The 144,179-nt window shown below is 36.0% G+C and overlaps 2 protein-coding genes and 1 long non-coding RNA gene across 6 annotated transcripts; 2 read left to right on the top strand and 1 right to left on the bottom strand.

Annotated features, from left to right (window-relative positions):
- Positions 1-45,863: 45,863 nt before the first annotated feature.
- TMEM196 (transmembrane protein 196) lies at positions 45,864-97,517 on the top strand. Of its 4 annotated transcripts, none has more exons than XM_038557057.1 (5): positions 45,864-46,726; positions 87,677-87,733; positions 90,537-90,791; positions 91,957-92,030; positions 94,696-97,517. In XM_038557057.1, exons 1-5 carry the CDS (start codon positions 46,562-46,564, stop codon positions 94,700-94,702), a joined length of 558 nt encoding a protein of 185 aa, XP_038412985.1. In that variant the 5' UTR covers positions 45,864-46,561; the 3' UTR covers positions 94,703-97,517. The 4 variants fall into 4 exon arrangements, with proteins under 4 accessions (XP_038412985.1, XP_038412986.1, XP_038412988.1 ...); XM_038557058.1 differs by having other exon boundaries at positions 45,864-46,708; positions 94,696-94,754; XM_038557060.1 differs by lacking the exon at positions 91,957-92,030 and having other exon boundaries at positions 45,864-46,708.
- LOC111098787 lies at positions 55,068-65,569 on the bottom strand. Its single transcript, XR_005369518.1, has 3 exons — positions 65,230-65,569; positions 62,655-62,729; positions 55,068-55,119 (listed from the first exon to the last, which is right to left on the bottom strand). It is a non-coding gene; the product is annotated as an uncharacterized LOC111098787 (long non-coding RNA).
- Positions 97,518-110,781: 13,264 nt separating the features above from the next.
- POLR1F (RNA polymerase I subunit F) lies at positions 110,782-130,774 on the top strand. The gene is made up of 4 exons (XM_038557056.1): positions 110,782-111,073; positions 125,157-125,298; positions 128,709-128,917; positions 130,049-130,774. The coding sequence occupies exons 1-4, from the start codon at positions 110,832-110,834 to the stop codon at positions 130,479-130,481; spliced, it is 1,026 nt and encodes a 341-aa protein (XP_038412984.1). The 5' UTR covers positions 110,782-110,831; the 3' UTR covers positions 130,482-130,774.
- The last annotated feature ends 13,405 nt before the right edge of the window (positions 130,775-144,179 follow it).

The raw sequence follows: 144,179 nt of genomic DNA, 5'->3' as shown, positions 1-144,179 counted from the left end.
TTCTGCATTAAAATTAAACTTCTTGAGTTGAATTATAAGCATGAATAACTGTTGAACAAATATTCAGATGGCAATTTTGGATTTCCCAAATAGTAAAAGCCATTCTGTTCCTCATGTTCTGGATTTCATGTTATATGTATTTTGAATCCCTCATGCCTTTCTTTTTTTTTTTTCCTTTTATTTATTTTCTTCCCTTTTTCTGCTGTGTTCTGGGAGAATTCTTTTTAATTGTCCTTCTAATTCATTGGCTTAATTTTCCATAATATCTTATCAGTTTTTCAAGGTCTCCCCTGCACATTTAAATTTGATAATTTTATTATTTAATTAGGCACTATTTCTTTTGTTTCCAGTCTTTTTCTTTAGTTTTTTATTATTTAAATTCAATCAGCCAACATGTAGTACATCATTAGTTTCACATGTAGTGTTTAATAGTTTATCAGTTGCTTCTAACACCCAGTGCTCATTACATCATGTAGGCACTATCTCTTGATCTCAGACTATTCTTTTTGATAGATTTAATTTACCCTTGAGTATCCCTGATATTATATGTTGCATATTATTAATTTTCTCCCTTTTTTGATTTATTTCTTTTGATTCCTCAGAATAAGTTTCCCTTCTTCTGTACTATGAAATCTTTGCCTAAATATTATATTGGGAGCTTATTTTAAAGTGCTGTGGCAAAAAAGTAGAATAATGTGTGAGCTAGCTAACTTTAGTTCACACTTGAAGTATAGGTAGGTAGTGTTTGAAGCAATGAAATGCACAACTTCCCCATCAAGGGGTTTCAAATAACTAAATGTACATCAGAGGGAACATTAACATAAAAATTGTTGGAATTCAGTTTGGCAATCAAGATATGGAGCTTGCCAGAATGGCACCACATCCCTGGCATGAACAATATGTAAACACCCAGTATGCCCAGGTGTTGAACATCTTTAGAGCAATACACGATGTCTAGAATTCTATATAGTCCATGGTCTGTGTTACAAAGAGGACTGTGTGGTCAACTACAAACCAGACTGATTCTGCTGTTAGATGTGTTTGCTTTCACCTTTGAGTGAATTTCTCAGGCAAGGGCCTTATCAGTGTGCCAGGGGACAGAGAATATATTTATCTCTAAGTGTGCAAGAACATGTTGTTTGTTTTTGTATCTTTCTGTTAGAAAATGTGGTTCATCTGGCAAATTTTGTGTAAACTTACTCTCATTTTAACAGATCACCTGATAAACAGATGCTATACAATATATATTCTAGACTCCAGTCTGCAAGCGCTACCAACTGTTGAACAGCCAGTTGGATCAGGTCAGTTTAAAATAATAGGTTCTTTTCTCATTCCTTTTTTAATCTTCACAAAGAAAATTCTGCAGTTCTGTTATTGTCATGTAAGTACCTATCAAATATTATTTGGGTATCTGTGAAAGTAATATTCTTATCAAAAGGGAAAAAGGGAAGTTTACCCTTTCTCTAGTTTTATTTGGTGATTTGTATTGCTTGTGAGCTGTAGAGAGGGAAGACCTAGTTGGGGCAATGAAGAAGTAGGAAGATATTTGTTATGGTATACTGAAGAATCTCATTTTCTCTGACTCGCATGCCTAGCTATCCAGATAATGTACCTGAAGTAGATGGGCATTTCTCTTAAGACAGTCCCCATGATATTAAGTGAGGTCAAGATTGTCTCCATGACATCTTGCAATAACTGCTCACAATTTCTGTCTCTCATGTTTTCTCCTGTCTGGCTCAGGGTCATCTCCCATGTAGCCATGGCTGCTTAGAGTTGCAAGAATTATAAACCAGAAAAGGTCAAATAGGTTTGACAAATCTTAAGAGTTTTCATTGATTATATGGTAATTTCTATTCCATGAAGGCAAGGCAGGAGAAGATTTTAAATTTAAATTTTTATTTTAAAGCTGTAGTATCATAAAAAAATCATTGTCATTCACTATTGCCTCTTTCTGTAACACTTCAGCCCAATCAATCCCATTAAATAATGTTGGTCAAAGGTATATAACACTCTTCTATTATCTTGTCTCCATTCTCAGCTTGTAAGTACAGCATTATATTTGAGGTGATCTAGGATTATACCAATTCTACAGATTCCAGAGCATGGGTCGCTCCAGAGAGCCATACAAAAAATTAAAAAATAAAATATAAAAATCCATATTTAAAAAAGTAAAATCTGTAACTCTATTCTTGTTTCTTTCTGAGATGACAGAAGCATTGTAAAATGTTTATTAATGTCCAGTAAAGGAAAGTCCTTATACAACAGAAAAGCCAGTCACAGCAAATACTCATCTTAAAAACATAATGGCAGATTAGATCAATATTTTGCAAGAAAAGATATTTATATGTTGTGTTTGCATTCACAATTTGCTAGTTCATTGCAATTGTATTTTAGTATTAAGCATCCTTACAATTAAAATTTTATCTTACTTCAGGCCTTAAAACTTTTAATTAATAGTCTGTTACATTTTCAAATATGATAGTTATTCTTTTGTTACAAATTTATTTAGTCAGTATTGAAGATTCAGGAAGGGGAAAGTTCAGTGTTCAGCTAAAATCCCAACTTGAAAAACACAGCAGAAGCCACTTAAAATTCTTGACATTTTCATCAACTCTAACTTCAAATATTTGTTGCTTAATGACTTTACTTTTTTCTTTCTATGCCCTGGGAGAAAAGTTAGAAATGTTTTAATACCTATAAAGCCTTAGATTTGCTCTTTTGATTAACTGTCAGAAAACATCTGCACAGTCTCACTGTAGGCCCAGTGCACAGAATTCTGTCAAGGCATTGTTTTCTTTCAGGCATGAATTAACAATATGAAAACTGCTTGATTACATGATTACTGACTTGACCCAGAAAGGAAACTGATTTCATCTTCTCATGTCTATGGTTTCATTTGGAAAAGGCTTAAAATGTGTGCTCCTTATGCATGAAAAATAGCCTGACACATCATCTTTTATTTACTCAATATGGGGTTCCCTACTTTGAATATGTGGATTCTAACAGGATCAGATTGTTTTCTCTTCTGATGATCTTGTAATGAGGAGGCTCATTATTGGAGGAGTAATTGATTGAAAAGAACTGGAAGTCTCTGAAAAAAAAAATATATATATACATACATAAAAAAACAAAGAAGCAAAACCAACCTGCAGGCATTTACCCCAAATGACTCCGAAATGATGCTTTATGTTCAAATGAAAAATGAAAGCAAAACGTGATGCTTTTTTTGCTCAAAATATTTTAAAACATCATATTTGAGGCCTGCTGAAAGTTGGATTGTTTGAAAGCTATTTGTGAGGATTGCAGCAACAGAAGCAAAAGTGTGTAGATTGTGTAGAATGAACATGGATGTTGAAAAGGCATCTGTCGGGGGAAAATTCTGAATCCTGATAGTTCTCACTTCCAATTATAGCAGCAGGTACAGTATAAAAAACTGTTACAATGAAATCCAAGGGCTATACTCTGCTGACAGTTTTTCTTGTGTTGCTTTCTCTTTTAGCAAATTAGTCCTTCCAGGAGCTATCTTTTGAGTGAAGGTTTTGGATTTATGCAGATGGATTTCCCCTTATCTACAGTATATAGTATGTTATTATATGTGATCAGCTAATTACTCCTTGAGTCTTTTCCATATGACAGGACAGAACTCTGGACATTCAAGATCAAGTAGCTAGCTGTTACACTTCTGATAGTTTGAGTAAAGGCTTGAAATATGTAAACTACTGATACAACTACCTGAAGGTTGATGAATCTTAATAGCGGTGAAAATAATGCAGAAATAGGTCAACAAATCTCATTAACATTCCATCCTGGTAGAGCAAACAAAAAGTCATTAAGATAAAACTCAGCAGAAGATGAACAGACATTTTCCCTTTAATCCAAGTATGTAATCTCTCTGGAACTGCAGATATATAAACATCTGCTATTATTTCATTTGCAGACATATACACCAATGTACTCGACCAAGGGACTTTATGGAAATGTTTTTTTTTTTTTTTTTAGCTTTAATTTTAGGTCAAAGGAACAAAAGTAAAAGAAACAAGTTCTCACAAGAATTTATTTTAAAAAAGAAAGACCGGCTTTTACAGATGGAATGATAGTTTACCTGTCCCTTTCTTACATTTCCTTCATCTACATGTATGGAGTGCTACCCCATGAAAGTGACTGCATAAAACTATAGTGATGCTATGAGGTCCTTCATTACCTAAGAAAGTCAATTATGTTTAACATTTCATTTTTCTTACTATGTAAAGAAAGCAATAAAATATCTGATAGATAATTTTAATCACAAGGTTTAAAACCAAAGTGTAGCATGGAATTAATCAACACAGTTAAACTAAGTGCTCTATTCAAATGAGGTTTAAAATCATACTGGACTTTGAGACATTATAATTTATGCTTATTTTTAATAAATTCTGTGAAGGCAACTGTATATTTGAGAATATGAAAAGATTTTCAACCATATTTTTCTAAAGGAAAAACACATGGGCTCATAGCTGATGAGTACAATAAAATATTTTTCTTTTAACCTTTTCTGTTTTATCTCGCTTGATCATCTCTTTGAGGAAAAGCTCTTGAAAAGCTTTTTAATAAGGAATAAAGCATCCCTTTCCAAAAGGCACAGTTTTAAGGATTTAGAAATGTGGTCCTGAGGATTAGAAAGAATTTACTTAGGAGGGAAATTATATAGTGATTAGAGCATACTACTGTTACACATTATATCAGGGATTTTACAGAGCGATTCTATTTAATTCTTTAAATACTGCATCGTTAAAGCTTAGAGTATGATGTTACCAAAGAGATTATATTATTAAAAAGATTGGTGAAGCCCAGTTACCAGTATGAGAGGATTACACTGATGTTTCAAAGGATACCCAGTTTGTTCAGTATTATTAAAGTCAACAGTAAACGGAATAGAAAGTGAAGAAGGAATACATTTATCTTGTATAACTGGAAAAATGTCATTATGTTTTGAATTCCCCAGTTATGGAATTTACACACACACACATAGACACACACAAACATATATTCTTTACTGACTCGTTCACAGAGAATAGTTAAATGATGACTGAAAATTAGCACTAGGTCCAGTGTCAATAACTTAACATTTCTGAATTTTAATCCTAGGACAGATAACTATAATTTCCAGAGAAATAAAATACTTTAAAATTAACATTCCTTTCAGTTCAAAAATGTGATAAGCCAAGAAGACTGAATTTAGCTTGCAGATACATCCAAACCTTTTTAAGAAACTAAATGATTTTGGGCAGCCCGGGTGGCTCAGCGGTTTAGTGTCTGCCTTTGGCCCAGGGCATGATCCTGGAGACCTGGGATCCAGTTCCACATCAGGCTCCCTGCATGGAGCCTGCTTCTCCCTCTGCCTATGTCTCTGCCTCTCTCTCTCTCTGTGACTATCATAAATAAATAAAAATTTAAAAAATTAAAAAAAAAGAAACTAAATGATTTTAATCTAGGAATCAGTCTAAAATAAGTTTTGACCTTTATAGCCGAGACGTATTACACCAGTCTTGTTTATAGAAAATAAGTAAAGTATAAAAAGTGTACTTGAAAATTAAGACATTATTATAAAAGGAACAAAATTGTATTTAGTCTAATGGACCTGCTTATCAAAACAATTAATGTTCAATACATGAAATCATTCTTATTACAAAATTTTCAAACAATACAAAGCTTAATATTCCATAAAGAACACATTCAACCAACTTGTTTTTTGGGCTCATGTCTTAAGGGTTTTATTGGAAGAATCATCTCTATAGTTATAGGCTTGATCTTTCAAGCCTATAAGATAAGCCTTAAGATATAAAAATAAATATACAATATATTCACCTATGCAACTTATAAAAAAGAATGCTTTGACTCTGAAATAGTGGCATATTCAAAAAATCAGGAATTCCGACACATGCCAGAGTCATAACTCTGCTTTGTTGTTACATGCCACAGATTTTGAAAAGTTTCTGACAAGAACATGGATGTCTAGGTAATAGGCTACTTGTTTTCATTTTCATGCTGATTGATGAAAGGACATGATTTGAGTCATATTTATCAATAACATAGATCCTTTTTGACCTTGTTTTTCTTCAGTCCAGTGCCTAGAGCTTGGTAGTAAGCACACTAGAAATGTTTACTTAGATAAGAAAAGGTAGAAAGAGTATCTTTTTCTCATTAATCTAAAGTAATAATTCGGGGCAGGCCAGGTGGCTCAGCGTTTAGCGCCACCTTCAGTCCAGGGTGTGATCCTGGAGACCTGGGATCCAGTGCTGCGTCGGGCTCCCTGAATGGAGCCTGCTTCTCCCTCTGCCTGTGCCTCTCTCTCTCTCTCTCTCCCCACCCCCCTCTCTGTCTCTTATGAATAAATAAATAAAATCTTTAAAAAAATAAAGTAATAATGCAACTTAAAAAAGCTCTGCCTCTCTCTCTCTCTTTCTGTGACTATCATAAAAAATAAAAAATAAATAAAAAAAAATAAAAGATCCGGAGGTATTCTGCTTCACTCAAGATCATGGTTATGATACCTTCCTAAGAGCAGAAGCCATTACTGACCTCAGGCTGGTTTGTATTTGAGAATATTCTACATATTCCTTAACAGTTCAAATAAAAACAATATTCTGGGGGAAATGTAATAATATACTTGATTGTGATTATTGTACCTGACTCCATTATCATGATTTTTGTCTGCTTTCAGCTTCAATACTATTGATGAAAGCAGGAATTTTAGATTATCTTTAGTATTTTCATACTACAGATGACTCAAATCAATATAGTTGACACTCCTTTTCCTTTTAAACTGAGTTTGGTTGTCCATTGGACACTTGTACACCTGACTGATACTGATTGTATATTCCTTAAAACCAACAGTGTATCATATTCAAAATATCCAAAAGTACACACATTATCTCTTCCTCCCTATTTTCTATCTCACACCTAATTTTCCTCCAGTATACTTCTTCTCGTTGGTTACAAGATACTCATAAAAAACGGTTTTCTATCACTATTTCTTGTTTAGTAACCCAGCATTAAGTATTCAAAGTGGCAAAGTGTTCAGATAAAATACAACACTTCATGCTGTGAGATGTGACCATGTTGCTAAGTTCCGGCCAAAGTGATATATGTGCAAGTTGTTAGGTGGAAATTCTGTGGGCCTCTTAAAAGGGAGAGAAAACGCTAACCTGTGTTCATTTTGATCCTTTCACTTCCTGCTCCCTGCCTGGTATAGGAAAATAATAATTGAGCTCCGGCAATTATCTTGGACAATATAAAATCTAATGAAGAAGAAAAACAGGTGGTGGAGCAGCAGATCAAAGAAGGCTGTAGGTCTCTGTTAGGGCTCCGTTGCTATTATCTAGTCCTAGTCCGACGTGCTTACCTTCACACTTGCCTCACTGAAGAGAGAAACAAACTGCTGCTTATTTTAGCCACTGTTATTTCTGCTATTTTGTTACTAGCGGTAGAAGGTGATTCCTGACTAACGCAATATACAAAATCCCCAAGAGTCCCTCTAGAATTTCTCTTTCCTTTATAATCCACCCCAATAGCCAATTAATCACCAAGTCCTTGTCACTTTAATTTCTTAAACTGATTTCAAATTTTCTGCTCTCTCCGTCTGCACTTTCATTGTTTTAGTTGAAACACTCGTCATCTGTCACCTTAGCATTGCAGCAGGTGCTAACTCATCTGCCTCAGTCTCACTTCCTTAAGGTATGTCATCCACAGGGCTGCCAGGCTGCCAGGGTGTGCTCTCTGAAAGGATTATCCTATCAGAGTCCTCTCTTCTCACGCTCAAGGTCACATACCCTCAGTGACTAATTTCCAGCCAGGTACATTTATTTAGTATATATATAGGGGGGGGGGGGAGGAAGAGAGAGAGAGAGAGAGAGAGAGAGAGAGAGAGATTGCCCTTATTTCTTGCTTTGCGCTCTAGAAAATATCAAAACACTGGTAGGTCCCTGCATACTCCTTCTGTGCCTAGTTAAGGCTCTGGCTTGCCTGTTCTCAGACTGATGGCTATAAAACTCTTATCAGTTATCAATTAAAAACATATTTAAGGGGCAGCCCCTGTGGCGCAGCGGTTTAGCGCCGCCCGCAGCCCAGAGCGTGATCCTGGAGACTTGGGTTCGAGTCCCACGTCGGGCTCCCTGCATGGAGCCTGCTTCTCCCTCTGCCTGTGTATCTGCCTCTCTCTCTCTCTCTCTCTCTCTCTCTGTCTCTATGAATAAATAAATAAATAAATCTTTAAAAAAATATTTAAGTTTTCCTTTGAAGATTTCACGATGTTCTGACTTGCTAAATACAGTCTTCACTTGGTAAAATTCACTGCATATAATTTTGTTGGCATATCACCTTGTATTATTATTATTTATTTTCTTTTATAAGACCATGGACAGTCTGTTTCCTTTACATGACTATGGAGATCCTAAGGGCAGATAGAATGTACTGTTCATTTTTGTACCTCCAAATCCTGTGTTAGAATCTGGGGAAAAATTATGCAGGTCACTCAGGAAATATTTGAAGACTATGGATTGAATGTGTCTCCTTTTTGGGATACTGTTAATTAATAAACCTCCAAGAGATGATGGCATCCTGGGTCACCCTAATTAAAACCAAAATCATTCAGAACTATTATCTACATTAATTAGACTTTAGAATTATCTTGTATTAAGCTACTGTTATAGTTGGGCTGGTCAAAGAGGACAAGGGTCTTGGAGAGTTAGAAGAAAATAGATTGCAACTGATACCAAGACCATTTTGGTACCATGAGATTAGCCAACAACACTGAGACCTTTGCAAGGAAACGATTTGATTATGAATTCATATTTTAATGAAATTCTCTTTCTGTCAAGTTTCATTACAGAGAATTTATCATTAAGGTCCTATATTCATAGGCTTATTTATTCTTCATATAATTTGGTCGTGTTATTTTGTTATTCAGGCTCACAATAGATAATATTATTTCTAATTTTTTTAATTCAGCAGTTTAGCTACTCCTAATATGCTTAAATGTCTTAAATGTTTGAAAAATACTTAAGGCTACTCTACTCTTTTGAAATAATCATAATATCTTTCTCAGACATATTTTTTATAATTATTTGAAGAGGAATAAGGTATTTTAAGTACATTAGATAAAACCTTTGGCATTCAACCTTCAGAATTTAGTGGTTAATTGAGAATCAAGCATTTTCTCCTAACACTTTATTCATTAGAATTGGGTATTTGATTTTTCTCATTCTAATCTATGATAATCACTACCAGATTGGCCCAATTTTTAGAATAGCCTATTATTTCCACAATATTATTGGTGTCTCATATCTGTGGTAAATCAGAAAACCAAAAATTTCAACTTGAAAGCTTATACAACAAATAACCTTTCTAACTGATCTATTCATTACACTGTTTTTGTAGAAATACTACCGTGACTAAACCTTTAGGTAGACAATAAACTAAAATATTATTTCTTTCACCTTTGAGGACTTCAGGTTGTCCATGTACTTTTTATTGCTAATAAAATAGATTTTTGAAAAGTCTTTAGAGACACACATCTTTAAAATCTATGATAAAGTTTTTTTTTTCCCTTCTGCTTCAATATTGGGTTTAATAGCACTAAAATTACTGATAGAGAAGAAAATTCCATTTTTAGTCCCTCCAAAAAATGAAATTTAAGTATATGGGTGGGAGGACTATGATATGTTTAAACCTTCTTTTTAACCATATGCCATAGCAGTTTCCCTAGCTGCATTTTCAGGGTTATAGAGCAAGTTTGTGTTGGAAATAGGATGCATTTCTAGGTAAGTTGGCTCTGGAGTCTCCACATTAAAGTGTTTTTGCAGTGGAGTCTCCAGAAGACATTATATGAATATTTAATAAAGCATGTTCAGTTCATTCAAAATGATTCAATAAAATTTATTGAGAATCTACTATGATCTAGGCTCTATATACCCAACTCTATAGAGCTCAATTCAAATAGGAGGAAACAATGGGCAAGACACATAATACATAAATAGGTAGATATAAGGGAGACTGAATATGTGGGTTGTTTCTGAATTGCTTTATATTCATTAATTTGTATCCTCCATGGGAAATGACTTTTTCTACTTGAGGATGGTGTTTTATATAGATGATATAAAATGAAGTCTTACATTCTTCATTTCCAAAGTTAATGAAGTCAACAACTTTTCTACTATCTCTTCAGTGAGGTTATGTTATATACTATAATATAATTAGATTTTAAGAATCACATCTGCATTCCATCCTGAGATCCTTTAATATTCTAAATATTATTTAAAACAAAATTTTTGCACCAAAGTACACTTTTTTCCTATAAGTTCTATGAGTTTTGACAAATTCACAATGTCATGTGGCTGATGTAGCTGCCCCTACAATAAGACACACAACACATTTTTCCAGCAGCTTACTGGTAGACTCCTGCTGGAATCAAGAATACTGTCATCAGGAACTATGTGCCTTTAATGCACAGGCTCTCCTTGGATCTTGAGCCTGCCAGCTGGTTCCAGAACTGGAACGTACATCATTTGTTCTCCCAGTTCTCAGGCCTTTGAACTCAGACTTGATCCTGAGTCTCCAGCTTGCCTACTACAGATCTTGGGACTTCCCAGATCCTATAATCAAATGTATCAATACCTTATAATATATGACTATATGTATATGACTTACATATAATGAGTCATATATAACTTGAAACAAATCTGTCTTCTCTCTTCTGATTTTATATATATATATATATCCTTTGGTGAGATGTTTGTTTATATCTTAAGATATAAAGTTATATATATTATATATATTATATATATTATATATATAACTATAATATATATAAAGTCCTTTATATATTTTTGATACAAGTCCTTTATCAGATAATATGATATTTTTTCTAAAGATTCTATTTATTTATTTGAGAGAGAGAGAAAAAGAGTGGGGGAGGAATGGCAGAGGGAGAGGAGAAAGAATCTCAAGCAGACCCCACTCTGAGCATAGAGCCCAAAGCTGGGCTCAATCTCAAGACCCTGAGATCATGACCTGACTGGAAACCAAGAGTCAGACACTCAACCAACTACACCACTCATGATTTACAAATATATTTTTTAATTAATTTTTTATTGGAGTTCAATTTGCCAACATATAGCATAACACCCAGTGCTCATCCTGCCAAGTGCCTCCCTCAGTGCCCATCACCAAATATTTTTTATATCATATCTACAATGCTATTAACTCACCAAGTTCCTAGGGAAGAGTGATTCCAGGTCAAGCAGTCAAGTATCTTAGTAGAGGAAGGAGGTTATTGTCTGTTGGCCCTGGAGGAGGAGAAAAGAGCCTTTTTTGTTGGTTCAGGATCATGTTCTATTCAAGTATTGCTAATGATACATAGAGAAGTTACTTGGATGCTCTATTAGTAAAAAACCATGGTAATGGGTTATGAATGCATCATCTTAAAAACTTCAGTGACAGAGGTACCTGGGGGGCTCAGTCAGTTAAGCCTCAGCTCTGATTTCAGCTCAGGTCATAATCTCAGGGTTGTTAGATGTATGCTGTGGGCTTTGCACTGGGCATGGAGCCTGCTTGAGAGTCTCTCTCTGTCCCTCTACCCTTCCCCCTCCCCGTCACATGCATGCTTTCTCTCTAAAAAAGAAAATTGATAAAAAATTACAGTGAGAAAGACATATAGTCTTAGAGTCTGACTTTAAGCCTTAAATAAATTTTAATCTTTCCCTACTCTAAAGAAATAATTCAATAAGAATAATTTAGGGAGCTTCAAAACCACTATGAGGAACTACATCTGCAATAAGACACAAGCCTTCTTTACCATCTCCATTTCCTGTTTGCACAAAGAGCCATAACTCACCCTCAAACACATTCACAGGCAAATCCATTATATATGTAGCAGTCTTAAGGTGTAGGATTCTGCAGCACCCCTGGAGGGATGGAGCTAGATCCCTTACTGTCCTAAATGAAGGCAGTCCTTCTTCCCCCTCAATACCCTTAAAGCCTTTACCTTTAGATTATCAGAAACAAAGCAGGATGGAAAGTGTCTTTGCTCCTTATCTTCCCAGACTTCCCATCCTCTAGAACTAATGAGGTAATAATTTCCATACTTTCACTGTCCCATCTGAGGAAACAGGAACATCATTACTGGGGTATAAAGAAACTGTGTTACAGTTAGAAACTAGATAGCTCTTATTCATTCCCTATTCTGTGCCTTTTCCCTATGAAACGCAAACCAATTCTATGACACCAGTCACTGCATTATTTAGAAACAGGTTTTCTGACTTAGAGCTGAAACTTCATGGATAGCAATGACACCTTCATTTGTGACTTATATTTCTCTTTCTTATGGGATGAGTAGGGGAGAGACATTCTATTTTGTAACAACGGAGAAAAGCACTTCATGCATTATTCAGACGCCTTCTGTCATAATACATAGTTTAATTATTAAGCCCCCAAAACTAACAAAAAATAACTTATGAGAAAGTATCGCCTTAAATAGAAACTGCTGTAAGAAACTCAGTATTATGAAGTATGTCTAGAGAAATTGAAAATCAGTCAATACAGCTTGAATACCAAAGACTAAATTGACAGCTTAAAATTTTCATTATACTACACCCTCAAATGCAGCTAAGTTAGCTAGATATTGATGAGACAGTGATTCCAGAGTCAGCATTCTTATGGTGTGAGAATTTTCCCCAAGTATTCAAGCCTAAGCATCCAAGTCCAAATGAGGAAACTTGTAGTCTTCAGCAAACCTTCTCTCAAAGATCTGCTGCTGTCCCATTAAGATTTCAGTTTATCTTGTCCATTCTGTGAATACCACTTACCAACTCTGTGAGATGTTAGCAAAGTTTCCTTAGCAGCACAGAACTATTGTGCTGAACAGAAAGAAGGAAGTGCAAATATGTGGAATTTACAAACTAATTTTCAAAGTGGCCAAGAAGGTCTTGAACTCCCAGGAGAGCAGCAACCATCTCCACATCTGGATGTCATTTAACACATCATTGTTTTTACCAAGTTGGAATCTGAGCTGAACTTGGACATTCAAGATTTAGCAGCCACCTGAGACAACACTGTTGTAATGGTAATTTTGGTAATTGTGTTCACCGACTTTTGCCACTGTCTTTTCACAGAAGAGGACAAAACACCTGCCTGTGGCCCCTGCTTAACTGAGAATACCTTTAATTTAGTAGGGGGAGGAGGTAGGTTTTACCACTGTCTTCAAGATATGAAGTCTTCAATAAAATGGAAAGAAAATGAAATCATCATAAATTTGATTATAGTAGACGTGAAAAATTATAGCTAAATGGCACCTCCAAATGGCTGGGGAGGATCATGGAACTTGGTGGGTGTTGAAGTTTACTAACACCACTTGCCTGGGAAAAAAAAAAAAAGAATGTACATAAATAAGTGTTTACTTCCCAGTGTCCCTCCCACATTCTCTGTATGACAGTGGTCTCTCAGTTAGGGAAAAAAATGATTCCTTTCAGGGAAGCATCAGAACCTTGAAGGGAAGCTTATAGAGCCTGTTCAATAAAGTACATTCCAATTAAATTTTGTAATTTTGGGAAAAAATAACTCTTGCTCTTTTGAATGCAAACAAATAGTAAGGCTCAACCAAACATGCCCTTCACAAGGGCATATTCAAAATCTCCTGGGGGAGAAAAAGGATATTTTTACAGTATAGTAATATACAGACAAGGGTTTAAAAAGACTTAAATAATTTACTGCAAGGCATGACTGTTTTTAAATGACACCTTTTAAAAATAGACCTATCACATTTCATATATTTTCAAAGACCTTCAAATTTTTCAAAGAACTATGATCTAAATGTTACTATTACACTGTTGCACAAAACATTCGGAAATTTTCTTCTGGAAAAGTCTAATGTAACTGACAAGCAACACCAGAAAATCCATTGCTTTCCTTTATAGTCATATGTACTATGGTCCATATTTTATAGCTGTGTGAACATCATTTCCATAGCCACTAGATTTGGCCCTACAGAATTCTATGTTTGCCAAATCATCTTTTTTTAAAAAGATTTTGTTTGTTTGTTTGTTTGTTTGTTTGTTTGTTTAATGAGCACAAGAGGGAGATGTGGGAGAGAGAAAGAGAGAATCTCAAGCAGGCTCCATGCCCAACAGGGAGCCCACAGGGCTTGATCTCACAACCCTGAGATCTTGACATGAGCTGAAATCAAGATTCAAATGCTTAACTGACTGAGCCATCCAGGTGGCCCCCAAAATATATTTTAATACAGTAGTTTATTGAGAACCCGAAAAGCCTGCAAAAATGCAATCCCTGAGAAATTCCTATTTATCTAGCCATATTAGATGATTCTGAGGCAGTTTATGGGGAACCATATACTTTTATAAATATTTTAATTGATGGAAATCTCCTTCCATTAATGACAGCTAAATGAACCTATGAAAGTTTCTGAAGGTTTTTGCAAAAAAATTCTAAAATGGTTTTGGGTAATCACACCAACATTTCAATAAATGCATGGTCTCCCTCATTAACTTTCAAAGGCAAAATTAACTTGTATCTATGAACTGTTACAAGTTTAGCTTTCTAAGAAATCCACAGTGTTGTCACTTATGTTATATTCTAGGATATGCTATTTCTGGCTAGCTTCTGGTTGCCTTTTTCCTCTCTGCCAGAAAACTTCCGCACTTGGTTTGTCATCCCTACGTGGACTGCTGTCATCTGTGATTTTTGCTATCTGCTCTTTGTCTAGCCTTCTTCCTCAGCTCCACAGGAATGATGGATTATTCTCCACCCCGGATATGGAGTTTCCAACTGGCATGAGTTAGATTACTATGAGCAATGGCCACCATCCTTTGAATAACAAGAAGGGAGCAGCTAAATAATAATAATATCTTAGTACATGTCATCTTCCTGAGTATAGCATGTCGCTTAGAGGTAGAAGAAAAGGAAGCAGCTCTAAGGATTTTGTGAGTTAAGCATTTGCATTAGATGCAGAAAAAAATCTTGACACTGAAGATTATAAAACACTGGATGTGTAATAGCTTTCTCTGGAAGTTTCTAGGATGGTTAACATGAAATTCTGCTGGAAATCAGAGAGATAATTAGGGTTGTGAGAGTTATGTTTTCTTCTACTTCCTTCCCTCTACCCATCAGGACTGATCTCTACCTGGACTTCTCTTGCTTATCCCTAAGGGCTAAACATCTGTAGGTTTCTTACAGTAGGAAGGGTCAGAGAGAGAAGAGAGAGAAGGTGGAGGATAGTGGTTTCTAAAATCCAAAATTTTATCAGACACCTCTGTTGATCTCCAGGATTAAATCTACAGGATTAAAAATCATGTAGTGAACAACCTAAAATGTACACAGTCCTTCATTCAAATAAAAAAGTTTATACCTCTTAATGTACTTTTTTGGGACATGTACAAATGGATAAACTCATTTATGGTTTTAAATTTTAATATCACTGAATTCAACAAAGTCATAATCTGCAGATGATTTTTAATTTTAATTCCTCCTTCTAAAGAATAGTAAGCCAATGACCTCTAAAAATGTTTGTGTGTTTTTGTTTATACAGAAAATAAGCATGTTTATTTCTAGGTGTTTTAGAATATCAACTTTGTATATTGAAAAGTTATATCAACTTATTCCATTCCTTAGTTTAAAAATAAATCCCTTATATTTCATACAATTTTACAGCTAACAACACATCTCGAATTATTTCGAATATTCTTTTTGCTAATTAATGCACTTCTGATAACAATTCTGATAATGATATTTATAATGTATAAAGAGCCACCTCCAGAGTATTGACTCCTAATTAGGGTAAATCAGACACTAAAGACTACTCCTTGGGTTTACATCCAAGTAAATCAGACAGCATACTGCTTATTCTGAAGGATTTTAAAATAAATCACTACACAGACAATATAAAACATCTTAAGAACATCAGCTAGCTAAATTTAAATTACAGAACAACAGCTATTTAATATTTAAAAAATTAAGTGTCACTATAGGCATCTTTAGATTAGTATCAGATAATTAACTGGATATTACTCCTTGGATTTTGAAGTATGCATGATTGTTAATTTTAGTTCAATTATAGAGTATTCATTCTACTTTAAGAGGATAAACAAAAATATGTTTATAAAACTGAAATTATAAAACTTAAAAATAAAATTATATCTTTAATTAGTATATCTTTAATCAGGACTTAATAATAATAGAATGGTGTTGATAACAAAAATAATGATAATAATGTACCATTGTTATAATCACCTATGTTCTTACTGGTAGTAGATTTTAATAAATAAAGTACCACATATAATGTATACCTTGAATAATATATTTTATTTAACCTCTCAATAATTAACTGATGCCCATTCTATCCTCCTTGAAGTACTTTTTAAAATATTTTCTAGAATCCTGTCATACCTCTCAGTTTTCCTTTCCTTATATTCCTGGCTACTATAGCTCAATTTTTTCCCATAGACACTGCTGCACTGTCTTCCCCTGCCAATTCTTTGCATATTGGTGATTCTCTGGGTTTTTTCTACTAGGACTCTCTTCTCTTATTGGGCATTTCACCCATTTCTTAGTCTTCAGTTACCACATGACTCCCCAATCAAAATCCCCACCCCTTAAATATAAGTCTGACTACTTAGCTCTCCATTAATCTACTTGAAAATTCCATAGCAACTCAAACTCCACATGTCTTAAACCAACCAATTATGGACTCAAACTTTCAACTGTATAACTAGAGTCACTATGTTGTAGATTAGATCCCCAGAGCTTATTCATCTTGCAGATGGAAGTTTGTACTCTGATCAACATCTCCCAATCCCCAACCGCCCCAGCTCCCAATAACCACCATACCACTCTCTCTAAGTTTGGCTTTTTTTTTTTTTTTTAAGATTCCACATATAAGTGAGATTGTACATATATTTCCCTATTTCACCTAGCATAATGCCTTCAAGGTCACCTAGCATATGCCTTCAAGGTCAGCCCAAGGTTTGATTGCTTATTTCCCTGTAATGCTGAATAGTATCTCATTGTTGCATGTTCTAAAGTTTATGTATCCATTCATCCACGGAAGGACATTTGGGCTGCTTTCAAGTTTTGGCAATTATGAATAAAGCTGCTATAGGCATCCATATACAGGCTTTTATATGGACACAAGTTTTCATCTCCTTTGGGATACCAAGAAACACAATTGTTGGATCATATGGCAAGAGTATGTATAGTCTTGTAAGCAACTGCCAAAATGCCTTCCAAAGTGACTGTACCTTTTCTGATTCCTACTAGCAATGAATGAGAGTTCCTGATGCTCCACATTCTTGCCAGCATTTAGCATTGTTAGTGCTCTGGATTTTGGCCATGCTGATAGGTTTGTAGTGGAATAGTTTAAGCATCACTTTACATTTTATAAAAGCTGTCTCTTCTCTTTTGATTATAGTGTATAAGTTATACACTCAACTTATAAATAGCAGCAAACACAATTCTGTTTTAAAGAAGACTTTAGACTACTAAATAAATGAAAATATGTGGTTTTATTCAATATAAAGTATGTACTAGTATGAGTATCCCATTTTATCATCTTCATAAATTTTCAGATCAACATATTAAATGTAAAAGTGTAATGTACTTGTATTAGAGGGGTAATGAACCACTAGACTACTGAAAATACATAAGGATTGGTCTTTAAACACATTTATAACATATGAAAACATCTGATTTTTATCAAAGAATACTGAAAATATGTGTAAGAAAGAGAAGGAAGCACAGGAAATTTTAACACTTGAAAGAAAAAATTTTTAAAGAACTTAGAATTTGCCAAATTGTTTGTAAGTTACTTCTTGCGATACTGAGAAAAGTCTCGACTCCTAACATTATAAAACAGAAAAATAATTTTAGAGAACATAGGCAATAGCCAAAGTACCAAAGACTTGAAAACCCTTCAATATCTGTTTAACTCAGGTGATGGCTGCAAAGTCAAGATGACTCGTTAAGATTCTGTAGCATAGAAATGACATATGCTCTCCAAAAAAGACAGAGTCCATACGTACTGCATGTCCTGAGAGAAACAAGTGACCTCAAAATCCTAGATATAAACTTAAAATGGTAATGGATACTGTATATACAATGAAACCTAGATAAATTATCTCTTCCATTTTTTGTTTATTTCCTATATTGCATGCAGGTACTATGTCAGGCATTGTGGGAGTACAAAGGTGAATCAGCTACAAATCTTCTCTCTGGATGCTAATAATGTCTCATACAGAAGGTAAAAATATCAAAATATAATCTAATGAAGAAAATGACAAATGTCATCGGGGGATTTAAGACAAAGTATTAGAATAATTTAGAGCAGGGAGGATTACTTCTGCTTGAAAGAAGTCTTTGTAGATCAGGACTCATGAACAGAGCTTGTCAGTGTGGATAGATATAGACAGAAGAAGTTATGTCAGGGAAAAACAACAATGCAAGCAAAGCAATAGGAAATAAAGTAGGAAAGTGTGGGATCTAGATAGAAAAGAGCAAATAGTTTGGTTGATTTAGAGCACAGAATGACTGAAATGCAATAGTAGACAATGTCTGAAAATGCAGTTTAGGGTCCAATCTTTAGAGGACTTTGGATAGCATGGTAAATGTATTTCTTTTATTTTAGAGTATTGGCTAAAATTTAAATCATATAGTGAATTTAACTGAGAGCTACCTTTAAGAGTGTGTGAGAATACAATAGCTGAGATCAGGATAAAGGCCCATTCTGGGTTACAGATGTAATAGTCCTCTTCAGAAGGACTCCAAAGATTAATGCTTTTCAAGCCAGCACTGGAAAGAGGGGATATTTGCATAACCCTTTGCTTTCATTTCCTATTTCTCAGTTTACTAAAACAAGAATGTATCACCTTCAATTATTTGACATTTCTTCTCCTGTAAGAGGAGTTTGTTTATATGTCCAAGCCAAAATTTCTCTTCCAAAAAAAATAATTTCAACTATTAATAATATGATAATAAAAGTATGATTCATTGAGTGTCTATTATATCCCTGACACTATGACAAGCCTATTAAAAGGTATTATTTAATTCTCATAATAAATCTACAAGTATAGTATTATTGAGCTAATTTTACACATAATGAAACTGAGAATCTGAGAGACAAAATCACTCTTTCATTGTCTTATAAGTAGCATGTTAAGAGAGATAAGATTTGAACACAGGGGGATGCCTGGGTGGTTCAGGGGTTGAACGCCTGCCTTGGCCTGGATCCCAGGATCAAGTCCCACATTGGGCTTCCTGTATGGAGCTTGCCTCTCTCTCTGCCTATGTTTCTACCTCTCTCTCTGTGTGTGTCTCTCATGAATAAATAAATAAAATCTTAAAAAAAAAAAAATTGAACACAGGATGCTTTGTCTCCAAAATAAGCATAGTCTATCCATCATAATAATTGAAAATGCAGTAAATTGTACCTCTAGTATTTCTTGCATAAAAATCCTTTAAATAGGGGACCCCTGAGTGGCTCAGCAGTTTAACGCCTGCCTTTGGCCTGGGTCATGATCCTGGAGTCCTGGGATCGAGTCCCGCATAGGGTTCCCTGCATGGAGCCTGCTTCTCCCTCTGCCTCTCTCTCTCTCTCTGGGTTTTTCATAAATAAATAAATAAATAAATAAATAAATAAATAAATAAATAAAATTTTAAAGAATCCTATAAATTTTATTAGTTTAGGTTACATCTTGCAATCAATTCTACATTTGAATTTCCATAATAGAGATCTCAAGTAAGATTTTTTTCCTCTTTATGATATTTGTGGTTCCGACAGAAAATATTCAAAATACTTAATAACCAATATGACATGGCAGCAACCAATAAGAAGCGACTGCTAAGCAATCAGGCTCAGTCATAAACAAAGAGAATGGCAGTTCTGATACAGACAACTGAAATATGTCTCGTGTCAATACCTCACTGGAATTGACAAACAGTATTATCATCCAAACACATTCCTGGTTGGCTGCATCTCTCATCTTTTATATACTTAATTGTCATAACAAGTTCTGACTCGAAGCATTCATTCAAGGAGTAATGGGAAGACTTTGAAGAGATCTGTGCTTCATGCTCCTGCTTAGAGCTACGTGCCCTCATCCTCAAGTAATCCCTTACCTCTCAGAGTCTGTTTTCTCCTGTGGAAACAGGGATCATAACATCTATTATTTAGACATTTATCAAGACTAAATTAATGTGTGACTAGGGCCTCATAGCTCCTGATACAGAGGAGATGTGATCCTGGATACTATCCTTCACTCATCATGACTCCTGAGTTGGTTTTCTTCCTTCTCTTTTACCACCCTCTGCTTCTCAAATGGATTGATCGAAAGAAATGGTGCAAGTAAAAAAGAAAATCTTTGTTCCAAAATGAACAGATGAGCAGTATATTTTCCTTTGTAATTCTTTTTAATTAACCTAGTCTAAATCCTGTTTTCTACTGTCCTCTAAACTTTGCATTTGTGGCTGATTTTCAATGTGCTTATATATCTGAAACCTCAAGAAAAAGTCAGGTCAGAATGTCTTCAGACATTCAGTCAAATCAAGACCCTCTGTCTTATAAAGTTAAATCTGCAGTGGAATGCCATTGAAAAAACCTTTAATTCTCATAATACCAGCTCTTATAGAATCATTCTTAAAGAATCTGTTCTTAACCATCTTCTTTGCTTGCTTCATACCTTTAATTCACACCCGTGACTTCAAGTAATGTATCCCAAAATTGCATCTGTACCATGCTGTATTCATCTGAGATCCATACTTGTGTTTATCTTTACTATTTATCTCATCCTGAATGTCTCAATAGAATTGTTTCTCTTCCCATTCCACATTTCCAAACCTGTGTATCACTCCTCCCCCAAATCCTACCCTTAATACCCATCTAGTTACCAAAATCAGAAACCTGGGAACCACGCAAGATTCCTGTCTCTCATCACCTCTACCCCTAGATAAACCTGCCCTTTTTATCTTTTATTGAATCATTTATTTACACATTCATTCATTCATTCATTTATTCAATGTGTATACACTGAGTAGACAATATGGTCCAAATACATTGAGGAAAACAAAAGACAAAGACAGGCGTGGTCCCTGTTCTCATGGAAGAAGGGGGAAGAATCAAGATAGATAACTGAATTTTGAGGTTCTCTACTTAAATGTTTTTTGTGAAGCTCACGCTAGACAGATTAATAAAAATTGGGCAGCATTCTATTCTACCGTATGTTATAGTAAGTTGTATGTATGTCTATCTTTTTTTATTCTCCATATTGTAAGTGAAAGAACCATGTGCCATTCATCTCAGTAGAGTACCTTCCACTTGGTCCATGATGAATAAATGTTCACTGAATTAAAAGGGTGTGATGGAATGAATGCTTAGTTTAAAGTGATTGGATATGATAAATAATCTCCCTTGAGAAACATATATACAAACTTTCCACTTTAGGTGTTTAAAAGTAAATTGTAAATTATTAATAATCCATTTTTCTGCATTTTCAAGCATCTATAAATGTAGTGAAACAAAGATTTAATGACTCATGTTTCATTGAGGAAGAGTCAAGAACAGTGAGCTGAAATATACCTTGAAATACCACCTGGTTTGGGAAACAGTGGAATATTCCATTTCAATACCCAAATGCTCCCCTAAAACATTTTTTTTTAGATTCTATTTATTTATTTGAGAGGGAGAGCAAGAGGCAGTATGGGGCAGAAAGAGAGGGAGAGAGATTCCCAAGCAGACTGCACTGAGTGTGAAGCCTGACACAGGGCTGGATCCCATGACCCTGAGATCATGACCTGAGCTAAAACCAGGAGTTGGATGCTTAACCAACTGTGCCACCCAAGTGCCCTCTAAATGGGTTATTTTTAATAGAGCCTCTCCCCTACGATGTGTCCTGAATCTATTCCTGAAAGGCAGCATAGTCAGCAAGTAGCTGAGAGCAAGGCCTCTGTAGGCCCCACAATAATAGCCTCCTAGAAACATGGCTTTCCAGACAATGGAAAGAAGCTACATTGTTAATAGTCACAACAGGGTATGGTTGTTATCTGTCCAAGCATAAGGCTCAAGCCTAAATCCAGGAAAGAATATTTAATGAGTTAAAAGAATCTCTTTTCCATTCTTTGCACCTGTCAGGATATATTATTACTATGTTTCTAAATAAGAAAGATCAGTATGGACAAAGAGTTGAAATAATGCCAAGGGAACAAATAATGTGTGTGCTCCATTTCAGATCACTGCTGATTTGTAAACTGTTCTGTAACCTGCTTATTGCTTTCTGGACTGTTATAAAAATAGCACCTTCAGTGTGTTATCCCTCCTAAGGATATTGGAGGAGCTCAATAAGAGTGAAGGGAATAGAATGAGTGATGAAATGTTTACCTTGCAAAGTTCAACTGAACAAATAATATGTTTCTTCTCTTGACTAATTCACATTTTATGAGAGCTATTTTTAAATATGTGCCTCCTTCACTATTGACTTTGCCTATGCTCCAGGGAGTCTGCCACACAGAGAAAACATTTGTATTGATATTTCAAAAATGAACTTGTTCATTCATTTGATAGTGTATTTCTAATTCATCCATATCTGCTCTCTTAATATGTAGCAACACTACCTTGATTAGATATAGTTAACTACGATTTCTCCTACTACACATAGGAACTTTATGATTGCTTATGAAGGAGAGATAGTTCTCATCAATACTTCCTCTAAAGGAAGAATAGCTTAAGCACAGTTTGTTTTAAAAATAAACATAGTGAGGGGCACCTGGGTAGCTCAATAAGTTAAGCATCTGCCTTCAGCTCAGGTCATGATCCCAGGGTCCTGGGATCGAGACCTGGGTCGGGCTCCTTGTTCAGTGGGGAGCCTGTTTTTCCCTCTCCCTCTACTTCCCCTGCTTATGCTCTCTTGCATTTTCTGTCAAATAAATAAATAAAATCTTTTTTAAAAATTTAAATTATGCATAGTGAAATAAATAAGACAAAAAAAGACAAATACTGTATGATCTCACTTACATGTAGAATCTTAAAAAAAAAAAAAAAGACACACTTCACAGATGCAGAGAACAGATTGGTGGTTCCAAGAGTGGAGACTAGGGGTTGGGGGTGGAAAAAATGGGTGAAGGTCATCAAAAGATACAAATTTCCAGTTATAGGATGAATTAGTCCTGGGGATGTAATGTACTGCATGATTACTATAGTTAACAATACTGTATTGTATATTTGAAAGTTGCTAAGAGATTAGACCTTAGAAGTTCTTATCACAAGAAAAAAAATGTAACTATGTGTGGTTATGGATGTTAACTAAACTTACTACAATAATCATTTCACAATATATGGAAATATCAAAGCACTATGTTATATACAATATTGTATGTCAATTATATTACAACTTTAAAAATGCTCTGACCTTATCTGCTCTATGAGAATGATAATTTATACATAATGAATGTAAATGTGGATGTTTACTATGAAATTCAGGCCTAAACCATGTTTTTTGGTAGTTTCAAGTTTTTATTTAAATTCCAGTTAGTTAACATATAGTGTAATATTAATTTCAGGTGTAGAGTTTACTGATTGATTACTAACATACAATACGCAGTGCTCATCAAGAAAAGTGCCTTCCTTAATACTCGCTACCCATTTAACCTATCCCCCTGCCTACTTCCCATCCAGCAACCTTCAGTTTGTTCTCTGGTTTAATGGTTTGCCTCTCTCTTTTCTTTTCTCCAGTGTTCATCTATTTCGTTTCTTAAATTCCACATAAAAGTGAAATCATGTGGTATATCTTTGACTGACTTATTTTGCTTAGCATAATACTGCCTACCTCCATCTACATTGTTGTAAATGGCAAGATCTCATTCTTTTTGATGCCTGAGTAATATTCCATTATATACATGTATACCATATCTTCTTCATCCATTCATCAGTTAATGGACATTTGGGCTCTTTCCATAATTTGGTTATTGTTGATAACTGCTGCTATAAACATTGGGGTACATGTGCCCCCTTGAAATCAGTATTTTGTATCCTTTGGGTAGGTACCTACTAGTACAATTGCTGGATTATAGGGTAGCTCTATTTTTAACTCTTTGAGGGAATGCCATATTGTTCTCCAGAGTAACTGCACCAGTTGGCATTCCTACCAACAATGCAAGAGGTTTCCCCTTCCTCCACATCCTCACCAACACCTGTTGTTTCCTGTTTTGTTAATTTTAGCCATTCTGACAGGTGTGAGATGGCATCTAATTGTAGTTTTGATTTGTATTCCCCTGATAATGAGTGATGTTGAGCATCTTTTCATGTGTCTATTAGACATCTGTATGTCTTCTTTGGAAAAATATCTATTCATGTCTTCTGCTCATTTTTTAAACTGGATTCATTGTTTTTTGGGTGTTGAGGTATATAAGTTCCATATATGCTTTGGACTCTAACCTTTTATCAGATATGTCATTTGCAAGATTTGTACTCCAAAAACTATAAAACATTTATGAAAGAAATGGAAGATGACACAAAGAAATAGAAAAACATTCCACACTCATGGATTGGAAGAACAAAGATTCTTAAATATCTGTAAAATGTCTGTGCTACCCAAAACAATCTACACATATAATGCAATCCCTATCAAAAAACTATCAGCATTTTTCGCAGAGCTAGAACAAATAATCCTAAAATGTGTATGGAAACAGGAGACTCCAAATAGTCAAAGTGGTCTTGAAAAATAATAGCAAAGCTGTAGGCATCATAATCCTGGGATTCAAGTTACATTATGAAGCTGTAGTGATCAAGACAGGATAGTATTAGCACAAAAACATAGATCAGTGGAACAGAATAGAAAACCCAGAAATGTACTAGCACAAAAACAGATACATAGATCAAGGAAACAGAATAGAAAACCCAGAAATGGACCTACTACTATACGTTTAACTAATCTCCACCAAACCAAGAAAGACTATCCAATGGAAAAATTCTCTTCAACAAATTGTGTTGGGAAAACTGGGCAGCAACATGCAAAATAATGAAACTGAACTACTTTCTTACACCATATACAAAAGTAAATTCAAAATGAATGAAAGACGAAAATGTGAGACAAGAAACCATCAAAATCCTAGAGAACACAGGCAGCAACCTCTTTGACATTGGCCATAGAAACTTTTTATTAGATTTGTCTCCTGAGGCAAGGGAAAGAAAAGCAAAAATAAACTATTGGAAATCATCAAGATAAAAGGTTTCTGCATAGTGAAGGAAACAATCAACAGAACCAAAAGGCAGTCTTCGGAATGGGAGAAGAAATTTGCAAATGATATATCTAAACCATATTCTTAAAAATTCAAGAGCCCAAATTTTGTATAGTCTTTTATAGTTGAATAAGTTAGAGCTTCATTATGTAAATTGGCTCTATTTCTTTCCTCTTGGCCCCAGGCTCTTCAAATTAGCTAATACTCATTTCTCAAGTTCATTTCTATTGGAAAATTTCTAAAGGCAAATTGTCAGGAAACTCTGGGTTATGAATCAGAAATTAATCATGAGGAGGTAGAAATTTAAGACTATATTTTACACTGATAATTGAATCAATTAAAAATAGAAACCTGCCAAACTAGTTGTTTTTTGCCAGCCACCATAGTAACTGCTTTTACCCACTTATTTCTGTTTTATTTGGGTACAACCCAAATGGACCAACTACTATCAAAACCATGCATGATTAGATTGTGGCTGGATGTCAGACTTCCTCACTGTAGCAGACTCTTGCTTGGCTAGCCTTAGTAATCCCTATCCCATTTCTGGTAACTTCAGTGTTCCTTTTAGAGAACCAGTCTTCTCTCATTCTCAGTCTTTGTGGTTGCAATGGGACTGATCTCATCCCCTAGTTTCATTAACTGTACCTGGTTCAGAATGGGCATGGAATACAGCTTGGGCTCAAGTGTCCCACCCTAAGCTTTCACTGCTTGAAAAAGGTATTTCTTTCCCCTGATGTTGCTAAACTTCCTGAAATTAAGTGAATTTTCCAAGGTCATTATTTGGAGAGAGTCAACCTGAGAATAGAGCCAGTATAGAAAAACACAGAAGTCAAATATGGAGGACAGACATTTTCCTGAAGTCATTGCTGAATTTTTGGATCCTCCTGTGACCAGAGCTGAAAAAAATTTTACAAATATGATTTAAAAAATGATAACAGATTAAAATAAATGAAGAGATAGTGCATGAACATGGCTGAAAGACTCAACAATGTGAAGATTTGAGGGATTCAAAATCTTAGGTACACACAAAAACTTGCACATAAATGTTTATAACTGTGTTGTTTATGAGTGGCAAAAGATAGATGCAACCTCCAATAGGTGAATGGATAAACAAACTGGGACACTCATATAATGGAATGTTATTCAGTAATAAAAGAAATGAGTTGTCGAGCCATGAAAATACATAGTTGAATTTTAAATGCATATTGCTAAATATAAGAAGCCTGAGAAGTTTTATGATTATATTATTAAATGATTATAATTATATGACATCCTGGAAAAGGCAAACTATAGAGGCAGTAAATAGATCAGTGGTAGCTGCCATGGAGTCAGAGTAGTCAAAGGCAACAATATGAAGACTCAAAGTCTCCCTGAATTTTAATCTAGGGGGCGGGGGACCAAGACTCGAATTTGAACTGGGACTCGGACTCAGACCCCAAGGCTTTGTCTCCTCCAGCTTTTATTAAGAAAGCTACCAGATTGACTATAGGAATGATTAATTTTGGGAAGCAGAGAAAAATATGTTTACTTCAAAAGGTAAAAGAATAGGCTATTAACTCAAGAAGGGGGAGTGGAGGAGCTGAATCTGGAGAGCAATGAATGAGGTCAAAAGTCAATGTGCCAACTCAGGACCTCAAGGTATCTGCAATGTGCCAAGGACTACAAGATTCAGCTCTCAGATAACCTCCACAGCTGGTTCCTCACAGGTACCTATAGGTTTTGGTGCGGGGTTTGGGGGGAGGATTGAATAAGTGAAAAATGAGGGTTTGTTGGGAACAGTAAACCAATTCTGTATGTTACGCTCTGATGGTAGATATGTGACATTGTGAATTGGCCAAAACCCACAGAACTTTATAGGAAAGAGAGTTAATTATGTTTGTAAACATTATAAAAGTCATTTAGGGTATTGGGTAACCCAAGAAAGAATGCAGATTATGACAAGAAAATCTAACTGAATTACAAATATAGGAAACAACTCACAAAGGGAGTGGGGAGAAGTTGCTGACCTAAGTAATTTTGAAGTAAGTATATTCTCTAAGAATAGGGTAAAAGAAACTGCAATATTTTAGTTGATAAAGTTAATTCCCACAGGAGTACTGGTTAACATTTCTGACACTGCTATACATATATACTAGAATTGAACAATTAAATAAATAGATGGTGGATGGTAAGAGTCATGTTTTTCACTATCGTTATAGGAATTTATGAATAAGGATGGGGAGAACCTAGAATGATTCCTGTGGGAATACATTAGAATTAAATATCAGTATGAACTCAATGTTTAGATTAATATAGATATTGAAGGCTACATATAGAAATATCTATCTTTTTATCTGTTTAAGATTTTAAAAATTTATTTATTCATGAGACACACAGAGACAGAGAGGCAGAGACGCAGGCAGAGGGAGAAGCAGGCTCCATGCAGGAAACCCGATGTGGGACTCGATCCCAGAACTCCGAGATCATGCACTGAGCCAAAGCCAGATGCTCAATTACTGAGCCACGCAGGCATCCCTAGAAGTATCTAATAATGTGTATGTACACTAGTTGGTATAAACACCATCTTTTTTCTGTCAGCTAAGGGGGCCTACAAGCAATGAAATTCCAGTAGAAACTAGGCATCAAATATCCAGAACATAGTCTCTAATACTACACTCTAATACCATACCATATGCTATACATCCTTGGATAAATGGCCAAATCTAAGACTAGGGTTGGAACCAGTGAAAGAGTTCTTAATGGCCAAAGGGAAAACAAGTTGAGCAAATTAAGCCATATTGGATTATTACCTAAAGTAAAAAGTAAATATTGATAAGTTTATACTGTTATAAATGAATGATTGAATGATAAATAGGGAAAAAGACCAATATCTTATGCAGAATAATTTCAAAAAAAATTATGAAGATAAGCCACCTTCACCAAAGAGTATATACTTCAACCTCAAGAAGTATATTATATTTTTGTTGCTATATATGTGCATATTATATGTGTATATATAGTATTTATATACATATATAGTGCTTATATATTACATTATTTATATATATGCATTTATATTTATATTGCTTTTAATATGTTATATATCATGTATTTGTACAATATAAATATTATATATATACATGATGTATACTTCTATATAGTACTTAGAATAGTGTCTGGCTCATAATCATTATTCAAAGAATAATAATGGTGATGATAGGAATCATAATTGAAGAAATAATCAAAAATAGTGATTATTTAATAATAATAATAAAAGGCACTGGTAGAACTATTTTGGAAGCCTATTGGACAGTGTCTACCAAAGTTGAATATTTGTACAACCTCTGTCTCAGCAATTCCATTCCCAGGAGAGTGTGTGTGTATGTGTGTGTGTATTTGAAATATGCACATATTTCACCAAACGGCATATCCTAGAATATTCATAACAGTACTCTTTGTAATACCTAAATTCCTATCAACAGTAGAGTGGATAAATAAATTATGGTATATTTACAATTTGTGGAATAGTATACAGCTATTAGAATAATAATATAGAACTGTATGGGATACGGATGAATTACACAACCATCATGTTGAGTTAAAGAAGGCAAATATAAAAGAGTATAATATATAATTCCACTGATGTAAAATACAGAAGCAAGCAAAATATGTTTTGTTTGAAGTCGGTATTCTAGTTAATCTTGGAGTGTGTTCGAATGTATAGTTACAAAAAGTGGGCATGGAGAGCGTCTAAGGCTCATGGTCCAGGTGCTAGTTACATGTGTTTAATTTGCAAAACCCCATCTATCTGTGCACTTACATGCACTTTTCTGTTTCTATATTATACTTCCCCTCAAAAGCAAAAACCCAGAATGGGGTGACTGGGTGACAGGAACTGAGGGGGGCACTTGGCAGGATGAACACTAGGTGTTATACTATATGTTGGCAAATCAAACTCCAATAAAAAAATAATAATAAATTAAATTAATTAAAAAATAAGCAAAAAACGCTGAGATGCTTGGGTGGCTTGGCCGTTGAGCATCTCCTTCAGCTCAGGGTGTGATCTCAGGTCTGGAGATGCAGTACCACATCAGGCTCCCTGCGAGAAGCCTGCTTCTCCCTCTATGTCTCTGCTTCTCTCTCTGTGTCTCTCATGAATGAATAAATAAAATCTTAAAAAAAATCTGAAGTAAACCTATATGTGATGATGCCACACATGGGTTTGTTTTTTGTTTTTTGTTTTGTTTTCATTTCCTTTCTGCACCTCTTACCAGTTTATCCACCTTCTTTTCTTTTCTCTACTCAAAAATAAATCAAGGGTGCAATGCAGCTGGTGCTGTTCACATTTTAAAACATGCAAACAAAAAACATCACATAAAGGTCATTGTGTTTATGGAAGTTGTCTGTAATTAGCTGTAGGAGCCTGAGCTACTTAACTTCTGAAACTGAGTTTACTCAATTACAATTTATCAGAGGGTTATCTGATGGATTAAATAAAATCAAAGTATGTCAAATCATCACAAAAGAATTTAACCAGTGTTGACCATACTTACTTATGTAATGGGTTTCAGACTACTGAACTGTCAGTGTCACTGATGGAGAAATGAGTGATGCATTACTCATTTTCAATTACCTTGTGTATTCTTTATCTAGAGTACGATTATCCCAAGCTCAGCCATCAAGGGAGTCCTGTATCTATAAGCTTGAGTCACATGGCATGACTGCCAAGTGGATATAAAGTGAAATAAGATAATATAAAATTTGCCTCCTCACAGTGTCAAGGGATACCAATAGCTCTTTTGGGCAGTGTGTCATGGTGAAAGAATTACTATCACTTTCCATATGATATGATTTCCACTTTCCATATGTGTTAAGACTGCACCTGGTTGTTTTTTTTTTTTTTTTTTTTTTTTTTTTTTTACGGTTTGGCAGCTGAGGAGCCTCCAGCAGTGGACCAAGTGGTGGGGAGTCTAGGAAGTGGTGCAAAGATTCCATGACATTCTGTGCCTGTAGGAAAAAGAAAAATGAAAGATGATGGGTTAAAAATGTACATTGCTTCGCTTTGTCAGTGAGAATGAACATAAAGCTCACAAATACAGGAAAGGTGTAAATTCTAAAATAATAAGAGATAAGTGACTATAGCCAAGCGTAAGAAGGTATATGTGTGAATAGTATGATATCTTTTTTTAATATAAAAATTTGGGTTAAACATCAGAAAGAAAAGTCTCCTAGAGGAACAGCTATTCAAATATGGAATACTCATTTAAGAGAGGCAATGTGATCTCCATTTCTAACGACACTGCGAACAAAAGTAGTCTGAGGAGCCAGAGGGTGAGTTATAGGGAGTAATACTTTGCTGACAAGATTTAGTTTGGTGTAGCATCCAAAATATAAAAATTGGTCTCCATACATACTAAGCATTTTAAAATATACTAAGAGTTAACTAACTTCATATATATTTTTTCTTTGTTTTTAGCTTGTCTTGTTACCAATTGTTTGTCTCTGTCTGAGTGGGTGGATAAAAAAGATAAAAGATCTGTTTTATGAAATATTAATGTCTGTAATGTCATTAAAACTAATGATATTTTAAATTTTTGAGCAAAAAAAAAGAATAGGTTTTTCCGTTCTATCCTCAGCTCATAAAACAGTGCTTTGCAGGCAGGGAGTAAACATATTTTTTAATAAATGGTGAAAAGATTGAACTTAGAAGAAAATGTCCATACCTAAGTTAGGCTCAGTATTCATACATAAAGTGGACAAATTATTATGCTATGCCAAGTCCAATTATTGGCACCATATTGAATCCAGATTCTATTAGGGTATTTAAGTGCTATGGAATAAGTTCAATTCTTGTATATTTAGAAATCAATTATTTTATCTTTTCTTATCCCTTAAAACTCTTTGAAGTTCAAAAAGTAGAACAGTATTAGATTCCCTATGTAGAAATGAAATTACAGTAAGAATTTCTGAATCTACCAAATTCTACTTACCAAAACTTTTGTATCATTACCATAAGAAGAATAAACAAAACCATATTCAATGAAATAGAAAAGTTGCTGTTTTGCTGGGGTACTAGTTTTCCTTACAGAGGAAATCTGTTTGGCCATGTTTTTCTCATCTTCTGTAAGTGTTAAGTTAAACATGTAATATGAAATATGATGTTAAGAATCTTAGACTAAGTCATACCTTATGGGATGATTAAATTCTCATGAAAACAGCATTTGTTCACTCTTGCTGTCTTCTGGTTTTTAATTGTTTATTACATAAAATTAGCATAAACATTCTCCTTAAAACTTATATATAATATGAAAGATCACATTGTTTTTTAATTCAAACTCTTTTATTTAAATTATTATTTCCAAAGTTTCTCATAAAAGTCAATATGATAGTGGACCAGGGAGATATTTTTTCCACCCATGAATTGTTGTATAAGAGTTCAAGAGATCTACACAATACAAAAAGTTGGAGAATAATTTTGTCCTTGATCCATCATGGTCCATCCTGAGAGGGTTATTGTCCGAATCAGTTCTTCTCAACCAGGGGTTCCATAAGAATTAAGCCCTACAGCCCTAAGGTATTCATTATATATAATGAATTATCTTTTCTCCTATGTCCTAAAATAATAGTACTACCTATGAACCATCCTTGGTAAAATCGACAAAATATATTCATTTCCGGTTAAGCTTTTTTTTTTTTTTTCCCAGAATCTTGGTTGAGAAAGGGTGGCCTAAACCATGTGGTCCATTTTAAACCTATTCCTTGACTACTTAGAGTATCCATTCATTTTGATATTTCCAAGGATCCTTCCTATGCCAACAGTCACATATAAGCTCCATCAAATGTCTTTCCACTTCCCAAGGTCCTGCATGAGCATAGGGACCAGATTTTATCACTCACAGAGAAATTACCTCCTCCAATTGCCCCTGGATCCTGGGAAATTCAGTCTTCTCTAACTTTTCTTTCAACCCTACCAGGAGCCCACCAATTCTTTCCTTCTACTAAAACAAAGCTTTTGGCTTTCTTCTGGAGCAAAAGAAGTCTCAGATGAATTTGCTCTTTTGAAATAGGAGACATTACTCCTATTCTTTCTGAAAGAGCCTAAGGAGCAGTAGGGCAAGATAAGTTCTCACTTTATTTAGACATGAACATCTGAACTATCTCCATGTTCTTAACTGTTGCTTCTAACAGACAGTATTAAGTGAGTTTCCTGGCCTTCTTCAAATTGTGGCACGTAGAGACGATTGAAGATGAATGACCCACTGGTAAAAAAATGGAGGGAATTTGGGGACATTCCTATGAGGTTTGATAAAGAAATCATTAGATGGCATAAATATGATTAAAAACCATATAAAGTATTAGAGAAAATATTACATTTTGAATTTGTATAAAATTTCCAAATATCATCTAACAAAGCTATTATGAAAATAAGAATATATCAATTTTTCCTATTAATGGGCTATATCATCTCTAATTAAACCTTTGTCAAAATGATCTTTTCAAATCTTTTTTAAAGATTTTATTTATTTACTCATGAGAGACACAGAGAAAGAGTTAGAGACACAGGCAGAGGGAGAAGCAGGCTCCCCGTGGGGATCTCCATGCAGGACTCAATCCCAGGAACCCAGGATCACGCCCTGAGCTGAAGGCAGATGGTCAACTGCTGAACCACCCAGGTGTCCCTGATCTTTTCAAATCTTTACAAGAAACTATTTTTGGATCAGTATTGGATAATTTTAGTCATTGCTATAAATCATCATAAAATTTGGAATGTAAAAACTTTAACACTATTTCTTTTCTGTAATTTACATACATATTTATGAAATTTGTTATAATAATGTGAATATTCCTCAAATTCAAGTGGATATTTTTTTACAAGTGTTTCCTAATAACCATCTGTAATGCAAGATTGCTTTTGACTGGCTTACATGGCACTACAAGGGCACAAGAATCACAAAAAAATATTTCCCAATAGGGACACCTCAGTGGCTCAGTTGGTTAAGCATCTAATGCTGATCTGAGTCTGGGATTGAGCCCTGCATCAAACCGCATGTGGATCCCTCATGGAGCCCCATATGGAGCCCTTTTTTGGGCTCTGTGATCAGAGGGGAGCCTGCTGGAGAATCTTTCTCTCCCTCTCCCTCTTCCCCTCCTCTCCCTCTGCTACCTCTCTCTCTCTCTCAAATAAGTAAATAAATCTTATTTAAAAACCTTTTTTCAGAGAACATGGGTGGTTCATATGGTTAAGCATCTACCTTCAGCTTAGGTCATGTTCTCAGGCAGAGTCCTGGGATGGAGCCCACCTTCAGGCTCTCTGTTCAGTGGGAAGTCTGCTACTCCCTCTCCCTCTGCCCCCCCCCCCCCCGCTCATGCTTTTTATCTCTCTCCCTCTCTTTCTCTCTCTCAAACACATAAATTTTAAAAATCTTAAAAAAATAAAATTTATTTTTTCCAATAAAAGTAAAGACACTACTACCTAAGGCTGAACCCTCTAGGAGCTTCTATCTGGCCACCTGTCCCTCTCCCCTGACTTTGTTACCTTGTGCTGCTTCAGTGATTCTTAGGCACTAGTAATCCTTAGGGTCACCTCATTAGCTACTTAATCCGCAGAGTGTATTTGCAGTTGGCTACTGAAGTAGGTGCCCAAAAAAGAGAGTACCTCCTTGGCTATGTTTAGTATCACATACCATACCAGCAAGTTCCAGAGGATACTGAGTACTCTTCTGGCTCCAGTGATTGCAGATTCATCCTGCAGTGAGACATATCCATTGAAGGATATATCACCAATGAAGATAAGATGAAAGGGCACTGTAAAATAAGATTACAGTTGAATACTCGATTTTAAAAAATATTTTTATTTTTTTAAAGTAATCTCTATACCCAATATCGGGCTTGAACTCACAACCCCAAAATCAGGAATTTCTTGCTCCACCAACTGAGTCAGCCAGGCACCTCCTTGAGTACTCTATTTTTTTTAATTCAGATTTTCTCCCTTGCATGATTTGTCAAAATGTTCTTCTTACCACCTATAGCACTACCTCTCTAGTTCCAGCCGTCACTTATAATTGTAATAGACTTGTATTTATTTCATTCCCACCCCACCCCTCAGTGGATTATATCTGGAGTCAGTAGATTCAGAAATAGATTTTATTAAAATATAAATCATTTCATGTCACTTCCCTTCTCAAAACTTCTAATCTCTCAATTTAGAATTAAATACAAAATATTACCACAGTCGAGCGGCCTTAAGCAGTCTAGTCTCTGGCTACCTCTTTAACTTCATTTCTGACTACTTTCTGCCTAACTAACTAGGCTTTGGCCATTATAGAAACATTCAATGCCCATTCCTGCCCTTTGCCTGCTATGCTTTTTCTCCAGCTCCTCCTCAGGTTCACACACTCACTTCATCCAGGTCTCTCTGATCATGTGTCACCCACTGGATGCTATCTAAGATACCCATCTATATGGGTGCCTCCGTGGCTCAGTTGGTTTGGCATCTGCCTTCAGCTCAGGTCATGATCCCAGGGTCCTGGGATCAAGCCCCCTTAGAGCTCCCTGCTGAGCAGGGAGCCTGCTTCTCCTTCTCCCCAGCTCATGCTATCTGTTGCTATCACTATCTCTCTCTCAAATAAATAAATAAATAAATAAAATCTTAAAAAAAATACTGATCTATTACTTCATTCCCATACTTTTACAACTTACTTCTGTATCTAAAACTATATCATGTAATCATTTATTGACTTATTTGTCATATGAATCCCCAACAGAGTGTAAACTCTTTAGGGCAGAGTATTTATGATCTATCCTTAGTTGCTAGAATAGTGTCTGGTACAGGGTAAGCATTCCATGGATATTAGCTATTATTCATCTTCAATATTATCTCATAAATCAATATTGCCTTATTCTGCTCAGAAAATGTTTCCAGAGTCTGAGCCCATACACAGGATCTGGTGTGTGGGTGAGGGTATAAACTAATTACAATAATTGAGAAGAAAAATTAATTTAACTTACTTTTGATATTATATAATAGTATCTTTCTAACTCCATCCTTCAAAAGAAGGATTGACCTACTTCTGTAGATCTTCTGTTATGGACAATGCAACTGCCCAGTCAATTGGTAAACCTAAAATTTTTAACTGCTGTTGGCTATGTACAGAGTTCTGAACAAAGAACATTCCTAAGTTATCAATGAAATGTAAAACCTGCTTTTATTCTTTAAGATCTTACTAATTGAAGATTCAGGAAGTAAAATAATACTAATTTTATTTGTGTCTCAGTGGCCTCAAAAAGTGAACAGAACTTCTGATGTTTCTTATTTATTCCCAGCAATTGGCATACAAGCTAAGAGAATAGAGTGTCAGCTGAACAAAAAGAGTTTGCTTTGAAATCTCAGAAACTGGGCAGCCTGGGTGGCTCAGCGGTTTAGTGCTGCCTTCAGCCCAGGGCATGATCCTGGAGACCCAGGATCGAGTCCTGCTTCAGTCTCCCTGCATGGAGCCTGCTTCTCCCTCTGCCTGTGTCTCTGCCTCTCTCTCCGTGTCTCATGAATAAATAAAATCTTTAAAAAAGAAAAAAGAAATCTCAGAAACCTTACTGTGGCTTTTGATTTACTAAAGTTATGGCCTATCACTGGAGGAATAAATTCTTTCTTCTCATTGTATTTTCCCTATTCCCTTATAATTCCTTAAAGGCAGAAGAATTTATTCTTTTAAAGCTTTAAGATTTCTGTTTAAAAAAATACTTTTAAGCTCCTGATTTATTCCCCTGGCTTCTTAAGCTGTGAATGTTTGACATAATATAACTTTAATTTCCAAACATTATCATTAACTAAATTTTAAATTTAAATATAATGATGTTCTATGGAGGTATTGAGGTTCATAGATAATTCCCACCCACATTAAGCAACCCCAAACTGCTATGCTTTTTAGTTCCTGTTTCTCATTGTATAACTTGTTCTGATTAAAAATTAATACAAGTTCTTTGTTCAAAATTGAAAAGTACACAAAGTGTAAAGGAGAGAATACAATACCTATAATCACCACCTAGAGCACTAATAAAACGTGTAATTCCTTACAGTGTTCTTTGTATTCATACTTTTAAAGAAAATTAGGATTGTTTTGTTTACTAACATGATTTTATAGTTTCAAATTATTTATTGCTAGATAATATGTGATTTAAAGTGTAATTTTAATGACTATAAATTATTCTACTTTATAACTTTACAGTTTTTTACTGTAATTGGAAAATTAGGATAGTTTTAACTTTTTCTGCAAATGATACTGTTATGAACATTTTTTATATGTAATCCTTTTGATCATCAATAAATATTTCATTAGACTAAAAATGCATGTTAAATTACAAGTCAAAGTATAAAAGCAGTTTGATTAGTTCCAGATATATATTATTAAATATCTTTTAAAAATATCTTATCCAATTAAATTTCCATGGTATTTATGAAAATAACTAACTTCACTCAACAATACTAATTATCATTTTATTTATTTTTTTTTAATTTTTATTTATTTATGACAGTCACAGAGAGAGAGAGAGGCAGAGACATAGACAGAGGGGAGAAGCAGGCTCCATGCACCGGGAGCCCGATGTGGGATTCAATCCTCGGTCTCCAGGATCGCGCCCTTGGCCAAAGACAGGCGCTAAACCACTGCGCCACTCAGGGATCCCTAATTATCATTTTAAAATAAATAACTAGCCATTTGTTATATTTGTTTGGGTATGAACACTGCCTGTTCATACGTTGTGACCTTTCCTTTTTTTTTTTTTTTTTAGGATTATTTATTTATTTATTCATGAGAGACACAGAGAGAGAGAGAGAGGCAGAGACACAGGCAGAGGGAGAAGCAGGCTCCATGCAGGGAGTCTGACGTGGGACTCGATCCCGTGTCTCCAGGATCAGGCCTCGAGCTGAAGACAGTGCTAACTGGGAGCCACCCGGGCTGCCGCATTGTGAGCTTTTCAATCAAGTTGTTTTCTTTTTGGTTGGAAATAGCTATTTATATATAGGTGAAGAAGAGAACTGTCATAATTGTTTCTCATTTTTCCAGGATGTTATTTGCTTTTATCATTTTCTTTTTAAATGAGTCCGTGAAGGAAGCAAAGAGAGGAATTACCATGTTGATTTGATTTTTTGTAATTAAATATAAGTAATTGAAGGAGTTGTGGATAAAGTTTTGGAAAAATAACATTCATCAATTCTTTTTTATTTTAATTTTTCATAAATTTTTCAACAGGTATTTGTTAAGTATTCAGTTGAGTTTACATGTTAGCACCAACTCAAAATAGGAGAAACAAACATTGACATAGTGAGATATATACTCGAATCTCTACAATATGTAAGATGAGCCCCTTGCCCCATACTTTAATTGTAAGATAGCTGAACTGGACAGGAATCTCTGTAAACCAAAATTCTGATTATAACTACAAATTCCCCATTTAAGGGAAAATAAATAAATAAAAATCATTAAATCTTGTATCTGTCCAAGAACTATTCAGATAAGTATATACTTGAGGGAAAAATGAAAAGCTGAAAGTTGGGACATTTACATACTGATAAACCCTAGAGTAGCAGGAATCTGGAAATACAGAGACAGAAAAGCAAAAGCATAAATGAGCAGAAGCTTGTGAAAAATGACAAAAACAATAAAAATGACATTTTTAGAAATGTTCAGAACAAGAAGAATGAGGCCAGAATAGACCCACTGCTTGGGGGTATATGACATATAATTCTGGAAGGAATAGCTGGTGCATGGGATGACAGAAAGCATTCAAAAAGATCTCAGCAGGAAAGAATTAAGGGCCAAAGCCAATAAGATGAAATTAGGTAGTGATAAATGAATCAACCCGCCCTTAGGTTAAAAAAATCAACTTAAGTACAAGATTGGGGAAACAGGACTGTCCACAGGAAAAATACTATGGGGTATTTATTGGTTGATAACTTGGCCTGAATCAGTGGTTCAGAGTGTGGCCAAAAATGGGCACAGTCATTATAGGGCACATTTACAAAAATATAGAACTACAGAGATAATTTTCCTCTAGTAGTTGGTTCTTATTGGAACACATGTGGTGTATTTTAATTTTTTTTAATTTTTTTTAAAAACTATTTATGATAGGCACACAGTGAGAGAGAGAGGCAGAGACACAGGCAGAGGCAGAAGCAGGCTCCATGCACCAGGAGCCCGACGTGGGACTCGATCCCGGGTCTCCAGGATCACGTCCTGGGCCAAAGGCAGGCGCTAAACCACTGCGCCACCCAGGGATCCCCTGTAGTTTAAACAGTTATACGTATTTCTACTTTAGAGAAACAGGGACAAGTTAAGATTCTTTATTATCAGTGACCTGGACCATTTTATGTGATCTTGAAGCTACTTGGAAATTTCTCCTGTAAACGTTGGCTATGACACAGTCATGAAAATTGCAAGATATTTGCATGCTTCTGACAATAAAAATAGTGTTCACTTGTTTTTTGTTATTCCAGAAGATAGAATTGAATGCAGTGGGTGGAATTCACAAAAAATGTAACTGTTGGTTTAATAGACAGACTTTTTAAAATGTAGTCTGTTCCTGGTCACGGGAAGAATTGAAGAAGAGGTCAGGAATGTGGTAGAAAGGATCTAAATATAGGATGAAATAACACAAAAGGAGTTCTCAGGATTCTATCAATTCTACATTTTGTGCTAACCTACTTTTTGTGTTTATTAATGCAACCTACTAGTTTGTTCTTATCCATTTCTTTGCCCCTGAAGTAATTATGTAAGTGATCATTCAGTTGAGAAATACATAACAAAAGTATTATATCTCAGCACTCATTTCTTAAGTGTAAGAGTATCACAAATTAGAAATGGGTGTAGGTTGAAAAGAATAGGTATTAATTCTTTCTTAAATGTTTGGTAGAATTCCCCTGTGAAGCCAATGGGCCCTGAACTTTTGTTTGTTGTGAGTTTATTTTATTACTGATTCCATTTCTTCACTGGTTATTGGTCTGTTTGAGTTTTCTATTTCTTCCTGTTTCTTTTTTGGTAGTTTATATGTTTCTAGGCATTTATCCATTCTTCCAGGTTTTCCAATATACTGGCATATAGTTTTTCATAATGTTCTCTTATCATTGTTTTTATTTCTATGCTGCTAGTTATGATTTCTGCTCTCTCATTTGTGATTTTATCTATTTGAGTCCTTCTCTTTTCTTTTTTATAAGTCTGACTAGAGGTTTATCAATATTATTTTTTTACAAAAAAATAACAGCTCCTGGTTTCATTGATCTATTGTTTTAATTTCTGCTCTAATCTTTATTATTTCCTTCCTTCTGGTGACTTTAGGTTTTATTTGTTCTTTTTCTAGCTCCTTTAAATGTAAGGTTAGATTGTTTATTTGTAAAGAAAAATAAAACTCCACAGTTCAAAAACAAGTAATCCAATTAAAAAATGGGCAGAAGACATGAACACGTTTCCCCAAAGAAGACATATAGTTGACTAATAGACACATGACAAGATGTTCAACATCACTCATTAGGAAGATGCAAATCAAAAGTACAATGAAATATCACCCCACACCTGTCAAAATGGCTAAAATTAACAACACAGGAAACAACAGGTGTTGATGAGGATGTGGAGGAAGGGGAAACCTCTTGCATTGTTGGTAGGAATGCCAACTGGTGCAGTCACTCTGGAAAACAATATGGCATTCCCTCAAAGAGTTAAAAATAGAGCTACCCTATAATCCAGCAATTGTACTAGTAGGTATTTACCCAAAGGATACAAAATACTGATTTCAGGGGCACATGTACCCCAGTGTTTAAAGCAGCACTTATCAACAATAGCCAGACAATAGAAAGAGTCCAAATGTCCATCGATAGATGAATGGATAAAGAAAAAGTGGTATATATATATATATATATATACATATATATATACACACATATATATATACACACACATATATACACAATGGAATATACATATATATAATAGAGTATTACTTAGCCAATAGAAAAGAATGAAATTTTGCCATTTGCAATGACATGGAGCTAAAGAATATTATGCTAAATGTAATAAGTCAGAGAAAGATAAACACCATATGATTTCATTTATATATGGAATTTAAGAAACAAAACAAATGAGCAAAGGGAAGCAGAAAGAGGGAGAAACAAACTAAGAAACAGATTCTTAACCATAGAGACTGGCAAACTGATGGTTACAGAGGGGAGGTGACTTGGGGGTTGGGTGAAATAGGTGATAAGGATTAAAGAGGGCAATTGTTGTGGATGGGCACCAAGTGTTGTATAGGAAGTATTGAAGCACTGTATTGTACACCTAAAACTAATTACACAATATGGTAACTAACTGGAATTTAAATAAAGCCTAAAAAAATAAAAATAAAAAATAGGTGTGAAGCCTGCATATTTCCAGCTGCAAGATTGGGGTCTTCTCCTTTGTTTTAGCTATTAATTTGCTTGGCTCTGCTGGAATTGCAAACTCTGTATCTTGCATGGCATCTCTGGTCTCAGTTGCAGAAACATTGTTCCTGGTTACCAAATATCTGCCACTATCATGCTCAAAATTCATTGGTATAGACCCAAGTTTCCTTCTGGCTTATTTTAATTCTGCTTGAAGAATATTTCTTTTAATATTTCCTATCGTGAAGATCTTATGTCTTTACTAAATAAATTTACTAAGTAAATTCTCTCAGCATTTGGTCTGAAAGAATCTGTTTCCCTTTCATTTTTTAAGGCATTTTTCTATGTATATAATTCTAGGTTAATTTCTTTGTTTTTAAATTTCAGTACTTTAAAATGTCATTCATTTGTCTTCTGGACTGAATAATTTTAGATGAGAAATCTGGAATCCCTCCTTCTTTTCTTCTGTACATAATGTGTTATTTTTCCTCTGCCTGCTTTTAATTTTAATCCTTATCATTGGTTTCCAGCAATTTGATTGTGATATACCTTGTTGTGTTTATCTTACTTGCAGTTTATTGAGATTCTTGGATATGTGGGTTTGCAGTTTTCACCTCATTTGGGGAATAATAGGCCATGATTACTTCAAGTATTTTCACCTGTGTCTTCTAGAATTTGTATTATATCTATGCCTCACTTCTTAAATTGTCCTACAGGTCATTGACTCTCTCTCTCTCTCTCTCTTTCAGTCTTGTTTTTCTCTCTGATTTAATGTGTATTGTAGGTTTTTCATTTTCTTATGTTTGGTTTTTTTGTTTTGTTTTGTTTTGTTTTTTGCTGTAATTCTAATTTCTATTGTTGTTATCTTAATGTTCACTGGTCTTTTATTCTTTAGTGTCTAATCTGCTATTATTTTCAAATGTTCTGTTTTTGATTTCAGGTATACAATTTTTCACCTATAGAAATTGTACTTTGTTGTATATCTTCAATTTATATAGTATCACATTAATGTTTTCCACTTCATCTTGGAATATATTTCTAATATATATAATAGAGATTTTAATGTGTTTTCTAATTCTATCATCTTTGATATCTCAGTTATGGACCACATTTTCCAGCTTTTTTCATATTTCAGATAATTAGATAGTGCATACTGTGACTTTTAACCATTGAGTGATGGTTTGTAATTTTCTTTAAAATGTGTTAGATTTTGTTAAGTTACTGACAGAGCACACTGATACTTTAGAGGCCTGTTTTGAAGTATTTTCAGGTCAGATATAGAGTCGCCTATAATCCTGGAATAAGTTTAGTCCTACTATCTGTGTGTGCCCAATTTGAATTTTCACTGAAGGCTGAGTGTTCACCAAAGACTCTTGTTGGCTGCTATGAACCTTAACATTCCATGACATCTTGTAAGCTTCAGATTTTAGTTCTCTAGTCATTCTGTTTCTAGTGTTATGGAGTTGCACCCCATGGATGTGTGGCTAAGAATCTAACAGCAGAATCAAGGAATCCTTATGAAGACCTCTTTCTCCATGAAACACCCTCCCCTCTAGCACTTCATCTGGCAAATGTTGGCTACCTGAGTATCCAGAAACTCTGCTAGTTGTCCCAGAAATTCAATAAGACCACAATGCTCTGCTTGGTACTACTTTTCTTGTAAAAAAAAAAAAATCAGGACAGAAAACCTTGCTTTATTTCTCCTCTCCTGGAGATTACAGTGCTGCACTGCCTATCATTCAGTATCTGAACATTTTATTTGAATACACTATATACAGTAGGAAAGTAAGTCCAGTCCCATTTACTTCATAATAGCCAGAAGTAGAAATACCCACACCTTCTTAAAAGTAGAAATCACTATAAAATATGTCATTTGTGGAATTTTTTCATGTTTGAAGTTGTTGGTAATCAAAGGATATTTCAGCCATAAATGGAAAATTATAATAAATACAGAACTAAGTACTATAGTCTCTAATTTTCATAAGCACTGGCAAAACTATCATATAATGACTTCTAAGATCTACTATCACTAGAATACAAAATAAAAACAAAAGACAAATTCAGTTTTAATTATCTTTGCTTCTTGATATTTAAATTAAAAAAATCTTCAAATATTGTTTTCTTTTTCCCCTTTCTTATCAGAATCACTTCATCAAATCCTGAGTCTTTAGGGACAATCTTTTCTAACCACATTGACAAGAGCATTAAGATATAAAATAGACTTGTAACGCTTAAAAAAAACTGCTAAATGGTTTGTAATGATTTTGTGATTTTTCTTTTCCTTAATCTTTATACTACATTAGTGATTCAGTCCAGTGCTTAGGGTCACCATACAAATTTAGTTTACAAAAGCTTAAACATTTTAAATCAGATCCCCAAATTAATCATTTAAAATTTTTGACCTTTTCATTTGCCTGTATTAGTGATTGAATTGCTCATTTCATCAACTTACTTCATTATATTAAGACAGGTGGTACTTGTTTACCAACGCTTGGCTTTTCTTTTATCCATATATTAAAATTTCTTTAAGTCTTACTTGGGAAGATGAAGGCCTGAGTTTCTCAGAACTCTTAAATACTTATTGGCAGAACTAAGTTCCTTAAACAGAGCAGTTGTGAAGGACTTTTTCTGATTAGCTAATGAGTTTAACTAGAATTATTTTAAAGTTATCTACATGTTCATATTCACTGTACCATATACAAGCCAGCAGGTGGCAAACCTGAGATTTTTTTATACTATGGCCGTTATTGAAGATGTACAAGTATTAAGCCATGTATCACTGGATCTCATGAATAGTTCTTTTAGGGTAACATGACATGAGAAAAATTAAGCCCTCTAAATGTAGAGCCATTGGTATTTGGATAGCAATGTACTTTTTTATGCATGTATTTATTTAGTTTTAATTTGACTTGCTGCTTTATCCTATAATTCTTTCTCTGACAAATAGTTTTGAGAAATATAGAATGCCAATTTGAGTCCATTTTTGTTATGATTTCCATGACTATAATTAATTTTAGTGGCCCTTTTGTTTACTTTGGGGGGAACTCTATATAACTTAAAGGGACATGTAAAATCTACTTTGTTCCCAGAACTAGTAATATTCTTTTGAAAGTTCTAATAACATCGATCCTCATGTTTTGAAACACAAAATCCTGTGTTTATTGATCCTGTGAATAATTATTGTTTTTATTTTATTCCTATAAATGTTTCTGTTTAAGTGTGGCTCACTGGTAGTCATTGATAAGTGAAGATGGATATAATTTTTTTATGTACTTTTGATTTTCAAAAGATTTGGGTTTTGCACCACTGACCCAGGATCACTCAAGACTGGTTGTATTCAGGCGTATGATTAGGCTTTGGGGTATTTAAGTAAACATATTTTTAGTCATCACATTTAGAGTGTTCAAACATAATATATGATTTACTCATTTCTTTCTCTCCTTGAAATCCGTCTATTATTAATACTACCTGTGCATCCTCTATAAGATTAATTTCCCTTCCTATAAGTTACACACCTTCCAAAAGTCTGCATTAGCCAATCTATTTTAAGAATTACTGTAGCTTGTTATTCTCTTTCAAATGGGGAAGAATAAAAAAAAAAAAAAAGGAAAAGCAATGACTGTAGACAAACCAAAGTTAGGCAACCTAGATACTTCATTATTTGTACATATTAATCAGATCATTTAGATGACTTCTACAAGATCTAAATAAAATAAACTGTGCTTCATTAAAACCAAAAAAAATATTTGAAGGATTCTAACAATTGGCTGTTTAGCAGAATGAATTTCAAGATGTGGAAAATGAATTCACCAATTAGTCAACATAAATGTTTGAGTTGTTCTCCAAATATCACAATAACTGAGGACTCTCTAAGGCTTAATAAGTTAAAATTCTTCCTTCCTGCTTTTATATTTTCGAAGGAAGATGTCTCAAGTTTTTGAAAATGTAGAGTATAAATATATCATAAAGTAAGTAAATTATAGTGTAAAATTGAATTTAAACTATTAAAACAAGCCCTGAACCAAATTTAAGAAAACTGAAATTGGCACTTATGCTATAGATTGTATATCACTCAGGTTTAAAGATCTCAGCATTGGGACTTTTAAAAAAAAGAAATTTCTAATCAGAGATGCCTGCATTGCACTAGTCTGCATGTATTCAGAGGTCAAGATATCCTGGTTTTGTATAATATGTCCTAACTCAATCTTTCTTTCTTCTATTTTCCTTCAATCTAACTCCAACTGTGAAACCCAGTTTTTGAGAAAGATGGCTCCCATCCCAAAACACCTTCTCGTCTCCCTGCTTCCTGAGTCTCCTTGAGGAACTACCTTATACTTTTTTCACAAGGTAAAATCAGGGACAAAAAAGGGTCCAGACACAGCAATTCTTAGACTTCTATAGCCTCACGTGCATCAGATTACAACGCGAAAACACCAAGCTAGGGTTGGCTCCTGCGCTAATCATTCTGATGACTGTCAGTTGTTCAATGAGCCAGATTTTTGTTTTTAATAAACCCTTTCCAATAAAACACTTAAATGTACACATCTCTTGAATTTGAGTGAAAACACACGGTCCCAGTCATGCTCAGTCTGGGGATGCATCCCAAACATACAGCATTGCTACTGGGTAAGACCAAGGGTCTGCTGGCAGGAACCTCTGCCAATATCCCCACAGAAGAGTGTCCGGCCAATTGCATCTCCACACCAGTCCACTGCCTACACACAAGGGACAGGTCGTGACAATGGAGAGTTGACACTCCTTATGAGCAGGCTTGAGTCTAGCTCTTTAGGGGAGAGAAAGTTCCTGGGTGAGAATCCTTAGCAGAGTCCCAATGAATTTGGAGTCCGGCCTTTCTCCATCCCTTTTCTGCTCTTTCTGCCTCTCTTTGCCCACTGCGCCCCGACCTTACCCCCATGGACACGCAGAAGAAAGTTTTACACAGAATGAGCCCCACGTTGACGCAGGCATCCTTCCCCTTCCATCTGGCTAACAGCCCAGAAGGGAACAGGGTAGGGGGAGATGCGGAGGCAGGGATGGTTCGGATCCCTGTGGTCAGGGTCCCCAGGCGAGGCCCCATCAGGAGTCAGCCAGGAGTATTGGTTCTAGACCCACGAATGTATCAGGCTTTTCCTTCCTCCATCAACCTCTCAAACCCCAGTGAGGTCACTGAAATGAAAGAGAATCAGACCAAGAGAGAGAGGATGGGGGGGGGGGGGGAGGAAGAGGACGACGACGAGGGAGAAGAAACCCAGACGGGAAAAGGCCATCAGACAAGGTCGCTTTTGCTGGCGACACAGCAACTGAGAGGAGCGTGGTACTGAATATATCCGCCCGCTCAGCCTGGGACTCGCAGAAGCACTTGGTGTTACCACGAAAACAAAGGAGAGGAGACGAGAGCAGAGAGAGAGAGAGAGAAGCTCTGAGCAGTTCCGCTTTGGTTCTCCGGGAAGCAAGGGCCATCTCCTCCGCAAGGAACCAAAGGGGAGCCTGGGGGTCTAGGAGGTTAGAAGCGAGCGGGTTTCTGGCGGAGACTTGGGACGCGGCAGGACTCTGGACAGCGCCTCGCGAGCGGGGCTCCGCGCTCCCGGCTCCAGGTTTCTGGCTCCTTCTTGAAAGCCCCTCTCCCCGGACTCGGACCACCGAACCCAGGAAAATCCTACGATTCCTGTCGGAACGTGCCAGGGGGTGGAGCGACTCTTTTTTTTTTTTTTTTCTTTTTTTTTTTGCCTCTCACCCGGTCAGGGAAGAGGGTCTCCGATTCTGCAAATCTAACCCTTGCGGATAATGCTTCACTGGTGAAGAAAGAAAAGTTTTGGGGTCGGGTAGGGGGCGGAAGGGGAAGGAGGATAGTGGAAGAAAGAAGGTGGATGGTTGGTTTCCCCTCTGTGATCTGGAAGGAATGATGACCGAGGAAGGATGTGCACCAGCGGCCAGATTATTGGGAGCCTCTTGGTGCTCTCTGTGCTGGAGATAGGGCTGGGGGTGTCCAGCGTGGCCGTGGGGGCGGTCAGCTTCAGCCTGGCCCTCCGAGAGCACAAGCCGCAGCTCGGAGACTCGTCCCCGGTATGGAGCGGGGTGTGTGTACGTTGAGCCATTTCACTCTCTCTTTACCTCTTTACGGTGATGGTCAGTGTGCGTGCGTTAGTCACTCCTTCCCTGGGGATGAAAACCATAAATCTCCTCTGGCTTGCATGTAGTTTCTTGTTGGCAGACTATGCCTTTTTATGTTGTCCCTTTATTTACTAATTGGTCCCCCCCCCCTTACCTCGGCTTAAGACCAAATTAAATGGCTTTGTTTAAAGTTGGGGGTGGGGGAGGGGAGTTTCCAATGTCTGAAGCTGCATAAGGCTGCCTAGTGGTGCTGATTAGGGAGTCACACCTGTCAAGGGCAGACTCACTTAGCCTGTTTCTTTTTACAACGAAAATCAAAATGAAAGTGTTACATCATTTTCTTGTATCAGGAACAAGCAAGGGTAGATTTATGCATTTATTTCTGGGCAACAGTGCCCAAGGTACACTAAAGGCAACACTGATACAACAAAAAGAAATGTGTGAGTGTAAAAGGAGTATTTTACCCCAGAAAACATTGCTCTTATTCTTTCTTTGCTAGCTTTCTGATACTTCACATCTAAAGACTCTATTGTAAGTTGTAAGTTAAACAATAAACAGTATGATATGTAACAACATTCTAATTGGAGAATAACTCATCTTAAAGAGTACCTAACAGCTCAGAGAAAATGTCATAATTTCCTCTATGTCAGTTGTGATGTCAGACCCAATGACCTTCTTGTTTACTTTGGGTGAATCTCCAAGGAAGCCTCAGAAACCCATTCCTTCCACCAATGATCAATAAAATAGCAGGACTATTCCTACCTACTGGGGGCCTAATTGTGAAAATAATCTTTCCTTCTTCTATAAGTTGTATAGCTGCTATGTCCTTCTTGGTTTCTAGCTTGATTTCAGTTTCCAAGATAATTTAATAGGATGCTATTCTGTCACTGATGATCAATAGGTGTAATTAACAATCATGGTTTGGTTATTTGTGCTTTAAGTCACTGAGGAAAAAAAATGACTATGAGTTCAAGAAAAATCACTTTGAAGTAATTCATTTTTGAGGAAAGTTCTAGCATCTTAAAAACTGGTACAATTGTGCTTTGGAAATATAGTTTTTGTATTTTAATTTTTCAAAATAAGGCAAGTGTTTTTAAATTGCAGAAGTTAAAAAGAAAAGTAAAAATGGTACTCGATTTTAACGCTGAATTTTTCCTAAGAATCCTTGTTCTAAATTCAGTAAGTTACTATCAACTTGCAAATTTTTTCTTTATTACATAATTTTTGTCAATATGCATTTTAAATTTAAGTATGAAAGGCTAAAAGGCAAACCTTAAAATTAATCATTTTACATCTTATATGTCATAGTATTTTGTGAGTTGTAGTTCTTATTTAAACAGAAATAATCAGACTTTAAAACTTCTATCAAACAACTGTCAAAATGAAATATAATACCAACATTTAAAACAAAGGGGAAAATATGACCTTTTGATGGATTATGAAGGAGAAGCCTCAAATACTCTTTAAATCACTTCCCCTCTTAAATGTGAAAAATTGGGTGAATAAACATAGGTTGTCTCTAAATAGTATTAAAGTATCCATTTTATCTTCAAGAACTTAAAAAGATGGTTACATTTGCTTGGCATGATGTAAGAAAAGTAATTAAATTATTTTTTTTTATTTTCCCAGACTATTTACCATTATCTAAATGAGTCAACATGTTTATTTGTACAAAAAAATGAAAATTTTGTAGCAGCTCAGTAAAAAGCAAATAAAAGAATATATAATCATTATCACAAAGAATTAGTTCCGTTTTCAACTGGTTCTTTAGAGTAGCCAAAATTCACCGAGGATCCTTGAACAATAGTTTTGAATTCTGTTGTCTGATTCAATAAACATTTTTAAAAGCGAATGTAATTGAATGAATGGATTTGAAACTAGGATGCCCAAATGGGTCACTTTTTTGCTGGCTTTTATAAACTCAAGTTAGAAAATCAAATTTGTGAAGAGATACTCAGTTTTGTTCATTATTTATTAAATTATAGACTTGCCAAATTGATTTTTTAAATTGTTTTTCAGAAGTCATTTGTGATATACTCTGAATTATCTCTTATATTGGTTAATGCTGAATTCATTTAACCTATATTAACAGAAGGCTTACCATATGCATTTTACTATTTAATGCAAAGACAATTAAGATGAATCAGAATACCTAGTAGAGAAAACAAGAGGAGTATATCACTAACTTTATCAGAGGTGAGAAATTAAAGTTTGACCTTAGAGTGATACAGAGGCAGAAAAAGGGGAGGAAAATTTGGGTGGTCAATGAAATATCCATGGGAGAACAGTTGTTTTATCTTGATCTTGACAGTTTGCTGGGACTTGTAATTTATGTATCACAGTACTAAGTAATGCATCACAGAGTGAAATCTGAAGTCTACCTGGGTGCAGATCCCAGATCTGTCATTAACCATCTGGACAATTCCAAAGTTTCTCATATTCTGTAAAATAGGGTTGTTAAAAGGCACAAATGAAATAATGTTCTTAGTAAATGCATGGTGTATACTAAGCCCTGATTAAATGCAAGCTGCTAATACTGGGTGCACATAATGGCAGTGAAGGGCATGAGAAATGAGAGCCTTTTAGGTAGCATAGATGAAGTCACAAACTGGGATGATGTGGGTTATGTTCCAGGAGGAACAGGATCTTCTATTTTTCTGGGGCTTATGTGTGAGGGGAAGATAAGGATGGAAAGAGTGGTTGGGACCAGATCACAAGAGGCTGTGTGCTAGTCAAAGGCAATAGATTTATTTCCTCATATTTTAATTTTTTTAAAGATGTATTTATTTATTTATTTATTTATTTATTTATTTATTTATAATAGACAGAGAGAGAGAGAGAGAGAGAGAGAGAGGCAGAGACACAGGCAGAGGGAGAAGCAGCCTCCATGCACCGGGAGCCTGATGTGGGACTCGATCCCGGGTCTCCAGGATAACGCCCTGGGCCAAAGGCAGGCACCAAACCGCTGAGCCACCCAGGGATCCCCACCCCCATATTTTTAATAATAATAATGACATCAATTCCTACTTCCCAAAGAGAGTCAAGGAGATGCAGAGGAAAACTAGATAAAAAATATTAATCTCTTTGGTATTTTATGAATTTAAAAATCTGTATTATTTATGGACACTAGATGGGATTTTTATAATAATTAACCTGTCACGATAACCAGTCTATAATCAGAGTGTGTTTGGATTGGTGCCATGAAGGTTTTTTTCAATACATTATTGTCATTATTACAAGATCTTTGAATTAAATTTTAGAAGTCAAATAAAACCATACTATTAAGGATTACTTTTTTTTATGGATTCTGACATCATAAGCTTTTTATCTAGGTCGAGTGCACTAAGAATTCAGGCAACTATTTTGATCTTTGAACCCTAATATACAAAGTTTTTAAAATGTGACTTAAAATAGTAAAATAAAATAAAGGGCTTAAAAATCCACGGGCCAGATGCTTATATTTTTAGTCACTATTTCATAATCAGGCAAGAGTGCTTCCTGTGATCAGTTTAAAGGTGTGGGCAATTAGCAAGAAAAAAATATTTCACTATAATTTCATAGAGAAAGAAAGCTATAAAAACCTTACAGGATTTTTGTTTCTTGTTGTCCATTTGTTATAGCTGATGTAGTCACCTGTTGAAAGCATAATAAAAGACATTACTGCTAGATAGCAATGAAACAACCATTGAGTAATCTGCTTTGGAAAAGACAGTCTTTTGAAATATAACTGATGTGAAAGATTTATTGACAGAGTTAAATAGACAGGGCTCTGTTTCAAGTTGCTGTATGATAGTCACTTTTCTCAGTCTCCAGTGCATCATCAATAATGGAAATGGACTGTAGTTAGTACTACATAGATTCATGGTTTCAAGAAAACTTTATTTTGTTGCCTAGATTGGCACTTGGAAATGTAGAGATTCAAATGGTTGTGTACAGAACATCTGGTGCTAAGTTGTATTTGATATATATCATGCTAAATTTCATCCATCTATATCTGATAATTATTTTATAAATTAAATGTATTAAGAGGAACTTTTCTAAGCCTTGTTTACACCACATGCAAACACAGTCTTCTTGAATATTCAAAAAATTTTATCTAAATCATATGAAGTTTGAATGATTTTTATTGGTTATCTTTATGGACAATACTTGATTTGTATATTATGACTTTCTCCACTTACTAAATCTGATTCTTGAGGTGAGTGAAATTTATAGCATAATCAAGGCTACCTGTTATGGGAACTCTTGATTCACCATGGCAACAACTTAGCCAATTATAAGTTTGTGCTGAAATTCACCTACTATACATTCTGATCCATAATGTAGCAATATAGGTGCTATATATAAATGAGAGCTACCTCAAAGTATTATTTTTAATAATTAAATCTAGTCCAATTCACTAATGCTAAAAAAAATAAAATGAGGTGAAAGAAACTTCTCAAATATTTGAAGTTACTTCAAATGTATAGAATTTGAGGCTAGTGTATCTCTAATCAGATACGTCACTTTTCTCCAGATTCAAAATATATAACATAAGGGGATTTGTATTTCTTAGCATGAGATGAAAGCATTGTCCCATCCTCATAAAAATTACAAATATACATTATAGCCAATTTTAGAATTAATTTTAATCTTGTAAGTAATTCATGCATAAATTCTTATTTCAAAGGGTTAAAAAAAAGAATCAAAACTGAAGTTCTCTACCACTTCATTAAAATTAGCCACCATTATAAATTTAGTATGTAATCTCATAGATATTTCTGCTATATAAATAGTATTGTTTGAACATATAGATCAATTTTAAGTTTTTTGATATAATAAAGCCCATTAGTGGACTCTGTAAACCTCAGTTAAAGAATATCATCCTAATCTGATTCATACTGTTGTTCTTAAGTGCCACTTTTATCTACTGGGGTTGGGACAATTAAATCAGTTAGACAAGACAAACTACTAGGAAGTGTAGTTATTAATCAGGGAACCATATTGTGTGCCAAGGAAACATAAATAAAATGTCTATTTCTAGTATTGATTGGTAATGGTATGATAGAAGAAAAATGATGACTTTTGCCATTACCTAATGAGATATTTTGTTTTAGTCTATATTTCATTCACATATAAGTGACATGTGTTTGAATTCCCATTTAGAGCCTGTAACAAATTCTGTCTCAGGATTTTGACCCTTATCCAAGGATATAACTGATCTTGAAGACTTTAGAATAGAAATATTAGAGAATAATTAATAATTGCATTGGTCACCTATTTGTTGGCAATTTGGTTGATACAAACATGAGTAAAATCATTCTTTTATTTAGATGATTTTGCCTAAAGCATTCAAATTAGCTTTCAGTATTGACATGATTATTAGCCAGATCATCCAATATATACTTCAGATATGGTCAAGAAATTTAACTTTTTGTATAGTCACTTAGCCTCAGATAATATTTAATTCTACTGGTAGTTGGGAGGCACAGGCCAGCCATTCAAACTGAAATACTTGCCTTTAAACTTCTATAAAAACTAGAATAGATTTTGGTCACGGTGTGTGTAAACACCCACGAAGGGGGGAAACCCCAACAATTTTATGTCCAAATGATATTGGGTCATTTACTTGTGAAGCAAACAAAATTTCATTTTACTACTGTACTGTATGTATCTATATATAATCTTATTCATTCAAAAAGCATATCTATATATAAATAACTAAGCTGAAAGTCTTAAAATATATTTTACTTCACTGTCTTAGTAAAATTACTGTGGTCACTCTACAGATAGATGTTTATTTCAATATGCCAAGTGGACAGTTCCAAAATAAATGGATGGTGATATATAAAGACTCTCATTCAACATATTTTAGGAGAGAGAGAGAAGAAATTGTATGACTACTTTCCGTTGTGATATAAGAAACCATGCAGTTCTTCTCATGTATGTAGATCTATCTAATCTCTATAAATTAATTCAAATTGAATGACAGATTGAATTCATGTATCTCACTCCATATAACTGTGGTATTGGATAACTTATGTTTCTTCATGAAGTCAAGGAGAGAAATACCAGTACCAGTTTCATGGGTTACTGCCATTACCAAGCCTGGCACAGATTAAGTGCTCAGGGAGCATTAATTTCTTTTTTCCTCTACTGTCTTCATGCTGTCCTATGACTGCCTAGGACCTAGACCACACTAGTACTGCTCTGGTTCTCAACATTCCTCCAACGCCCTCAATCAACTTTAATTTCTTTTTTTTTATATAGTATGTGTCTTTAGCTTTTGATTTAATTTATATATATATATATATATATATATATATATATATATATATATATAAGCAACTACAAAAATGTACCAAAATACCTGCATTGGATAGGTCATATAAAATATTCAGCTTAAAACTGAATGGGGTAACAGCTACTGCTATAATCAGACATTAAACAATTATCTAAGTTAGGCAAATGAAACAGTGGGGATATAGGAACCACTATTTATGCCACAAAACAAAGTCCTTGAAAACATTTAAACTATATGAGTTCTTGTCAGTAGTCAAATTATAAGTACAAATTAATATGTCTAATAAAATTACTTAATATCTTAGAGACTTATATGGTTTTGCTTGAATTACCCAAGTAGTTTTTGAAGCAATGCTTATAACATGTTGTATTATTAATAGGTGCATCAATCAAATATCTGGATTTCAATAATGTTTCTTGTGACATTAATTAGTGCTCATGTTTTTAACACCAGTATTAAGACTCCTGAAAAGAAATTCTAAGTTCTATTAGTTCGTGATCTATTATTAAATATTGGACAAAATTATGTAGTCAATACAAAAAAGAAAATATTAGTGTTTAAGAAGACCACCTTGGAAGATAGCGTTCCTCAAGCTATTTGCCCTGTAGAAATAATACAATATGTGATTTATTAATAGTTAACTGTGCCCCAGATGCTTTTATATATGCTATTATTTCCAATATTAACAACTTTGTAAAGAATATAGTACCTTATAAAGTTTATGTAGAGAAAAGGACGTCCCTAGAATCCACTGTTATTTAATCAGTTGAATTCGTATTTAAAGCTGGTAGTCTTATTTTAAAATTTGTATTTTTTCTATTGCGTTGTGTGGAACATGGGAAATTGTCATGAAAAAGTCATTCACTGAGGTCTGACCTCATTATTTGCTCCCATCCTTGAATATATGAGTCAGGCAAAATGGCATAAAGATCAATCCCTATCACCCTTTGTATCTATTTCCCAGAAGAGATTGGCATAGTCAACTGATCAACAAGCACACCTCCATATTCCAAGAAGAGCATGAAATATTTGACTCAATTGTTCCTACCTTTAGAGCTTAGGCTTTAGCCTTAAAAAGTAAAACAAAATTATGCATCTCAAATGTTCATTAAATGTTATGAGAGCAAGTCAGGAAGACATCAAACAATATATTTAAATGTAGTTCAAAATGAGTGTTATCAGTGAGGGATCAGGGTTGACTCCCCGTGGAGGGAGATTTTTATCCAGGCCTGATAGATTGGGTAGCTTTCCAGTGGGCAGAAGAGAGAAGGAGTGCTAAGCAGAGCTATTAACATGTGCAAAGTTGGAGAATTTGTGGAAGATAGAGGAGATTGGAGTTGTTAGAGCAAAGGTACGTTCACATAATAAGTGGCAAGATCTAATTCATCTAAATACAATGGGACCAACTTTAAAAGGGTCCTGAAAGAATGATAGGATTAGTCTGCCCTTGATTCTTTTTTTTATATAAATTTATTTTTTATTGGTGTTCAATTTGCCAACATATAGAATAACACCCAGTGCTCATCCTGTCAAGTGCCCACCTCAGTGCTCTTGATTCTTAACTAAACTTGGTGAGGTCTGCTGGGTAAAACTTGACAATCAATGAGGCCAAGGCAGATGGGCCAGGAATTGCTGCTCAATTTCAAGTCAAAACACCAGCCTTTGATTCCAAGTGTGTGTCCTGTGTCAAAAGAAAGGCTTGAGGGAAATCTTGAGACTTGAAGGAAGTGTAAATCTACCATCACAACCTAACCTCATTTCAGGTGATTTTCCTGTTGATGGTGCATTTGTAAGATCATAATTTCCTGTGTTCAATTAGTCCTACAGCTGCCTGACAAAGAGTTCATTTATTTAATAGGAGATACTAGCATGACATTAATACATGAAAATATATTTTATTTTATTAGATTTTATTTATTTATTCATGAGACACACACACACACACACACAGAGGCAGAGACACAGGCAGAGGGAGAAGCAGGCTCCATGCGGGAAGACCAACATGGGACTCGATCCTGGGTCTCCAGGATCAGGCCCTGGGCGGAAGGCGGCGCTAAACCGCTGAGCCTCCCGGGATGCCCTGAAAATAGATTTTAGAGGTTAAGACTTGGTTTAAATTCTAGGTCTAGCATTTGTTAATTGTTTAAGTTTGAATGAGTTACATTATCTCCCAGAGCAATCAGCTATTTATCTGTAAAATAACAATATTACTATCTATCTCATGGAGTTCGAAAAATTAAAAGTAATACTTATACAAAGGGCTTGATACATGTTAAGTGTTTAATAACTATGACTAGCCCACAGTAATGATTGCATGCTAGTGCTGTATTCTTGGAAATTCAATTTTCTGTGTGTGGTTTCTATTTGTGTATTAATAGACATTTTATTTTTATACATTTCCGAGGGGGAGCTTCTTGTAAGGCCATTGATGAAATTGATCTTGGACTCAAGGCTTGGTAACAGTTAGGTCGTATACTTCCTCTTAGAAAATATGTAGTTTTCATAACCAATTTTGAACATTAATAGTTGTGATTTAGTTTGCATGTCCTAGGGTCCTAAGAATATTTTCTGGGTCAATGTTGATATAGAAAGGCATAATTTTTGTTTGTTCTACCAAATGGAGATGTGTGTTTGATTTTATCATTATTTTTGGATGGACTATTGAAATTCTTAGTTCTTTCTATTTGTTTTCCATCAACTATTTTTGGACATCATTTACTCTGAGGAATTAAAATAATAATGATAATAAGGACATTAATAATAGTAACAATGGCAGCTTATATTTACAATGTACTACATCGCCTAAGAATTCCAACTGCTTTCTTGTACCATTTATCTCAGCAGATGAGTTTCTTCACTTAAAGGATGAAAACCTAAAGAATTTAGGATTTAGTGATCTAAATCAACTGAAGAAAGCACATGTGCATGTGTGTATGTGTGTGCATGTGCACATGCATGTGCTCATATGCGTGTGCAGGAGAGATGAAGAGATAAAATCATACAAGGAAGTTGTTAATTGTCATTGATACACAATGTATGCTGAATTTAGGCTGCTAGTACTCTGATTTGGTACAACCTCACAATGTTGTGATCCTCTATGAGCTGCAACTTATTTCCATAACTGGCTAGCTTTCAGAAACTGCCTGGCATGTTGGATGAACATTCTTCTATGGTGTTGACAATTCTTGGGAAGAGCATAACTTCTACCCTCTAGTCCCCTGGAGTCCCTGGCTGTTTTCAATTCTGTGAGAACAGGTCACAAATCATAGACTCAAAGCTGGCGAATACCCAAGGGAATATTTTTTTTTGTTTCATCCTCACCAAATCCATCTTCTACATTATAAACTTTGTTATGTTTTCCACATGTATCAAGTAGTGGGTGTTATATTTGAATGTTGTCCAAATATATTACAGCACCTACATTAATTTTACTCAAAAGAGACATAAATTAAGTTGCCTTAATAAACAGAATGTTATTTGACAATATTTCCATATGTGGGTGTTCAATATTGATTACATCCTCTTTTGCTTCCCTCCAGAAATAATCATTATCTTAAATTTTTATATTAGTTTGAAATTTTAAATTCATTTATTTATTTAATTGGCTAAAATAACAGAAATTTGGGCTCAGGAGACAAATTCTTTTGATTGTGTTACTACAATCTATGAGATGTTTTATTTTAAAGATTAACATGAGTAATAAGTATACATAAAAATGACTTAGACAATTGACTCTTAAATATACTGCAAATTCCAAGTCCCTCTTATTCAAAATTCACAAGTTTAGTTTAATTTCCCTTGCTACTTTTGGAGCAGAAATAGGTCTAACATCAAAACGTTGTATTTACTTAGCATACTCAAAATAGTCAACAGATTATTTTTTAAAAAGGAACACTATCACAAAGCAGACTTGGAATAGAATACAATGCATAATGCATTAAATACAAGAAAGATTGCATTCCACCAACACTGAAAGGGAGATGTGAAGGAATGGCATTCTGAGAATCAAGGCTGATTTTTTTTCTATACACAGAAGGGTTTGGGTTCTGGGGCAGTGGGAAGTTTCTGAGGTTTTTGGACGTGGATTCTTTTAGAAGAGTTTGACATGCCAGCTAGCTACATTCTATGATGATTTATTCTGAAATTCATTCCGTGATTGTTGGTTTCATTCAGTTGCTTTACAGTCTCTGAAAAAAGGCTTCTCTCACTACGTGCTGTGCATCCCCATTTACAACTGTGGGGTTTGTTTTTCCATTTATCTCTTTAGTGCTTTTGGTTTAATTTCTTTATTCACTGTGGTTGCCTTCTATCCCATGCTATCTGCTAAGCCACCAAGATGGCCTCATGCTAATGGAGAACTGCTTATCACAACAGCATATCTATTGTACATCTTACCTTTTTGGTATTTTTTTAATGTGAAGGTGATCTGATCATATTTATGAGAGTTCATGGCTCTATTGATAAGAATGTACATTTACCCTTTTCCAGTTGAATTTTTGAAATATTGAAAATTTCAACATTTTCTGGAGTGGAAGAAATATGGTATATGGATCTATTTGCCTTGCTTTTTTCAGTGCTCTGTTTTGGGGTGGAAAATAAGAAATTAGTTCTAGCTTAAGGGAAAAAATAACACTGCATAAATAGCAGGGTTTTCCATGGACTAAGAAAAGAAAGAAATATAAATAGGAATGTGGAAAAGTGATTTCTTTTAAAGATGAACACTATGCTAAAAATGCAAAAGAATTGGGAGAGGGGAAAGCAGAGGCCATTGAGAATATCTGTAAATCTAATAAAGGCAGAGAAATCCCAGGGAGCTGGGTTGTGGAATAGCACAACTCAGGGCCTGGGACCTATAGGGTTTAGGCTCATGGAGATGGGGCCAAATCAATGTAGAGATCAAAGGGAAAAATATTTAATGGGCCTGAGCTACATGGTCTGTGCTGGGTTGGGATGAGTGAAGAAGAGAAATGTACAATGTAATGTGGAGAAAGCGCTAAAGTAAGTCAGAAGAGTCAGGTTTTATTCCAATTTCATGAGCCAGATGCTTATTATTCTCCTTAGTTCTTTTTCTTATAAGATTTAGTCAACAAATATTTATTCTACAGCTACAGCGTTTTACAATCTGATTTAGGTTTTGAGGATCTAGCTGTGAATAAAATAATCATGATCCCTGGTCTTCTGAAGCTTAATTTAAAAAAATACAGACAACGAACAAATAATGCACAAATTAACAATTACGGGTTGTGACATGTTAAACAGGAGATATGTAGGCTTATGAAGAATATAACTTATTAATAATGGGAGAATTAGCAAAAACATCTCTAAGGAAGCAATATTTTCTAAAAGATGTTGAGACATTGGCCACATGAAGCAGGGAAACTGGAGGGAATAGCATGGGTAAGATCCTTGGATAAGAAAGGTTTCATGTTCTGAAAGAAGTGGGCAGCCTGGGTAGCTCAGCGGTTTAGCACCACCTTCAGCCCAGGGTGTGATCCTGGAGGCCCCGGGATCGAGTCCCATGTCAGGCTCCCTGCATGGAGCCTGCTTCTGTCTCTGTCTCTGCCTCTCTCTCTTTCTCTCTCTCTGTGTGTGTGTGTGTGTGTCTTTCATTAATAAATAAATAAATAAATAAATAAATAAATAAATAAAATATTTAAAAAACAAAAAGAAAATAAAATCTGAAAGAGGGGCAGAGTGACTGGATTATGGCACATGAGCAGGAGGAGATAGAGATGGAGAGGCAAACAGGGAAAAGCTCACATAAGGCTTTATATGCAAGCTACAATGTTTCGATTATGGCACTTTGCCATAAAGTGCCTTAATTATAACAGGAGTCTATTAAAAGCAGTAGAAAGGTATTAAGTGACAAGATTATATTGACATTCAAAGAAGCTCATTTGGGCCTGCAGTTTATAAAATATATTGGAATTGGACAAAAAGTCACATGTCTATTAGGAGGCTACTGACATGTATGATATTATGGTTGCATGGATGACAGTGAAAGAATAAAATAAACATAGAAGCAGATATTTGAGACACAGGGTTGACAAGACTTTGTGTTTGATTAGATGCCATTGTTGAATAAAGTATTAAGAATGAGTCTTAGATTGGGGGACTAACAACTGATAGGATCCCATTTATTCTTTTGAGAATTAGATGATTAGAAAAGGAAAAACTGTGGCGCCTATGTGGCTCTGACAGTTAAATGTCTGCATCTGGTTCAGGTCATGATCCCAGAGTCCTGGGACCCAGTCCAGCATCCGGCTCCCTGCTCAGCAGGCAGTCTGCTTCTCCCTCTCCCTCTGCCCCTCCACTCAGTTTGTGCATGCTCTCTCTCACTCTTTTAAATAAATAAATAAATAAATAGAAAAGTAAAAACACTATGTGTATGTGTGCATGTGCGTGCATGTGTGTGCATGCGTGTGTGTGCATATGTGTGTGCAGGATATAATTGTGTTGGGTGGGGAGAGATCAAGAATTTATTTGTGATCTATAAGTTAGAGTTACCTGTTATCTGTTAAGTAAGATTGGAAACATGCTGTGGACTATTGGACAGGGTCTAGAGTCCAGAACACAAGACTGTACTAGAAATCTAAACATGGGAGTAGTCTGTAAATACATTAAGCACATTTAAAGGTATTTTTAAAGCCATATTACTGATTGAAACCCCAAAACAAAGACTTTAGTTATTATAATATTCAAAAGCTGGATATCAATGAGGAGATAGAAAAGAGAAACTGAGAAGTTGTGACCAGAGAAATGTGTGGAAAATCAGGATAGTAGGGCGTCAGAGATGTCTAAAGGAGAGAGCTTCCTTGTAAGGTGAGGACTGTAACATGGAAGTCATTGTTGACCTTAGCAAAAGCAGTTGAAGTAATGGGCATATACTTGAGTGCGAAGTTTGCTAAAGAAAGAATGGGAAGAATATGGAGATAACAAGCATAGTGGTGGTAAAGGGAAAATCAATCTGTGTAGAGAGATAGAGCAAATGATGTAAAAGGATTCAGAGTCAAGGAAGGTTTTTGTTTTTAAGAGATATTTTGGAGTTTTTTTCCCTGCTGAGGTGAATAATGGAGGAGAAAGGGAGGAGAAAGTCTCTGAGTAGAAAACGGGTGATTGAATTTAGAGATGAAATGCATGTTTTGTGCTGACAAATTTCGTTTTTGTATATTTAAAAAAGGAAAGCAAGATGAGCATGACTGATGCAGTTTGTCACATTTAATGGCAAATGGTGAGAGGAGTCTCTGATGGCTTTTGCGTCTAATCTGAGGTCTGTCATAGCTAAGGGTAAGGGAAAGGACGCCATTAAAATGTTTCCTCTCCCTGTTGGTTGAGAATTATAGTTAAGTCACACAATATAAACTGGATGGAAACATAGAAATAATTTATTCCAAATTCATCCTTTTATGATAAGCAAACTAAAGCTCAGAGAGTTAGCATAGCACTGCTGGCTCACTATAGAGCCAGGACAAGAGGGCAATTCATCTAATTCTTAGTCTAACATAGTTCTCACAGATGCCTCAAAATATTAAGTAATCCTTAAGATAAGTGCTAAACCAAAAGGAAAATGCAGTTACTGGGTTACTGCCTCAAACTGAACAGGAATGATCTCAAATTATTGGCACTGCTAAACTATCATGAGGAGATAAGTATTTTAACGAATTTTAAGGATCTCCTCCCAGTTGGGAGTTTCAAGGCTTACTACAGAAATTGTGGCATATACTCCATGGTGCTTTTCCAAAGTAATGGGGAAATTTAAACTAATTTTTAGAGGTTAGCTAATATTTCAAACCACAAGAGTTAGTGATCAATTTAGATAAGTAAGCAAATTGCTTTCAAGAAGCCTTTAAAGAAGAGATTCAAAGTTCATTTATCAAACTATACACATTTGCAGGGCTTGGACAGGGAATGTTAAAGTCCTGTAGTTCTGAGGCTTTTCTTTTTTTAATTTAAACATATAGAAATCAAATTAACAATGAGATTTAGTATACAATTTGCCTAAAGTGGCTAGGAACAAATATATATTTGTATATGTTTGTATATATATTAGGCTTTCATCCAATACTGGTTTAAAAATTGTCAAAATATTTTATAAACATAGATGACTTTAAAAAGGCCACATTAAAAAGGTGCACTTTTCCATAAATCTATCTTTGACTGTAGATATAGCAGAGTAGTACTTACTAGTGATAGGGTAAGCTGTTTTCTACTGTGACATTAAGAAATTAAAATATCATTATGAAAGATAATTGGTATTCACCACATTTATACCCCAATCACTTATAAAATAAATGATGTTCTCAAAGGAACAGTTTTTTTTTTTTTTTTGAGAAAGAGGTAGAACTTTAACTCATGATTATGCTAATGTCTTTTCACCTGTAGCTAAGGGGTACCACCAAACATCTTAGGCCCTCAGACCTTCAAAATAGTCTTAGAGAGATACATGAGGAGTTTAGGAAATATCAAAGTAAAAGGATTGGATGAGTTAAAAGATACAAGTTTGGCAGACATCACTCAATGGATTATCAGAAAAGCTGGGCCAATAGAAAGTAAGTTGCTTCTGATGCTCACACATAACTGAAATTAATTAATTTAGGAAGGCATCTTATCTCCTGGGTGATAAGATATTTGGGAGGGAGGGTCACCTGAGTGGCTCAGTTGATTAAGCCTCCAACTCTTGATTTCTGCCCAGGTAGGATCTTGGGGTCTTGGGATTGAGCCCAAGAAATATTAATAACTTGAATATATTGAGTTGAATAAAATATATTATTAAATTAATATTAAAATTTAATATTAACATTTTCACTTTTTTCTTTTTAATGTAACTTAGAAAATGAAAAGTTGTATATGTGACTCAAATCTGTGGCTTATGTTAGATTTCTAATTTCTCTCATCTGGATACATTTTTCTTATGAAAAGAAATAATTAGCTGGTCAGGCAAATCTTCATGCTTTGTTTACCTAAGATGTGAACTATGGATGAGGAACTTTAGGACAATTTGAGTTATTAGTGAACTGGAAGGCTAAATTGTCTTAGTTGGCTGGTAGAGACAGCAGAAACTGCTGAGTATTCCAGTGGCATTTCCCGAAGTGGACACCCAAGTTTCCTGTCCTCATGACATAACCCTTTCAACCTTTCTTGTTTAAATGGTGAAATTCAAGTCTGTAGGGTGACCTTTCATTAAGAAAATTTCAAGTATCGTTTGCCAACTACCAAAGGTGTTTTGAAAGAAGAGAAGCTTTTTCCCACTTCTCTTACTAACTGGAAATTTAATCATTCTTTTATCCATTCATCAACAAGGATTCATTAAATTTTTTGTACATATGAGGACCTGTATTAGTGCTGAAGTTTTAAAATTAAAAATATATAACACCTGACTAGGAGTTCAGAACCTTTTGGAATGACAGATAAGTAGTGAATAATTACTATATAATATGATCAGGGCATCAGTGTAATAATAGACATGAATATAATGTATTTTGTTAGGTTCTGACCAGGAGTACATGGAGGGGTTGAAAAGTCTTCATAAATAAACTTTATACAGGATCCTGAAACTTAATAAAAATTTCCCAAGTAGAGGGAGAATATAAACATTTATCAGCACCCACCACATACCATTGCAAGACAGAGCAGTTTCACATGAATTGTTTCTTTTAATTCCATAATCATGTGACATTAGTCTCCTCCTTTCTATAAAGGGAATAGAGAATATAATTTCATTATAAATGACATATTCAGTGTCAGAGAGCTGTGATAGTGTCAACGTAGATACTCAGGAAATACCTCGTAAATACTGGAGAAATGTCTGCTAAAAATGAGTGGGAGAGAAAACAGGGCCACTTAAATTTGTGATCAGAGAGTGTCAGAGCAAGGAGGAATGCAGGAATCCCATCCAATCTAACTCTTCCCTTTTAAAGATTAAGCCCAAGAGAATTCATTTGATTTGCCCAATGTAGTTAAATGACAGAGGAAGACTGAATGGGAGTCAAGGTGTTCTGTTGCAAAGTACAGAAGATTTTTCTCAGTAGTACATGGTCATAGCCTCTTACCTCACGACTACAAAAAACAGTTCCATCAAAAGCTGCATTTTGGTAACAGCACATATCAAGCCCTACCATCATTTGCTATAAGTTTTCAGCTTGTTTATGCAAGATTCCCTTGTGTATTCTCCTGTTTAGAGTTGCAATTACAATATTATTGATAATGTTTACACATAATTTCCTCCTTTTTAAAAATTCTAATAATTTCCCCTCCCTTTCTTTGCTTTCCTAAATAGTTGTTCCTTTAACAGGAACTTTAACAAGATCTTCTTGAGGCAGTTGTGGTAATACAAAGCCTGAAGATATACAGGACGCTAGAACTTCCCAATTAATTAATGTGACAAATAATTACTGGTTTTACTCTAAATGAAGCACTTTGCTGAGAATTTGGAGATAGATAGTTATCTGTACTCTGGATTCAAGGGCTTTATAGCTGGTAACACAAATGTATGCAAACAATAACAGATATTGAACACTTGAATTCTTCTAAGTGCTTTGTACCAATTATATCATCTAATTATTTACAAAAATTCTATGAAGTATGTTCTCTTCTGCATCCAATTAAAGAGGAAACTATGGCAGATAATTTAAGCAGCTCTCTCAAAGTCACAGAGATTGAAAATGATGATATCATGATCTAAACCCAGCCCATTTGACAGTAGAGAAGCCATTCTTATCACTAAACTATATTGTCTTCTACTAAATCCAAATAAATATAGTTAAATACATAATGCAGCATATGAACATCCTGTGGTTACACAAAAGAAAGTAAAGAGAGAGACAGATAACTTCATGGAAGATGTGCTTTTGGTGGCAAGTCTGGAAAAATAAAGTAGAGAGGGCTTGATGGGAAATGAGGAAAAAAAGGCATTCTAGGTTGGTGGAGACATGATGTATGGAGAGCTCAAGAATGGTAAAGAGATCATTGGTTTTAGAACACACAACATGCAGAAAGAAGAGAGTGTAAAGAGAGGCTTGACCTAACTGTGAAGACCTTGAGTAGTATATTATGAAATATGAGTAGTATACTATGGAATTGGAACAGCACACTTTTTAAGAAATGGATGGTACTAAGAATATTTTAAAGGTTTTGAGGATAGGAGTAACATGAGTCAACATGTATTTTAGGAATAATCACCTAGGCAGCAGTGTAAAGAATTAGAGCCGGGGGATTATGTATATCTTTCATGTTGAAATTTAGAATCAAAAGGAAGCTCACTCTAGTGGGAATGGAAATAAAAAGGGCATATGTGAGAAACTTTATGGAGGAAGATTCAACAAGACTTGGTAGGAAACAGGCTATGAAAAATAAAAGTGGAAGAGATCGGAAATTAAGGCTGACTTTCTGCCCTGGTTAAAGAGAATGAGAGTATACTGTGCTCAGAAAAACAAAAACAGAGGCAAGTTTGTAGGGCAAGGAAACAAATTACAAGTTGTGCCTCTTTGATTCATTTATTCATAAAATATTCATCCATCAATTTATAATAGACTTTGTGTTATATTCTGGGGATACAATAAAGAACAAGAAGATAATGTTCCTGCCTTCAGGACACAATCTATGGTAGGGATACTAACATTTAACAAATAAATATACAAGTAAGTATTTAATTATAACGCTACAAAGGGAAAAAGTCGGGATGCCAAAAGAGCTTAAAATGGAAACTCAGTCCAGAAAGTTAAGGGGGGGGGGGGGTCTTCTATGAAGAAGTAATATTTGGCTAATATTTAAACCAGGAATAATAGCCAGGCAGAGAAGAATAGTACTATTTCAGGCTATGGAAACATCAGATATGAAGTCCTTGAGGGAAAAGGAATTTGGTGAGTTCCAAGAAGTCAGTAGACAAGTCAGTGAAGGCTGAGGCTGTAGAAGGCAGATTATGAAATACTTTATAGACCATGTAAAGATTTTGCATTTTTTCTTAAAGGCAATGGTATAAAATTGAAAGATTTGAAATGTGAAAGTAACAAGTTCAGAGAAGAGTGGGTTTGATGAAGGCAAGGATGGGAAGAACAAATTTGGAAGCTTTTGCTGTAACACTGACTAGAGATGATAGTGATTTGGGATAGAGTGGAAGCAATGGGAGTGAACAGAAGCAGATATATTTCAGCTATATTCTGAAGACATAAAGAATACTGTGCGGTTCACTTACATATATGAGAGTTTGAGTGAGGTGTCAGTAAGGAGTCCCAGATGTCAAGAATGAGAACTCAGTGGATGGCTATGCTATTTCCAGACGTGAGAAGTTTTGGAGGAGAATAATATCTTCAGGGGGATGATGACAGTATTTTCAAGAGAATATTATCTCAATATCTTCAGGAAATTATTAGGATGTTCTGAGTGCAGATATTTTTGTGAGGCACCTCTGTGCCTGATTTTTCTGGTTGACTTCATTTTTACTTTTCACATTGTGGCCCTGAGCAGTCCTCAGGTCACATCATCACCATACCTAGGCCAGTGGAAAAGACAGTCTGCCTCCTTGAATGATGAAATAAAATGTCTAGAATGTATTCTAATTCCCTCTGATTGGCCTTACTTATATCTTGTGGCCATCTCTGAAGCAATCACTGTGACAAGGAGGACAGAACATCCTAATTCATTAAAGTTGGTTCACAGGGCTGTGGGAGATGGGAAACACATGACTGAGAGTGAGGGATAGATGACCTCCTCCGTAGAAAAATGAGACATGATTGTCAGAAAATGGGAAAATACATTCTGAAGACCAAAATAATGGCTTTCTGCCACCACATATAATAACTGATACTGTAGAATTGAATAAAGATAAAAATGTATAGGTTGAAATTTGGGGAGGGTATCTTTGTGAAAAATACAGTTAGAACTCTGTTTCTGACTTCAGATAGAAGCCAGCACTCAATGTGAGTGAGAATCTATCACTCAATAGATGTGAGAAGTTGTTGGCAGAGAAGTAATAGTGAAAAGCTGCAAAGAGCATAGAGTGGGAACCAACACTTCAGGAATACCAGTGTACAGTAAGGGTAGGAAAAAATGAACCCAACAATAGGGACTGAGGAGTGAAGGACAGAAAAGAAAGAAAGCAATTGGGACAGTGGAATGGAATTCTGTGAGGAGACTATTTGAAAAATAAAAGAATAGTAAGGAGAGTGTCATTGATGATCTTTGAATGAGCAATTTTAGTGAAGCGTAGGAACAAAAACTGTATGTATTACTTTAATCAACAAATTATTGAGAACCTTCTGCTTGATAGTACCATGACCAAAGATCTTCCTTTTTCCATTCCAACAACGTCATAAGTGAGTAATGTACACCAGGGACCATTTTAATTATTCTGTTTGGGACTGGGGTATTGGTGGTAGATATAAATATGAAAAAAAGTCTCTTCCTCAAAAAGACAAGTTTGTAGGACAAGAAAACATGAAAACCTATCTAGTGATACAGGTAGCAAACTCTAAAATAACTATGAGTCAAAATGTAACAAGGTCCAAAAGAGATGCACATAAGGAGATGCACTATGAGAAATCAGGGAAAAAAAAAGATAGAATCACATCTGGTCAGAAAACTTGAGATAGGCCCTAGAGAATAGATAAGAACAAGGACAAAATTTTGCAAATAGAGAAGTGGTTATAAGCAAAGATGATAAACTGAGTATGTACAAGGATTATTAAGTCCACTTTGGCTGTAGGATATCAGCAGGAGACCAGTTTGCAAACTGGATTGAAACTATCCATCTAGGCTCTGATAACAAGCTAAGACATTTGTCGAGCCATTAAAAAAAATTGTATGAAGGAGTGAGGTACTAAAAATCATCCTTAGAATGGACTACAAATGATGTTAGGGAAACAGAAGGCAGAGAGGCTCTCTAGAAAGCTTTTAGATTATCCAGGGGCAAGCTAGTAAAGGCCAGAATGAAAGAAGAGGTTCACTGTGGATGTAGAATTAATGGCAAACAGTAATTGGATTGATAGAAATTATATGGAAAGGGGAAGGGAGGATCCAAAGTGCCTCTGAGTTTTGAGAAAATAGCGGTAAGAGTGATATAAACAAGAAAGCTATGAGTGGAAGCAGATTTGAAACTCATATTTTATGACTATAGTATCCCTGCTGGATCTCTTTTGTTGACTCTCATGCGTCTGGCTGTGAGCACACTAAACTGTGAAATGATTGTAGGCTGAGCTAAAAATAGATGAAGCTTTCATGGTGACCAACATCCTGTGTTATTCTCTGATCTCTTGGAACATGGACCCACTGTAGACATGACATTTTGCTTCGAAATATCACATTCAAAGGCAAGTATTATTGGAAACACTTAGAGGACTTCCCTGTATCAAATAGAAATTAATACATTTGATAATTACTTTCTGAAAGGTAGTCCAGTCATAAGCCTTAAAGTCTTATACTGCTACACAGCATATCATGGATGGAAATTGGAGAAAGTAGTAGTGTATACATTAATGAGTACATATTGATTTGATATGGAACAATCTACCTCCATGAAGGAGAGAACATGAGCAAACAAACATAGGACACAGTTTTGGTCTATAGCAAGATTCTGTGAATGAGAAAAAAAAGAATGAATATCTAAAATATTTTTTTATAATTCCTATCAGGAATTCAGACACTGGTCTGTACTCATCAGATACTAAAAAATATCACATAATTTTAATAATGTTATTAATAACTCCATTGATTTATGGTTTATTGGATAGTAGAAATTATACCAAGCACATCATAAACATTATATAATTAATCCTTTTTTCATTAATCCTTTTAATAGCACCGCAGGATAAGCTTTGGATACTTGTAGTAGTATCCCTATTTTACAAATGGGGAAGTTGAGATTCAAAGAGTTTAAGTAGATGCTACAAGTCTCACTAATATGTGGCATAGCCAGATATAAAGCCCATGTTTCCCTTACTACAAATTCTGTACTTTTAACCATTATGCTATTCTCCATCCATTTCTTTTAAGCTCTGTCTGTAAAGCTCTGTTCTTAACAGACAGTGCTGATGTATATCCCAGACCCTAGTAGACAGACCTACCAACTAATCTTTCCTAAGACTGAGAAATGTCCTGGAGCATACATATGACTCCTCTAATGCTTCACAGTCCCCAGAAGTTCAATCTGAAAAGCCATCACAAATACCTTTTTCCTGCTTGTAATCTCGTTCTGCTAGCTGATGCATAACCATCACACTATCTATCTTGTCAGGGCAAAGGGATTATTTTCTCTCCCAATATATGTGTCTCCTCTTCATGCCATTTAAGAGAAAAATCATGCCAACCCACCTCTTTCTAGTTCTGCACTAAACCCTAAAATAATCATAATATCCTTTTTATCTAATCAGATGCTCTCCTTACTATTTCCCCCCTGAAATCAGAGTAGAACTTAAAGTCACATTACATTTTAACCATTCCTCTCAACCTCTTCCAACTGCTCTAGTTGCTTCTCAGAGACAAAGGTTGTCAAACACTATTCAAACAAACAAAACACTCTTCAAGGAAACGAGCATTAGGAAATTGTAATCTTTAAAACAAATATTTAAAAAGACATGATATGTGATTGTTCCTCCTTCACAGATTCTGAAGCTGTATTTTGGTTACAAATTGTGCAAGCCTCACTTTATTTCTGAGGGAATGATGTCATTTCTATTGAGTTTTATAAATTAGAGAACTACTCGGAAAGGATTTGGATAATGGATGGTGTTTGTTTATAGACTTCTAAAAGTCATAGACCCAATATATTTTAATTTCTGTTGTACTTTTTGAGAGTAGAAAATGGCCTGCAATTAATAAAGAACACCAAAAAGCCAATGCTTAAAAGTATCTCCCACCTGGCAGCCAATCACCATAGGTAAAAACTGATTTGTGTTAATTCTCCTAAGATACAGATACCTGTAGTGAGGGCGTATGTTATGGACAGACATAATAATGATTAAGAGCATCATGAGCTGGAAACTTTCTAGAAAGAAGTCTCTTGACTGAAAGAAGAAGGTCTGCCAATTTATCAGTTCACTTACCAGGTAATTCTATGGGTGGCATTTTTTTTCCTTAAAGAGGCACAGAGAGAGTAGGGCACCTGGGTGGCTGAGTCAATTAAGCACCCAACTCTTGATCTCAGCTTGGGTCTGGATCTCAGGGTCATGAGTTAAAGCCCTGAATTAGGCTCCTCACTGGGCGTGGAACCTACTTAAAAAAATTAAAAAGAGAGAGACATACACAGAGAGAAAGACAACAGAACATTTAAGAGAAAATTATCATCAAGATGGCTGAGAAACCAGGGTATGTTTGCCCTAGAGAAAACACAGGGTTAAATGGTGTAATTGTCATAAAATGAGGAGCAATGAGTGTATATCACAGGGATAAAGTCTTCAGGCTTAATGAAAGAAAGAAAGAAAGAAAGAAAGAAAGAAAGAAAGAAAGAAAGAAAGAAAAAGAAGAAGAAGGAAAGAAAGAAAGAAAGAAAGAAAGAAAGAAAGAAAGAAAGAAAAGAAAAAGAAAAAGAAAGAAAGAAAGAGAAAGAAAGAAAGAAAGAAAGAGAAAGAAAGAAAGAAGAAAGAAAGAAAGAAAGAAAGAAAGAAAGAAAGAAAGAAGAAAGAAAGAAAGAAAGAAAGAAAGAAAGAAAGAAAGAAAGAACAAACTTTGACAATCAGAATTCCTTAAAGGTGAAAAAGCCTGCCTCTCTTAGTGGAAGATATTGATCCTAAACTGTAAAGACTCTCATCAAGTCAGAAGTGCAAATAATCTATTGATGTTGGGCACCTTATGATTCACTAGCATTCTAGTTTCCACTGGCACAGACTGAGCTTAGCCTCCGTTAACAGAATTGTTTGTGAATGTTGTTTATTTGGAAGAAGGAAGATTAGTGGAAAAGAGGAATCTGGAGGAGTTAATGAATACAAGGCTCACTCACAAAAAGCCTTGACCTTCCGCTTCACTGAAAATGGGACTCTCCAGGACATTTAGCATTGTTCTGGATTATTATAGAGGGTTCTCACACAGACATAAAGCAGGAAAATAGTGTTTCCCACATGGGTGCTAGTTTTGTGTATGTAAAACCCACCCAAATTATAGGATGGATTTTAAATGGATGCCCTTTGGGGATTCTGTGACTTAATTCAAGTAAGTCATTCACATGGTAGGAACTTAAAAGTCAGCAGTGAAAATATTTTGATGAGCTCTGTCCATAGCGTACTTTATGAGAAGATCCTCCTTCACTTTTGAGAACATTGCCTCTGCTGGCTTTTTTCCCCTTCTTGTTATATTCATTAACTCCTCTAAATGCTAAAGCCATAGACCAATATGATATAATGGATTAAAACAAAGTTCTGGAAAGATTAAATGAAACATCCTATTAGTTTAATAAGTTTACCTTAAAGAATTGGGAAAATACAAAAGAGCCAAAATGACATTAAAATGACGAGTGATCTCACCACTCAGAGAAAATCACTATTTACATTGTGCCTCAGCTTTGCATGTATGAAATTAATAATGTTTGTAATATAAGAACAAAATGTGTACAGTTTTGCAGTCTGCTGTTTTGTTAAAATAGAGTTATAAGCATTTCATCATGGCCTAACATATTCTAAAAAGAATCCATGATTTTAAGTCCTAAATTTTAGTACTACTTTCAAATAGTGTCATACAATTATGTAAGACTAATATTATCTGCATCTCCCCAAAAAGATTCACCTTAGTTCATTTTGGTAGACTTCTCTAACTTTCTACCTGACTTTAAAGCTAAACGAAATATATTCTTTATCACCATACCCTCATTTCTTCCTCTGGTCTCTATATTGGAGAGTTAAACATACTTAGAATGTTGATATTTCTCTTGAGTCTGAAAATTAGAGGTATTTTGTGACTACTTTCTTAGAATAATAATAATACCACTGTCAGAAAGGCCGTATGAGACAATGGGGAGTGCACACACTTTGGAGTCAGAGCCATCTGGATTTGAATCTGCTTCTGTTATTTATTAGCTGTAAACTCCATTCATGTGTATCTTGGATAAGATTACTTAAACTTCTGTGGACCTTAGCTTATTCTTCTGTGAAAAGGACTGCATGTGTGGATTGGGAAAACATGCTTGAAGTTTCTTGATTATTATAAACCCATATTAAGTTAATACTCATTGATTATAGATTCCCTTCTATTTATGGTTTGATAAGCAGTCCTGTCGTTCTTTCCAAGCTCTGTCATTACCCTATTTTGGTCATCCTCACGGTGAACACCTCTGAAGCTATAATGTTGAATGGAGGAAACTGGAAACTTTTCCTCTGTTATTGTCTATGGCCTTTATTCCAAAGGAAATCCAAAGAACTGAATGAGATCCATGACAATAGTAAATAAATAGTAATAATAATAATAATAATAAATATATTTTTTAATTGGAAATAAATGTATTACATGAAAAAGTTAATTAATTGAAAGGAGAAATCTTTTTAAAAAACTCCTAAATAGAAATAGACTTCTTCAGTTAAATTGAAAAACAACGCTGTGAATTAATTGGTAGCTACTGCCACCAAGTGGTAGGAAAATACTTCTTTAGGGACTAGAATCCAGCAGCCTTTAGGGGGAAAAGCTCCCTTATCACAATTTAGTAGTTACCTGTGGACCTCAATTTATTTCATCCTTTCCCATTGCATCATTACACCAACAAAGAGCTGGGGTAGTATTATGATTGGAAAATCCTAAATTATTTCAGCCGCTAGAGTTAGAGAAGCCAGTGTTTGAATACCACTTCTGCCAAATGCTAGCCGTATAGTGTGAAAAAAATGTTCTAAGGATCAGTTTTCTCAACTGAATATGTGAATTAAATTAGGTGATGTGTATAAAATGTTTTGCCCAGAGCCTGGTATCTAGCAAGTGCTCAATAAATGTTATATCTTATCTTTTTGATAATGGCCATTGTAACGGGCTTCAGGTAATACCTCTTTAGGTTTTAATTTGCATTTTCCTAATGACTGGTGATGTTGAGCATCTTTTCATGTACGTGTTGGCTTTTTGCATATCTTCTTTGTAGAACTCTCTATTTGGGTCCTTTGCTTGCTTTTAATTGGGTTGTTTTGTGACTTTTTTTAATATTGGATTGTATGTGTTTTTAATACATTCGGGATATGTATTTATATATTCTGGATATTAATCTCTTATCAGATATATGAGTACAAATTTTTTTTTCTCATTCTGTAGGTTGTCTTTTCACTTTGTCGATGGTTTATTTTGCTGTGTAGAAGCTTTTTAGTTTGATGTAATCCCACATGTTTATCTTTTCATTTTGTTGGTGGTGCTTTAAGTGTCATACTTAAAAAATCGTTGTCAAAATCCATGCTAAGCAGCTTTATTCCTATGCTCTCTTCTAGCAGTTTCATGGTTCCAGGTTTTATATTTAAGTCTTTAATCCATTTTGAGTTAATTTTTCTTAGTAATATAAGATAGTGGTCCAGTTTCATTCTTTTACATGTGAATATCCAATTATCTCAGCACCATTTATTGGAAAGACTATCTTTTCTCCATTGAGCATTCTTGGTTGCCTTGTCATATATTGAGCATATATGCCTAACTTTTTTCTGGGCTCTTGAGTTTATTCCATCATTCTATTTGTCTGTTTTTATGCCAGTACATACTGTTTTGATGACTAGCTTTATAGTACAGTTTGAATTCAGGAAGTTTGATGCCTCCTGCTTTGTTCTTTTTTCTTAGGATTTCTTTGGCTATTTGGAGTCTTTTTAGGTTTCAGTTGTAATGTCCCTTTTTTTCATTTATATTCTGTTGATTTGGGTTCTTTCTCTTTTTTCCTTGGTCAGTCTAGCTAAGGGTTTGTCTATTTTATTTATCTCTTCAAGGGCCAATTCTTACTTTGGTTCATTTTTTCTATGATTTTTCTGTTCTCTACTACATTAATTTCTGCTCCAATATCTATTATATCCTTTCTTCTGCTTATTTTGGGCTCCACACCTGGTACTAGCTTTGCTCTGGGGGTGTTTAGCTCTGCCTCCCCACTCTCAGCTTGAGGCTGAGTGTCACTGGGCCATACAGCTTCAGGGGTTGTTGCCAGCCCTTCTGAACAGATGGGCCCAGAAGACACTCCCAACAGCAGGTAGGGCTGTGATTCAGCTCTTTGCCTGAGCATGGGCAGATCTGGCTCAAGGGCCAGCAGAACTACTTGACTCAGTATCTGAATCAGAGCATATCTACACCCCAGAGTTCCTGGTTGGTTCTACAGATGGCCAGAGCTGCTGATTGGGATTACCACTTGAGCCCTGAAGGTAAGAACTCAGTCTCCTGAGATCCCTGTGCTGGTGGTTGTAAGCCCCTCCCCCACTTCTCCATCACAGTCACATTACAAATGGGTAAGTTCCATAGATTTCCCTGCAATCCCCACGGTATGAGGTCAGAGTAGAGGCTCCCACAAAATGACCCACAATGCTGGTGGCGTTGGTTGTCCCTCCCGAGTTCTCTTCTCTCACTGGAGGAGCCTGAGGCTCAGGGAAGACCTTGCTGCATGGTGATGCGCTGGCCTGGGGGAGGGGCAATGTGGTCACTGGGTAGCTGCTTCTCTTATCCTACAGATGCAGTCTGTCCTGGTGTCCCTGGCACTAAGGGATGCCCTCAGTCCCCACCCAACCCCCGCTGGATTCCAGGGCTCCTTCAGTGGTGTCTTCTTGAATGGCTGTTAGTCCTTCTTCTCCTGGCAGGGAGCGAAGTCAGGAACAATCTCTGTTACCATCTCAATCATGTCACTCTAAGTTCTAAATTTAGATCTGACTGTAGTTCTTTCCTGCTGAGGTTCTAGACAAAGTAATAATGTCCCCTAACTCCCACGGTGCTATAAAGAATGTATATTAACTAACGTTTCAGAAAGTGGCCTAAACTATAAAATCTGTTTGTGGATGCCAGTTATAATTTTAAACACTAAGAACCATCAAGAGTCATCTATTATTAACCTGAAAGAAAAAGAAAGATAAAAATAGCACAGCTGTTTCTGCAGTTAAGTAAAGGGTTACCCGGCATTCTATATTCAGTAGCGTCAATTAACCATACATCTATATGTTGTCTTGGCTAATTTATGGTCACAACAATAAATAGCCCAAGACACTGAGGAGCCTGAAATGTCTTCTGTTTCATCAGAGATAGATTGCACAACACCACTTTGTCACTGATTTCCAGTTCTTTGAAAATGGATCTTGTAGCCATGTGGTAAATTAATCTCAATCAGAATGTTAGTATATTACATAAAACCCTACTTCAATCCCCTGTCAGGATTGTACCAATTTGTTCTCTGCACCCTAGGAAGTGGTCATTCCGGCACTCTCCAAACATTTCCAAAGGGACCTCATTAATATGAGGAAGCCCAAGCTACTTTGTGGACTGATCTGTTCACTGGAAAAAGGTTCCTGGTGATGAGTGGAAATTTCCCTCCTTGTAACTCCTACCCATTATTCCTGATTCTAGCATTTAAATCCAGAAATAATAGGCAATAGTTTAAACTACCCCCCATTTCCCAGATATACCAATGAACAGAATTTTCAGTAGTCCTAGTTTCCACTGATGAATATGCACATCCTGCAGTACTGAATGCACCTTTTCTTTATGAGTTATCTTTCATCAATCAGGCTATCTCACAGATAGGCATTTTTATGGTCTCAGTACTTTAAAATACATAAAAATAAAGGTCCTCTGAGTTATTTCATAAAATCTAGATAGAAATCAGAATGAAATGCAAAAGAATCATGATTTTTTATTAAATCAACTCACAGAATCCTCAAAAGAATAATTTTAATTGGGAGCAGATGACCCCAAAAGAGGCCCCTGACACTTTGTCTCCTAAGGTTTTGTCTCCTCTTGGAATCGTTAATCTTGGGTCCTGCAGATTGGATGTGGGTTGGCCCAGGTCCTCCAGAGGAGATGAGATATACATCAAGAAGGGGACAACTGCCATGTAGCTTACAATTTCTTCCTTAATTTTGCTCTTGTACTCCCTTTGGTTTTTTACCAAGTACTTTGGAAAGTATAACCTTATTTTAGTTGTGTGGGGAGGATTAAACAGGGATTTATCTTACATTAGGTTTTATCTGCAAGTAAGCTAGAGATGCAGCTGGGAATGGGAGACCAAGTATGATAGTCACTGTGAGGGAAAAGGAAAACCAATTCCAAAAGGAAGTTTAAAGCCAAGGTGACAGTCATTCTTACATAGCCATCCTTCCCACCAGATAGATTTCTCTTACAAGCTTTTCATTAGGGACATTTTATGACTTGTCTACTAAAAAGAATATTTTTTGACAAGGTGTTTCTAATCTATATAGAGCTAACGTGAAAAGGGGTATAGTGTACAATAAGCAATTATTTGTGAACCCCCATTTTCCACTCTTATTGAATTTCTGCAACTGACTTACTGTATGATTTTTTTGGCGTCTTAATTCCTCTACCCACAAAGTGGAAATAGCAAAGAGTGGTTTTTTTAGCCTTCCCAGAAATACTGGGAGAGAGAACCCAAATAGTAAGTGTTGTGAACTTTTGAAAAAGTAAACTTTGGAAATTTGAGAATTTATCCTAACAGAATACTTGAGAAAATGTTTCCATTTTGGGTCCTTTAACAGGAACCAAACTAAAAGGACTGGAAGATGAGGGTAAAAGTCCATCTGCTAAGATATCTTGTAAACTTTCTTCCAGTAAGGCAAATAATCTTTGTGCTGAAGGATATTGATGGAAAATACAGCATGTGATATTTTCTTCGGAGCCCATTACCCAAGCATGTTTTTAATGATCCGAAATTATTTCTTTTTGTTACATTTTTATTTCTTTCTGCAATCTTTGTGGGGGTTTCGGGTAAAAGTACACCTTAACTCCAGGAAATAGAAAATCTGTCAGACTTAATCTTTTTACCTCCTTAAGAGCCAGCACCTATTGTCTGGTTCAACTAAGTGTCTAACTTATTTTTTACTCACTGTTGTATCACTTTATAAACTACAAAGATGGATTAGTGTCTATGCAACTTCAGGGGGATAATAGAGTTGCTGAGTAATGAAGAAATGAATCAGTGGGAGATTGGAAGGAGGTCTCGAAATTATTTTATGATGGTCCTCTTTATCCAGAGAAAGCTGAAAGCCGTCAGATTAATAACATAAATCACCGAGGCTCAGAAACCACCATTTAGAGCTATTCCAAAACAATTCAGAAACTCGGCATCTTCCCTGGGTCCTTTATTAACTTACATTTATAAATCTTCTACACTATTATTGCACTTCAATTAAATGATTCTTTCCAAAATTTAGTCCTCAAAAACCTCACTCTCTAGAGTCACTTCCCAGAATCTGCTAGTTTTAACAGCCTAACTCATGTTCTGAAAAGATATTATTTTAGATCTTTTCAGGCAACAAAGATTTTTAATCAGCTCCCAATTTTTAAGTTTTCCAATGACCTCTTTTGAGGATTGACCTACAAATTTCCCTATTTACTTTGTTAAGGTTTTAGGGCTCTCTGGCAATCAAATTGAGCCAGGTTACAGGAAAGATGTAATGCATGTTTGCCATCATTTAAAATCAGTTTGAAGTTAACTAAACAGGTATGTGGAGAGAAAAGACACTTCCACCTCTGGTGAATTTCAGGTGCCTTATAAATAGTGCTCTGCACTCTGATTACCCAGGGAGTTTGGAAGCATCTTATTCTAGTTTACTCTTTCCAACTTAATGGTTTTCACAGTCCAATTACATATACTGACAGGCTCTGGCATAAATACATTCAGGAAGAAAACTATAATTTCTTACCTGATCCAGAATATTCATTATGAGAACTGTAGCAGACACAGAAACCTGGCAAAATAATATGAACTATAATGCTGGACCACAGAGTGGGAATAAAATTCTTCTCTGTGTTACTTTTGAGAGACGCTAATCGACTGCTCCAAACTCTCTTAGAAGACAGAAAACAATGAACAGGAAAAGTTGGACAAGAAAATTTCCCTTTTGTTAATGTCCTTTAAAGGAACTAGTCTCTCATTGCTTAGAGGCTCTGTGTGGAGCACTGACAGCCTCACCTGTGCTTCTGTCTAGGTGTTCTGATCACTAGAAGTGATTTGTCATCAGGAGAAACAGGGAAGGAAAGAAAAGTGCTTGAAGACCTTAAAAGCCACTATTTTTTATTCGGGGAAATGAACAAATGAACCTATCAAAAATAAGCCCCTTAAAACTTGCCATGTAAAGGCATAAAATGTCAACAGTAGGATTCAGAGAAAGCAAAATCAATTTCCTTCCCCACTCCACCCACCATGTTTGATAGAGGTATGTATGAATAAAACATCCTTACTTCTGCCGGAGTGCTGCTGATAACTGTCTTTACACGTGGGAATAAAGAGACAAATATTCTCTATTAAATCCTTCAGGAAAGAGAAGAAGCTTTGTTCATCATATAAGTGTAGGGTATCTCTAGAGTCTGGTATTAGACATCCATCCATTGCTGCTCCCTTCAGGCATACTACTCCCATGGTAGGTCCCACATCTGGCCAGCTCTTGGTAGGGACAGCTCACCTAAGTCAAACTAGACAATTAAGTCAATCCAGTGATTCTACACCTAATGTTCTCCTACTCTAAGGAGCATAGCAGTTACCCCAGAATTTATCTAAGATGCTGGTTCTTGGGCTCCACCTCACCAAAATTTGATTCGATGGGGGCTCACAACTCTGCATTTATGATAAGTATCCTCAAGACATCCTGATAAAAATAGTTTACAGATGCCATTATTTAAAAAATCCTTATCAAGGTTTCGTAACTGAGGTCATATAAGTCAAATTGGATCTAATCAATAAGGTAGCCAAAGTGTATTCTCAAAGATTATCCTGGTAAAATCAAAAGGGAGGTAGCATGAGCAACTTTTGTACCCTGCCTAAATCTCAAGAGTGTTGAGGAAAATCTTGTTACCTGAAACTAGATAGCTACATATTCAGAAGGGATGATTGTGTGAGACATGTCCTCAAATGGGAAGAGAACCTTTCACTTTGAGATCTTACAAAGGATTTCAAGGAGGTTACATATGGTCAGGATTGTTATAATTGTGACAAAAGCTCTATAAAGTTTGATGAAGTTGTTTTTAGGGATCCTAATCTCCCTACTCTGTTTTCCCAGACAGAACACATACAGGTGGTAGTTACCTATCTTTAGCCATGGTCCATCCAGGACAGACCATTGTTTACAATCATTAAATGTGGAACTCCTCTCCTTCCTTTAGAATCTCTGCTTTCAGACAGAAAGGCTTGCCAGCTATGGTACCTGAGGGCTTGAAAGTACCCCAAAGTAACAAACCAATTAATCTTATATTTTAAAGAATTATATTCTGCTTTTTTAATGTCCTGAAGCTTTTTGTCATAACTGTTGACTGTTTTGTGGTGTGCAGTTTTTTTGTTTTTTTTTTTTTGTTTTTTTGTTTTTTTTACATTGCTTGATCTTGACTAAATGACAAGTATCTTGATTTCTTCCTGGAGCAAATTTCTGAATGTGATTGGGATAGTGTGTGCATCAAGGGATAGTGTCTGTATAAAGGGTATTCAAAGGGGAGAATGGATTCTTTTTTTTTATAATAAATTTATTTTTTATTGTTGTTCAATTTACCAACATACAGAATAACACCCAGTGCTCATCCTGTCAAGTGCCCCCCTCAGTGCCCATCACCCATTCACCCCCATCCCCTGCCCTCCTCCCTTTCCACCACCCCTAGTTCATTTCCCAGAGTTAGGAGTCTTTATGTTCTGTCTCCCTTTCTGATATTTCCTACACATTTCTTCTCCCTTCCCTTATATTACCTTTCATTATTATTTATATTCCTCAAATGAATGAGAACATATAATGTTTGTCCTTCTCTGATTGACTTATTTCCCTCAGCATAATACCCTCCAGTTCCATCCACGTTGAAGCAAATGGTGGGTATTTGTCGTTTCTAATGGCTGAGTAATATTCCATTGCATACATAAACCACATCTTCTTTATCCATTCATCTTTCGATGGACACCGAGGCTCCTTCCACAGTTTGGCTATTGTGGCCATTGCTGCTTATAAACATTGGGGTGCAGGTGTCCCGGGGTTTCATTGCATCTGTATCTTTGGGGTAAATCCCCAACAGTGCAATTGCTGGGTCATAGGGCAGGTCTATTTTTAACTGTTTGAGGAACCTCCACACAGTTTTCCAGAGTGGCTGCACCAGTTCACATTCCCACCAACAGTGTAAGAGGGTTCCCTTTTCTCCACATCCTCTCCAACATTTGTGGTTTCCTGCCTTGTTAATTTTCCCCATTCTCACTGGTGTGAGGTGGTATCTCATTGTGGTTTTGATTTGTATTTCCCTGATGGCAAGTGATGCAGAGCACTTTCTCATGTGCATGTTGGCCATGTCTATGTCTTCCTCTGTGAGATTTCTCTTCATGTCTTTTGCCCATTTCATGATTGGATTGTTTGTTTCTTTGGTGTTGAGGTTAATAAGTTCTTTACAGATATTGGAAACTAGCCCTTTATCTGATACGTCATTTGCAACTATCTTCTCCCATTCTGTAGGTTGTCTTTTAGTTTTGTTGACTGTATCCTTTGCTGTGCAAAAGCTTCTTATATACCCTAAAAACTATAGAACACTATAAAGAAATTGAGGAAGACACAAAGAGATGGAAAAATATCCCATGCTCATGGATTGGCAGAATTAATATTGTGAAAATGTCAATGTTACCCACGGCAATTTACACGTTTAATGCAATCCCTATCAAAATACCATGGACTTTCTTCAGAGAGTTAGGACAAATTATTTTAAGATTTGTGTGGAATCAGAAAAGACCCCAAATAGCCAGGGGAATTTTAAAAAAGAAAACCATATCTGGGGGCATCACAATGCCAGATTTCAGGTTGTACTACAAAGCTGTGGTCATCAAGACAGTGTGGTATTGGCACAAAAACAGACACATAGATCAATGGAACAGAATAGAGAATCCAGAAGTGGACCCTCAACTTTATGGTCAACTAATATTCGATAAAGGAGGAAAGACTACCCACTGGAAGAAAGTCTCTTCAATAAATGGTGCTGGGAAAATTGGACATCCACATGCAGAAGAATGAAACTAGACCACTCTCTTGCACCATACACAAAGATAAACTCAAAATGGATGAAAGATCTAAATGTGAGACAAGATTCCATCAAAATTCTAGAGGAGAACACAGGCAACACCCTTTTTGAATTCAGCCACAGTAAGTTCTTGCAAGATACATCCACGAAGGCAAAAGAAACAAAAGCAAAAATGAACTATTGGGGAGAATGGATTCTAATCACTCAGAGCAGCTTACAAAACAGATTAGGTGATAGTAGGTAATTGCATTCATTTGAGAGTGCTGAGACACTGCCCAATTTCTAGTTTCACCAAGGGAAAATACCTATAGTGTGTCTGTTGAGGGAAAATAAATCAAAAGCTGGATTATATACTCATAGGGCTCTTTCTCAAGCCATTTTGTCTCAATTGAGTACACAAATCAATATAATGTAATTTGTCAATTAAATATCAATCAAAAATTATTTATTTATTTTTAAATATTTTATTAATTCATGAGAGACACAGAGAGAGAGACAGGCAGAGACACAGGAGGAGGGAGAAACAGGCTCCATGCAGGGAGCCTGACGTGGGACTCCATCCTGGGTCTCCAGGATTATACCCTGGGCTGAAGCGCTAAACTGCTGAGCCACCCGGGTTGCCCATCAATAAAAAATTTAAAAACAGCACAACATTTTCTAGTTTGGGAAGGTACTTCTCATGTTTAAAAAGGATCTCGGCAGTTACCACTCAGTGTCAAGGCCATATCTTTTTCAATGAGGTTTTGTGTGTGTGTGTGTGTGTTCCTTTTCCTATAGAAAGGTCTACTCATGCTGACATCTCAAGGACATCTGAGGTTTGAGAAGGAAACTTTTGAAACCCACAAAGCTATGATTGCAACATTTAAAAGGTTAACACCATCCAAATTATTTTCAAATGCCACCATTGAGAAGAGAATTAACCTAATCTGACCAATCATGAGTGTTTCAGGAAAAAAAAAGTTAATGGGATTTGATTCAGTAAAAAGACTAATTGCATCCAGTTATGTGTCTGGAATTGGCTAAATCTGATTAATTTCTCCCCCTCTCCATGCATACTGTGATACATTCTTCCACCCATTTACTAATTCATTTATTCAGTTTGAAATTCCATTATGTTATCTAGAAACTTCATTTCAACAGCACAGCTTTGTCTGAGGAGCTATGGCAACGCTAGATATAAAAATAGATGATCTCTCACCCTAGCAATACCAGTAATGGCGAATGAAATAACACATTCTATTTCTTTTTTATGTAGCATGAGGTTCAGAACTGTTTCTTTGCTCCATAATTTCTTCACTGACTTGCCCATCATGAAAGTTCCCTTTTTCAATACACTTTTTTCTAGAGAATTGAGAGACTATCAAAATGCTTTACAGCATAAAAGCTTTATTTCAGCCACTATTATGAATGTGTAGAACTAAAAAAAATTCTAAGTAAAAATAAAATATGGTTGTCATTGAAGCTGCATCTACTTTAATATGCAGTGGTTTATGATTCGTTATATTTAACTGAGAATAAAACTACTCATCCTGATGAGTCTAGCCAGAAAATTACTATCACACCAGGATAGTGTCAGGGAAAATATGAACTACATTAGCACAGTAGCATTTTGTGTGCTAAACTACAAAATAATCCGTAAAAAGACTCCAGTTATCAATCTTTAACAGGTGATTGAAGTAGAATAAAAATATTCGAGAACTGGTAGTAGCAAAGTAAATTACCAAACTTTTAATCTATTTACAAGGAAAAATATATTGTTTAACCAGAAATAGATTTCTTTCCAATCAGTCTCCCAACATTTAATATTTGTTTTCTTGATATTTTTCTATATATTTTAAAGAAACATTAATTTTGACAAAAATGTATAAATCATTAATGTTTATCAAAGTATTACATTCAATTTGTGGTTCAGTTCATTATCTTAGTGTGGGGGAAGTAGCATCATTTCTACTTTCTAGTATGTATATTTTATGTAATGACTAGTAAATTTCAGTGAAAATTATTTCATCTGAGGTCGTTAAATGTGGTGTGGCAAAAATGTTAATAAGTTCTCTTAAAACAAGGTAGACCCACCATCTTTCATAAAACCCCCTCACCCCACACTTGTTTGTTCTTCTGGCTATTGTTTTTATCTGCTTCCATTACAATCATGGTTTCAACATTTTCCACTCACAATTTAAAATTGAGAAATTCTACAATAGCCTTTTTCACTCTTAGTCTTTCCCAAAATAAACTTCCTTGGACAGAAAAAAATCCTAATAAAGAATTTATTAATGAGCATCTTGGTCAGTGCTGAGAGAGAAACAGAGAGAAACAAAACAGAGAGAGACACAGAGAGAGAAAAGCAGAAGGAAAGAAGACGTTTTCATTCATTTATTTATTTTAGGGATCTTTAAACAAATTCCTTTCCTTCTTTGCCTAGTAGACTGTTTTTTCCTTTCTGTTTTTCCCTCTTATTAGGGAAATTGAATACATTCACATGTAGTGTGATTGCTTATAATATTGAATTATTTATTGTAACTTATTTTATATTTTCACTTCATTTCCTCTCATTAATTTTCAACTTCTCTGATATATCTTGGTTCAATCTTTACTGTCAAATTGTATTTTTCTCTTTATTTTTATTTTCTCTGTCTCTATATCAATGCACAAATTTAAAGTTGTACTTTTCTGTCTAAAAACTATCTAGAACTAGTCAGCTCTTCTGTTATGTTCTAAATGATAAGAGTTTTAGAACACTACTTACGTCTTCTTTACCTGCACCTCACCATCTCCCATGGTAAAATCGCCTGGGATATTCATTCTAAACAGATGGTAATTTTTCCAATCAATACTTTTCAATCCAAATGATTTACTGTTTTGTTTTCTTTTGTGTTTTTTCTACTACATTTCTTTCTTATCCTATGGCTTTCTTGGTTTGTTTTCCTGAACAGTTTTTAGTGGTGCTTGTAGAGTGTCTCATGTCAGACGTTTCGGAGCCTGTGTTAGTTTCCCTTGCTGCTAGAACAAATTGCCACAAACATTGTGGCTTAAAACAACAGACATTTATTCTCTGAAAGTTCTGGGGGCCAGAAATCTAAAATATGTCTGTGGGGCTAGATTCCTTTTGGAGGCCACAGGGGAGAATCCACTCCTAGCTCACAGAAGCTGCCTATAGCTTCAGCCTCACAGATCTCCTCTCCCTTCAAAGCCAGCCGTATGACTCCTTCAGATCTCTTTCTCTGTGTCTCTTTATGCCTTCTTGGAACTTGTGTCTTTTGACCTTCTTGTCTTCCTTTTAAAGGACTCTTGTGAATATATTTAGGGCCTACCTGGACAATGCACAATTGTGTCATCTTGAGCTTCTTAATTTAATCACATTTGCAAAGCCCCCCCCCCTTTTTTTTTCTTTTTCCCCATATAAAGTCAGCATTCATGGATTCTGGGGATTAGGACACACATCTCTTTGGAAAGCCATAATTCAGCCCACCACAGTGCTTCTGTCCAAATGATCTTGTCTTTTTTATAATCTCTTGTGTGAATGAGAATTTGACTGGATGTCAAAAGTTCAAATGTACTTTTTTTCAGAATCTTGTATTATATCTTGATAAATTCTTTTAGGCTGTTAGTACAAAAGGCAGAGTCATTCTAGTGAGGAACTGATTGTACTATTGCAGTGATTATGTTTGGTGCAGATATCTTTTTCTGTTTCCTCTAGTTAGAGTTGCAATCCATATTTGCATATATCCTGGAAATAATAGACTTTGCTACTCCTTGGCCAGGGGCTTAAACATGTGCTTCATAAGAAAGAAGGCCTAAGGACAGAGCAGAGCTATGCACTACCTCCCTTGCCTCCCCACATACCCATTTATGTGACAACCCTTGTTCCCTCTTCCTGTCTCTGCAACAAATGACATACTTTGTGTAACCAGAATTTCTTCCGAGGGCCTTATTCCTCTTTGAATTGCAGTTATTTTATTGTCTTGGACCTCAGCATTCTGATGGGTTCTTAAAGTTATCAATCTATTAGTTTTTCTGCTTTTTTGTATTGTTTAAGTGGGAATGGCATCTTTGTTCTTTCTGCATCTTAACTAAAGCAGAAGGCTCCATAGACCTTTCATGAAGAAAATCCATTCAAAATATAGAATGCGGGATCCTTGGGTGGCGCAGCGGTTTGGCGCCTGCCTTTGGCCCAGGGCGTGATCCTGGAGACCCGGGATCGAATCCCACGTCGGGCTCCCAGTGCATGGAGCCTGCTTCTCCCTCTGCCTGTGTCTCTGCCTCTCTCTCTCTCTCTCTCTCTCTGTGTGTGTGACTATCATAAATAAATAAAAATTAAAAAAAAATATAGAATGCTATTTCCATTATTCTCCCTTTCATCCTACAACAAGTCACACCTTAGTTATCTATTGAATTTAATCTAAATTGGAATCAAATGAATTCCACTTGGAGGGCTAACTAGTTTCATTATATAGTTCCACTTCCTATTGGATCACTTCATTTATACAACTTTGTAGTAAAAGCAAAGGAAATAACTCTCCCTGGGTTTAAATATCCCATCTTCTCAGAAATAAAATTATATTTTATTTTATATTATTATATTATATATAAAGTTGTATATCTAATTCAGATAATGTATACCTCCAGCCATGAATTTTACTTTTGTAAACAGATTTTTTTCACTTTTTTCATAATGTGGTATAAATGCTTAGCATCCTTGATAAAGTGATATTGAGCAAAAAAAGAGTATTTTGAAATATAACAAATTCCCTATATAATAGGATACACTTAACTGTAGACTGTAATTCAACTGATTATCTTATAATCATTCTTATTACAACAAAAATTAACAATGGCAGGGTCAAAGAGAGTAATTATAGATGACTAAGTGTTCACCAATCACTTCTGGTTGGATTTGCTAGTATAACGCACTGTATTAGAACTGAAAAATCCTTTTGAAGAGCATTTCATTACGTTTTTAGAAATAAATTACCCTCGACACTAATAGGAGCCTTAAATTATGTGATTTGTGACCTTGATGAGTGACCTTGAGGCACTAAGCCTATTTGGACCTGTACTCCCCCACATGCAAAAATGCAAGGACTGAATTAAGTCATCTTTTAAGATCCCTTCCAGTGCTCTCACTTGGGATACAGATAGCCGGTGAAACCAAAAGATCATTTACTGCTTTTTTTGTGCTCCTTTTACACTTCTCTATAAACTGTAACAGCTGAATTTTAGCTAGCATCCCTTAAAAGACTCCTTAAAAATTCTGTGCTTTTATATAGGGTGGATTACATGGGTAAGTTTTTTCTCAGATTACAAGTTTCCTCCAGGAAATGTGGATTTTGGTTACCCTGACTATCGAGTAACTATCGAGATGTATTTACACTCCAGGCCTGATTGGGAGTAGAAACATATTGTTTGATTGCCCTCATAGTCTCTCTTTCCCCCTCCCAAGCCCTGAACTTTCTTTCCTTAGTGGACCATGGAAGGAAGCAATTTTATTGCCACCTAGATGTTTTAACCAAGTGGCTGGGAAGGAGAACTCTGCTAAAACTCCAGAGGTCCCCTCAAGCTTGGCTGTGAATAAATAATGGCAATGTTTATAGATTTCAGAGGAGGTCCAAGGAATACAAAACTACATTGCTTTCAAATTATTTCAGGAATGAGTTCTGGTTAAATGGACTTTCAGGGTGAGTAATGGGTTAGTCAGGCAAGCAAGAAGGACATGCTGAGGCTTTGATCTGAAGCCTGGAAGCATGGAGAAGTACACAACTGGTCCAAACTGGAATGGACTGAGCACAGCCTTGGTAGATAGGAGACAGGATCAGTAAGTTAGGAAGAGTCCTGAAGGACTCTTAAAGACAAGTTCATCTAGACCAGGACACAAAGTGGGGCAAGGGTGACAAATGGTTACTCAGAAGTAGCTTGTTAAAACTTCGGAAAAGTAAAGCATGCAAATATTCAAGTTTTATAAATTTCTGAGTTTTTATCTTCTCATTGTTTTGAGGTATTAAAATTATCTTATTAGATCAATTTCTATGGTATGTTAACCCTTGTCTGCATATGCTTTCTAAATATAATCCCAATTTCTTTTTTGCCTTTGAGAGTTATGTTACTTTTTACTATAAAAATATAATTTTATGTATTAATATTTATAAATATTTTCCATTTTGGTCTGTGACTTTGCTGTTATGTTTAGTAAATCTTTCCCACTCCTGTAAAATTACATAAATATTTTACTTTGTTGAATGTTACTATACTTATTTTTTTATACTCTTAAATATTCACCTGTTTCATTGACATTTTAGTGTATGACGATAGGGGAGGTTTATAAACTGTCCTAATTCCTTTGGATCTTGCTCTTTTTTTTGCATTAATTTGAAATATCATCTAATTATAAGAAAATTCTTATATATCCTTGTGTTCTCTTATCTGTCTTGCTGCATCATTGTCTGCTTTGTAATGATTTTGTTCTTTTTATAAGGAAAGTTTCCTGTTAAGGTAAACTTCCCTAATTCATTATTTCTTTATCAAATTTTGTTGGTCTTTCTCACAAGCATATTATTTATTTCAGGTAATTCTTAGAATAGTTTTATGTGTATACTTAAAAATCTACATATGTGTGAAACACTTAGTTGAAACCATTTAAATTATTAGTTGACTTGAAACAGCACAATTTAAAAGAAAATCAAAAAGATAAACTTAACTGCATTCAAAGCTTTATTTGTTAGTCTGAAAGCCCTTAGTGGGCTTTTTTTTTTTTTAATGGTTTGCTTCCAGCCAGATGTATGTATAAATGTGCATTCAAATATCCCTAAATGTTTCTAACCAAGTTAAATGATTTATCACCTTCCAATAACCAAAATATCTAATAGTGCATCATTGGTAGACTTTTTGATGCATCTGCTTTGCAAAGCAATTTTGTCACCAAAGTGCTTATTTACAAGAAATGACATGCCATTAATAGCTTCATTTCCTTGAGTTCTTCCAACGTATCTACAAGGACCATATTTCTGGGAGAATGAAGATGTCACCATTTTACCTGACATAGTTTGAGAGGTACAAAGAATGTCTCTAAAGAACACCTCCCTTTCAGCCTTATCTTTTTGTTTACATGAGGTTCACTACCTGTAGTGAAGCCCACTGATTTCTAATTGCTTAAAAGTCAATTCTGAATGAATGTATCACACTACTTCTCTCCTTAAGAAAGTAGAAAGGGATAAGAAGACAGTGAAAGAAAATAGGCGGAATAAAACTCTAAATTTATTTACTTCATAATTTGCCTGGCATAAAACTGACTCAGGTTTTGCTTAAGTCCCACAATTACCTATATCAACCTTCTTTGCAAGGTTGCAAAGGATGCTAGAGTTAGCATTTTTATTTCTTACTACTCTAGAATGAGGTATTTTTCTTTCCGGCTTTTGATGGGAATATAAAAATTTTCAAGCTTCCCTGGAGCAAGTGTCATGAGTGAGCTATAAGCTAAAAACTAGCAGTTTTCTTATCTTTGAATATGGAATAATTTTTATTCTTTTCCCTTTCAGTTTCTTCTTTGTGGCATATGTGGAATATTGTGCGCCAAAAAAAAATCTGGACTTGTCGTAAGTTTCTGCCTCGTTTATATTTTGCATTGAAGCATTTGAAATGTAGGAACGCGAAAATGGAAATGATGACAAGCCAACTTTCACATAGAGAATGTTACTCATTGAGGATGAAAAGAGGACTGACAAATAAATACTGGCTTTTTCATTTAAAAAAAATCAAGATTATTAGAGACCATGACAAAAGAAAAAGAAAGAAAAGCTTTGATATACTCTTTAAATGCATGAATATGCAACTCATAATGACTGCTGTGGTTGACAATCTCCACTTTTCCAGTTTAAAGACGCCCAGACACTCACATGAATCCTTCAGTAAGCTAAAAAAGACATAGCTTGAGTTCATGGGAAATTTAACTGTTTAAATGTGGAACTTGGCCTATGGATTACTGGCTTTGACTGTGAAGTCAATTTTGCAATGCAGCAAAACAGCTGTGTTGTTATAGTTACAGTTAATTCCCAATGATTTTTTATTTAATTTTATTTTATTACTGTGAATGCAAACGTAAGTGTTTTCAGATGTTTTACAGTACTATCATGGGTTTCCAGGGTATGGAACATGCTCCCTGTTACCTCTGATAATGGCTGGAGGAGAACTGCTGTATGCTGAAGGGTAGATTCTCCACTTCCCTCTGTGACATTTTTTTGAGAGTTCAAAAGAAGGAAAAAACATTATTTTGTTGTGTGTAAAAGGAAAGATCATAGACCTTTATAAGTTGACAAAATTAATACTACACTTGGACCCTAGAAAGTGGTCTTTGAGTCTAAAAAGAGCTTTCCAGGGGGAGGCCAGTTATCTGAGGAGGGCAGGGATGGGAGAATTATTTCTGTTTCACTACTTTTTTCTGAAATTATATCTTTTTTTGTGAGAATACCTATTGTGACAAAAAAATGAAGCACCCATTGCTTTAGACATGTGAGATGTACTTTTTAAAAGTTACCTAAAAGGAAACCATTAGATACAAATTTCTTCAGGCTTGTAATTTGCATCTGAATCTTCCATCACTTTTTAGACATGGCCTTCATTGTCTCTCTACTTTTATTTTACCAGAATCTTTATGGCTGTATAATAACAATTTCTTGGCACTTAGAAAAAAGAAAGAGAGAGAGAGAGAGAGAAGAAAAGAGAAGTCAAGGATAGAAAGAATGAGGGAGGGAGAAGAAAATAGGGAGGGAGAGAGAGGAGAAAGGGAATCAGTGAGGGGGAAAGGAAGAGAGGGGAGATATCTTCATCTATCTGGGCTGTTATAACGAAGTACCATAGACTGGGTGACTTATAAACAACAGAAATTTATTACTCACAGTGATAGAGGCTGGGCCCAGATTAGTGTGATTGGGTTCTGGTAAGGTTCTCCTCCAGGTTGCAAATGTTTGATTGTGTCTTCATGTGGCAAAGGGGCATGAGAACTCTCTAGAATCTTTCAAAAAGGTACTGACTCCATTTATGAGGACTCTACCTTCCTGACCTAATTACCTTCAATATCCCACCTGCAAATATTATGCCAACAGCTGCCTCGCTCAGGGCCTAACAGATGCTAGGTGCTCAATAAATGCTTGTTAAACTCAACTGTCTACAGCAAATAGTTTCTGATAATGTAAAATTAAATGCTAAATTGAGTTTTACAGCTGTTTTCCCTATGGAATTATGCCAAAGGAGACAATCAAATCCAGGAAGGCTTTCTGAAGAAGTTAGGATTCCCTTTGGGCCTTCTGTCTAGGAGTCCATGAAAGAAGCAAAATCATTTCCAGGAAATGGAAAATATCATTGAGATGGGAATGAACAAGCTGTAGGATTGGCAAAGAGAGATAACTGGAGTGGAGACCATGTTCAGGAGAAAAATGGAAATAGGTGTAGATAATTAAATTAGTATCACACTATAAAATATAAGGAAAGCCCCCAGGGGAATTTAGACTAAATGCAAATACAAAATAAAATCATTAAAGCTTTTGTAATATTCAGTTAAATTTATAATATTTAGGTAGAATTAAACACTCACGGTTCTTAACAGAGATCCAAATCAAACCAATAATTGGATCAAAAGCAAAGGCACATCCTATGTTTCCCCAAACCAACCATTCTGTATTTTTGTAATGTCTATTGTGTATTCTTCACTGTGGTGCTACAGAGTAACAAAAAAAAATGTAATAGAATGGGCAGCTCACAAGGAATCCCTAAATTCTCCTTTGGGGAACTAGATACACAAACTCCTAGGTATGAAAAAGAGAAGTAACCAGATTCCCCAAGCTCACTTAGCTAGAGAAATATAAAGATCGGAAGTTTGGTAGATAGTTCAATGAGAAGACATGTGATAGGAGCATTAACATAGTGAAACTGGATTTAGAGTCAGAAAATCTGGATTCAGTCCCTCAACTTGAGTGTTTACCTGCTCACTGTTCATTGTCCAAAATGTATATTATAACTTCTCTCTGAGGTTTACTGGTTGGGTTAATTGAGCTATGTGTTCAAGCTCCTAGTGTAGTAAGCGCATGATAGATAGTGAGTAAATATTATTGAAATCTGAATCTACCTTGAAGATAAATTTTGCTTATTTTAGGATTTTTGAAAGATCTATCCCTGGCCTTCATACAGTCAATTATTAATTCTGAAACACTGTGGTCGGCTCTCTCACCATTGAGTCAGATTGCACAGAAACTCAGAAAGGAGAGCTCCTGTCCTCCAGGAAGCACCCAAAGCCTCTTCTCTTTAATATAGCTCTGCCATCCTAGAGGTGCCACAGGACAGCACACTGTGTTCTGGTCAGCTTTGCTTCCTCAACTTTGACATTCCCTTTCTTTTTCTTATCAGATGATCCTTTTTTCTGCCTGCTGCATCTGTGGACTCATTGGGGGCATCCTGAATTTTCAGTTTCTTCGGGCAGTGACAAAGAAGACCTCTTCTCTCTACCCTCTGCATCTCGCCTCCATGTCCCTTGCATGCATTGGGATCGGTGGTTGCACCCTGTCTTCCTGGCTCACTTGTCGACTAGCCAGCTACGAACAGAGGAGGATGTTCTCAGAAAGGGAGCATTCGCTGCACCACTCTCATGAAATGGCTGAAAAAGTGAGTTTTATACCTTTTTCGCTCACTGCTAGCATGTGATGAAGACTGCAGTCAAATCATGGTCAATCAACTTGCAGCTCTAGGCGAGAACTTGAGGAATTGAGTTTTATAAAAGTTGGGCCCTATTGGGCTAAGAATAGAATTCTTTCTTTTTTTTTCTCTGCTATTTTGGGTACACCTATTCTCAACAATTTCATAGCTCTCTAGCTATACAAAAACACCATTCCTAAAATAGCATTTCATAAAATATTGAATACCTTATAAATATGGATTTTTATGTATTGTGCTGAGGAAAAACATATAAACTAAATACTCTCTCAACTCAATAATGCCAGTTTTAGAAATCTGATGAATTCTCCTTTCTAGCTCACCTCTTGTGCTTGTAAGTAGATGCATTTGATTATGTAAATTAGATTTGGAAGCATAAAAGGACCTTTTAATAAGACAGCAAAAAGCCTTGCCTAACAGTGCAGATAGTACAATCCACATAAGGCTTCATTAAATTCTCATCTAAACTTCATGCATATTTGGGTAGCTTTGCCTATATTTTAAATAGTATTCTTGCATACTTGTTTCATGAAACTCATTCAAACAGGGAGTAACATTTATTGCTTGGAGGACAAATGATATAGTGAGCTGTGTTTCTATTACATTTTGTACGTATTTCTTAATTCAGTTCCTGTTACTGGATCTATGAAGGAAAAGATAAAACATCTGTAAAATAAACCAGCTAAGATAATGACCACATGATATTTCACTTGATACCATGGAAATAAAACTGCATAACCACAGGATAGAAGACAGAGTAGCAAGAGTTACAACGGCATATTTCTTTATAATGTTCTTTTGAAGCAAAAATATTTATTCTATAGTTTTATGTTTCCATTTTGTATGCAATCAATACATTAAAATAAAGAGAATAGATATTCTTAAATTGTTCCATGAAAAAAGCAATGTGAAACAGATGTACACATGTTCTTCAAAAAAAGTTTTATAGCACAATTAGCAGGACTGGTAATTTAAAGAAATGGGTTGTTAAAAATAGATTACCATTACGTATTTGGATAGTGACTCTTTTGTGCTCTATTTTTATACTACTGTGATTTAGTTTTTTTGTGTATATGTTTGTGCAATATTTATTATATGATTGTTATATTTATATTAGAGATTGAGGGCTATTGAAATTACCGACTTGCCCAGCTGCCCGGTGGTGCCCCCGACACCAGAGTTACCTACAAGGTACGCTGATTTCTAGGGAGTTACCATGTTGTAATGTCACTGCAGGAAGCAGCAATGCCTCTTGTAGGAAGCCATGATGTCAGCAGATCAGTCTGGACTGATGCTGTGATGTTTGTTGTTCCTCAAAGTAGCACTTTCATGGGAACTGCTTTTGAGGACCAACATAAACCTACATGGCAGAGTCTTGCAGCTTGAAAGTTGGTTGAGTATTTAAAATATTCAACCTCCTATAAACATCCAAACACATTTCTGTTTGGATGATTCATGACTCCTTTATTTTCTGCTGTATCATGATTCTGACTCAATACCATCATTCACAGACCAGAGTTTTGTTTTTAATAATAGGTGTGTCTGATAAAGACAGACTGTATCTTCCTCGTGCCAAAATTGCATGAGCAGACAACATTAAGTTTGACACTAATACAGTAAAAATGCTTTATGAAAGCCATCTTTTTATAAGATTATCTTATGTGATAAATTTCAAATTTATTTATTATATTTTGGATTGCTAAAAATAGTCACCACTCTCACTTTGGCTATACAATATAATTGAAAATGTAGAAAGTCACACTGATACTATGGCCCAATGGCAGAAAGTATACCCACTTGCAAATAGTCACATTTGGTCCTGTGTAAATTTAGAGAATATTCTTTATGTAAATTGGACATGCCTATTTGCAAATAAACTGAAAATACTAATACATTTAAAATCTAATTTTTGTGTTTTCTCCTATGATTTTGCTGTGTCCATAGTAGTGTGAATTTAGCTAAGAAAATGCTTTTCTTTGTAAGATTTTTAAAAACTGGATTTTTTTCTTAATCCTATAATAAAACATTATACTTTAATTTTTATGGTTTTTAAGCTAATTTTTTATGCAAATTTATTTTAGGAGAAGAACAAGCACCTAAGAATCTTACTTCTATAAATTCACTAGAAAATTGTTTTTGTACTAGTATGAAGAATAGAAAAGCTATATGAGTAATTTTGTTAAAAATCATTTTTGAAGAATTGTTTCTATTTATCTTGCCACCCACAGTGAGTTCTTGAATGAAACCTCAAATCAGGTTTCTTACCTATAAACTTAACCTCAGCCTGACAACCCTACTATGTTTCTACACTTTTGCCACGTGCACGTCTAGCAGAGCCAGTCACTGAGCCATTGCTGGGCCATAGAAACAGGCAGCTGGTGCCAAAGGACCTTCGCCTTCTGTCAGAGTTTTTACACTAAAGGAGTTTGAGTTTCTAGGCTTTTTCTTGTAATTCCTTGGCATCTTACTGGGGAGATATAATGGATACTCAGGTGTGAGATAACTCCCTAGGGCCTAGAAGGGGCAAGCTCTTTGCCTGGAAAGACAGATCTTGATGTGAAAGGAGAACAAGTCTCCAGTGCAAATAGTCTCCTTTCTCAGAATTTCCTTGGAAGAATTTCCACAACTTTCAAAAGACAATAACGTTTTCAAAAACAAAGCTCAGTGACCAGGCCAATTTTTACCTTCCAGTCCCTCATGGATCCTCCTTCTAAGGAACTTTCCAAACCAGTCAAAACAAGGAGCAAGCATCTTTATTCTATTTTATCTCCTATATTGAATTTTCAAAGAGAAGATAGTCAAAATAAGACATGGATACCTTTTCATTTTTCAAATAAATATTTGGAAGAATTTCTGAAGTTTACAAAAGCAAACATTCCTAATTCTCCCAAACAGAAATCAAATATAAACTGATAGGCTTGAGATAAATGAGCAATAATTTTGATTTGAATTTTCTTTACCACACTTTTGCAAATAGGCTTGTTCAAGGATGAAAGATTTTTAGATATTTTTGCCTAAATGTTATTTATAATATGGTGTACTGACCATTATAAATGTGAATGGGCTTCACATCTCATTACCCTTTAATGTTTAGGGAGGAATTTAATGTTCAATAAAATATATGAATTCAAAACATCTAAATTTTTCTTAAATTAACATTTTCTAAAATTGCAAATGAAACTTTTATCAGTTCATCCTTTCTATCTAAGTTTTCATTTGCTTTCCATATAGTTTTCCTTATTAATATCCTAGTAATTGATCCCTTAAGAAACATATTAAGAGCTTTTATTTGTTTGGTTGGGTTTTTTTTTACTGTATGAGTGATAGTGTCATGAAAACCAATCTTTCCCACCCTGATTTATTTGTGATCCACTGTTACATGTAAGCAGTGATCGCCTGTGGGCCTATTTCAGTTCTTTGCAAAAAGGCCACACATTTTTCTGTAGAATGAGGTAACCCCCAGAATATGTTGGCACTTTGTTGATATGCTCAGCAGAGAAGCCAATGCAAGGGGGGGAAATGTAGGCATTTAACCATCTTCTTCTTTCTAGGTGAGGTCTTTCCAAAATAAAGTTGAGAAATAAAAGGGGAGACTCAGGGGACTAGGCACAGATTGAACTATTTTTATGTGTAGAAGACTTTGGTCTAACAGACTGTCATTTCAGCATTTTCATGTGCTCCAAGATGCCATGAAATTTTATTTTCTCAAATGCAACAACAGTATCAATCCTCGTCCTTCCCCAAAACTCAGCAAGTTTTTCAGTAGCTTGAAGTCTATGTTTTGCAAACCCATTAACCAAGTCAATATCTTACTCTGGAAGTAAATTTTAACTAATTCATCTTATTTTCCTAACAGGAAATGACAGACAACATGAGCAATGGAGGACCACAACTGATATTTAATGGAAGAGTATAATCAATATTTTAAAGACCCGTACTTTTTTTTTTTTTTTTTTTTTTTTTAGGATTTTCATGAGGAAAGGAAATACCAAAGGACTAGGGGATAAAATTAAAACAGTTCTTGCATTTGCTATTATCTCTTGTGAGCACCCAATATAAACATTCTCCCTCAGTTTTGCCTCACTTATTTCTTCAGCTTTTTATATTGGGTGAGAACTTTCCTGAAATGTTCTGGTGCAGTAATTTGAACAGACTTTCTAGATTATTCTAAAGACTTTTCAGGAAAAAAAAAAAAGGAATAAACAGAAAGACTCATATTCTATAAACACAGTATTTCACTAGCATGAGTATTAGATTTGTAATGACGTATTTCATATAAATAATCAAAAGTGCGAATATCAAGAATAACAATAACTTATCAATGTCTTTGTTTTTAAAGACAATGGCTTCAAGAATACCACAATTCAAGACCTCAGTAATGCCTTGTTGTAAAAACATAATTATTTCCAATTTGTGAATGAACTATATTTCATAATTTATTTGTAAATGACAAAAACCCTGACATATAACAAAGAAATTTTTTTTAGAGAGACAATACTAATCTGTATCATATTTTTGCATTTTTGCACAAGGGTGAAAAGTTATAAATGAATATCACTTAAGGAAAATAAATATGTTTTGATTATACCGTGCAGATTGATCTGCATGTTTATGAATGAGCCTAAGAATAAAATATGTGTGTATGTATGTGTGTATATAGACTGTAAATATAGAAAATATATACAGCATATATTTATAGCATTCATGAATGTAAATAGGTAGTTGAAAAGAAATTGTAATGCTTTTGGGGTATTACTAAAATTCTATTCCCAAAGAGTTGGGAAAGCATTTTTTCAAGGCTTTTCTATGCCCACAAAATCACGTTTGATTTCTACTAAATTTGTTCATTTTTATTCTTTTTATTATATATGCTGTGTGTAAATATCATTGTGACTGATATTTATGGAATTGAGTGATCTGAATAGTGTAGTATAAAGATAGATTACTTATTTGACTATTTTACTATTATGGTATTTATGTAATAACAATGATTAATACTGATTTATAAACCTAACTTTAAATCACATGCTTACACATTTATAAAAATAGACATAATGACTTGTGATTATTCATGATACTTACATTTCAAACACTTTACAACCCAATTAAATTATATAGAAGGACAAATGATGTATGTCCCAAAGTTAAATTTACAATTCATTTTGCTAGAATTTAATTTAAAATTAAAAAATTTTAATTTACATGAAATAATACAAAAGACCACTTTTAAGAATAAATATATATACCCAAAGAATCTAAAAGAGTTTTTTTTTTTTGTAGAAGGAAATACAAAACATAGGCTTACATTTATATAGCTAGATTCAATCCTTCTCTTCCATAATGAAATGTTAAAATAGCAATTCATGACATTATGAATAGGCAAGAAAATAGCATGGTCTTTAAAAATATTTATGAGAACACAACCTCTGGTAACAGATAAAGAAATCTAATATTTTAAAATATGTAATTCTCACTGTATTGTATGCTTTTATTTTTCCCTAAGGCTTATCTAGTTTTGAGCCATTTTTATGAGTTACTTATTGAACGACAGGTAGATTCAACCTTTAATATTCAGGAGGAGAACATGTTGTAATTTAGAAACAAAATATGGGTTTTAATTCTGATAACAAAATAATAATTCTAGTTAACAGAAATCTGAAGTTCTTCTAGTTTTAAAGCAACATGATCATCACCTACCCTATTTAAGTCAACTCATAAAAAAATTCTACCCATATATAGTCAAAAGAAATAGCTGGACTATGGTTGTTTGGTGTAGCATTTGAAGTCTCCTAACTCATATGAAAAACTTCATTATCCAGATTACAGAAGTTGCCCATAAATGCAACCTCAAATAGTGAATCAGCATTATCACATTTCTTTTGATGCCACAAACAGACATAATCTTTATCACTGAAAATCTGAACTATACAATGCAGACATTTTGTATATATATATGACTCTACTGAGTTTATGCAAGGATGTAGTTTTGTACTGAAGGGATAACCACTGACTAATTTTAGGTGGTGTTTCTTTGTAGACATATTTGTATAATGCAGAGTTCTAGTACATCAGTAATATGTTTTAATGCCTTTTGAAATAATTTATGAAATCACCCATCAAAGGACAAAAGTAGGCATATCACTGCTTTGATATAGAGTTAAGAAGAGATGCAACCATTACAATTATCCAAATAGTCTACAGTGTATATAACCAGGTATAGATATGTCTTTAAATGTAGTTCTTTTAACCCAATATTTTCAGGGCTCAGTTATTTAGAGGGATTTATTTAGGATGTATAGTGATTCTTTCTGAGATTAGTAGGGGAAGTTGGAAGACATTGTTCAAGTACTTGAAAATTTATTTTTCACAATAAATCAAACTATGAATTAGAATATTTTAAGTGACTACTTTACACTTTTAGTATGAGCCTACCTTTGGGGGAAAGTAAATTAGGAAAAAATATGTGAAACTAGTGTGGTGGTGTGCTGTAAAGACTAGCTACACAAAGGTAAAGTTATAATAAGCATAAAAGAATAAAAGTGGACTCTGCTTTGAAATTTTTAAACATATATGTATATGTGTGCACACACAAACACATATACAATTGTTTAGAAGTGGAACATGGTATGATGACTCTATTGATATGTCTATATAATAAAATGGTGTGCTTTGAAACTACATATGGTGTGACCTCTCTTTTCATCATGATAGAAAAAAATAATTTCTCCTGCTAGGTTCTGAGATTGGCAGGGGACAGGATGCTGTGAGTGAAGAGACAGAGAGAGTGCCAGCTAGAGGATATGGAATTCAGAAAGGGGTTTTTCTGAGATAGAAGAGATTAAAGTGTGTTCAAATATAGAGAGGGAGTGGTTGATGATGCAGGACAAAATGAATGTGAGAAAGTGAGGTCCCATGGAGGCAGGCGTTCGTTCATAAGATACACTTTATAGGAGACGGATTTAGCGATAGATAGGACTGAAGTTGTGGGAGATCTCACAGATGAAACCACAATATTCAGAGAACTCTGCTGTCCTTATATTTGTCAAATAATTGTTACTGGCATTTGGGGTGGACAGTAATTCATTGTGCAGACTGTCCTATGCATCTTAGGCCATTAAGCATCTTTGATCCCCCATGTACTAAATGTCAGGAAGATACTGCAGGCATAGCAAACAGAAGTGTCCTAACAAATTTTAACCTATCTTTTTGGCAGGTAAGTATTGATTCCTAACCTAGAACCACTGAGAATAACCCTTGAATACAATGCAGACTGGCCAATATTAATGTTTTTTACAAATGTAGACTTGAATTGCTCAGGGTCATAAACTCACTGTTCTAAGATCTACCTATATTATCTGATACAGTAGCCACTAACCTAACCATGTGTGGTTAAACATATATATATAAATTAATCAAAACAATATTAAATATTCAGTTTCTCAGTTGAACTGAGCTAGCCACATTCCAAGTGCTGAATAGCCACATATGGACAACATCACCTCAGAACATCCTATCAGACAATGCTAGTCAAAACCACAGAGAGGAAAACTGTCCTTAACCCTCAGTCAACCAATTATCATTATAATAAAATATGTGAAAAAAATTAGTAAACTCTCCATGGAATTTAAAGTTGATGGACCAGTTAAATCCATGGACTAGGAAAAACTAGCAAAAATGCAGTGTAGGCCAAATCCTTAATAAAGTCGAAAAGTTGTAGAGGTTTCATGTTTAAAAAATTCTGTTCACAGAAACATTCCACTAAATAACTAAATATTTTATGTTTGACAGGTAAAATGAGATGTTGTGTAACTTCTATTTTTGAAGAAATTTACTCAGCCTATTACCACGCATCAATGAAAAACTCTGCATTTCTTATGCTTGGGAAGGTGAGAACAATATGCGGCCCTCCACTTTTTTCACTGACTTGAGCTCAAGCGTGGCATGTTTAGAAACCGTATGTCCAAGGCTGCATTTTCAAAGATTATTTAGCAAACATGTTTCAGAAATTTAGATCGAGCATCTTAAGTACCATTTGGTTAGAACACAGTTTCCAAATAAAGTTTTAGAACTTGGCATCACTTCACTCTTGTCTTCCTTAAATCATTTTTTTTTCTGGAAACTTATGTAATATTTCTTACTCAAAGTGTGTGACAACCAAGAAATTCAATTATTCCAAAACCATAAATCACAGGTTGTGAGTTACTCAGAGAAGAGGAAACCAATTCAGAAATTGCTTGAAATGTGGGTGCCTCGTAAAATTACACTAAAGTTTTTTGGTTCTTGTTGGTTTTGGTTTTTTACTCCTATTGGCAGGAAAAATATTTACTGAATACAAAAGCCTTTTATTAGGAATGTATTTCCCAAGAAATATATTGTAAAAAGTCAAACTCTAGATCTAAACAAATTGATTCAATATTTTAATAGTTCAATATTGTATGCATTAACTAGTTATAGGCACACAGCTTTCATTTACCTGGAAATCTTTAAGAACTAGGTTCCGTCTTTAAACTTTCCTTCACATCAAGTAGGGACTATTGATTTTGAAGTTTTTCTTCATTAACACCCTAAGACTCTACTCTCTTAGCCACATAATACATTGCAAGCCCTATTCCAAAAGCCAAAGTGCATTGTGTTACTGGAAATTGCCAGAGACACTTTAGAATTTGGCTGAAGCTTCACAGAAAATCCTAAAATCTTGTCACATTTTCAGCAAGTGTTCTATTAACCTCAAGGAATCAGGACTCATGACTGTTCCTTGTTATTAATCAGGCTATTTGTCCTCACCTACTCATTAAGACAGAAATGTCATTTCACAGCATCCTGATGGAGGGCTGGAAGATACCCCTTGGGCTCTCTAAGACCATTGCTCAGGAAAGAAAAGCTACAGTTTCCTTCATTGGGGGTTGCAGGAAGGGATCTACCACCCCTCACTCTGTTCCTCATTGTAAGTCAGACAGGAAAGAGGTAACACTCAGTCTTATATAAATGTACTCTAAGGACCCTGTGCTTAGATGTCCACTCCATTCATTAATATCTAAAATGCCTTTTGATATCTGGACTTCTGGGTCTTCTCTATCTTTTAATTATACTAATACTTCCGCATCAATGTCTGAGAAAAAAGAATTTTAAAATTTTAATTTGATTTAAAAGGGCCCTAGGTCTTCTAAAATAAAACAAATTGCTGGAAAAAAGACTGTCTCCAAGTCACAATAGAATAAGTAGTGTTAATATTAGCCTGTTGCTATCTATCAGCAAAAAGGATGGCAGTGCAGCAGTTGAAAAACATCTATCAAGTGTTATTATAATGTGCATTGTCTATAAATGTAAATATTCCTCTATCATATTAATATAATTTATTTAATATGAAATGTGGATAATGTGTTAAGACATTATTAATATTTCATCTGAAAAGTAAGGTCATTTCTTGCTGTACCCATGAATCATAGAGCCATTCAACCAAATCTTGCAATTTATACACCCGTAAGTTTATAAAACCACAGCTCTATCATATAGGAACCACTGCTCTTTATTTGTTCAGCTTCTTTTGATTTCAGATCCAAATTTCTGGTTCTGTGGTGGTACTTTGATTTCTGTTTCTGGTTCCTGCACTCGAACCTGAGACATTATCTCTGTAGTTGTCAAGTTTTCACCGCTACAGCTACTCACTTCACTCTAGGCACTTGGGTTTGTTTAACAGGACTCCCTACCCCTGAGCCAGCTGGTGAAGTCCAGCCTTGGTCACCAAGCCAGTGGCAGCTAGTGACAAAAGCAGCCTCAACACAAATGTTAGTCACAAGCAAACAGGCCTGTGCTCCAAATGGAACTAGGAATGCAAAAAAAAAGGATCCCAGATAACTAAAGAGAAAACATGAGCTCTCCATAACTTGAATGTAAAAAGGTTGGAAAATCTATACGAGGTCTTTGGAAACAGGCAGGGAGCTGTAAGTAAGAAACTGAGGCAAGATTATATTCCCCCTGGGTTTCATCAGGGGATTAGATCAGTAAGCTATAGAAAAAAATGAATTTTGTCATGACAAAATTTTGCCTTTATTATCAGATATGTTCATTTCTTGTAGTAGTTGTCTTTTTCTTCTTTTAAATCTCTAGCTTAACCTACTTATCTTTGCCAAGAACATTAGAGGAAGAGGTTTTATTCAAGGGAGCTAACCCTGTATGTGTCACACTAAAGTCGATATATGCATGACAGCAGGGATCACAAGAAACGTCAAGAGAAAGTGAGACACAAGGGATGCTTTCATTAGTCATTGATCCTTCTTGACTAGGAATACTCCTTTCAGTGTGAATCTTGGAGTTCTGGATTTTTATTTTATTGACAAATTGTGGCTTTTATGTAGTATCTTCCCTTATAAAATTCTGTTTGCTGTTGCATTCTTTCACAACTGGGAAGGTCCCCTTTGCCACTGGATAAAGATGAATTCATTATTGTAATAATTTCCAAAGCATAGAGATATTAAGAGCACCCTGTGACCATAAGAGGGAGTCTAGCATATGATTCATTAATAAGCATGTATTTAATGACTTGAGAGTAAATTGTGTATCAAAAATGTACTGTGTCTAAATTTCATTTTTATCTACTTTCCACCCTCAAACTTCCCATATCACATTCTTTGGAATGTATTTAGTGTCAAGGATCTGTGAATTCACACCCACGCAAACTCTGCAGCCAGCAGGTGGTTTATTCAACTACAATTTTAAGGTAATAGTCAAAGAAAAAAGGAAGTCATTTCCTATTTTTGTTCTGCAGTGAGCTAAAGGCAGATGGAAGTAAAGGGGAATGTCAATAGGTATTCTTGCAAGCACCATGGTTAATTTTACTGGCTAGATTCCTTGGATTAAAAAACCTTTCAAAAGATGTTGAAACTCTGCTGCAGTAAAGTCTGGTTGGGAAGGAACTAGGGCCTTAAAAGAAATACTAACTCTAATTTTCATAAAAGGTCAGTAAATTATATAAAGATGACATCATAGCTTCCGAAAGTAGCCCCACCCCCATCTTGTACCTCCTTTATTCCTTCCTAACCAAGACTCTCAAGATTACATAGCTACTCACACATACAAACTATTTTACTGTTTTTTTTCTTTAAAAAAATGTTTAATTCCAGTATAGTTAACATGCAGTGTTGTATTATTTTCAGGTATATAAAATAGTGACTCAATTCCATACATCAAATTCCAAACATGGAATTTTGGAATTCTAAACAATTCCATACATCACATATATTACCCAGTGTTCACCAGGAAAAGTGCACTCCTCAACTCCCAACACTTATTTCTCCCATCTCCCCACCCACTTACCATCTGGTAACCATCAGTTTGTTCTCTACAGTTAAGAGTCTGTTTCTTGTTTTCTCTTTCTCTCTCTCACCTTCTCCCTCTCTCTTTCTCCCTTGCTCATTTGTTTTGTTTCTTAAATTCCACATATGAGTGAAATCATATGGTATTTGTCTTTCTCTGATTGACTTATTTCACTAATTACGCTACTGGATATTTACCCCCAAAATACAAAAATACTAATTCAAAGGGATACATGCACCCTTATGTTTATAGCAATATTATTTACAGTAGTCAAATTATGGAAGTATCTCAAGTGTATGTGAATAAAAAAATAAGTTGTGGTAAATATATATAATGGGATATATATGGTAGATAAATATATATGTATTTATCCACCATATTATTCAGCCATAAAAAAGCAGATAAATATATGTATTTATTCTACCATATTATTCAGCTATAAAAAAGGATGAAATATTGCCATTTGTAACAACATGGATGGAGCTAGAGAGCATTATGTTCATTTTACTATTTAAAACAATCCTAATTTTAACTAGAATCTTTCATCCAAAGGGTATGTAGTTGCCTTCCTGCTAATAATTGATACCTAGATAGATACTTGTAACCCCAGGTAAGTGGAGCTGAAAATTAGTATGATTTTATGAAAGTCTACATTTTAAAGTTCAGGTTTAAACTATGCATGTATATATTTATTGAATTCTAACACAAAAATTCTAGGTAATAATCAAAGCATCTATACTACGGCCAAGAGATAAAATCCAAGCATAAACATCAGGGTGTTTGCACATTATTGCATCTGATTACCACAAAAGTGAGAAAGACACAATTCCATTGTTAGAGAGAGTAAGAATACAATGATTACTTATGGGTTTTTTTGCTCTTTTATTTCCCTCAAAAGTACCTAATGTGATTTACAAATAATCCATTTACTAACACTGTAAAAACTATTCATACATTAACAAGAAGAAAGGTTGCCTCTAGACTGAAGTTGAGTAAACACTGCCTCTTCATGGGAATCAGTAGTTTATGTGTTCTTTAGAAATTCTGAATTAAAAAAAAATTCTGAATTAGTACAAAAATTACTAAAAAAAAATTGGTAGGAAGGTAATTGAGGCAAAGAAGTATTTAGGATAAAATTATCACAGTGATAAACAATTTTTGCATACTTTCTCTTATTTACAAATGAAAATGTGGCCCGGGTGGATTTGTTGTTAATTTAAGTGGTTATACCCCTTATTTCAGTAACGGAATTGCAGGACAATTTAACTATGCCTGAGAAAGAATGGAATATGCCCATGTGTTAATACGAATAAGAGTAACACCCTTTTAATAGGGAACTATTTAGCTTCCTAAAGATTGTTCTATACTCCTTGGAAATAATCACATTTTGATGTAATTTTAATTTGTTGGTTAAGTTCCAACATATAATTTACCATAATATTATCCCTTTTAGTAAATCTAGAAGGGTACATAAACTGAAATTTTTCATTCCATTTAAGAAATGTGTGGAAATTAAATAATGGCATTTTACCTCCCTGAGTCTATGTAAATTATGTGCTATTTTACGTTCCTTATTTTGCAAACTTTACTGTGTGTGAACACTAAATCATATGAAAGAAATAATCAACTACATTGTTAAATTTTATTGCATTTATGTCAATTATACCTAAATAAAAATGATCAGTTCAGAATCTCCATCCCGTATTTCAAGTTTCTTTTAAGGCCCTGGTTCTCAAACTTCCCAGGTATTATAATCTCCTGGAGGGCTTGGTAAACAGATAGCTGAGCACCACCTCCAGAGTTCTAATTCAGTAAACCTAGGGTGGGGCCTGAGATTTGCATTTCTAACCACATTTCAGGTGATGCTGAAGACACCCAGGGACCTGACTTTAAGGACTACTGTAACCAAACCCATATCTCCCTTCCCGATGGATGCACAGTAAAGCCAATCACTGAAACACCAGGTATGTAGCAAGGAAAGGGTTTTATTTGAGAGGCAGCCAAACCAGGAGACACAGGAGAACAGGTCTTAAATCCACTTCCCTGAAGGGGGAGAGAACAAGTTTTTTTATAATCATGGGGGTTGAGATTACATACCTATTGATGAAAAGGGCAGTAAAACTGATGACTATTCATGAAGAAAGATGGAGAATGTGCATTGAGCAAACATATGTAACAAACATTCCTGGGGTGGAGACTTAACACTAGCAAGGCAAAATTTAGCCCCTCATGTCAGAAAGTTATCTTAGGACAAGGAGAAGAGACTATGGGCATGCTTCGAGAGCCAGTATAAAAATGGATGGGGTCTTGGGTTTCTTTTTTTTTTTTTTTTTTTTTAATTTTTATTTATTTATGATAGTCACAGAGAGAGAGAGAGAGAGAGGCAGAGACAGAGACACAGGCAGAGGGAGAAGCAGGCTCCATGCACCGGGAGCCCGATGTGGGATTCGATCCCGGGTCTCCAGGATCGCGCCCTGGGCCAAAGGCAGGCACCAAACCGCTGCGCCACCCAGGGATCCCGGGTCTTGGGTTTCTTATCTCGGGTAAGGAATGCAGGATCTTGCTTTTTCATAGGCTGGAGCCATATCAGTTGACCTTGAGCCCAGGTTTCTGCAGAGACAGAATTCTGCTTATTAGGAGAAAACAGTTCTCTGAAAAACAAGCTTTCGACTGTTAGTTTCAACTTCATTAAACATATGGGGCACAGTTTCACTGCGAATAAAACACAGCCTTATTAAAGCAGTTGTGCCTTACCTTACAAACAGATGCATTTGAATGACTTCATTTCCATGTATTTTCAGCAACAGCTATAGTTTGCAAAATGTAAAATCTAGTATATTCAATAAAATATAATATCTACTATTGTTTTTCCTCAATGTAAGCACAGTGTACATTTGTTAGTTCAGCAATCTCATAAGTAGGTAGAAAGAACTTTCAGAGTTAAAAATTGATGCCAAGTCCTTTTTTGAAGGATTATAGGTTAAAAACCAACCATTAATATGGAAGTGCCTTGATTCTTGCCATTCCTGCAGTACTTTAGGCTAAAGCAAAACTTAGAAATTGAAAGCTCACAGTTGCCATCTGCTGACACATTTGTGAATCACATGCAGTTAGCATCAACCAATAGCTGATTGATACATTAGTATCTTGTTCAGACTTTTGTTTTCTTCATTTTCAAAACCCATTAGGCAAATTTTATACATGTGTTTCCCGCCTCCCCCCAAAAAAACTATTCCCAAATTAAACATATTTATTTCAAACGATTAGTTTGTACTGAAGACATTTTATTTTTTTATATTTCTTAAAGATTTTATTTATTTATTCATGAGAGACAGAGAAGGCAGAGAGAGAAACAGGCTCCATGCAGGAAGCCTGATGTGGGACCGGATCCTGGGACCCCAGGATCATGTCCCGGGCTGAAGACGGAGCTAAACTGCTGAGCCACCTGGGCTGCCCTGTACTGAAGACATTTTAATCCTTCCTACTGACAAAAGAAATTGCAGGGGGACGTGAGTAGCTCAGATTCTGGATTTCAGTTCAGGTCATGACATCAAGCTCCATCATGAGCTCTTAACTCAGTATGAAGTCTGCTTGAGATTTTCTCTTTCTCTCTCCCCCTCTGTCCTTCTCCCCACTTACCTGTTCTCTAAAATAAATAAATGATTTAAAAAAAAAATATTTAAGATTGCAAGTTCGTATCTCAGTAAACATAGTTCTTATCTAGAGCAAATTTTATCAAAATATTTTAAGAGGGTAGTATATTGAAATCTTTCATTGTTTTAAGTTGAATCAAATGTTTGTGTATATAAATTGCTTATAAGGGTAGTACATTGAAAGAGGAGCTAAAATTAATCATGCTAATAACACCAAAACAAAAAGTTCATTCCCAGAGATGAGGCCAAGTTATTCTCCAGTTTTTATTCATACTCTTACATGAATTTTCCTCTTAGGTCCAGGGCCCTGCCTTGCTCTTCATTCAAGGAAGTTATAACCTCCTGCTCCCTAGTTCAGCTTTACAGCCTTCATCAGGCTGACCAAGAATATTCTAATCGATGTGTTCATCATGGACTCCAAAAAGGACATATTATTTAACATTTACTATGGGCCAGTCACTGTGCTTAGTATGACACTACCATTATCTCGTTTACTCCACAGAGCTTCTCCATATCATTATACTTCTACCCTACAGATTAGGAAGTTGAAGTTTAAAAAGACTAGCCAAATTACAGAGCCAAAACTGACACCCATATCACCAGATGCTAGCACCTGGATTTTACCAGCCATGCCATACTGTGAAATACTTTCTGCAAGACCCCGAGCCCTCACACTTTGGCCTAAACTGGTAATTCTTTGACACCTTTCCAAGCCTGTTAGAAAGGACTAGTACTTACCAGTTTTTCTGATTCCTGCTTTCCCATTTGCTTTTAGGCAAAGGCTAATTAAAATAAGCACTCATTTTCTTAACTCTTAAAATTTCTTCCTTTATAATCTTTGGCCACGTGTATAGGAAAAGTGAGGATTTTTAGTGATCCAAAGCATGAGCTATGGAATGAGTCACGCCTGGGTTAAATTCCTTGATTAGCAGCTGTGTATCCTTGGAAAGCTCATTGATTTGCTCATTCAAGAAATATGCGCTAGGCACTAACTAGGTTTCCAGCTTTTTACAATACAGATAGGATTGTTACCTTCATGGGGCCAACATTTTAAAATCTTCCCTATATTATAGTTTTCTCATCTGTAAAAGTATATAATAATTGTAGTAAGTATATAAAGATTCTGTGTTGGTGATTTGTATAAAGTACTTACCGCAGTGCCTGGCAGTTTTGCCATAAAGTTCAGGTATGATGATCATGATCATGGTGGTGGTTGTGATGTTGATGAAATCACTCATTCCAACAATTTGAAACAAATAATGCATAAAGGTGATGAAACTTTTGTTGTCAAGACTATTATTACTCTATTGTTGGGGGGTGGGGAACGTTTAGGGATTTCCAGTGCACATTTGGTATAGGACAGAAGTAGCAGATCCTTTCTTAGGCAAAGGGCAAAGTACTTGAGATCATAAGCATTTCATGCCTTGGATTGCGCTATGTTCTAGAGTCTAGGCAAGAGATTTTGTTTTCTCTCACACCCTCTCTCGCTCAGAAACATGCGCAGCTGCCAGGAAAGCAAACCTACTCTAGCCTGCTGGAGGATGAGACACATGGAGCCACCCACACCTGACTACAGATGCTTGAGTGAGTCCAGCTGAGCCCAGTCCAAATTTGTATTCACAGAATTAGGAACTGGATTAATGATTGTTATTAAAGCCACCAAATTTGAGAATGGTTTGTTATGCAGCAAAAGCCAATTAATGCAATGATATTTTTACTTGCACTGCCCTTTATATAAAACTATTTTATGGAAATCTTTATACATAGTTCAAACTTTCTAATTCCATTTCTTCAGTAAAGTCTACTCTAATAATTTCACATTTTTTTCTTTAAAAAGTAAGAACTTGCCTAGTAATGTTACACAGTTAGTAACTGGCAGAGCCATGATTCAGACTCAAATAATGTAACTTTAGCACTCAGGCTCCTCACCTTGCACTATATTAAACTGAAAAATTGAGGATATCTTGTAACAACCAAAACACCAACAACAGGAATCCTTTCCTTCATTAAGTTTCTACTTTCTAAAACTATAAAAACAATGCACATTCATTACAGTATATGAAAATTCACACAATTTTAGAAAGCCATTAACTCACTCTCAAGAGATAACTAATATTAACACATGGTATTTATACATCCAGATTCTTTTCTAACCATATAAATGTGCATATTTTCCATAAAAATCAGAGCATATGACACAAATTACTTTGTGATTTATTTCAGCAAACTACCAATTATTGCACATTTACATTGCTCCAGGGATTTAATGATTGTGAGGAACAGAAACATAATACTGTGTGTGTGTGTGCACGTACGCATGTTGGAGAGGAAAAGGTCAATGGTAAGAAAAGGATACAGAGAGTTTCAGGGACACTTTTCTCTCTTTTTTGGCAGGATCAGTGGACATGCAGACTAAGTCACGTCCAAACTTCTCTCTTCTCCTTGTAGAAAAGAGGTTTTCTTAGCATATGCTTTACTTTGACTTGACAGGGTTTTTTTTTGTGAGACAGCGATCACCAATGCCTGACTTCCTGTGCCACTTTGATCAAATTTTAGGCAAAAAGAAAATGGTATGGTTCAACTACAAGCCCTTGATCAAGTAAACTTTGTGAATTTGTGTGCGGTGGGAGATAGGTGGGAGGAATCTCACTGTACTTCTTTTCTTCTTCTCTGGGTAATAGGTGAAACAGGTTAATTTGGTAAAGTAACTCCATAACAGTGAACATTTACACGTAGGCTAAATCACCTTTTCACACTTCCAAATCATGCAGATCGTGGGTAGCAGCTAACAATCAAGCCAGAACTTTAAAAAACTAAAAAGTAGAAAACAATTTTCAAAATCAAACAAGCAAATCTCTTATGAGCACACAAAGGGTCATAAAACTATCCCATATTTAAAATTTGTGAAAAATAATTTCTGGTGTAGTTGATTTCAAGTAAGTTCATTGTGACTAAATTGTCTTGATGTCCAGCTTGTTTTGACTAAATTGCTCTGGACAAATTTTCATTCAATTCACCTGCAGACAATCTACATGCACCTTGACTGCAGGGAGAAGTTTTGATTAAATGGTCTGGAGACGCTGTTAAGGCATAAGATTTTAAAGCTCTTCAGGTGATTTTGATATTTAGCCAAAGCTGAGAGCACTAAACAAAGGGGTCCTGCATAGGACTGTTGGAGGACTTTGCAATCAAATCCAGGTAAAGGCTGTTACATTTCCTACTCATGGGCTCACATTTATCACTGGGCTTTGGGAGCAGTTTCATCCCATTATCATCTTATGCTGAATTTGAAATCAAAGACTACTAGAGAAAATGTTTTTCACTTCTTATTTGAACTTTCTTCCCATTGAGCAGGGTAGGTACGTTATTATAACAGGCAGAAAACAAGTTGAGAGAGGCTTAGAGACTTTTTTGCAATACCTTGGGGAGGTGGAGGTGTGTTAGAAGTTACCTCACTAACTGCTATGCATTTCTCTTGGCATTTATGCAGTGTAATCCTATTGTATATTTATGTTTAGATTCTATTTCCCCATTAGACTTTGAGCTTTTTATAGCCTGTTATTTCTTTCTTTTCTTTCTTTTCTTTTCATTTCTATTCATTCATTCATTCATTCATTCATTCATTCATTCATATTTTCCCAGGGAGCAGAAAGTGATGGAAAAGAGAGGTTGCAAGGTGAAAGGGAATCAATGAACTCGGGTGGTGGCTAGCAGAAAAGGTAAAGTGGGGATTGTGATAAATGGGACTCCGGGGCTGGCAGCAGATCCCTATATGGTCTTGTAAGTACCTTAGCCATATTAAGGAGTCTGTGTTACCCTGAGAAACCTGGGGCGCCCATGGGAACAAGTCATGGTTCTATTTGTGTTTGGGAGAAGGGGCTCCCGGGGGTCCTCTTGACCATCAGGACTAAGCTTCCACAGGCACTTCTGCGGTTTGGGAAGTGAGGACAGACAGAAGTATCCCCAATAGGCCGATGTTTCCGCCGTGGACCCCACAAGCCGTGGGGCCGACTCGATATTTGAGGGTACAAGAGAGGCTCCTAGGGGACCAGCTGAGCTGAGCCCTTTGGAAAGTGGTAAGATCTCTTGAGTTAGTTGTTACAGGCTGAGCAGAGAGTCCAGACGGGAGAGAGAGATGATGGGTTGATTTTCAGATGTCTCGCAGTTGAGGCATCTGGGCTGCATTTTAGGACTGGATTCCCTGCAGAAAATACATGCCCTAAAATTTTAAAGTTTATTATTTGTATTGTCCACGCTGGCAAAATTTACCAGACCACGTTATTACTGGAAACTATCAAAGTGCGAACCCCTATTAAGTCTACATATTAAATCCAAAAAAGAGGGGATCCCTGGGTGGTGCAGCGGTTTAGTGCCTGCCTTTGGCCCAGGGCACGATCCTGGAGACCCGGGATCGAATCCCACATCAGGCTCCTGGTGCATGGAGCCTGCTTCTCCCTCTGCCTGTGTCTCTGCCTCTCTCTCTCTCTCTCTCTCTCTCTCTCTCTCTCTCTCTCTGTAACTATCATAAATAAAAAAATTAAAAAAAAAAAAACAAAAAAAAAAAAAACAAAAAAGACGTTACGGGGAATCCCCTGGGTGGCTCAGCGGTTTGGCGCCGCCTTCAGCCCAGGGCGTGACCCTGGAGACCTGGGATCGAGACCCGCGTCGGGCTCCCTGCGAGGAGCCTGCTTCTCCCTCTGCCTGTGTCTCTCATGAATAAATAAATAAATAAAATATTAAAAAAAAAAAAAAGGACGTTAGCGGACGGTTTGGCTGCCCCGAGGAGAGGAGGTGGTGGCCGGGCCTGCAGCACGCTCCGGACTTGAGCCGCGGCTCTCCGCTCCCGCCGCCGTCCCGCAGGCGGAAAAGCGGCTGCCCTCTGCTGGTCACAAGCGCGTAACGCGACTCAAGGAGAGCAATTTCCTAGGGGCGGGCCGGCGGGTGGATGACGTGGAACCCGGGCGCCCGCAGGAGGCGGCGGCGCGTGCGTCAGCCGTGGGCGCCGCGGGAAAGCTGGCCGAAGCGCATGGCTGCGGGTTGCTGCGAGTCTCCGCCGCCTAAGGCGGCCTCTGAGGGGCCGGCCGGCGTGTTGCCTTGCCTAGAGCTTCCGACCTACGCGGCGGCTTGTGCGCTGGTGAGTAGCCGTTACTCCTGCCTGGTGGCGGGGCCGCACCGAAGACACATCGCGCTTTCGCCGCGCTACCTTCACCGGAAACGCACGGGTATCCGGGAACAGCTGGACGCGGAGCTGCTGCGCTATTCCGAAAGGTACCGGCCCCTCGGGCCCTTCCTGCGTGCGCCGGCGCACGGGCGGGGGTAGCGACGAGGTAGCAGAAGAGGCGTGAGGGGGCAGGAACGCCCTGGCCACCTGGACGCCCTCGGGACTCTTCTTCGGGCCCGGAAGGCCGGTACCTGCCTAGTCGGTCCATGTAACAGGCAGGAAGGGGGACGGGCTAGAGGAGCTTGCTCTATGGCGTTCAGGGGGAAGAATAGAGCAGGGGCCTAGAAACCCCGTCGGCCCGGGTGCCCCCGCCCCTCCCCCCGCAGAGGGAGAAGCAGGCTCCACGCGGGGAGCGCGACGTGGGGCTCGATCCCGGGACTCCAGGGTCACGCCCCGGGCTGCGGGCGGCGCTAGACCGCTGGGCCACACGGGCTGCCCGAGAGATACTTCTGCTGGGTTCTCTTGCTTGGGACCTGATCAGGGACGAGAAAAGTACTGTGTTTTTATTTATTTATTTATTCATTCATTCATTCATTCATTCATTCATGATAGAGAGGCAGAGGGAGAAGCAGGCTCCATGCAGGGAGCCCGACACGGGACTCGATCCGGGGACCCCAGGATCACGCTCTGGGCTGAAGGCAGGCGCTAAACCGCTGAACCACCCAGGGATGCCCCCTTTGTTTTGTTTTTAAGAGCAGTTTAATTAATCTAACTGGCCATTCTGTTGGGCTTGGGGGTGAAAAACCTTTGTGGTTCGTTTAATGTGTTCAGAAGAAACGGAGTTACAAGAACGGAGGGTCAAAGGAAGGGGGCATGTGTACTTTAATATTGCAATAGGGCTGCTTTGCCTCAAAAGCAAAGGTTCCGGAGCTGGGACAAGTGGAATTCCTGGGGATTCCTTACTGCACTTCAGAAATTTCATGACATCCTCCCCCCACCCCCACCCCCCTCCTCGGGAAATTTGCTGTCCGTGTTCTAGGTCAAAGTATCCAAAGTGTTCCCTTTCTCCAGGGATCCTGAACAGGTTAAGAAGCAAGCAAGTCTAGGATGTACGGCTCATTCCAAGCACCAGCACCCTTGTGTGGTGGCTGTTTTATGTACTAGGGACTTAGGATTTAAAAACAAAGAAAAAACAAGATCCCTGTTTCAAGAAACTGTAAGCTCTAGTAAAGATATAAATGTCAGATAAATCGAATGAAATGTTAAAATTTGACAGAGGTCTAAAGTTATATTAAGAGAAAGAGTAGTGAATTTGATATTAGGACCTCTGAGATGGTAGTATTCAAGGCATAAAAAGTGTAACGTAAACGGATAGTAGATAAAAATAGACTGCTTTGGTCAGAGAATTGTAAGTACTATATAATTGGAGTAAGATTTATGTTAAGAGGAAAGAAAGTGTGTGCAGTTGAAGAGAGCAGAGGCAGCGTGGGGGATCACTCAGGATGTACATTTTGCTCTTTCCTTCTTATCTACTAGGTTTTTTTTTCCTCTTTGCTTAAGCAGGCTTGGCGCTTGGTCCTCCTAGTGCCCTCCAGTTCTGAAATTTGGTGCACTCTGGAGAGAGTAGTGCATATCCGATCTCTGGGACATGATCAGATACACAGTTGAAGAAGAAACCACGCTTGATAGCATTAGCTGATGGCTTGAGTGAGGCTGTAGACATGGAGACCAATTAAGAGATTGTTACAACTGTCCAAGAGAAAATGACTAGAGAGTATGGAATTGAGAGTTATTAAGGATATAAAAGTGGTCATAAAATCTGGAAAGAGGCATTGTTTGATATACTTACTACTTTCTGGAACCAATCAGTGCTTCCACTTGACAGGCTAGGAGGAAGCCACCTGAAGTGTCCCAAGTCCGAGCCATTACCCCAGAGATATAAGGAACCCATGGACAGTGTGGCCTTATGGAGCAGGTTGCGCTCTGAACAAATGAGGACTGCCCACCACACCCTCCCCTCCCCCACCCCCCAGTACCACTCTGGGTAGTGGGCTACCCCAGTGTGATAAAGACTCGGACTTAGGGCAAATAAAGCAGCACACATTGAACTATACATTTCTAATTAGGGACGAAACCTTGAACTGTAATGTCAATCATTTATCGTGTATAGGTAGATTTACAGACTTTGGCGCCATCAGGAGGAATCAGGAAGACTTGTTTCACTTTGTTTGAGAAATGAGGAAAACCAGAGTGTTGGGAAGTGGAGGAGGGACAATAAAGTATCCCCCAAACTGAGAAGGCACTTTGAGATTTGAAAATGAAGTAGGTGACTCCATACATTTTACACACCCTTCGATTCTGGGTAATTTACTGACATAGGGGACTGGACATGTGATTATCCTGCAGCTGCACAGCTATTCTCCACAAAGTTTGGGCCTTAGTTCACATTTACAGAGTACAAAGGGGTGTGCAGAAGGCATTTTGGTTAGGTCAGAGGTCTAACACTTAACAGACTTTCTGGTGCCACGTGTGCTCCAGAAGAGGGGGAGGAAAGTGTGTTACCTATAGTAGTTATCTAAACAACTTTAGGGAAAATCAGAACAACTTGTATTCTGGTCAGGGCATATGTTAACCTCCAAGGGGCCTGAAACCTGTGGCCCTGAGGGAGGTCATCACCCGGACATGAACAAGCTGGAGGGCGAAACATGGGGTCAGTATTGTCAGCATTCATATACCTTGATGGCTCCTACAGTGTTTACATGCCATTCTTCTCTGATGACCCTAGAGTCAGATATTGGGAGTTGGGTTGCATGCCTATATCATGGCAGTAATGTAAACAGAAACATGAGGTTAAGATACGTATAAGACCAAAGAAAATACTTAGTAGTTCCTTAGTGACCGTCAAGAGATGAGTCATAAGTGAAGGCACCAGCAAAAGCCATCAAAGCAATTGTGAATTTCAGCATACGTGGTGGCCCACAACAGGGAGAGCTTCCTGAGGCAAGAAGGAGGGACATCAGCAATGCAAGGCTGGGGCAATAAGACAATGTTTGACAGCAGTAGACAAGGCAAATCATTTGACAACACAGTAGCTGTTTGGTCTCCATACCACTGTGGCTTTTCATCATTCCCCATTTTGAGTGACAGGAATGTTTCCAGCTACTTCGTGCTGAAAAGGGGGGCATAAATCAGGATTGAGGAATGAAACTGCCTTGCATCCAGTTGCAGATACCCCCTAATATGAGGTTGAGCCCCCATCCTTCATAGAGGCATTTTTTTGGAACCGTAATGTGTAGTCTTAGCATCTTATGCCACATTTCATAATGAGGTAAAATCATGTCAGTTCAGTTAAACAGTTGTATCATTTCAGGAGGTGGTCCTGCCAGGTGGGTTTTCAAAGTCTGCCTATAGTGTATAAGTAGTCCAATAGAAATCCAGATATTCAAGGAAACCAGGGAATTCAGAATCTGACTCAGTGTTATAGGAAAACAAAAAACATTTGAGGACAATTAGAACTAGAATCTAACACCCGTAAAGATATGTTACTGAAATATGATTTTTTTCTTCGCAAAATCCCCCTCATTTCCATCAGCAATAGTCAAGACTAATTCGTTTGTAAAACAAGTCCATTTTTTAGCAAATTCGGCCTAAATAATTATGTAAGTACAACTGGCCACATATGTTCTTTCAGCTCTGTTTTGCTGGAACATTGCATAAAGAATTTCACATTGAGCTTTTAATAGCCATTCAAGGCTAAAAGCCAAGCCAAATACTTGCCATCAGACTTTCTTTCAGTACCCAAAGATCTGATTATTTCCTCACTTCTTGGGGTACCTCAAATATCCTGAGGTTCTTGATTCTGTCAGAAAGCAACCTTCCTTGCTTACCTGGTAAGGCTCCTGGAAACCCTGTAAGCAAGGTACCAGCTGTGCCACTTATTCCAGGGGGGCTTCATTGGCTCCATAAAGTCAACCTTAGTTCCTTAAAACTGGCTATATCTGAGTCTCTGTGCTTGTCTTTCTCAAATGACATTCCAGTCAAAGCCTTAGTAATTGAACTAATTTTCCTAATGGTGACCTATTACAAGAAGGGATTCTTAGTGAATTTATGCAAGTAACTATAATTGCCATGGACATAAAAATACTCAGATCACTTCTTGAATTCTGGAGGGATCAGGTAGGGAAAAAAAGATAAATGTTTTCTTAAATCCTGAAGCGCAAACATTAGAGAACCAGTGATGTTTCAAACAAGAGTCATAAAAACTGTAATCATCCTCAGTTAATTCAGTCTTCTGTTACTAATTCTTTTTTTTTTTTTTTTCCTAATTCTTTTTCAGTTTGAATACAGTTTTCCCATTATTCCCAGAAATTTTTATTTGGCTTAGTTTTATGATCTAAAAGGTATCAGAAACCTGTGTTTGTCAAGTCTTCCCTGTGATTCTCCTTGAAGATGAAACATATTTGTAAGAGCATTAGAACAATAACTGTGACAAAAGACTTAAAGGCCACAGTCAAAGATCATATGAGATTTCATTATAGTGCAGTTGACAAGGAAATCTGGTTATTTCTCTGATAGTACTTCAATAATTAGAATTACAAATAATGATGTTATACCAGGATACTAAACCTTTAGGAATTTCATAGTATTCACCCATGCAATATAACCTAAAAAGATTTATCATCACCTATCTCACAGTGCTTCCCATGTAATTTAACATACCAAATCAATAAGCCTTATTAGCTAAAAAGACTTTACTTAGAATTTGAATTTTCATAAATTTGTTAAAAATATGAGGTTTTAAAGCTCATACCTAGGGGCGCCTAAGTGGCTCAGTGGGTTAAGTGTCTACCTTCAGTGTTGATCCTAGGGTCCTGGGATTGAGCCCCACAAGGGGCTCCCTGGTCAGTGGGGAGTCTGCCTCTCCCTCTCCCTCTGCTCCTCTCCCTCCTCATGCACTCTTGTGTGCACACTGTCTCTAATAAATAAAATCCTAAAGCAATGCCTAAAAAAGACCACAGATCATTACAACACTTAATTACTTATTTAACCTAATGGCAGTAGAAATTCTAAAGGCAAGTACAGAAGGTTACATAGTTGTTACCAAAACTTAGCTCTTTTGATATTAAGAAGATTTAGATTTATGAAGTAATTAAAGCCCTGATAGCAAACTTTGTTTTTTCTGGGCAGTTAAAGGAAAAACCTTTTGTATTTTTCTATCAAAAGCAGACCAATATTCTAGGAAAACCCTGTCATTTCAACAGAGTGAAAAATGAAACTTCAATCTTAAACCAGTGTACTTTTAAAACTCATTAATTCCAATCTTCCTTCTGACTGCATATTCTTTTGTAAATATTCCTTTTTCACAGACTTTCTGCAACTTTTTTTTAACATTAAGATTTTTTTCATGTTTTCTCTCTTTAAGCCTCATTTTAGGTAGGACAAATTACTTTGTTTTACCCAAACAAAAATATATTCCCATTTCTTATACTTTATTACCAAAAACATATCACATACCTTATTTTCCTTGCATCTGCACTTGCTTCCTTCATTTCCAGTAGTCTCTTTAAAGATGTTATTTATTTTACTTTTTGAGAGAGCATGAGAACGCATGCTCACAGGAAGAAGGTGCAGAGGTGAGGGAGAGAGAGAATAATACCAAGCAGGACTCCATGCTGAGCACAGAGCCCATTGTGGGGTTTGATCTCTTGACCCTGAGATCACAACCTGAGCCAAAATCAAGAGTGGACACTTGACTGAGCCACCTGAGTGCCCCTCCAATAGTCTAAATGACATTTGTTAGAATTCTTAATGCTTAGAAACTTTACTTTCTAGTGAAAACTAAGTAGTAAGCAATATTAGTTTCAGATGTACAATACGGTGATTTGACAATTCTATATATTACTCAACACACATCATAATAAGTGCACTCTTGATCTCCTTCACCTATCTCACCCATGTCCCCTCTAGTAACCATCACTTTGTTCTCTATAGTTAAGAGTCTGTTTCTTGGCTTGTCTCTTTTTTTCTGTTTATTTGTGTTTCCTAAATTCCATATCTGACTAAATTCCACTATTTGTCTTTTTCCAAGTGACTTTTTTCACTAGCCTTATACCCTTTCCATCTATCCATGTTTTTGCAAATGGCAAGATTTTATTCTTTTTTATGGCTGAGTAATGTTCCATTGTATATATATGTGTACCACTTTTTATTTATTTATTTTTTAAAGATTTTATTTATTTATTCACGAGAGACAGAGAGAGAGAGAGGCAGAGACATAGGCAGAGGGAGAAGCAGGCTCACTTCAGGGAGCCCAACGTAGGACTTGACAGCAGCACTCCAGGATCACGCCCTGGGCAGAAGGCAGGCGCCAAACTGCTAAGCCACCCAGGCATCCCTATATGATGTACCACTTCTTTATCAGTTCATCTGTTGTTTGGACACTCCGGCTACTTGCATAATTTGGCTATTGTTAATTCAACAATAAACATAGGGATGCATATATCTTTTTGAATTAATGTTTTTGAATTTGAGTATTTTGTATTTGTATTCACCCAGTAGTAAATTACTAGATCATATGGTAATTCTATTTTTAATTTTTTGAAGAACCTCCGTGCTGTTCTCCACAGTGGCTGTACCAGTTTGATTTCCAACAAAAATGCACAAGGATTCATTTTTCTTCACGTTTGCCAAAACTTGTTTCTTGTATTTTTTATTTTGACCTTTGTGACAGGTGTGAGGTGATACTCCATTGTGGTTTTGATTTGCATTTCCCTGATGATGAGTGATGGTAAGCATCTTTTCATGTGTCTTGGCAATAGATATCACTTCTTTGGAAAAATGTCTGTTAATGCCTTTTACCCATTTTTAATTGGATTATTGGGGGTTTTTTGGTGCTGACTTACCTAAATTCTTTATATATTTTGGGTATGAATTCTTTGTCAGATAGGTCCATTGCAAATATCTTCTCTCATTCAGTAGGTTATCTTTTAGTTTTTTCCTTTGTTATTCAGAAGCTTTTGATTTTGATGTAGTCGTAGTAGTTTATTTTGCTTTTGTTTCTCTTGCCTCAGGAGACATCTAGAAAAATGTTGCTAGAGGTGATGTCAGAGAAATGACTGCCTTTGCTCTCTTCTAGGATTTTTATGGTTTCAAGTCTCACATGTAGGTCTTCAATCCATTTTGAGTTTATTTTTGTGTATGGTAAGAAAGTGGTCCATTTTCATTGTTTCACATGTAGTGGTCCAGTTTTCCCATCACCATTTGTTGAAGAGACTTTTTCCCATTGGAATTCTTGTCTCCTTTGTTGAAGATTAATTGAGCTATAATAATGGTTTGTTTCTGAGCTGTTCCATTCCATTGATCTTATGTGTCTATTTTTGTGCCACTACGATACTGTTTTGATTATTACAGCTTTGTAGTGTAATTTGGATACACTACTATTGTTTTGGCTATTCAGGATCTTTTGTGGTTGTGTAGAAATTTTAGTATTATTTGTTCTAGTTCTGAGGAAAGTTTTGTTGAGATTTTGATAGGGATTGTATTAAATTTATAGATTGCTTTGGATAGTATGCACATTTTAATACTACTGGTTCTTCCAATTCATTAGCATGGGCTATCTTTCCATTTGTTTACTTTGCCTTCAGTTTCTTTTTTTAGAGAGAGATGGTAGTGGGGGCCAGAGGGAAAGAGGGAGAGAATCCCAAGCAGACTCCATGCTGAGCACAGAGCCCATTGTGGGGCTTGACCTCATGACCCTGAGATCACAACCTGAACTGAAATCAAGACTTGGATGCCTTAACCAACTGTGCTACCAGGCACCCTGTCTTTAGTTTTAAATCAGTGTTTTATAGTCTTTGGAGTACAGGTATTTCACGTCCTTGGTTAAGTTTATTCCTGGGTATTTTATTATTTTTGGTGCAATTATAACTGGAATTGTTTTTTTTTTTAATTTCTGTAATGGTATACATTATTCGTGTATAGACATGCAACAGATATCTGTATGTTGATTTTGTATTCTGTGACCTTACTGAATTGATTGATCAGTTCTAGTAGTTTTTGGTGGAGTCTTTTCAGATTTTCTATGTATAGTATCATGTCCTGTATAATTAGTGAAATTTTTGCTTCTTCCTTAGCAATTTGGATGCTTTTTAGTTCTTTTCATTTTTATGATTGCTATGGCTAGCACTTCCAGTACTCTGTTGAATAAAAGTGGTGAGAATGGACATCTTTGTCTTATTCCTGATCTTAGAGGAAAAGTTCTTAGTTTTTCACTATTCAGTATGATGTTAGCTGTGAGTTTTTCATCTAAGGCCTCTTATTATGTTGAGGTATATTCCCTCTAACCTACTTTGTTGAGGGTTTCTGCCATGAATGGATATAGCACTTTGTTAAATGCCTTTTCTACAATATTTGAAATGATAGGGTTTTTAAAAAAGATTGTCTTTATCTTTGGAGAGGGAGGGTGGGAGTGCATGCACACATGTGGGTGCACATGAGCAGGAGGGAGGGACAGAGGGAGAGGAAAAAGCAGACTCCCCGCTCTGCAGAGAGCCTGACTTTGGGCATGATCCCAGGACCCTGAGATAATGACCTGAGCCAAATGCAGATGCCTGACCAACTGAGCCACCCAGGTGCCCTAAAATGATACTTTTTTTTTTTTTTAAGATTTTATTTATTCATTCATGAGAGACAGAGAGAGAAAGAGAGGCAGAGACACAGGCAGAGGAAGAAGCAGACTCCATGCAGGGAGCCCGACGTAGGACTCGATCTCAGGTCTCCAGGATCAGACCCTGAGATGAAGGTGGCACTAAACCGCTGAGCTACCCGGGCTGCCCCAATGATAGTGTTTTTATTTTCTTTTTTGATGTGGTATATTACATTGATTGATTTGAAATCAATCAAGTTCAAATATTGAACCTCGGTTTACAGAAATAAATCCCTCTTAATCATGGTGAATATTTTTAATGTATTAATGGATTCAGCTAGCTAATATTTTGTTGAGAAATTTTGCATCTACAGGCATCAGAAATATTGGCCTGTAGTGTGTGTGTGTGTGTGTGTGTGTGTGTGTGTGTGTGTGGTGTCTTCATATGGTTTTGGTATCAGGATAATGCTGGCCTCTGAATTTGGAAGCTTTCTTTCTTTTCTATTTTTTTTTAGAATATTTTGAGAATAATAAGTATTAAATCTTTAGATGTTTGGTCTTTAAGTTTACCTGTGAAGTCACTTGGTCCTGGACTGTTGTTTGTTGGGAGTTTTAAGGTTATTCATTCAATTTCATTGTTGGCAATCAGTCTGTTCAAATTTTCTATTTCTTACTTAGTTTTGGGTGGTGATAGGTTTCTAGAAAGTAACCAGTTCTTCTAGGATGTCCATCCAATTTGTTGGTATATAGTTTTTAATGTCTTAAAATGCTCTTTATATTTCTTTGATGTTGATTATTGCTTTCTCTTTCAATTCAGATTTTGTTGATTTTCTCTTTCTCTTTTGATCAGTTTATCAATTTTGTTAATCCTTTCAGTGAATCAGGTCCTGGTTTCATTGATCTGTTCCATTGTTTTTTAGTTTCTCTTTTATTTCTGCTCTAATCTTGATTATTTCTTCCTGCTACTTGTTTTGGGTTTTCTTTTTCTAGCTCCTTTGGGTTTGTAAGGTTAGTTTGAAATTCTTCTCATTTCTTGAGGTAGGCCTGTAGTGCTTTAACGTTCCTTCTTAAAATAGCTTATATTGCATCTCAAAAAACATTTTGGACTGCTGTATTTTCATTTGTCTTCATGTAATTCTTTATTTCCTCTTGATTTTTTGGCTGACACATTCACAGTTTAGTATCATGTTACTTCATGTAATTGTGGTTTTTTAGGTTCTTTCTCGTGGTTGATTTCTACTTTGTTAGCATTAAATTTGGAAAAGATGCATAGTATGACTTCAGTCTTTTTTAATTTGTTGAGACTTGCTTTGTAGGGTAACATATGATCTGTCTTGGAAAGGATATTCTGTGTGTACTTGAATGTGTATTTCCTGTTTTAGGATGGTGTGTTCTGTATATATCTGTTAGATCCATCTGTTCCAATGTGTCATTCAGAGCCACTGTTTTTCTAGTTTATTTTCTATTTGGATAATTTATCCATTGATGATGGTGGAGTATTAAAGTCCTCTACTATTATTGTATTATTATTGATTACTTCGTTTATGTTTGTTATTATGTTTAGTGGTGATGAGATCCTTTAACTTATTTTGATAAACCCTTTAGCTCTCCTATTCTGAACGATGACCTTGATGGATAGAGTATCCTAGTTACTGGCTTTTTTCTTTTAATATATCAGGCTACTCCCTTCTGACCTGCAGTATTCCTGCTGAAAAATCCACTGATAGTCTTATTGAGTCTCCTTTATGAAACTGTTTTCTTTTTTCTTGCTGCTTTTAAAATTCTTTATAACACCCCCCCCCCCCTTTTTTTTTTTGCCATTTTAATTAACGTGTGTCTTAGTGTGGACATCTTCAGGTTGCTTTTGTTAGGGGATCTGGATGTCTGTTTCCTTCTCCAGACTCAGGAATTTTTCGACTCTTATTTCTTCAAATACATTTTCTGCTCCCTTTTGTCTCTTCCTTCTGGGAACCTTATAATACAAATGTTATTATATTTGATAGTGTCCTGAGTTCCTTTAATCTCTTTTCATTTTTTTTGTTATTCATTTCTCTCTCCTGTTCATCTTGATTGCTTTCCATTATTCTTTCCTCTAGGTCACTGATTGATTCTTCAGCATCCTCGAGCTGTTATTTATTTTCTCTAGTGTATTTTTTAATTTCATCTATTGAGTTCTTCGTATCTAAGTGTTTCTTTTTTATGTTTTCTGTCTCTTTGTTGAAGATCTCACTGATGTCCTCCACTCTTCTCAAATCCAGTGATCATCTTTATGATCATTAATTTCTCTATCAGGCATATTACTTATCCTATTTCGTTTAGCACTCTTCCTGTGAATTTATACTGTTCTTTGATTTGGGACATACCCCTTCTCATTTTGTTTAATTCTGCATCTGTTTCTATGTATTAGGAAAGTCCTCTGATCTGGAAAGTAATGCCTGTATGAACAAAAGCTCTTGTAATTCCCTGCCTGCATTGCAATGTCTCCTGTTCACCAGAACCTGACACTGCAGGGGTGTCTCTTATGTGTGTTGCATGTGTATTGCTTTTGTGGCTGAGCCATGTTTCCCTTCAGTCCAGTCGTCTGCAGTGGCTCTCTTTGCCTGTATGGGCAGGGTTTGGTCCTTGTGTTGTTAGTGGACCAATCTGGGTCCACCTTGGGCTTGAAATGAGCGAGAGCAGTCTTTTGCCAGAGCCATGGTAGCACCAAACTCAAGGGTGCTTTCCCTCTGTGGTCACCTGAGAAACTTTTATTGGTGGGCTGAGTCTGCAGTTAGACCAGATTTCTGTTCCCAGTCCACTAATTGGGGGCAGGGTGCTGCATCTGGACTGGTGTGTGTTGGTATTTTTCCTCTCTCAGGAGCAAGTGTCACTTTGGAGTGCTGCTGGCCCCTGTGGGGGCTACACGCATAAGGCGCAAGGCGTGCGGCACTACTTTGGATGGGCTTCAGCCAAGATCTTCAGGAGAACAGAGAAGCTGGGTGTCCTGCACATGGTGCCAGCAAGGTCTCTTATATACTGGTCTCCCGTGAGAAGGGAGCTGAAGCAGCCTGGGAATACTCCTGTAGGCAGTTGAAGGGGGTGGGTCCACATTAAGTGTGTGGCTGGGGCATGCTTTCAGCAAGCTAGGTGGATAGGTAGAGATGGTTGTGCTGGACCCTGCAGCTGTCTATGTAGTCAGGCTGGGGGCAGGTGCTGGGGAGGGAAATAGCACCCACCAGGTCTTTTGTTTTTGGTGAAATCTCCCAAAGTTCCCTGCGTCTCCAGTACATGCTCTGAGATTATTAAATAAATCTCCTTCCTGTATACCCCAGGCATTTTTCGATCTGCTACTTCTGTGCTGTATCTCAAGCAGGGCTGTTGTGCAGTTTCTTTAAGGGCAGGGAGAGTCAAGTTTTCTATCTCCCTCTTGCCTCTTAATGTATTGGGCCTGCTGAGTTTTAAAGTTCCAGGTGTTAAGCCCTGTTGATTGTTAACAAAACTGGAGAAGCCCTCTGGTTTTCAAAGCCAAATGTTATGGGGATTTGTCTTTTAACTGCAGTCCCCCAACCCGGGGTACTGGGGGCTAGGTCTTCTCTTCCCTCTCTGCCCCCAGTGTTCTTTCCTCCCAAGGTCTGTCCTCCTCTATGGTATGATCTTTCAGTAAGGATAAAACATGTTTATGAACAGATCTAAATTTATCTTTAATTTCTCTTTAATAAGACAAAAGTAGATAAATTTATGTGTAGTAATCAATATTTTTGGTATTTTATTTAGGAAAAAATTGAGATGTCTAGTGAAGGGTTTCTCAAAGGTTTAATGGATTTACACAAATCCTTTTGGGTTTAGGCTCTATGGTCACATTCCCTAATTATCAATTTTGAACCCTACAGAACCCAATACATCTCTTAGAGTAAATATTTTGCAATACTATCTTTACTATCACGAAAGTACATCTTTACTGTGAATTGAAACTTAAAGGTAACACAACTTACCTACATAATTGAAAAAAGAATTTGTAAGTGCTCCTACACAATACAATAAATTATATTTCAATGTGATAATGCTTAAGCATGACTACCTAGGAATAGTTGAAGTACTTTGATGACTTCTGCACTGACACAAGAATTGTGAATGTCTCCATTATATAAGGGTGGATTGATGCAGGGGTTTTGAGTTGACAACTTAGAGAAGACATACATTATCTCCATCGGTGAAATGCTTTTCTGAAGTGATGAGCAGTTCTCAGTAAAATTCCCTACTACTCTTGAATTTGCTACTACATTCCTGGAAATTTTAATGTATATTGAAACCGTGGAAACATGCCTGTACACTGATATATGTGTGTGTGCATATATATATATATATATATATATATATATGCGCGCACACACACACAAATATAAAGTGTGTGTGTATACAGTAAAATTAGATTCTGTGTACATCTGTTTATAAATCAGTTTGTTCCCTCAGAGGTCATGTAGACTTCTTGATTTTCTGTGATGGTGTAGTTCCTGCTTGGGAAAACACAAGCAGACACTAACAGTTCAAAAAAATGCTTTCTGGAATAAATCTCTTGAGTTTTTGGTCTTTTTGATTTGATAGTTATTAAAGTTCCTTTCCAGTGGCTCCTGGCTGTTTTATTTAAGCAGCAGCTATTAGGGATAAATTCTTTCTCTTATGCCATGTGAATAGTTTTAGAAATTTAGTAGAGTTCAACAAAAATGTGCTGGGCTCTGAAGGGCCACTACTCTAGTAGTGTGTGGAATGCAAACATATTTGCAGATAGTTCATAAAATGAGATTAAGTTCAGTGATGATGCTGTGCCATGGAATCTTCTAAGAGTGGAGGAGGAGTGATTTCATCCTTGCCTTGCTGAGTCTAGGACGTTTTCTTGATCAAGTAGTAGGTGTGGTAGTGAAGCCACCAGGTCTGCCTCCTTAGTAGTTAAAATTTGTTAAGTACTTGGAAATGACATTTTCAAATAGTAGTTGCTCCCTAATCCTGTCCCCTATGTAGACTAAAGTGGCAAAATGGGTTCTTAATAATTATAACTATATATTTCATTTATTAACATTACTATTTGTTACATACAGATGGAGTTTGAGGATTTTTCTCTAAGTCATTGGCTTTAATATTCAGGGGCTTGACCTGTGATTCTGGTAATTCTCTTACTATAGGCCATCCAGTACAGAAATTCAGTAATGGTAGATAATACCAAAATTGTCTTGATTTGGTTATACTCAGAGACATTTTTCATTCAAGTCTCCCCCCCACCCCCACCCCCACATTCTAGCATGACTAGAATTCTAATAGGTCAACCTACTGCTCATGTATAATTGGACATTTTGTTTCTGGGTACCTGTCTTGAACAGTCTTTTATTTAGTCAATATATTGGAACCTTTTGGTGAAATTGAATTACTCAAGTTGTTATGGATTAATCATATGCTATTGTGTTTTGGCATGCGTGAGTATATTTAAGAGGCATATAATTTTTGGACTCTGAATATTTAATAATTATGGCCTAGTTTAAAAGAAGATAAAAATAAATTTCTTTCTTTTCTAATAGCCTTTCAGGTGTCCCCATTGCATATGATAACATCAAAGTAGTGGGTGAACTGGGAGATATTTATGATGATCAAGGACACATTCATCTTAACATCGAAGCAGATTTTGTTATTTTCTGTCCTGAACCAGGGAAAAAGCTTATGGTATGTATTTATACACACACTTTTTTATGCTTTCTCTAATTGTATAATTATGTAATTTGGAAAATCTTAAGAGATTTGGGAAGCAAATGGATTGCTGTTGTGGTTTCCTGAAAATTATTTTTAAAAGAAAAAAAATTACTGTCCATTTAATCTTGGTAAATTTTTAAATTCCATTCTTCTCAAACTCACATGTGTATGCAGATAATGTGTCTAATAGAATTTATTCTTTTCTTTGGATAGCATCAGAATGATCTTAGGCAGTAAGAAAAAAATTTTATTTCATAATTTCTCAGTTATACACAATAGTTCCTTCATACTACTACCCTGTTCGAATCCTTTATATCAAATAGGAGTTGAAAATTCAAATGGTTGCAGGACCAGGCAGGTAATGAAAGTGAATGAAGAATGAGGTTAGAGCACCCATAACGCGCCATATGATAAAGGCCCTGTGGGATAGGTCTTTTAGTTTTTCAAAAGAAGCTGAAGTATATCCTCATATGTTCTGCACTAGCCTCTCCTACCAGTTCTGCATGTATACATTGATATATATATACATAAGAATATATATACACGTGTCTATTTTTTCCTTTAACAAAAAATTATGTAGGAATTGCATAATCATTTAAGAACTGTTAACTAACCCTTTATTGCTAATAAAAACACAGGTAAAATTTTACTGTCAAATCTGTAAGGCATTAATAATTTAAAAAAGCTTTTCAGAATCAGTTAAACTGGTAGAGCATCCTGGGCATGACCAGCTGGGATCCTACAACCAGCCTCTATACTTCTAAAGTTGGCAATAGATTTGTACTTAAAGCTGGTAACAGTTAAGTGTAGGAATTTTTGTATAAGTTACTGTAAATGTATACATGGAAGTACCACACTATACAGAAAATATGAAATGAAAAAAGAAATCAATCCTTTTACTCTATTCCCTACAATAAGATCCAGTCTTCAAATACATTTGGACAGTGTGTTCAGTTTTTTTTAATATGAAGTATAATTTACATACAATAAAATGAGATCTAATTTACATACAACAGAACGCACAGATCATAGTGTACAGTTCAATAAATTCTGGTGAGAGCATGTATTCTGTTCTATTTCAGAAAGATGCTTATGCCCTTTCCTGGTCAGTCCTCTCTCCATTCCAGAATACAACCACTGTTCTGATTACATTTATTGTGAAAGTAGTTTTGTTTATTCTAAAATTTCATGTTAATGGAATTTTTCATTATACAGTGTTTGAAAATCTGACCTCTTTTGCTCAACATGTTTTTTTTTTTTTTTTTTTTTTTTTTGCATTTCATGCATGCTGTTTGTTGTAATGGTTTCTTTTTGTTGTTCGTCGTATTCAGTTGCATGAATGTATAATTTAATTGCCTGTCTTCATCGATAGACATTTGGGCTGTTTCCATTATGGAGCTATTATGAATAAAGCTGTGAATGTACATTTTCATTTCTCCTAGGTAAAAACTAAAAGTGGAATGCTAGGTCACAGAGTAGATGTGTTTAACTTTATGAAAAACAGGCAAATTTCCCATTCAGCACTATAACTTGCTTTGCATCCTTGCCAGCATTTGGTTTTGTCACTCTTCTAATTTTACTGATGGGCATATACGAGTTTCCCATCACGGTTTTAATTTGCATTTCTCTAGAGCTCTTTTTCATGTGTTTCAGTAAGGGGCCTATTTAAGTGCTTTACTCATTTTTAATTGGGTTTTTGTATTATTGAAGTATAGTAGTTCTGTTTGTAGCCTTCCTACAGATCCTTTTCAGATCATTTGTTAATATTTTACTCCAGTTGGTAAACTTGTCTCTTTTTAATGGTATCATTTCATAAACAGAAGTTTTTAATATTGATGATCAGTTTGTCTTATTTTTTTGGTTGTTGCTTTTGGGATCCTACGTAAGAAACTTGCCTACTGCTGGATTGTGAAGATACTTTTTATAAGCTTCTAGAATTTTTTAGTTTTAGCTTTGTTATTTAGATCTGTGATAAGTCTTTAATCTTTGTGTGTAATATGAAGTAGATCCTTGAGATATATTTTCTTATTCATATGGTTATTCAGTAGTTCTAGAACCCTGTATTGAAAAGATGTTCGTTTTCCTATTATTTCCTTAATTGATAGGCTTTATTGTTTTATAGCAGTTTTAGATTTACAGAAAAAATGAGTAGAAAATAATACCTCTGTTCACTTCTCCACCCCAGCATACACAAACACAGTTGCTCCTATTGTTGACATCTTGCATTAGTGTGATAACATTTGTTACAGTTCTTAAGCTGATATTGATACATTATTATTTTTAGGGTTTAGAATTAGTTTTTCCTGTTGTACATTCTAAAACCCAGGGAATGTAAGTACAACTTAATGACCTGTGTCCTGTGTTCCCTTTACTGTATCCTGTAGAATAATTGGGTACTGCTCTCAGAATTCTCTATTTTACCTATTCACCCCTCACCTTCCTTCCATCCTCCTGAATCCTGGCAACTATTGATCTTTTTACTGTCTGGTCTCTATGGTTTACCCTCTCCAGAATGTCATATAGTTGGAATCATATTGTATGTAGCCTTTCAGCTTGCCTTCTTTCACTTAGCAGTATGCATTTAAGGTTCCTCCATGTCTTTTCATGGCTTGATAGTTATTTTTTTATTGCTGATTAGTACTCATTGTATAGATGCAGTGCAGTTTGTCCATACCACCCAGAATGTACCATTGGGAACACCAGACTCCTAATAATGACAGCCAATGAATTTTTTGTGTATAAGGAGTTGCAACACTAACATGTATACAGTTTTGTTTAAAGTTTAAAATAAATGACTTAAACGTTTCAGATGTTAATTTATATACATTATATACATTGATTTGTAGGGAAAGAAAAGAAAACTAAGGCTTTTTTTTTTTTTTTGAAACTTTCATATTTTAAGCTTAAAATCATATAGCACATACTTTTTAAAGCTTCCCAAAATGCTTTGTGATTCAGTCAAAATAGCCATGCTCAAGATCTACATTTCACATTTAGGTTATATCAAAGAGTATTTTCTGCTTGGTTTCATTATGGTTATACTCTACTCACCAGGGAATCCTGTAGTAGGAGCAAAGGAGTTGTTTTTATTGGGGGGGGGGGGGGGGGGGGGAGTGAGAAGAATAGTTGTTTATCCAGTTAGGCAATTGATATGCAATTACTTAGTAAAGTTGAACTTTTCTCAAATCTCTACAGTGTTTTAAAATGATGGTTTAGTATAATATGTAAATTTCAATCAAAAAAATTTTTTCCATGTCAAATTATACCATATTTTGATGTTTTTTTTTTTTTTTGAAGATCAACTTGAGGCTTATAAAGTTTTATTTACCTTTTAACTCTGGATTTCTTGATGTTACAGTTTTTTTTTTTCTCTTTCTTCCCAGGGTATAGTTAATAAAGTGTCATCCAGCCACATTGGCTGTTTAGTACATGGGTGTTTCAATGCCTCCATTCCTAAACCTGAGCAGATGTCTACTGAGCAGTGGCAGATCCTGGAGATAAATGTAGGTGATGAACTAGAATTTGAAGTATTTCGTTTGGACTCAGATGCTGCTGGAGTATTCTGCATTCGGGGAAAGTTGAATATCACTAGGTCAGTTCCTAATCACATTATTTTAATTTTGATATTTAGTCATTTGTTTAATTCTCAATTTAGAGAACATAAGTCCCTCTTAAAAAAAAAAAAAAAATTATTAGGGTATTCATGCTTCCAAACCATAAAGTCAGTGCAAATAGGAATCTAAAGTGTTAAGACAATGCATTGAATATTCTAAATCTCTACACATCTAGCTAACTGTTCTGTATTTTACTAAAACTCAGTCTTACTGAGTATTTTCTAGTTAATTTTTAACTAAAATTAATTTTTCTAGTTAATTGTTAGCATTTTCACAGTTGAAACACAAATTTGATTATTGTTATTATGCCAGGTAGGTAAGTTCTGTATCTTTTGATATTGAAATTATTCTAAGAATTACTCTCATCTTGAGTTTGTTTCCATGGAAGCCAAGTTTAATGGAGTGTAGGGGGAAAGAAAAAGGCTTTGGGAATACTGCTGGTGTTAATTCCTTTTTTAGATTTTACCTTGATAATTAACAAGAGTATGGGTTACAGTTTTAGAGCAGTTGTGCAGTAGAACTTTCTGCAATGATAGAAACATGTGCAGCATCTGTGATATCGAAGTTATCTTGTTGAAATTATTTATATGTAGATATTATTACTGTATAGGACTTTGCAGTTCCAGAGTTCCACTGATAACTATTTTTATTTTAGTGTTAACTCATAGCTTTGAAGGTATTATTGCTTCAAGCAAGGGTAAGGGAAAAAAATGAAACAAGGATTGTGAGAGTAGAAGGAAACTCCATTAGTTTCATAGATAATGGAAGTATATATTTTATCACTCATCAGTTTAGCTAATAAGCCTGGGTATTGTGATGTTTATTGTCACCAATTTTTTCTGAACCAAACCAAAATTTAGAAGCTACATTTTGATAAAATTTATGTCATTTTTTTATGTGTGAAAACAGTGTGGAAGAAGTACTTTGGAAAAATTTTAACCTTTCCCAGACATTTTAATGGGTGAGAGATAACAGGATAGAATATTTCAAATTTATGCCATACTTCTGTATTTTGTACTGCTGTCATTTTTTTAGAAAAAAATTGGGATAGTCTTTCTCATTTTATTTTTTGTTTATTGCTCTGTAAATTTTTTCAACTGTCAATTTAGTTTACAAACCAAGTGCTCTGCAGTTCCTGAAGAAATAACAGTAACTAGCACTGAAGAAATTATTGAAAAACCTCTCAAGAAAAAAAAGAAGAAGAAAGACCCAGAGTCCTATGAAGTGGAGAGTGATAACAGAGAGCTAGCTGATGTTACAGATGCCACAATGAAGAAAGAGACAGACCCGCAGATTGATAATATGAATGGCCTATGGAAGGATGAGCCGAAGAAGAAGAAGAAGAAGAAGCAGCAGCAGCAGCAGCAGCAGCAGCAGCAGCAGCAGCAGCAAGATCAGGACCAGGATCCTGTTTTCCAAGGCAGTGACTCCAGTGGTTACCAGAGTGACCATAAAAAGAAAAAAAAGAAAAGAAAATACAGTGAGGAAGCTGAATTTACCCCACTTTTGGAACATTCACCTAAAAAGAAAAGGGGAAAGTAATTTTCTTTAGTGTATTTTAAATATTGTTTTTTAAAAATTAAGATACAACAGATGAATAAATGTCAAAATGGTAGGAGATGTTTGTGTATTCCAGTAGTCTACAAAACAGGAAAGATTTGATTAGAAGTTTTTGGTGCTTAAATTATTAAAGTGACGATTACTATGGGAAATACCAATATTATTAAACTGCCATTTTATTGTATACAAAATAAAAAAGAGCTGCTCTCTCGAGTCTTGCATTTTTCCCATTTTTACATTCTAAATAAAATTCTATACTCTGAAGACTGGCAAAAGGACTTTGTATTATAGTGTTATTCATATCATTGAAGAATGAGTTTGAGCTTCTGTTTGTTTTTTTAAATAGGTTTGCCCTGTAGTCATATTACCTGTGATTTTTAGATTTTGTTGGCTACTACAGTGTTTCTGTGGTTCAACTTAGAAGGGTTTGCCAAAGGAGTTCCATGCCACTATTGACTGTAGTAGGAAACATTGTTCACTATTCTTTCCTTCCAAATGCATGTTCTCTTTTTTTCTCTAAGAGGTTGATAGAGAAGGCTCTTCTCTTGTACTTGTCTGCTTTTGCTGTGTTTGGAGGAGCAGAGTCTAATTAAGACATGATAAACACCATTTGTCCCTAGTGGGGGAATTTCTCAACTCTATAATAATTAGGTTAAATACTAAAAACTGTGTAAGAAAATTTCACTGAGAAAACATGGACTATGTCTTTCTTAACTACTAGAAAACACTGAGTAATGAAATGGCAAGCTGGTTCAGGCTGATTATCAATGCATGGCCATGTTCATTGATGTAAGAGTACCTATGCATTACTGTGTGTAATACCTCTAAGGAAAAGACATATAATGGCAGACTAGGAAGATGTAGTTCGTTCTCTTATGGAATGGCATAAGAGAAACAGATGTGTACACATAAGTAAGGAAATACAAAAATGAGTAATTCTGGTAAGTACTAAAAAGACTATTCACTGTTCTTGACTATGCAGTGTTACTAATAACACTGTTATTCTGTGTTAATCTCTATAAATGGATGAATGGTTGAAATGAACTTCATGTGGCAACTATTTTGTTGCCATTTTTCTCGTATCAGAGATGTATAACTAACTGGTCTTATATGGTTTAATTTTGTTAATATTTACATCCTGCTAGTAGCATATCCTGATCCAAATCTGTAATTAATAGAATGCAGAATTTGGGGAGGAGCAGACATTCACACGTTTATTCTCAAGTGACTTAGTAATACCAGACAATAGAAAGATACAGGCCAATATTTCTTTTCCTACAATTTAATGTGGGTATTGAGCCCTTAAAATATGGCTAATGCAAATTGACATGTGCTATCAGTATAAAATACAAGATTTTGAAGATGTACAAAGAATGTAAAATATCTCAATTTTGTATATTGGTGAAATTCTATTTTTGATAGTGTGTTAAATAAAATTTAACTTTAGCTTATTTTGTGGTCTTTTTTTGGCTAAAGGATTAAAAGGTTATGTGAAGCTCACTAATATTTTGTTAGATTTCTGCATTTAGATACTGGCCTGTAGTTTTTTGTTTGTGGGATTTTTTTTTTTTTTTTGTAATATCTTTATATGAGTTTGGTATCTGGATAATCCTCCACAAAATATTAGCAAACAGTATTCAACAATCTCTTAAAACCACTCACCAGGATCAAGGGATTAACTCTGGTGATTGCAAGTATGGTTCAATATTTATAAGTCTGTCACATGCTCTATCACATTGAGAAAAGCTAAAAACCATATGATCTCAATAGATGCAGAAAAAAATGATGTGACAAATCCGTTCATAGTAAAAAGGGTTTTTAGAGGCAATCATACCTAACATAATATAGCCATATATTAAAAACCAATATCAGGTTTTTAATAACCAATATAAAAATCAATAACAGGTTTTTTAGAGGCATCATACCTAACATAATATAGCCATATATTAAAAACCCACAGCTAATCTCCTACTGGTCAAAGACTGAATCTTTTCTCTAAGATCAGGAAGACAAGGATGTCCACTTTCACCACTTCAACATAGTACTGAAGGCCTCATTTTCTTACACCGTACACAAACTCGAGATGAATTAAAGACTTAAATGTGAGACCTTAAAACCATAAAACTCCTGGCAGAAAACATTAATTAAAAGATTAAAGCATTGGGCAGCCCGGGTGGCTCAGCGCTTTAACCTGCCTTCAGCCCAGGGTGTGGTCCTGGGGACCTGGGATCAAGTCCCACATCGGGCTTCCTGCGTGGAGCCTGCTTCTCCCTCTGTGTCTCTGCCTCTCTCTCTCTCTCTCTCTCATGAATAAATAAATAAAATCTTAAAAAAAAAAAAAAAAAAGGACTTTGGGGAAGATGGTGGAGTAGGGAGGTCCTAACCTCATCTTTTCCAACTCACTGAGATAACAGCCACATGAGCACAGGTAGCTCAGAAAATGACCAGTAGAACAGACTTCCCACAGTTCATGGTAGAGAAGAGGTCACATCTAAAAGAGTAGGAGGGGTGAAAACAAGGTTGAGAAGCCCTCAGTGAGACTAACCAGGAATGGGAGAGACACCACAAGCATGGAGACTGAAGAGGGTTAGACCTCACACCAGGCATTCCAGACAGGGGACCTGCACTGACTGGCAAGACAAGGCTGCTTAACATTTTGTCTTTGAAAACCACTGGCACTTAACTGTTAGTTTTACAGCCATCAGGGCTTAACACAGACTACTTAAAATTTGCATACTTAGCTCCAGGAAAGCTGAGGACCATAGGAAGCTGAGTCCCTGCCCTTAAAGGCCCATCACCTGACTGAGATACAGCACAGAAGCAGGAATTTGCAAAGTGCCTGGAGTATAAATGAAGAGTTATTAATCTTAATGTGTGCTGAAAGGGCAGGGACCTTTAGAAGACTTCTCCAAGAACAAAATAGTTGATAGGTACCATTTCCTCCCACTCCCAGGCTAGAGAGCCAGACACTTGTTGGAATGAGCACTCTCCATCTATCTTGCTAAAACTAATGTTCTACCCCCATGCACATCTGCCCCATCCAACTCACCCCATTTGCCAGCTGTCTCCAGTGTAGCTTCTCTCTCAATATGCCCCACAAGCAACCTCTGCAGGAACTGGCACCACTCCAAAGTGACACCTGCCTAGAGGAGAGGGGAAGATAACCACACACTTCAAGAGGAGACATAGCTGACTTCCCTAATACTTAGAGACAAAATGAGAAGAATGGACCAAATGAAAGAACAGTACAAAGCCACAGCAAAAGAGCTAAATGAAACAGACACAAGCAATACATCTTGAGATTTTAAAGTAATGGTCATAAAGCTACTGAGTGGACTTGAGAAAAGTGTAGTATCTTAGGATCTATCTTAGGAGGATCTTAGATGTTAAGCAGAAATAGAAAATAGAAACAGATGAACTCAGTAACAAAAAGACTAGAGAGAATTAGTAGACTGGAGAAGCATAATGAATCAGTGATATAGAAGAGGTAGTAATGGAAATCAAACCGCAAAAAGAAAAAATGAGAATAGATTAAAGAATTTCAGCAACATCATCAAGCATAATAACATGCTTTATAGGCATCTCAGAAGGAGAACAGTGAGAGAGAAGCAGGCAGTAAATTTGAAGAAATAATAGCTGAAAATTCCCTGGCATTTCTATACACTAACAATGAAGTAGCAGCAAGAAAAATAAAATAATTGATGTTGTTTACAATTGCATCAAAAACCATAAGATATCTAGGAATAAACCTAACCAAAGAGGCAAAGGATATGTACTCTGAAAACTATAGAACACTTATGAAAGAAATTGAGGCAAACAAAGAAATGGAAAAAAATTCCATGCTCATGGATTGGAATAACCATTATTGTTAAAATGTCTATGCTACCCAAAGCAATCTATACATTCAGTGCAATCCCTATCAAAATACTACCAGCACTTTTCACAGAGCTGGAATGAAAAATCCTAAAATTGATATGGAGCCAGAAAAGACCCCACATACCCAAAGTAATGTTGATAAAACAAAAGCTGGAGGCATCACAGTTCTGGACTTCAAGCTGTATTACAAAGTATAATCATCAAGACAGTATGCTACTGGCAGAAAAACAGACATATAGATCAATGGAACAGAATAGAGAACTCAGAAATGGACTTCAACTCTAAGTAAAATAATCTTAGGCAAAGCAGGAAAGAATATCCAATGGAAAAGACAGTTTCTTCAACAAATGGTGTTAGAAAATTGGACAGCCACATGCAGAAGAATGAAACTGGACCATTTCTTTATACCACGCAAAAATAGACTCAAATGGATGAAAGACCTAAGTCTGAGACAGGAATCCCTCAAAATCCTAGAGAAGAACATGAGCAGCAACCTCTCTGACTTCAGCCACTGCAACTTCTTGCTAGACACATCTCCAGAGACAAGGGGAAAAAAGCAAAAATGAACTATATGCATTATAATAACACAAGAATGTGTTATACAGCAAAGGAAACAAAACTAAAAGGCAATCTATGGAATGGAGAAGATATTTGCAAGTGACATATCAGATAAAGGCATAGGATCCAAAATCTATAAGGAGTTTATAAAACTCAACACCAAACAACAACAACAACAAAAATCCAGTCAAAAAATGGGCAGGAGACATGAACAGACATTTCTTCAAAGAATGGCTAACAGACATGAAAAAATGCTCAACACCACTTGGCATCAGGGAAATACAAATTAAAACCACAATGAGATATCACCTCACACTGATTAGAATGGCTAAGATCAAGTCAGGAAACAGCAGATGTTAGTGAGAATGGGAAAAATGCAAGCTGGTACAGCCACTCTGGTAAACCGTATGGAGGTTCCTTAAAAAGTTAAAAATATAACTACTCAATGGCCCAGAAATTGCACTACTAGGTATTTATCCAAAGAATACAAAAATAGTTATTTGAAAGGGCACATGCACCCCAGTGGGTATGGCAGTAATGTCTACAATAGCCAAAATATGTAAAGAGCCCAGATGTCCATCAACAGATGAATAAAGAAGTGGTGTCCAAAAGAATGAACTCTTGCCCTTTGCAACAATGTGGATGGAACTAGAGGGTATCATGCTAAGTGAAACAAGTCAGAGAAACACAAAAACATGATTTCCCATTTGTGAAATTTAAGAAACAAAATAGATGAACATAGGAGAAGGAAAGGAAAAATAAGATAAAAAAAGAGGGAGGAAAACCATAAGAAACTCTTAACTATAGGGAACAAAATGAGGGTTGGTAAAGGGGGAGGTGGGTGGAGGAAAGGATAATTGGGTGATGGACATTAAGGAGGGCATTTGATGAGCACTGGGTGCACTTGATGAGCACTTAATGAGCACTGGGTGTTATATGCAACTGGTCAATCACTAAATTCTACCCTTGAAACTAATAATACAGTGTATGTGAACTACATTGAATTTAAGTTTTAAAAAGTGGGCAGAGGACATAAACAGACATTTTCCCAAAGACATCAAGATGGCTAGACAAGAGGCACATGAAAAGGTGCTCAACATCACTAGTAAATCAGGGAAACTCAAATCAAAACCAGAATGATTTTGGTTAGTCAAGAACAAAAGAAACAAATGTTGGTGAGGATGTGGAGAAAATGGAACCTTGGTTGTGGGGACACAAACTGGTTCAGCCACTGTGGAAACAGTATGGACATTTCTTAAAAAATAAAAATATAATCACCATATGATCCAGTAATTATATTACTGTATATTTATCAAAAGAATACCCTAATTTGAAAAGATCCATGCACGCCTGTGTTTGCAGAAGCATTATGGAAGCAACCCAAGTATCCACTGACCGATAAATGGATAAAGAAGTGCTATGTACATACAACAGGTTATTACTCACCCATTAAAAAAAAATGAGATCTTGCTATTTCCAACAATATGGATTGACCTAGAGGGTATGATGCTAAGTGAAATAAGAAGACAGAGTAAGAAAAATACCATATGATTTCATTCATATGTGGAATTTAGGAAACAAAACAAGAAACAGAAAAAAACAAAAACAAAACAAACCCAGACTCTTAAATGCAGAGAACAAACTGGTGGTTGTCAGAGAGGAGATGGGTGGGAGAATGGTGAAACAGATAAAAGGCATTAAAAATATACCCAGTGTAATGAGCACTGAGTAATGTATAGAATTGTTAAACCGTTATATTCTACACCTGAAACTATGATATAACACTGTAGGTTAATCATATTTCAATTTAAAAATCCTAAAAACACCAAAACTTAACCAGACTTTGACAAAAACAAAAACATTGATGGAAGATTTAAAATATAAAATAAATTTATATACTAATATTCAATGAGACCAGGTATGCCAAAGATTTGTATGTTATTTGCCTTCTTAAATTACCACTGATTTTATTTACCAGGTTTACCAATTTCTTTTTTATCTTCATTAAGTCCTATATTTTGGCCTACTTTCTGTTTTCTAGGATTCTTAGATTCTTAGTTCCAATTTCAAGCTTTCTCATTTTTTAATGGAAGCATTGGACTCTAATAAAATCTTCCTGTGATTTTACTCATATATATCCAAGAGAATATATATGTACTGTTCTTACTGTTTCTAACACTCAGATATTTCTGAATTATTTAATCCACGATTTATTTAGAAGGGTGTTGATAACATTTCTAAGGATTTCTGTTGTTGATGATGTTTACTGCTAGCTTTTTAAAAAGTTTCTAGCTGTTTTTTTGGCATGGTGGTCTTCAAAAGTAAGCTCTGATTTCTACTTCTGGAAATTGAGATTTTCTATGGAGCCCAGTTCATGGCCAGTTTTCAAAAATATTCTGTAGGCATTTGCAAAGAAAATTTATCTTTTAAAAAGTATACGAATCTTTAAATAATAGTCTTAATAGATAGTACAGTGAGAACAAAATTGAAATATAATGGATACTTCTGCATGGGATCTGACTTTTTTGGCATTTCTTTTGGGTAATTCATGGAAAATGTAATAAATATTCAACTTAGGGTGTCATTGGCTCTCCTCACGAAAAGCTAAGATGTTCAAACATTTGGTCTAAACTGTTTTTCTCTTTCAAACCTCTGTTCTGGCAGCAGTAAATAACTATATGTTATTATTTTTTCTTATTTCATGTAAATATTTAGTGCACTGGATTATTTTAAAGTCCAGTTCCCTTTTGCCAGACATTAAATTGATAAACCTATTATTCCCATTTATATTATTTTGGTAACTTGTCTGAATTTGAAAGTTTTTAATAAGGAAAATAGTAAGTTGTAAAATTGGAGAATAGAAGCTAAATCAGCAAATAGAAGTTTGCAACCAAGATTCCAATAGCAAATAAGCTACAGTCTTTGTAGTTGTAGGTAACCAGGTTCCACATTCATTGGATATAAATAGAAAATGCTCTGGTATCTACTGCTCAAGGGAAAAAAAACAGGACAAATGAAATACCTTGCTAATTTTTGTCTTAGTAAACAATTGAAAATACAGCATAATAGACCCATGAAATAGGACCATGATTTAGAATTAATATTAGAGTGTATTAATACATAAAATGACCCAGAGATTTTTGAGATTATGAACAAGGAAGGAAAGATATCTAAACACAGTGTGTCTAATACATGAAAGAAATTCCTGTTAATTCTGCATCCCACCACATTTTGTTATAGTCTAATGTCTTTCTGATTTGGGTGCCTGTAGGCAAGATCATCAGTTAAAGAGGATTCTTATAAGGCATCCATCAAAAAATTATGTCAGTTCCTTTTGCCCCACAAGTCCCCTACGACAATGCTGATGGCCCCAGGCAGATGCTGTGCATGAAGTAAGTTTGTGGTACACCTAAGAAACCCTATGCTTAGGGATTCTAATAATTTGTAACGGCTGCAAATAAACTTGCCCAACCTTTGCCTCAGAGGAAGATGTTACCATTATTTCACTAGAGAGCAAACCAACATGGTCTCGGCTATGGAGAAAGACACGATTTTTATTTTCCATGACTTTAGCTATGTAAACATCCTTGAAAAGTTAGTCTGGAGCAAAAGCTATGAGTGCCTCTTATTTACAAGATGTGCAGGAATGCAAGAGACTAGTGGAAAACTTTCTCCTGAAATAACCTCTTCTCCAAAGATAAGGTCAATTTATATTCTCTATATAATTTATACATATACTATTTGTCACTACAGATTGATATGATATATGCAAGTGTATATAGTAATATATTCATATTAGAGAACCCATTATCTCAATTTTAATATTAAATAGTAATTTTTATTTTATAGATTTATCTTTTAAAAACTTAGTTGCTTACTGTTTATGTCATTTGTCTTATTTTAAAGCTTATGGTCAAATAAAGGACTAACATCTTGGTGCATTATATGCACACATGCATACATTTATACATATATACACTCACACATGTTGGTGGATATCTACTAATTTTTATGTGCAATATCCCTTTTAGAAACCACCTCTCCTCTATTCCATGGATTAACACGGGGTTATAAAATCGTGGGGCCCAATACTGGGGCTCCATGTGACCCCATCCCAGGAATTATGGCTTCTGACATAACCAACTGATTAAGCAAATGGCAGGAGGAACTCTGGAATATTAATTTTGACATTGTAAGAAAGAAACTTATGTTCTTAGAGATCATTCAACCTCCTTGGGAATAAGCCTTATAGACCTCCCAAACAGGGAGCTTAATTAGCTAACTGCCCTAGCTGCTGCATTCTGAAATCTTTAACTACATTCACATCAAGGCTCTGCTCTCTACTACTGGCAGACAGCATGAATGTAAGGCAGACACATGTCTAGGAAAACAGGAGTTCTTTAACAACCCATAAGAGCCCTAATGGCTCTTCTATGAATATTCTCTAGGTTACATAGCAACCTAGAACACTTCTACCTGAGTTTTCTTCCAGGTCAGACTTACATTGTTGTCTGACAGCTTACCTTATCTTCCCCAGTTCCCTCCCAATTCTTTCTCAGTCACTTTCCCGAAGAAAATCCTTAGATGTTCAGTTGTGCTTAGGTGCCTGTTTCTTGGAGGAGCTAATACAGATCACTAGCTGTTAATACCATCTACCGGTGAGAGTAACTATTTTGACTGTCATGTGGAATGAGCCAATTATCAGGAAAACACAGAGGGGAACAGGGCCACAGAGATTGAGAAAACTGATAATAATCTGAATTCCTACAATCAGTCAACCTGAAGTCAGAACCATCTTCTCGAACGTCTGTAGCCCATAAACTAAGAAATCCTCTCTCTCATCTTCTCCTCTTCTAGGAGAGCAGGAACATAGCCTATCACCCTCCAGGAGAACAGAAACATGGTTGATCCAGATTGCCTCTAAATCCCAAGTGCGGAGTACACTGTTAGTCACATAGTAGGCAGTAAATACACATCTGTCAAATGAATGAAAAAATGGTGGATTAGGCGAGGCATTTACAAATGTATTAAGCTATAGTACCAGAAGTTTGTATTTTAACTATGAAATACACGGTTCATCCATTTCCTCCTTTCAAAAGTTATATTTTTTTAAAAAGGGAAAGAAGCCATTTATTTTTTTAAAATCACTCATTAATTATAGCCATCCCTGGGGCAGCACAGTTTATTCTATTCTTCCCATTCATTTGTTTGATTCTGCATTTATTGCCCTGGAGGCTGTGGCTTGTGGTGCTGGCACAATATTTATTGCTTTCTGCAAGAAAAACAAATGAAAACATAACGGGGGCTGCCAAAGTGCCTTTGTGGGTCTAGTCACTAGATTAAAGACAAGCCAAGAGAAGTATGGTTTTCATTCAGCTAAATGTTGGAAATTCTGTATATTTTACCAACCTACATGTGACAGGAAGAGAGAAGTAATGAGAACACACAGCCTAGGGGCACCTGGGTGGCTCAGCTGGTTAAGCACCTGCCTTTGGCTCAGGTCATGATCCCAGAGTCCTGGGATCAAGCCCATGTCCAATTCCTTGCTCAGTGGGGAGCCCGCTTCTCCTTCTCCCTCTCCTTCTCCTCTGCTCGTGCTCTCTTTATCTCTCTATCTGTCTCTCAAATAAATAAAATCTTTAAAACACACTTGGACAGCCTAGATCTGGGTTCCTTTGTTAATTGTATCCACATTTGAGTTTAAATTATTTCAATATATGGAAAACCTGTAATGCTGACACATTCAAAAACAAATGAAGTCATTGCTGGCAAGATGGAATGGGAGGACCCTAAGCTTACCCTGTCCGAGGGATACAACTAAGTGACACTCACATCAGTATAAATGATGCAGAAAATGACCAAAGGCTGGCAGAACGAACTCCACAAGTAAATGTAGACAAAAGGCCACATGGAAGAGTGTAGGAAGGGTGGAGACACAGTGGGGAACAAAAAGAACCACAGAACTGTCCATGAGAGCGAGGAACCCACAGGCATGGAGAAAGGAAAGAAACAAGACTATCGCACGGGGAAGTCCACACGAGGAAGATGAATCCCCATAGTATTTGGCTTTGGAACCAGAGGGGCCAGATTTCGTGAGTTTTTACAATAGCAGGACTTGAAGCCTGGAATTTTAGAAATCCTTGGGTTTGGTTCTGGGAAAGTCTGGAGGGCCAGAGGAAGCCGAGTCCCTGCCCTTAAAGAGACAGCAGAACAAACAGCCTATGGAGATACAGCAGAGAAGCAGCAGTTTAAAAAATACCTGGGGCATACTGGAGGGAGAATTATTTACTACTCTCAGAGTGTACCCTGGGGGGATAGAGATCCTGGAAGACTCCTCTAAAACTAAAGGAGCAAGAAGGCAACATTTTCTGCCTTCTTTCTTAGCATAAACACATGGCCACCTGCAGGAACCAGCATTATAGACATTAACTTGCTTACACTTTACCCTGCCCCTTGGCATTTGGGATCCACCCATTCAGACAGGCCTGTCTGTCTCAGCATCATGGGTCCCAGAAAATACCTCAAACTTAACCACAACCCTGACTGCCAACCTGTGCTTTATGTAGCCCGGGGCCTGGCAGTAGCAAGTCTCCTCACACTGAGGGACAGCATGCAAATAGATGTAAAAAACTGTGATCTACCCCCACACACATTGCAGATCTGCCCTTTCGAATATGCTCTTGGCCAGAGTCCAAGGGCATATTGGACTATTTTAAGGGGCCACAAGCCTGGCAGTGTGCAAGTAGCCCCAACAAGGATCACCACTACTCCAAAGTGACTCCTGCTCTTGGAAGAAGAAAAATAATCACACAAACCAATCAGACTGTTTCCAGCAGTGGGCTGGGGGCAAATAGCAGGTCTGATTGCAGGCCCCACCCACCAATGAAGCTTCTCAGGGGACAACACAGGGAAGGTGCCATGCAGTTTGGTGCTACTACATCTCTGGAAAATACTTGGTCTGATTCACTTCAAGTGCAAGGCAGCCCCAGTCTGGCCTACTAACACAAAAGAGACCAAATCCTGCCCACAACAGGCAAAGATAGCCACTGCAGATGACCAGACTGAAACACACACACACACACACACACACACACACACACACAAAACCATGGCTAAGCCACAGCAGGACACACACAACACATGTAGGAGGCACTCCTAAAGAACAAGTTTCCAGGAAATGGGATATTGCATTGCAGGGTTCTATAGGATTTGATCTTCATAAAGGCAACTACTTTCAAGAGCACGAGATAGAGCTCACTTTCCTAACATAAGGAAACACACAGAGAATTAGACAAAATAAGATAGATGAATATGTCCCAAATGAAAGAACAGGACAAAACCACATCAAGAGACTTAAATGAAATGGAGATAGGTAGTATTGCCTGATAGAGAATTTAAAGTAATGGTCATAAATATACTCACTGGACATGAGCAAAGAGCAGAGGGCATTAGTGAGACCCTTAGCAAAGAGATAAGAGCCAGTCAGAGATGAGGAACAGAATAAGTGAAACTTAAAAAACACTAGATGAAATAGATAGACTAGAGGAAGCACAAGAATTAATCAGCAACCTGGAGGACAGAGCAATAGAAAATAATCAGGCCAAGCAGATGTGAGGAAAAAAAAAAATATATATATATACAAAATGAGAAAAGACTTAAGGAACTCAGTGACTCCATCAAGTGTAATAACACTCACATTATGGAGATCCTAGAAAGATAAGAGAAAAGGAGGCAGAAATTTTTTTTTTTTTTTTTTTTTGGAGGCAGAAAATTTATCTGAAGAAATAATAGCTGAAAATTTTCTGAATCTGGAGAAGGAAACAGAATTTCAGATCCAGAATGCACAGAAATCCCTGAACAAAAATCAACCAAGGAAGTCCATGCCAAGACACATAGTAATTAAAATGGTAAAAAGTAGTGAAAAGAGAGAGTGTTAAAAGTCACAAGAGACAAGAAAACAGTTACATGCAAGGGCAATTCTATAAGGCTATCAGTGAATTTTTCAGCAGAAACATTGCAGGGCAGAAGAAAGTGGCATGATATATTCAAATTACTGAAAGGAGTATCTGCACCCAAGAATATCCAGCAATCTATCATTCAAATGGAAGGAGAAATATAGTTTCCCAGACGAACAAAAGTTAAAGGAATTTATGACCACTAATCCAGCCCTACAAGACATATTAAGGGAGATTCTATGAATGAAAAAGAAAGATCATACACAGGACTCGGTAGAAAGCACAACCACACCCACACACACACACACAAAAGTAAGAATAAGCGTATCTGTAAAAATCAGTCAATCTTCTCACAAAGTGAAAAAATCTAAAGAATGATACCATCTACCTAAAATGTGGGGATAGGTAGAAACGACAAATACCCACCATTTGCTTCAACGTGGATGGAACTGGAGGGTATTATGCTGAGTGAAGTAAGTCAATCGGAGAAGGACAAACAGTGTATGTTCTCATTCATTTGGGAAATCTAAATAGTAGTGAAAGGGAATATAAGGGAAGGGAGAAGAAATGTGTGGGAAATATCAGAAAGGGGGACAGAACATAAAGACTCCTAACTCTGGGAAACGAACTAGGGGTGGTGGAAGGGGAGGAGGGGGGCGGTGGGGGTGAATAGGTGACAGGCACTGAGGGGGGCACTTGACGGGATGAGCACTGGGTGTTATTCTGTATGTTGGTAAATTGAACACCAATAAAAAATTAATTTATTAAAAAAAATAAATAAATAAATGAAAAATATCCACAAGTGTACTAAAGTACGGATGAATCAAAAAATAAATAAATATTTAACAAAAATTACTGCATGGGCATCTAATTTAAATATTTGTTTGAACTCATTGTGGCTAGGCCATTTATTAGATGAACTAAAAAGAAACTATGATAGGTATAGCTGAGATCTAGATACATAAAACTTCCTGGGCAAATGCTTTGGTTTCAACCTCTTGAAAACTGTCAGAATGAAGATATTTTATTTGCTATTGCTCATATTTTACTATTCTAATTAAATGTTATTTTGGAAAAAAATAAAATAAAATGTGGGGATAGGGAGTAAAGAGTGGGTTCAAACTTAAGTGACCATCAAATTAATATAGACTGCCAAGTGCAGAAGATGCCATATACAAACCTACTGGTAACCACTAATAGATATGCAAAAAATAAAGAGAAAGGAATCTAAGTATGTAACTTTAAAAAACCAACTTATTTTAAAAGAAGAGCACAAGGGAAGAATGGAACA

The sequence above is a fragment of the Canis lupus genome, chromosome 14 (genome assembly GCF_011100685.1).
Source record: "Canis lupus familiaris isolate Mischka breed German Shepherd chromosome 14, alternate assembly UU_Cfam_GSD_1.0, whole genome shotgun sequence".
Lineage (NCBI taxonomy): Eukaryota > Metazoa > Chordata > Mammalia > Carnivora > Canidae > Canis > Canis lupus.
The sequence above is the reverse complement of the archived record's forward strand: the minus strand, read 5'-3'. Positions and strand labels throughout refer to the sequence as shown.

Bases quoted from the DNA above. Each gene is read 5' to 3' on its own strand.
- POLR1F (XM_038557056.1), top strand. From the start codon at position 110,832: ATGGCTGCGGGTTGCTGCGAGTCTCCGCCGCCTAAGGCGGCCTCTGAG. The intron at 111,074-125,156 runs GTACCGGCCCCT...CTTTTCTAATAG, and splicing joins CTGCTGCGCTATTCCGAAAG to CCTTTCAGGTGTCCCCATTG. The intron at 125,299-128,708 runs GTATGTATTTAT...CTTTCTTCCCAG, and splicing joins AACCAGGGAAAAAGCTTATG to GGTATAGTTAATAAAGTGTC.
- TMEM196 (XM_038557057.1), top strand. From the start codon at position 46,562: ATGTGCACCAGCGGCCAGATTATTGGGAGCCTCTTGGTGCTCTCTGTG. The intron at 46,727-87,676 runs GTACGTTGAGCC...TTTCCCTTTCAG, and splicing joins CGGTATGGAGCGGGGTGTGT to TTTCTTCTTTGTGGCATATG. The intron at 90,792-91,956 runs GTGAGTTTTATA...TATTTATATTAG, and splicing joins CTCATGAAATGGCTGAAAAA to AGATTGAGGGCTATTGAAAT.